This window comes from Magnolia sinica, chromosome 3 (genome assembly GCF_029962835.1).
Source record: "Magnolia sinica isolate HGM2019 chromosome 3, MsV1, whole genome shotgun sequence".
In the NCBI taxonomy this organism is placed as follows: Eukaryota; Viridiplantae; Streptophyta; class Magnoliopsida; order Magnoliales; family Magnoliaceae; genus Magnolia; species Magnolia sinica.
In genome coordinates this window covers 28074325-28218503 of record NC_080575.1, presented here as the reverse complement: position 1 = coordinate 28218503, position 144179 = coordinate 28074325, and the positions used below count along the sequence as shown (strand labels likewise).

Genomic DNA, 144179 nt, shown 5'->3' with positions numbered 1-144179 from the left:
TCGTAGAAGATGGATTCCTTATTCAGTTGTGATTGTTACATGCATAGATTCTCTATAGCGAGTTGAACTGAGTCGACTCGACATCACTGGATTTAAGTTGTCGGGCTAAGATCAAGGGGCTAAACAAGGTAAGTTGTCCACCTGTATAGTAACCTAGTTCAAGTTTTCAAATTAAATCATTAAATTGTGTAATCATAAACCTAATCTCAGACCCAACCCTAGTCATTGATCTTAATTATACAAACCATGTGTTATTGTGATCTAACCACACAAAGTGTGTTAATCATGATTAGATCTCGGTCTTAAAGTATGTACACACCAAACTCTAGCAACAACAGGGTGATTTATCTTGAGAGGTGAGGGATTCCTTCAAGCTTACACTAATTTAAATAGAAATTATACGTAGTTTCTCTTATTTGTGCATAGTTTGATTTTACTTTGATTTCCATGCAAATTAGTGATGACTTGTTATGAATTGGTATTCATGTGATAATTATATTTAAGATATGATTTAATCATACTTTATTCTTATAAATTCATGTGGAGTAATGGATATAAGACTTGCCCTTCACTGATTTTGAAAGCGACGTGTGTTTCCACTCTATATTGAGTTGGCTTTTCTCCTCTTTTCTTATTTTAGCTGAGTACTTAGCCTAACAATATTCTTCTCTTTTATTGAGTCAGTCTAATGTTACTCTTCTCTTTTATTGAATTAGCTTATTACTACTTTTTCCCTTTAGTAGGTTAGCCGTGTGCTACCTCCCTTATTTTACACCTTAGGTGTGTGTCTTGGAATTCCAAAACTCTCATGGTTCGACTTATTTCCCTATTGATGCAAATGAGGTATGCAAATGAGGTATTGAAGGTCTAACAACTAATGACTTGAATGTATATTATCATGGATGTAATGCACTTTGGGTAGTAACCCTTTTAGTCGATGTGTAAATCATTGAATTTGGGTAATGGTGCACAAATCCATGTAAGTAATCCATAAAGCGTGTTACATCACTTTCTGGGATTGGATGTCGCAATTAGTCGCTCCATGAACAGATTGTGTTACGTAATTCATCTAATTCATATGTTATACTGTCTTAAAATGTTCACATAAATCCACGATAGTGTTGGACATGCCGACAAATCTACGTAGTTATGGGATGTAACACCTCATACTTTCAATACTTGGGTGTTACCGTATAACCTAACTTAGTATGAGCACCAACCTAGTTTACTTGAACAGTCGCCCTCAATCTATCTTAACCATTTGACTTTAACTATGACAACCGGACCTCTAAAATCTGAGTTCAATCTGTCATGATCCCAAATGACCCTTCAAACATCCGATTTTGGACTATGATAACTCATGACACAATAATATGACTTCAGATCGATTTGTCCATTTAACTATCACAACAAGATTACACTGACCCTGTACTTAAATAAATAAAAATCTTATTTTTAGAACCTTGATCGTGAGGATATTGCAGCATACGCCTATTTAGTATAAATAAATCATATAAAGTAAGTTAGAGATTAAAGACACGAGATCCACCGTTCATCATGTCCATAACACCCATGTTACACTTTCACTGATCAAGCAGATGATCCGATCCGCCCATTAGGCCCATAACATATTATTAGATGGAATCCATCGAGTGGTCACATGATTTAAAAACTCCTAGGGCCATTGATAGTCGGATTAGGATCAAACCAACCATTGGATTTATATGGGCTAACAGACCATAGGATTTGAAAGACTTGTAATCAACTATTAGGGATTTTAATTAAATCCTTTTTGTGGCCCACATGTCTACATGACCACCTTAAAATGAGGCCCTACAATTTTAATCCAAAAATAATAATAATAATAATAAGAACAATAATAATAACAATAATAGATGTAGAAATTATTCTAATAATAATATTTAATGTTCTAAATTCATAAAACAGGGGTCTTAGTCATCTAAATAAATTCTTAGGGCCATTTTAACCTTTGACGTTCAATTTCGGAATGATCCAACCAGTAGATCGATGGGAATCCACCAATTTGACCCAAATCGAGTTGTAGGCCCCACCTAGACCTTACATCAGCCTGATCAACGGCCCAAGATCCCTTGAAAAAGCTCCCTAGAAGAATGGATGGAGTAGACTTCTCATATGCATCACGATGGGCCCGACCTCACAGCGCGAGTGTACAGCAGAGATGTGCACTCCCCGTGCACTGAATGGGGGATGCTCAGTCAAAGCCTCTGACCCGTGTTTCTCTAAAAAGAGAAACTCCCTCTCTTCCTTTCAGCGCTGGCAGCGGACGGGCTATCGTCCAAGAACCTTGATCATTGGCCCACCGTCCGGCCCTGTTGGGACAATCCAAACCGTCCATCGTGTACGTGACTTGAGGCTGACCAAAACTCTAGCTTTTTCACATGATGACGAGCACTTGTGTTCGCACAACAACTGGCACAAGAGGGTCCCAGAAACACAGAGTTTTCGAAAATGGGAACCTGTTGCTGCCATCAAAACGATCCGCGTGTGCTCCTCACCCTTGATCTCGGACGTTCAATCCCGGGCAATCCCAACCGTTTATATCATGTTATTAGGGCTTTGCAAAGGAAGAGACCCAAAACCATTGTTTCCTTCCTCTAGTTAACCCACCAAGCTTCTTTCACTCAACCTCCGAAAACCAACCTTTGTAAGCTCACTGGAGCTTAACCAAACCATGCACAATAGCTGGATTGAAGGAAAATGCCGCTGTTTGCGATCTGCCATTAGAGTCACTCCTTCTTCCTCTCTATCTACTGCACCAAATCTGTCCGAGTCTGGGTCCGTTCAGACCCCCTTGAGCTCCCAAACAAGGAGGAAGAAAGTGGAAGAAGAAAGGAAGAACAGAAGAGAGAGAGAGAGAGAAGGCAGTAGGAGGGAGAGAGGTCGTCGGTTCAAGCTGGTGCCGAGCCGCACCACTACATCCGGCGACTCACTGAAGTTCGAGTCGGGTTGGGTCCTGTTGTCACTGAAGTCCCAGCAGGAGGATGAGAGAAAGGAAAAAAAGCGAGAGAGAGAGAGAGAGAGAGAGAGAGATGGAAACGGGAGAGAGGGAGAACGTGAGTATGGTTGTGCAGCTGGCGAGTCAACTCGACTCACCTGCATTGGGTCTCGCCCGCCGCCCCGCTAGAGTTTTCCAGTTAAAACAAAAATAAGAGAAAGAAAAGGAAGAGGGAAGAATAGAGAAAGCAAATGAAGAAGGAAGAAAAGAGAAGAAAGAGGAGGAGAGGGTGAGCGTGAGCGTGAGTGCATTGCACACACTGCCGAGCCCAAGCCGAGTTGGGTCTGGTTCGGTCCGGTTCATCCTAGGGAAGAAAGTAAAGAGAGAAAAGAAAAGGGAGAAAGAAAAGAGAAAGAAGGAAGAAGAATGGTCCGTTGTGCCGAGTCAACTTGGTTGAAACCGAGTTTGACTCAGTCAGGTTGGGCTTGGGGCCTAGTTTGGTCCAGCAAGCCTGCTAGGGTGCAGGTTCGAGCGAGGAGAAGGTGAAACAAAGAAGAGAAGGGAGAGAGGATGAGAAACGAAGAGAGGAGCGGAAGTCGAGTTGACTCAACCGAGTCAACTTAGGAAAGGCCACCCCTTTTCTCCATATCGAAGTTCCTTTGATTACAATTAACATTGTTACCATTTATATCATTAGTAGGATTGTTAATATTAGAAATGCGAAGCCATTAGTAAATGATCTATAGTTACCATAGCCAAGAAAATAAAATAATATCGTTATTAAGTACTAGTATATTGTTTTGTCATTCTTAAATATTATCGTAATAATATATCTTAGTATTTATTTATTATCATTAGTATTACTATGATAGTTGCAATCATATAGCATGATTGGCTATTAGAAGATTATCCGTGCTTAAATTAGTTATTATAAACAAATAAGAAATTTTACGGTTATTAAATATTATCATTTTATTTATCATGCTTAAATAGTATCATTGATAGTAGATTTTACAATTTGATATCATCATAACGATTATCATTGCCGCGATAGCTAGCATTAATTGTAACATTGATGTTAATAAATATTTTATAACTATTAAATTGAAATCGTGACTTATTTTACACTAACTACAATTTAAATCCTAGAACCTAAGTCTAAGGCTAAACCCTAGGACAAAAATCCTAAATTCTACACTAAAATCTTAAAAGATAACCCTGAGATATAATCTTAAACCCTAGGTAGTATGTAGAACTTGGATCTAATTGTACATCCTAATTTATGGTAGGATTTGATTTTAAGGGAACACGCATTCCCTATCGATGCTGGTAGGCGATGTAAACTATAAGGTGATGATTCTTCCCCTTGAGCTTTCCATTTTTCCATTAGCTTAAGTTATAGTTTTATTTTAATTTATAGATGATATCTCCATTCTATAACCACATCTGTTAATTATTGGAATTGAGTTGCTACATCACATGCTTAATGTTTATCCTGTATATTTATTTCATGCTATTGGATTACTTGTGGATTGCTTCTGGAATTTTAACTGGTACATTAGTGGTAAACCCCTACTTATAAATGTACACTCATAGACCTTCGATCTAGTGGTTATTGAGTGATAGTCTAGATGGATCATTGATGTGGGCCTACCATCTGAGGTTGTTGTGTTAAGTGGTTTTCAAGGATGGTTTTTATCACATGGTTTTAATAACCGCCCTATGTGGCTTAGTTTCAAAATTCACCTTATGTGGCTTAGTTTTGACATTTGCCCTATGTGGCTCGGTTTTGATATTTGTCATATGTGGCTTGATGTATCATTTCTATACAATCATGCAATGGTAAGCCCAATATACTGTAATATGATCGGCCACTAGTCGACGGGTTTCCATTAAACATCCTAAGATGGTAGCCTCATGAGCCGGGGATAGTGGTATGAGACCTATGCCCGATCTGTCGGCCTATGCTAGTGACGAGCTCCCGTAGTGACCTTGATCTTATCTAAACTGGCTGATTGTAACTGGACTAATAATGGTTTGGCTAATCATGCATACATGGCACAGACCAACATCTATCGCTAGGCGGTCGTTACACCACACTTAGTATGCTTTTGTTGACGACTAGCCTCTGTCCGACTGGATGTTTTTCTCAGGTCGATGATTGCATTCCACACGATTGATCCCCGGGGCGTTGATTGTGTATTTGCATGGGTGACGAGCCCAAATTCCGCATAGATGAGCGTCCCCGGGGCGTGACTGCATTCACGCATCCATGCATCTAATAAGGCCTGCATCATGTATTGTTTTGTATATTTTGTTTTATAACTATGCTTACCTAATGCGGCGGTGTATAATCTTGAGGGGAATTCACACTGAGTTGGTCACTCATCCATCAAGTATACAACCGTACAGGTAGCACTGGTGGCCCAGATGATGTTTACATTCATATTGGTGAAGAGCAGGCCATGGTTGACAAGGGTCCATGATGGTATTTGATAAGGGCTACTACAAGATTTCACAGCTTAAGATTGTTGCAATTTACTTTGTTTCACATGTAATGATATTTTATTTTGTATTTTAAGAATGGGGACATTGGTTTGTATAAGTCATTATGGGCAGCTTCTTATATATTTAAATGATAATGCAAATTTCCTTTATATCTGATTTGTCCATACTACGCTCATCTGCTTACTCTAATGAATGAAAAAAATATGTGGACTTTAACTCTTTATAAGTTAACACTCGAGTTTTTGGGAAATGGGTCATATACTCGGGTCCTGAAAAGTCGGGGCGTTACATTCGATGCAGAGCGAGTCAAATTTTTATGAATTATATTCTACAATATAGTGGTTACTATGTATGATGAGCCACACACATTATGCTAGGAATGCATTCATGTAGATTGGCTGCACATATCAATACCACTCACAATAGTGGAATACGAGGTGTATCGAGACCCTTACATTGTTATTATGATTGTTGAGGGTCAAATATTGCATATCAGACCCAGTTATTGCCTGGATTTATGAACATGGTACCGTTTAATAGCCCATTTTAATCATGTTTGTGATGCAGAGTGTATTTACGAGCATGGACCAAAAAAGGGTGCTTAAAGCATGAATTTAATGCTCTAATGACACCAAAGCATGGGACGGACCCCATGAGACCAAGATTGACAGATTTGCACGCCAGGGATCCAAGAAAATCGAGAAACTGATGCTCAAGTAGCCCGAAAGACGTCCAAAATGCAAGATCATAATGTTCCCACCATCCGTTCAGTTCAAAACTCTATATGTAGGCTGAGGATAAAAAATTAACCATACAAATCGAAAATCAGCCATTGGATCGTTGTGGAAGTGGCTCAACGGATAGATCAACCCCTTAAATCCTTAAGTGGGGCCCACCTGATATCTGGATATTCTCCAGTTTTGGTCTCAACTGTTTAAATGAGTTAACAAAGCGGATAGACGGAGCGAATTTCTTGAAAACATCATAATGGACCCCACTGGAGTATGAGTGTGCATAGTGCACAAGTGCACTAGCCGTGCACAAGAACGAAGAATCGGTCAAACCAACCTTTGACCGACTCCTTCCAAAAAATCAAAACGCAACAGCGTTGAGCCGTTCACCGCTGTTCTGCGTTGTGGGCCCCACTCGCTCTCCAGATGTTAAATCTGGACCGATCATTCTCTCCAGAGTATAGGCGTAACCATCGCCTAGGAGGCGGAATTCCAGAAGACAATAGAGAGATGATTTCAGCTGTCCAAACGTAAGATGAACGATGGAAGAAAAACATCTGTGGACCACGCCAAAACTCGACAAAAACTAGCCCATTCTGACCGAAAAATCGAGAGGAATCTAATGGACGGGGTGGATTTCATCAGAAACATCACCACGGGTCCCACCGAACACGTCAGCGCGTCCGCGTAAGCCTTACGCGCGTCCGGGAAAACCGGAAGTTGCGGGCAGTTGCGGGCCACCGTCCGTGAACGGATCATCGATCCAAACCGTCCATTTGATCATACAAGGGGTGCTTACACTCACCACGCTGGCAGATTTCAAAGAGACGAAGACTCCTCCTCTCAAACTGATTCCAAACGCAATCAAGCTATGCGTTTCCTGGCGCAGAAGCAGAGTTCCGCGAGGAATCTGCTGCGAATGATTCCGCACTCCAGCAGGTCGATTCTGCTGATTCTCCACCACCCCTCCTTGCTCTATAAAAGGAGAAGAAGGAGAGAGAGAGGGAATTCGGATTAGAAGGGAGAACGTGAAGCAAATAAGAGGTTTTTCTTATTTTTTTTCTGTTATATTTTTTTTGCTGCTTTGTTATTATTTTTTTATATAGTTAGCTTCATCATGTTTATGTGTGGCTAAACCTCTTAGCTAGGGTTAAGAGGTAAAGCTTGTGGCGTGATAGGAGTACTCCTATGGCTTTGATTCATGTTAAACTGATTTTGATGATAGTTGATTTCATGGAATATTTTCAAGTTTTTAATGATTTATTGTGACTTAAATTACAATATATTTGCGATGACTTTGAGTATGTCCATTCCCTTATTGTGACTATGCAGTTAGGAAACCCTGTTGTTCACCATTGCCCTTGGACATGGTTGGATGACGGAACCCTTCCTGACATTCATACATCACTCAGATTGGCTGTGAATTGGTTTGATTTTGTTGTTTGCTTTGTCTCATGGGCATGGTTTTGTGATGGAATCCACTCTAATTTACACCCGTCTGATCTCGTAAAAACTAGATTAAGTAAGTTCAGTTTAATTTCCATACATCTTGATGCAGGCATAAGATCTCCCTGATCTCTATAAGTGGATCCTCTGAATCCCTAGTTTCCTTCCTCTGAATTCCTTAAGTTTTAGATTAATCTCTCACCATTATTCATCACTTTATATTGGATTTAGATTTCATCTTAGGTTAGTCCTATTTCTACCTAGTTTCAGGTAACGTACAGGTATCAGTCCCTTGGGATTCGACCTTGGTCTTACCGAGTTTATTACTACATCACAACCCTATACTTGGGGAGTGAACAAGTTTTTGGCGCCGTTGCCGGGGACTGACGGTTGCGATTCTCTGAAATTAATTAGGTTTAGAATTAGTTTAAGATTAAAATTTGACTAACTTTAGTTTTAGGTTTTTATTTGATTTTTAGAACTAACTTGTTCTCCTGTTTTGTAGGATCCTAACATAAGTTTCTAAATTGGTAATTCCCTCCTAATTTCTCTATTTTTTCTACTTTTAAAATTAGGGTTTAAATTTTAAAAATTTTCTAATTCTAGTATTTTCCTATTTGTAGGAAATAGTTTATTTAAAAAAAAAAAAAAAACTTTCCTCTTCTGTTTTTAGAAACTAGGTTAGTTATTCTCCTTTTTAGAAATTAACTTTCTATTTTTTTTATTTTTTATTTTTTTTTGTTTTTTTTTTATTATTTTAGTAACTTTCTAAATTTAACTCTTTTAGAATCTAACTTTGTTTACTAATTTATTTTTAGAAATTTTCTGCTTGTAGAATTTTTGTGTAGAAACTAACTTCCTTATTGTGTAGGCTTTTAAGGTAGAAATTTCTAATTTGGTAAGCTTTCTCTCTACTTTCTATTTTTCAATTCTCTTTTAGTAACGTACTTTCTAAGTTTAGGACTTTCCTAATTTATTTTAGAAATTTCCACTTTCCTTTAGGAATTTCTTCTTTTAGAAACTAGTTTACTTCTATCTTTCTTGTTAGGGATTTTCCAATTTTAGACTTTCTTTTTAGAATCTGACTTGTTTTGTTTTCTTTTGCAAGTTTTTAACTTAGGGACTCCAATTTGGTAACTTCCTTCCAACCCTCTCTTTCTTTCTAGATTTTCTTTTCCTTTCTTAGGATTAGGTTTTGAATTTAATTGAGGGCTGTGAGTGTTTCATGCTCAAGTGGGCCCGTGACAACACTCGACGTCTCTTGACTGAAGGAGGATTGGTTGAGGGGTTGACTATCCATCGCAGGACTAGACACCACTCGAAATCCCCTGAGTTAATTGAAGTTATAGCTGAAGACCAACCTCCTCTACTTCCGCCCAGGGTGGAGGATACCCAAGATGAGAATGAAGTGCATCAGGCACCCCCGCCTCATACTTTACGAGATTATCTACAACCGGCGGGAGTGAGTACGCCCTCATGCATGATTTTTCCTGAAAACACAGGACAAATGGACATCAAGCCAGGAGTTATCTAACTCCTTCCCAAATTCCATGGACTTGAATCAGAAAGTCCATATTTACATTTGAAAGAGTTCGATGAGATTATAGCTACATTATATTTTCCTAATGTATCTGAGGATACAATCAGGCTGAAACTCTTTCCTTTTTCCTTAAAAGAGAAAGCTAAGATGTGGTTACATTCACTGCGTCCTAGATCCATTGGCACATGGAACGACATGCAGAGGGAATTCATAAAAAAATTCTTCCCACATCATAAAACGATTACCCTCAGAAAAGCGATCATGAACTTTGCCCAAAAGGAAGATGAAACATTCTTCCAATGTTGGGAAAGGTTCAAAGATTTGGTCAGTTCATGCCCACAACACGGATTTGAAACATGGCGCATTACAAATTTTTTCTATGATGGACTAACATCTTCCATGCGCTAAATCGTCGAGACAATGTGTAATGGAGAATTCATTAATAAAAATGTTGACGAGGTATGGGATTCCCTCGATAGTCTTGCTGAAAAAACACAATCATGGGACTATTACCCAAAGTCGAACACCACGTCTAGGCCGACTCAATTAAAGGAGAAATGTGGATTATATCTCTTGAAAGAAGAGGATGATCTCAAGTGTAAAGTGACTACGCTCATAAGAAAAGTTGAGGCTATGGAAGGAAAGAGGATAAGGTTAATGAAATTGTTTGCGGCAATTGTGATTGCAACATTCATACAACTGAAAATTGTCCTACAATACCCGCCTTTCGAGGAGTGTTGAATGAACAAGCTAATGTCGTAAACAACTATCAAAGACCTTTTACTGGACCTAACTCCAATACGTACAATCCTGGATGGAAAAATCATCCAAACTTTAGTTGAAGGAATGGACAAACGGCTACTCCTCAAGGTTTCTTCAATCAAAATCCAAATCAAGTGAAACCTCAAGAGGAACCGGTTCAAAATTCCATACAAGAGCTGGCTCAGGCAATGCGGAGAATTACAGATTTTATGCAAAAGATAGATTCTCGTATGACGGTTATAGAAAAGGGGATGCTTCCTGCACAAGCTCTCCCCAATCCTAAACCGCAGTACGAGATTAATGATCCCAGCTCTTCAAATCAGATGAGGCATGCTAAATCCATCACCACTCTTAGGAGTGGAAAGATCATTGATAAAACTCTTCCGGTTAGACCCGAAAAGCCTCAAGAACCAGAAGAGGACAACAATGATGGATCTAGTGATGCCCCACAAAAATTAGAACCGGAACTTCTAGAGAAGCCAGTTGCTCCGTTCCCCCAACGGTTGGTTTCACCAAAACCTCTCTCTAATTCTCAAGATATCCTAGAGGTGTTGAAACAAGTGAAAGTCAACATTCCTCTACTTGATGTCGTGAAACAGATACCTTCATATGCCAAATTCCTGAAAGACTTATGCACGACCAAACGACGGCAGAGTATTCAAAAGAAGATTTTCTTGACCGAGAAAGTGAGTGTCATCCTAAAGCAAGACGTGCCACAGAAATTCAAGGATCCCGGTAGCCCAACCATTTCATGTGTAATCGGGGACCATCAAATTGATCATGCACTTCTTGACTTAGGAGCGAGCGTCAATCTGATTCCCTACGCGGTATACAAACAGTTAGGTTTGGGTGAATTAAAACCCACCCTAACCACACTACAACTTACTGATCGCTCTGTTCGTATACCAAGAGGGATAATTGAGGATGTGTTGGTCTAAGTTGATAGATTTTACTATCCTGTAGATTTTATCATCCAGGACACCGAACCCATCAATAACATAAGCACTCAGATCCCCGTCATTCTTAGCCGCCCATTCCTTACCACTTCAAATGCAATTATCAATTGTAGAAATGGTGTCATGACTATGTCTTTTGGGAATATGACATTGGAGTCAAACATCTTTTTCAATAACGGCAGAAACTTAGAGGAGGATGACGATTTCCACAACATTAACATGATTGACTCTTTAGTGGAAGATACGACACCTCTAACCTTATCCTCTGACTCTCTAGAGACGTGCCTGACCCACTCCCATGATTTTGATGATGACATGATTAGGGAGACGTGTGTCTTTCTTGATACTGCACCGGTACTTGAAGTTAACCGGTAGAGGCCACAATTTGAAGAATTGTCACAAATCGATGTAATGCCTCTACCATCTAACCTCAAGCCGCCAAAGCTTGACCTAAAACCTTTACCCTCTGATTTAAAATATGCCTATTTAGGTCAAGATGAGACATACCCGATGGTGATCTCTGCCCACCTGGAGAAAGAACAGGAGAGTATGCTCATATCTACTCTCATTGAGCATAAAGGAGCCCTGGGATGGATGATAGCGGACCTCAAGGGAATCGATCCCTCGATTTGTACTCACCGCATATATCTTGAGGATAATGCAAAAACCACTCGGCAACCACAAGCTAGACTAAATCCAAATATGAAGGAAGTGATTAAGGCCGAGGTTCTTAAACTATTGGACGTGGGTATCATATACTCTATATCTGATAGTCAATGGGTGAGCCCAACTCAAGTGGTCCCTAAGAAGTCTGGAATCACCCTCATAGCCAATGCTAATAATGAACTCGTGCCAACTCGAGTCACTACTGGTTGGAGAATGTGCATTGACTACAGGAAGTTGAATACCGTCACGAGGAAAGACCACATTCCTTTACCATTCATTGATCAGATCCTGGAAAGGTTAGCTAGTCATTCCTATTATAGTTTCCTTGACGGGTATTCGGGCTACAACCAGATAGAGATATCCCCTGAAGATCAGGAAAAGACCACATTTACATGTCCCTACGGCACCTTTGCCTACCGAAGGATGCCATTCGGACTATGTAATGCCCCTGCCACCTTTCAGCAATGTATGCTTAGTATCTTTTCTAATATAGTGGGGCAATATCTAGAGGTCTTCATGGATGATTTCTCTGTTTACCGTCCATCTTTCAGCAAGTGCTTGGAAAGTCTTAAATGTGTGCTGAAAAGATGTGAAGAAAAGAACTTGGTACTTAATTGGGAGAAGTGTCATTTCATGGTTCAGAAGGGAATTGTCCTTGGGCATATCATCTCGTCCAAGGGAATCGAGGTAGATAAGGCAAAAATCGATCTTATCTCTAACCTACCTCCACCCAAGAACATCAGAAACGTGCGATCCTTCTTAGGACACGCAGGATTTTACAGGCGATTCATAAAGGACTTTAGTCTCCTCTCTCATCCTTTATGTAATCTTCTTCAAAAGGATGCTCCGTACGAGTGGACTGAGTAATGCCAGGAAGCTTTCACCAAGCTTAAGGGCACGTTAACAACTGCACCTATCATGCAGCCACCCGACTGGAGCCTTCCTTTTGAGCTTATGTGCGACGCTTCTGATTATGCTCTTGAAGCGGTTCTAGGCCAGAGAAAAGATAAGAGACCCTACGTCATCCATTACGTGAGTAGGACCTTAAATCTGGCCCAAGTGAACTACTCAACTACAGAAAAGGAACTCTTAGCTGTAGTGTTCGCCTTGGACAAATTTAGGTCCTACCTGATCGGATCCAAGATCATTATCTATACAGATCATGCGGCACTGAAGTACCTTCTTTCTAAGAATGATTCTAAGCCCCGCCTGATACGAAGGATCCTCCTACTCCAAGAATTTGATTTGAAAATTAAAGATAAAAAAGGAGTAGAAAACGTTGTGGCCGATCACCTTTCTCACCTTAATACCTCTGATCCTCTTGAGACGACCCATATCAACGACATGTTCCCTGATGAACAATTGTTCAGAGTCTCCCATTCACTTTGGTTCACTGATATTGCTAATTATCTTGCTACAGGTGTCATTTTGACACAATGGACTGCGCAAGATAAGAAGAAATTCTTCACCGAGGTGCGCAACTTTTTCTGGGATGATCCTTATTTATTTAAATATTGCCCAGACCAAATCCTAAGGAGATGTGTACCAGACGATGAGCATCAGAGCGTCATCTCCTTCTATCACTCACAGGCCTGTGGTGGTCACTTTTCTGCTAAAAAGACCACGGCCAAGATTCTGCAGTGTGGCTTTTACTGGCCCACTATGTTTAGGGACACTCATGAGTTTTACAAAGCTTGTAAGCGTTGTCAGAAATTGGGAGCATTGTCCTATCGAAATATGATGCCTTTGAATCCCATCCTTATCATTGAAGCATTTGATTGCTGGGGCATCAATTTCATGGGACCATTCCCCCAATCGTTTGGAAATCTGTATATTTTGCTCGCCGTGGATTATGTCACTAAATGGGTTGAAGCGATTCCGTGTCGAACTAATGATCATCGCACGGTCATTAAATTCCTAAAAGAAAACATCATTTCTCGATTCGGAACGCCTCAAGCCATCATTAGTGATGGGGGCTCACACTTTCGTAATAAACCATTTAAGAACTTAATGAAGAAATATGGTATCTCTCATAAGGTGAGCACCCCGTACCACCCACAGACAAGTGGACAAGCTGAGATTTCTAATAAGAAAATTAAACACATTTTGGAGAAAACGGTTAACCCTGATCGTAAGGATTGGTCAATTCGATTGACCGATTCCTTATGGGCATACCGTACTGCCTTTAAAACCCCTATTGGAATGTCTCCCTTTAGACTTGTCTATGGGAAAGCTTGTCACTTGCCTGTGGAGCTGGAACATAAAGTGTACTGGGCGATCAAAAATCTTAATTTCAATCTGGACAACGCTGGCTTGCTACGTAAACTTCAATTGAATGAACTTAAAGAAATCCGAAATGACGCGTACGATAATTCAAGAATTTACAAGGACAAAATGAAAGCATTTCATGACCAATGTATTTTACGGAAATCATTCACACCTGTTCAGAAAGTCCTTTTGTATAATTCTCGATTACATCTCTTTTCAGGTAAACTTTGATCTCGTTGGACCGGCCCTTGCATTGTGGTCACTGCGTATCCTCATGGGGCCGTTGAGATAAGAGATCCGGACAATGGCAAGGAGTTTAAAGTAAATGGACATCGCTTAAAGCCATTTGTCGAGAAATTTGATTCAGAGGACATGTCCATACCTCTGACTGATCGTGTTTACCAGGATTGATCTCCTGGTCTGATGGAGGTATAGGTAGATCTCCTGTTTTCATAGGACTAGGGTAGTTTCCTTTATGCTGTTTTAGGATAGACGGTAAGCTTAGCGCTCCTGGGAGCCAACCCAGCTTTTTATTCCGTTGCATTTTCTTGGTTAGTTAGTTCAATGTTTGTGGGTAACATTGCTGCAAACCCTCACGAGACTACAACTCGTCCACTAGGGGCAACCTAGGGGTTTAAAGGCTTATTGCATACGCTAAATGCAATCGAGAGCACCTGCGAAAGTAGTGTAGGTAGGATTTTATTTTTATTATTTTTATTGTACTTCTGTTGGTTTCTCTCTTGTGTTGACCTGCTCTTACGTAGATATTTTTGGAAAGCCTCTTGATTCTTTCATCCAGGTACTATCTTTCTATCATTCCTCTTTATTTTCGTTGTCCCATGTGCATTGCATGCTTATTTCTTTTACATTGAGGACAATATAGATTTTAGGTTGGGGTGGGAGATTAGGTTTCCTAATCAATGTTTTCTTGGTCTTGAGCGAAAATTGTGAAAATTTTAAATTTTTCTGAAATTTCGTATGAATTCAAAGTGATTTTTATGGCCATCTGGGACACTTGGAATTGCAAAATATATGATGTTGGTAATTTATGACTCTTGAACTCAGTTATCTGTTAGATTTCACAGCTAAGTTTGAATTGTTAATCCATTATTAGAAGTGTAAACATTGATTGAGTCATGAATTCACAGGACACATCTCGCTTGCATATTAAGGTTTCAGTCCGATATTGAATTGTAACATTGGTGATCATTAAGCATGAAAGGAACCAACCTGGGGAATTGTCCATTTTGTTCAATACAAGGAATGAATGAAAGAAAGAAAAAGAATACCCAGCTAAAAAACAGTTGTCATCAGGAAAGGGTTGGGTGTACGATCTTCAACATAGGTTTACTCCTTATAAGTGTGGATGCGATTCCCTTTCCCCTCGATGGAAAAATCAAATGCTGGAAGAATGAAATTAAAAAGAGAGAGAGAGAGAGAAAAAGAAGAATTGTAAGGCAATTTCTAGTTTAGGTTTGGTTGTCTTGAATGCTCATTCGATCATCAACGTATCATAGAACTTTGACAATTGGATCTCTTAATGATGGTAAGCCGTGATTACACTATATACCCATGAAACTTGATGTTTAGAATTGTTCTAATTGATGGATTAATATTTGAACTAGATTATGAAGTTTACCGTAAGCCTGATATCAGGAGAAAGTAATGCCAACATTTATGAATCTTAAAATTCTAGTATTTGATGTGTTATTCAAAAATCACTCAAGTTCATATAAATTGTCCTGTAATTCTCAACTTATTTTTCGCATACTTTGCTTGGGACTAGCAAAATGCTAGTTGGGGGTTGTGTTGATGGTCAAATATTGCATATCAGACCCAATTATTGCCTGGATTTATGAACATGGTACCGTTTAATAGCCCATTTTAATCATGTTTGTGATGCAGAGTGTATTTACGAGCATGGACCGAAAAAGGGTGCTTAAAGCATAAATTTAACGCTCTAATGACACCAAAGCATGGGACGGACCCCATGAGACCAAGATCGACAGATTTGCACGCCAGGGATCTAAGAAAATCGAGAAACTGATGCTCAAGTAGCCCGAAAGACGTCCAGAATGCAAGATCGTAATGTTCCCACCATCCGTTCAGTTCAAAACTCTATATGTAGGCTGAGGATAAAAAATTAACCGTACAAATCAAAAATCAGCCATTGGATCGCTGTGGAAGTGGCCCAACGGATAGATCAGCCCCTTAAATCCTTAAGTGGGGCCCACCTGATATCTGGATATTCTCCAGTTTTGGTCTTAACTGTTTAAATGAGTTGACAAAGCAGATAGATGGAGCGAATTTCTTGAAAACATCATAATGGACCCCACTGGAGTATGAGTGTGCATAGTGCACAAGTGCACTGGCCGTGCACAAGAACGAAGAATCGGTCAAACCAACCTTTGACCGACTCCTTCTTCCAAAAAATCAAAACGCATCAGCGTTAAGCCGTTCGCCGCTGTTCTGCGTTGTGGGCCCCACTCGCTCTCCAGTTGTTAAATCCGGACCAATCATTCTCTCCAGAGTATAGGCGTAACCATCGCCTAGGAGGCGAAATTCCAGAAGACAATGGAGAGATGATTTCAGCTGTCCAAACGTAAGATGAACGATGGAAGAAAAACATCTGTGGACCACGCCAAAACTCGACAAAAACCAGCCCATTCTGACCAAAAAATCGAGAGGAATTTGATGGACGGGGTGGATATCATCGGAAACATCACCACGGTTCCCACCGAACACGTCAGCGCGTCCGCGTAAGCCTTACGCGCGTCCGGGAAAACCGGAAGTTGCGGGCAGTTGCGGGCCACCGTCCGTGAACGGATCATCGATCCAAACCGTCCATTTGATCATACAAGGGGTGCTTACACTCACCACGCTGGCAGATTTCAAAGAGGCGAAGACTCCTCTCAAACTGATTCCAAACGCAATCAAGCTATGCGTTTCCTGGCGCAGAAGCAGAGTTCCGCGAGGAATCTGCTGCGAATGATTCCGCACTCCAGCAGGTCGATTCTGCTGATTCTCCACCACCCCTCCTTGCTCTATAAAAGGAGAAGAAGGAGAGAGAGAGAGGGAATTCGAATTAGAAGGGAGAACGTGAAGCAAATAAGAGGTTTTTCTTATTTTTTTTCTGTTATATTTTTTTTGCTGCTTTGTTATTATTTTTTTATATAGTTAGCTTCATCATGTTTATGTGTGGCTAAACCTCTTCGCTAGGGCTAAGAGGTAAAGCTTGTGGCGTGATAGGAGTACTCTTATGGCTTTAATTCATGTTAAACTGATTTTGATGATAGTTGATTTCATGGAATACTTTCAAGTTTTTAATGATTTATTGTGACTTAAATTACAATATATTTGCGATATCTTTGAGTATGTCCATTCCCTTATTGTGACTATGCAGTTAGGAAACCCTGTTGTTCACCATTGCCCTTGGACAAGGTTGGATGACGGAACCCTTCCTGACATTCATACATCACTCAGATTGGCTGTGAATTGGTTTGATTTTGTTGTTTACTTTGTCTCATGGGCATGGTTTTGTGATGGAATCCACTCTAATTTACACCCGTCTGATCTCGTGAAAACTAGATCAAGTAAGTTCAGTTTAATTTCCATACATCTTGATGCAGGCATAAGATCTCCCTGATCTCTACAAGTGGATCATCTGAATCCCTAGTTTCCTTCCTCTGAATTCCTTAAGTTTTAGATTAATCTCTCACCATTATTCATCACTTTATATTGGATTTAGATTTCATCTTAGGCTAGTCCTATTTCTACCTAGTTTCAGGTAACGTATAGGTATCAGTCCCTTGGGATTCGACCTCGGTCTCACCGAGTTTATTACTACATCACAACCCTATACTTGGGGAGTGAACAATGATGAATCACTTGAATTAATGTTAATCTTAAATGACAACCATCACTATGAGTAAGGAATCGACCCTCTCAAACTATACAGATGATAGAGGTGATGCACATGCTGAAGAAATGGGTGATGCATGATCTCCCTATGGAAGACTACAAGCGATGTCGGATGATGTTGCTGATGCTTTCACCTTATCTTAGTTTTATTTACGTTTCACAATGTGAATTTGGATATTTGTAATAGGATGCCACCTAGGTGAGCATTAAGTGATTAGTTGAACTTTTATGTTTAAATGAAATGAGATCTGTAGTGTGGTTGGTTTTATTCTCGTGAATATGAGTGGATGTGATCTAAATGAAAAAAAAAAGGTGAAATTTTGAAGTATTCAGTTATTACGTTATTAACACCCAAAATTCTCGGGCATGAGTATAAACTCGAGCCGTGAAAATTCGGGGTGTTACACCTGTGATCCCGACTTCTAATTTGAGGTTGAGGGTTGGATTTTATCCATTAAGAGAATGATCTCCTAAAAATAGGTTTTTTAATTGATATGAAGGTCTACCTTCAAAATTGACGGATGTATGATTTGATTTATAGTTGCAGGTCACTCCCATTGGTCAAGCTTAGGCTAAAATGTGTGAATGTTCATATTAATTTGATTTGTGTTTATGCTCGGTTAGGTCTCCATGGTAACACCTGAGTACTGAAAAGTACAGGGTATTACAATAAATTCCTCAGATCTACCAATGACACTCTAAAAGCAAATGTTGTTACTATGATGCTCATACCCCGATGGACTTTGGAGGTCTTCAAATCAATTTGTGTCCAAGGGTTTTGTCAATATATCATCCAATTGCCTATCAAATGACACATAGGCATTTCATCAAATATGTGAGCATTAGTAGAAACAACACACTCACTTAAGCATTTCATCAAACATGTGAGCATCAATAGAATAATACATTCAATCACGTAGGCATTTTATTAAACATATGAGGATTCAATAATATATGTTGCAATCAAATCGAAATGTGAACATGTTAGCATATACCAAGCTATTTACAAATAACAAATCATTAACTTAGACTCTCAAGGGTCAATAAATGGTAACCTAGGAATAATGGTTTACACCTTAAGAAGGGATTTCTAATCTTTGAGCCTCTTGAGTTAGAATTTTAGGGAAAATAATTCCTACACAAATTTTGAAGGAATTAGGTGAGATTCATGCAATTCATACAAATAACAAATCATTAATTTAGACCCTCAAGGGTCGATAAATGGTAACCTCGGAATAATGGTCCACACCTTAAGAAGGGATTTCTAATCTTTGAGCATCTTGAGTTAGGATTTTAGGGGAAATGATTCCTACACCAATTTTGAAGGAATTAGGTGAGATTCATGCAATTCAACCTAAAAAAAACCTACGTTGGCAAGTATGGTCCGTTCATTACCTCTTAATCATGAGTGAGGTGGATTCAGTGAAAGAGAGAGATCAAGGCTAGGGCTTCAATTAGAAGGATTTGGTAAAGGAGACACAAATCTCCATCACTTGCTCTCCCTCTACTCCTTTCTCTCATTCTCTCTTTCTTTTTAGGATAAAATTCGGATGGGAGAAAGGTTTGCTCCCAAATATACTATTTATAGCACCAGAAATGGTGCAAATAACTCTAAGGGCTAAGTTTTTATTATACTAGCCCTATGGGAAGGTGTTTCTAACCTTTAGGTCCACTATGGGGTGTACGGGTCGATATACACCGTAGGATAGTTAGCCCTAGTGAAGATCTACATACATATACAATCGGCCTACCATTTAGATGCGTCAATCGATGGGTATAATTAGAAGTAAGTTTGATGATTATCAATGATCGATTGAGGCCACGGTTATACGGATGTGTAGGGTATTAATTTAGGTGGGTACCTTAAATTTGGTCACAATCTAATGGTCTGAAAGCCACAATTTAGGTCAAAAGTAAAAAATGGACATTTAACTTAAGATCCTAACAAATTCTAAAGGTATCTGCACTTCTCATACACTTGCCTTTCAAGTCCAAGTTGAGCGATTCGAGAAGCGACCTTGGATCGATGTCCCACAATGAACATTAAGCCCACTAAGACGAATGTCTTTCTATAGTCTCACGTAACGAGTGGTATATAGCTTGTTCAGAAAATTGAGTCATTTATGTAATGAATTGAATAATGAGATTTCTTGTGCCCGATAATTAAGGTCTAGATTAGCTAAGCTCATAGTGTAACTTATTCGCAACTAGTGAAAACGGCAATTCGATCCTAATCATCCTAAACCATTAGTTCTTAAGCTAAAGGGGTAATTGGGTTTATTTAGTTTGTTAATTAAGATATGACCCCTAGTTGTCTTAACTTTAGTTAGTCTTTATTTAGTTGTGGTTATCTTGATTAGTCAGTGATAATTCGGATAGATTTGAGCCCTAGATGAACAAATCATGAGGCTGGACTCAAGGTTTAAGTGATCGAGTGAATTCGTTGGCTTTTTACGGTTGATTAATTAAATTTGTATGGTTCTTTATTAGTACTACCCACGTATAGGCTTATCTCGAGCATTAAGGGTCAGTAAGTGACAACATAAGCTAATTATAGCAACAAAAAAAAATTAAACTTTAAAAAAAAATCCAAAATAGCAAAAATCTAGGAAGTTACAATCTACCCCCCTTAAAATAAATTTGGTCCCCGAAATTTCCTAATGCTCCTGTTATGTAAACCGGTAAGAACATTATAATTTGTGATACCTAACTTTCCCCTGAGTTCATCATGACAGGTTGTCGTATGGGTAGGTTCTTGGGTTATTATGAAGATCTACCCCCTTTAAAATTGATCACTCTGCAGATTTTCTAAAAATTTTCAAATGATTTGGATTCGTGATAATAGGTTCCCACTATTTAGAGTAAAAATTTATGTTTTTAGTGTTCCACTAACATGAAAAGACGGTTGTAGTGGGTCTAATCCTGATACATCTATCTTCTGTCTGATTGGGGCAGTGAGTTCATTGATATCCTTTCCTTATCTTAGTGAATCTCGATCTTCTACTTGATTAGGGCATTGAGCTCATTGGTAATCGCCCAAGATTTAGAATTTGGATCAAATTACGACTTCTTCGCTTAAACTTGGTTCTGTTAGTCCATGGTCTAATCATTCTAGACATTTGGAAAATATCAAAATTTATTAAGAAGTTCAAGTTTCATATTTATAACATTGTTTATCGGGTCTTTTCAAAGAGAGTTCTTATCAGATTTATGCTCAATTAAGTGGGTAATGAATCTCCCATGGTATTTATAGTCAAACGACTATTCTAAAAAGGTTTCTAAGGGCCTAAGATTTTATCTCTATGTTACCATTTTGATCCTAAGGCCAGTCAGTTATGAGCAAATCACGCTTCAGTTTCGTTAATTTCAATAAGGAAAGAAGAATTAGAAGTTTTAAGATATTTTGGAGGTTTGAAGGGTTAGCGACGCAAGGAATGACGGAAAAAAAAACATCATCTCCTCAACGTGTTATCGACCCTGAATCCACAAGAGAATAAGAACTCAAGATATTTTAGTGAAGCCCGCCTCAAATGCGAACTTATAGAGTTTTAAACAATGAAAGGCCTAATTCAATTGTACTGTAAACTACTAGAAATAGAAAAATATACAACATAAAATAAAATCTAATTTAATCATACATAATGATTCCTAGCATGATTAGAAGAAATTCTAAAACAAACGCCGAATACTAAAACTCTAAGAAGAAAAAGATATGTCTAATCCATCGACAACTCATAGTTTTAGAAATTTTCGGTTTCAACACATCTGTTGTTCATAATATCTTTGTCACTCTTAGTTATTAAATTTTATATATATATATATATATATATATATATATATATATATATATATATATATATATATATATATATATATATATATATATATATAAAAATCATCATTAAGTTCAATTTTGTATCCCAAAATTTCATTCCGTTTCAAGTTTTAAAAATATTATAAAAATTTCAAAAATACCAGTTGTTTGAAACCAATGATTTTCTGTACAATTCCAAAATGTCTCTATTGCTTGTAACATTTTTTTATACTTTTAGTAACTAACTTGTTTTAAAAAATTTTATGATAATTTATTAATAAGTTTAGTCTCATCGTATAAAATTTTATTCCATTTCAATTTCTTAAAAAGATATATTAAAATTCCAGAAATAACAACTGTCTGAAATTAATGATTTCTGTACAATTTTTTGAACTTCCTAAAATTAGTTATATTTGAATTTGAATTTTATTATTTTTATTTTTATAAAAATAGACTCATCAAGCTTCTATCTAGCTTTTGAATCACCCCAATCGGAGTTATATTGAAAAAGATATAAATTTTTAAAGTCAATATATTAAAACTGAAAATTGTTGAACAAGGGTGGCGGTGGCACCTCCGATCCGGCGATGGTGTCTTCGCTCCGCCGAGGGAGCCGCTGCCACCTATCCATTCCAGCGGTGGATCCACCGCTCCTTAGCAGATTTCGGTGGTGGCACCATTGATTTTTTTAAAAAATCTTTAATATATATGTGTATATATGTTTTTTTTCTTTTTCTTTTATTTTTCTCTTCTTTATTTATTTCATTCATTCAGCATCATTTTTTTCATTCATTCAATCATTTCATTTCACCATTCATTCATTTGCTCATTATTATTATTATTTCATTCATTTATTTCCCCCCTTTTTTCAACTTCTTTTTTACTGTCACTTGGTGGCACTAAGCCCCACTGTCCATATTTTTGTAAAACTTGAAATTTGCACTTATCGATCGGTTTTCTACCAAGCCCGGACCACTCATCCTATTTAATTTTTAAACCCCTACGTTAAATCTTACTCCTTAAAGTTATGGTTTACCGAATTTACTCATTTTAAGTCGGAATAACATGCACTCAAACACTTTGTGCACAATAAAATTAACCAAGGCAGTCATTATATTCATATTTCTAGATTCAGGTTTGAAAGCACCATAAAATTAGGGATTTGATCCTATTGTTCATCTTATCTAAGTTTAAATTTAGAATCATAACAAACCGGAGATTTGGTCATAAGATTCATTATCTCTAATTTATTAGATTTCTATACTAACGGATACTCCTAAAATTAGGGAAATCCCCTATACGATCAAACCTTTAATCCTACGTGTCTCAACTCTAGTTATTGTTGTTTATATAGTCCTCATTCCCAAGGCCTTGATTATCTCAATACTCAGCTCTGATACCAACTTGTGCTACCCTGAAAATCAACACCCGAGTATGAAGACTTTGACCCCGAGTTCCCGAGTGTGAACTTAATAAAAAATGCACGTGTGTCCTCATTAAAGTTCACATTCATTACATATACAAATAATTACAGTAAAGCATTTTAACGTAGTAGATCCAAAGCGAGGTAAAGGTAACAAATCCTAAAAATATAGGGCTAACAGTCAAATGTACAATTCCAATAGTGGTGATTGTCCAAATGGAGATTATACAAGCCAAAATATACATATCCAAAATGATTAAAGTATAAAGTTTTTGGTTTTGGCCCAATTCTCCAAAGCATAACAACAGTGGTGCAAGCCAATCTAAGCATACCCATCTGAGATCTCAATAACACCTACATCGATAATATCACTTGGTTAGTGTTTTAAAATACCGTCCTGAGTGGAAGTGAGTATAGACACCCCACCCTAGGATGATAAGTTAATAGAGTTTGAACGAATGGATAGACAACCAAACTTCAATCCTAAAACCTAACCCTAGAAGCCTGAACCTTAGGAACCCCTGTCCTAAACCCTAAACTCAACCCATTCAACCCAGTCAACCTGGTCAACTTAACACTAAACCCTAGGAATCCAAAAATCTCAGAGCCTTGAGTCAACTCGGCGAGTCAAATCACTCGGTCAACCTACCCAACCCCACAACCCAGTCAACTCACCTAGTTAAGTCCAATCCGAGAAATGGTCGAAACCTCAAAGCAGCAACTCTCACATTAGAGCCTCCACACGCTTGGAGGATGCCGCTTGCTAAAGCAAGAAGTCCAAGTGAGGACCGATGGGTAGCCAGGTTATTACCGGCCATGTAACACTCCCCCTCTTTGGGGCAGCGTCCCTCAAGCATGTGAAACTCTCCTTTTTCGAAACTTAATTGTGTGGTAGAAGTACATTTATTCCGATGGCCATCTCCTTACCCAAAATTACCCTTTTACTACCCCATCCAACCCATGAGATGATGCTATGTGACAATCTTCAATCCCAGTCATTTAACCACCTTTTACCCCTAGTATCACTAGGAATTATAAGAAAACCAGGGTAGAAAATTATAAATAGCCCTCTCCTCTTCTCATTTTAAGCATCCAATCCCATTTAGATCCCTTCTCATTTCAGAGAGCACCTGTCCAAAAGCCATCCTTCCACCAAGGAGAGAGATAGAGAGAGAGGGAGAGAGAGGGAGAGAGAGAGAGAGAGTGTAAGACCCGTGTCCAAATCCGTACTGTTCCGTTAGCTTCCGCGGTCCTTCCGGTCAAATTCCGGCAACCTTCGCACTGTATTCGGTGTTTGCGCACGATCCTAAGCCAGGTCCCGCGCACCGACGTCGGCTTGGTCCGAAAGTTATATCATAGCGACCGCGTCGTCGCCGCGGTTCCAACGCCGTGACTTGCGCACCGAACCGATACCCAGGCAAGAAGATGCCGATCAGCGTTTATTCCGAAAAAACACCGCGCGTTGCGGATTTTGAGGGAATCTCTACAATTAGTCCCATCAATCAACCATTAAAGCATCCCATACCTCAAGTACAACAACCCATCTCCACCTTTTTCAAAAGTCCACCATTCTTTCCACCTCACCACTCCTCTTTTCCAAATTTCAACAACAACCATACACCTTTTTACAATTTTCAACCCAAACCATCCCCCATCACTCCATCACCCATCATTCTCTCTTTCTCTCTCTCTCCCTTACAAGTCTCTCTCTCATTTCAACTCTCCCATAGCAAGTCCCATACGTATGAGTCCCCCATGGTGAAAAAATTTCATTTGTGAGGCCCACCTTTCCCACCCCTTAGATCTCTCATCTCAACCATCCATTTCTCATCTTCCTCCATCAAAGAGGAGCTCAAGGAACTAAGGAAGCCAAGGGAGCAAGAAGATCAAGCGGTGGGTGTTTGGATAGGATAGTTTTTGACGTTTTTAAGATGGGCCAAGTGAGGCCAACCGATCAATGGTTCGGATCTCACTTTGGACCCTATAATGTGGCCAAAGGCCCACTTGGATCATCATGATCATTCCATGACGGGGCCATTCTCCATGGACCCCATCATGATGTTTACCTTCTTGCATATTTAGGGTCATCTAGACCGTCTGATTTAGTGGAGAAGGGATCTCTACCGTTGAATTTTAATTTAATGAGCCCACGTGTAATGGGACCCACTTGATGTATGATTTAGTGCAAGGGAGGGCCCATAGTGCCGGGGTCCCTCCATCACACGGTCTCACTCTCCATCTCTCTCCCTTTTATCTTATTTATTTTATTTATTTCATTTTTGTAATAATGAGATTATGTGGCCCACTTGAATGGACCCCACCATGAGGTAGACATTTTATCCAAATCATTTAAAATTGGGGCCCACTTTCTATGTGTAAGTACCCTGCCATCCATCCCCTGGTGGCCCACCTAAGCAGGGCCCACCTCCTAAGTACATGAAAAGTCCAGCGTCCCTGGACGCTGGACGTTGCTGGAAGGAAATATAAATATCATTTTTTTTCTTTTCTTTCCAAACCTTGGAGTGGTCCACTCATGTAGGCCCCACCTTGATGTATGTATTGAATCCATGCCGTTCATTCCTTTCCCAAGATGATTTTAGGCGTTAAGCCAGAAGGTGGGATCCATCAGACCTTCAGGCGGGCCATACCGTAGCAAATGGTAGTTTACGCCATTGAAACATTCCCTAAACTTTTTATACGTTGAAATATGCCCAATATTGGGCTTGGTTTGCTTGTCTTGAGCCATAGAGGGCTACTGTACGGAGTGGATTCGCTGGATATGGACCCCACCTGCAAGATCCATTAAAATATCAAAAATCAAAAAAAAAAAAAAAAAGACTCAACACAGGGATGGTAGCAGGCGCTGCCTGCGGCCAGCGTCCAGCGGACGGGCTGGCGGACAGCCACCCACGGCTGTAGCCGTGGGCCCCACCTTGAGGTTTATGTGTCATCCAATCCATTCACACGGTGGGCCCTAAGGTCAGGGGACCACCCTCCAAAAATCAGCTTGATCCAAGACTCAGGTGGCCCACACCGTATGAAACAGTGGGATTGAACATTTACCTTTGAAACCCTTTTTGGGCCCACAGAAGTCTTGGATCAAGGTGAAAATTTTTATCACCCTTCATCTAGGTCTGCTTGACCTTATTAATGGTTTGGATGGAATATAAACATTACGGTGGGCCCCACATGGAGCCCACACAGATGTATGTGTTTTATCTCCACCGTCCGCCTGGACGGTGGAGCCCACTCTGTGTGTGTGTGCGCGTGTGTGTGTGGGTGCGTGTGTGTGCTGGGTGTGTATATATATTTATATATAATATTATATTATATATTATATATAATATTATATGTTATATGTATATATATAATATTATATTATATGTTACATATATATATATATATATATATATATATATATATATATATATGTGTGTGTGTGTGTGTGTGTGTGTGTATATATATTATATATAATTTATTGATGGTGGGAGGCCCACCTCAGTACTTGTGACCCATGGTTGAGGCCCACTTTGATGTATATATAAGGCCCATGGGTAGAGGCCCATTTAATGTATTAGGGGCCAATGGGTCGAGGCCCATTAAGATGTAATGGGGCCAATGAGTTGAGGCCCATTTGATGTGCATATGGGGCCCAATTGGCGAGGCCCATTTGATACATATAAGGCCCAGGTGAGTAGGCCCATTTGATGTACATATGGAGCCCAATTGTCGAGGCCCATTTGACACGTATAAGGCCCATAAACTTAGGCCTATTTGATACGTTCTAAAGCCCACGGGTTATAGCCCATTGCAATGTACATAAGGCCCATTGGTGCGGCCGGCTTAATGAATATAGGCCCATATGATACGGCTCATTTGATGTATTGAAGGCCCAATGGGATATACCAAAGGTCCGTTGCAATGTGCAATCCCAACATGATTTATGACAGTCGTGCCTTGGGAGCAATGTTGGTTTGACGTCCACATTGCAAGTATAATGTTGGTTAAATGTCCGCATTATGCCTTTCCCTAGGGCCCATTGTCGGGCCCATGTGTGTTATGAGCAGGTCGTCTAGGCCCACCTTCGTTATGCACGTCATCCATCCTATATAGCATGTTTAGTTCCATGATTCATGACCATATGCATCATACGTATGCTTGATATGAGAAATGACTGATCATCGCATATGCCCTCGGGCAGATTGTTTAGGGGCTCCCGTACAGGGGGTGTTGCCCTACATGAGCGCACGATATGTGCAGGATTGCTGCATGACTGGATAGTGTGATTCATGCATTTTGCATTGTGTGACATGGTTACTATATGCCCTAGCGACATCAGGGTCGTAGCCTCCACATGCATATCATGGTTGACAGATTGGATACCGAAAATACTGTTCTACATGGGGTGCGATAGATATCCCTGGGTGAAAGTCCCTAAACCCTTATGGTACCAGGAGGTTGCTCCAACGTCTAGACCGAGTGGATGCATGAGCGCTGAGTGCCGATTACCAGACGGTTGCGCTTTCCACTGTGTCGTGGTCGGTTGGAAGGGGGTGCGGCCTTACCCGCCCGAGAGTAGGGGGCAATGCTAGGCTGAGTCTGACCAGCTCGAGGAATGGGTCCGCTATTGACGAGCCGAGCCCGATATTGGCAGGCGGATAGTGAGGTCTTTTCCACTCACCTTATTGCGCGCGATGGGGCGGCAATCTGGCTTGGAGTGTACTAGACCCCGGTGATATTCCAGATTTGAGCTGTATTGACATGTGGACTTAGATGAGGATTTGTATGCTTGGCTTGCATTTCGCATTGCATGGCCTTGGTATGGCCGACATCATTCTTTGCACCGCATGGCCTTGGTATGGCTAATGGGATTCTTAGCATTCATCAGCATGTTCCGCATTACTCTGATACTACATAACTACATTATCACCTTGAGCATACACTTTCACCACCCTCTAAGCTTTCTATAAGCTTATGCACGACCGTTGCGTGCAGGTGACGTTGGATCGCAGCAGCGCTGAGGCTTGGACGCGTGGCTGATCTTTTGGAGCTCTTTTTTTTGTCTATCATCATTGTATTTCCCTTATGCTCATTGTACTTGTAAAGTTTTTTATTATAGTGGAAATGTGATGGAGTTTTTGGTTGTTGTTTGTGGGTTATGCCTTTGGTTATGCTTATTACGAATCAAACTGATGTACAAAATCCTCCTTGTGGCATCCCAGGATCGGAACCTGGCGAATGGGCGCTGGGAGCCGAGAATGGGGTTCTACGGAGGCTGTCGGCGCCAGATTCGGCGATCGGGAATTTTGTGAGCCCGGTTTCCGAGTTTGGGGCGTGACAGAGAGCTCAACCCTGGTCTAGCCTAGCTTAACCAGAGTTCAAGCCTCCTAAGCCACCTAAGTTCAAATATGAGCTACTCCATCTAGCCTTGTGACACTACTATTCATCTAACCGTTTAAGCTTCTATCAGTTCCATTAACTTAGTGCATTAGCATCGTGAAACATTCATTCCCCTCTCAACTCTCATGCTCCTCATATACATTAACATCATAGGGCATTTTCATTATTTTCACATACCTGACAGGTGGGCATATACTCTATGGCTTGTCGATATAATCGGATCTTGCCCACTGAAACATTAGCCAGTTACCTATCATTTTAGCATATATATCGTATTCCATCATTTTCCATTGTATCTAACTGGTGGGCGTATGCTCTAAGACATGTCGATATAATCACAACAGGTCTACCAAAAACCTTAGCCAGTTGGCTGTCATTTTATTATAAGCATTTATATAGCATCATAAGCATCTCATACACTTGATCATTTCGAATGTATGCTCTGCGGCTTGCCAATATAGTTGGATCCTCCCCATCAGAAATTCTGATCGGTCAATCGTTACTATCATTGCATTGTATTACATTTACAACACACGAAAACTAGCCTTATTCTTCAGAAATTGCTCAGATCTTGTGAAGTAAAGATCTCACATTCGTACGGGCAAAGTGGGTGCCTAACACGTTTCCTCTCTATAACCACGATCCCTTACTTGGAATCTTTGAAACGTAAACTCACAAGTTATCTTGAGGTTAAGGATCTTCGGGTCCTCAATCTTAAGTGTTTCTACGGGCTCTAACTGATTGTAGAATCGTAATAATTGGTTAGTGGCGACTCTGGTCAAATATCACACCCTTTACCCCCCTTTTCGAAAGCCCTCAAGTGAGGTAATCAATGAAAATAAGAGAGTAGATCTCCTGTACTCTTAGAGAATCTGCCCTCCAGCATCCATAATGAGTAGCTAACTTAATGGTTTCATTAGTTCTAACTTACACATGTTATCGACTCAATCAGTGCAAATAATAATAAACAAATAAACAATCACTTCTAAACACTTTTGTTACATACACATATGAAATTATGACATGATGTATGCCCTTATAATCCAACGCTCCCTCACAAGCAACTTTAACGCCTATTTCGTAAATGTCAATACTCCCTCACAAAGAAACTCCACCACCCAATCACAACATCCTATCTAATGTAATGCAATTGATGTATATGTTAGCCAAATAGTTATTAATTTTTGTTTATCTCACATATTGGGGAAGCTAGAGTACCACCACTTTATCATGGTCTCAACTGGATCACAAGGCTCGGGGTGACTGTAATGGCTCCTCACCTATGTCCCTTAATTTGTTTTTGGGTTTATCATCTAAGCGACGACTCCCCAGCCAAGCAGGACTAACACTTACCGGACTGACTGGCCCGACCAAACTCAAAGGACCCGAATGACACGGCCCAAATAACACAACCCGGATGACACAACCAAAATGATACAAGATTAGTTACCTCATCCATTCTATTTATGATATAGTAGGCTCGTAGCCTTCATGATTATTCATTGGTCACTATAGGGAAGCTTGTCACCCCAGCGTAGGCCAACAACTTAGACACGGTGTCCCATGCCCGTCTCATGAGTCTTGTGGATCATACCTCTAATAGTTATAATTAGACTCGTTTAATGAGAATTAGGTATCGTAGATTCCATTTGGTCATGTTATACATTATGAACATACATGATCAGTCGGCTATTAGACTAATTCGACTGACGTGTGAGAATCCTAGCGCAACCAAAATTAGATGTAAGCATCCCGTGTAGTATAAATATTATCGGTTATCCGTGTTCGACCTAGGTCGATCGAACAAGCCTAGGGTGCCGGACCTAACTCGAGCCACCCCTTATTTCGGGTGGTTAGCCGACTGCCCCAACATTGCAATCAATTCTAAGCATCATTACAAACTAGCCATTTGTCATGCAATTATAATAAGGTTTCATATGAAGCATATATTCAATGACACTACTACTTAGGCATTTCATCAAATATGTGAGCATCAATAGAAACAACACCCTCACGTAAGCATTTTGTTAAACATGTGAGCATCAATAAAACCACACATTCACATTGGTATTCCATCAAACATGTGAGCATCAATAGAATAACACATTAAATCACTTAGGCATTTTATCAAACATGTGAGAGCATCCAAAACACATGTTGCGATCAAATCAAAATGTGAACATGTTTGCATATACCAAGCTATCTACAAATAAAAAATCATTAACTAAGACCCTCAAAGGTCGATAAATGACAACCTAAGAATAATGGTCCACACATTAAGAAAGAATTTATAATCTTTGAGCTCCTAGGGTTAGGGTTTTAGAAAAAACGATTCTTACACTAATTTTGAAGGAATTAGGTGAGATTCATGCAATTCAACCTAGAAAAATCTATGTTAGGAACTAGTGATCGTTTGTTACCTCTCAATCGTGAGTGAGGTGGATTTGGCGGAAGAGAACGGTTGAGGCCAGGGCTTCAATTGAAAGGATTCGTGAAGGAGACAACAATCTTCATCACTTGCTCTCCCTCTATTCATTTCTCTCATTCTCTCTTCCTCTTATTCTCTATTTCTCTCTTTCTCTCTTTCTCTCTTTCTTTATAGGGAAAATTCATATGGGAGCAAGCGTTGCTCCCAAATAGACTACTTATAGCGTTAAAGATGGTGCAAATGGCCCTAAGGGCTAGGTTTTCATTATATTAGCCCTATGAGAGCATATTTCTAACATTTGGAGTCTACTATGGGGTGTAGGGGTCGATATACACAGTAGGATAGTTGGCCCTAGTGATGATCTACATATGGATACGATCGGCCCACCATTTGGATGCGCTGATCGATGAATATAATTAAAAATCATTTCGATGGTTATCAATGGTCAATCGAGACCGCGGTTATATGGATATATGCAGGGCATTAACTTAAGTTGGTGCCCTAAATTTGGTCACGATCTAACGGTCTGAAAGCCACAACTTAGGCTAAGAGTGAAAATGGACATTTAACTTAAGTTCCTAACAGACTCTAAAGGTATTCACACATCTCATACATTCGCCTTACGAGTACAATTTGAGTTATTCGAAACGTGACCTTGGTTCAATATCCCGTAATGGACATCAATCCCGCTAAGACTAATGTCTTTCTATAGTCTCGGGTTTACTAACCCACTAATGAGCGGTGTAGAGCTTGTTCGGAAAATCAGGTCATTTCTGTAATGAATTAGATGGCGAGATTTCTTGTGCCTAATTATTAATGTTTGGATTAGTTAAGTTCATAATGTAGCCTATTCGTAAATAGTAAAAACAGTGATTTGATCATAATCACCTTAAACCGTTGGTTCTTAGGCTAAAGGAGTAACTAAGTTAAATTATTTTATTAATTAAGATTTAATCCCTAGTCGTTTTAAATTTTAGTAAGTCTTTATTTAGTTTTTGTTGTCATGATTAGTTAGTGCTAAGTCGGATAGATTTGAGCCCTAGATGAACAAACCACGAGGTTAAACTCGAGGTTTAAGTGATCAGGTGGATTCATTGGCTTCTTACAGTTAATTAATCAAATTTGTGTGGTTCTTTATTGGTAGCACTGTTGAGTGTGGAATTTTTCATATTTTTCCCTTGTTATGCATTGACCTTATGAACATAAATGCGCTTAATTGATCTAATTACATATGTTTTTTCTTACGATATTATTTTAAGAGTTAAGAAGAAGAATACTTAACGTAATGATTTAATACTCAAAGAATTACCAAGTGACTAATTGGATATATGGAGGTCAAATTTGAAAAACTCAAGAGTCCAAGATCTAAAGAAACTAAGCAAGGAAGGAAGAAAATAGAGGAGTTAAAGTGCATAAAATCAAAAGTGCAGAAATCGACCATTTGATGCCATCGATGACACCTTCGATGCCATCGAAGTAAGTGTCGATGCAATTGAAACCACCTTCGATCTTATCGCAAAAATCATGAAAATACGATTTTGTTGCTGGACAAATTCAAGCACTCTTCAATGTCATCAAAGGCATGTTTAATGCCATCAAAGCCAAGCTCGATCCCATTGAAGGAGGTTCGATTACATTAAGAAAATACGAGAATTCAAAAGTTCATTGCTAGACAGTTTCATGATTTCACCCAGACTTTTTGATGGGATATCGATGTCATCGAAGCTGCGATAGCTGTGTAAAATCAAGTTGGTTCTGAAGTCAGTGCAAATCAAAGCTATATAAAAAGTGTTTTAGGATCTTCTAAACACAAATTAGAGAAGAAGGAGTAGAGTAAGGAGTTGTGGAGCTTTAAGGAGTCCTCCCTCCTTTTCAATCATTCGGTTCTAGTTAGTTTTTATATTTTTCTGTTTGAGTTTTAGTTTAATTATGTCTATGATTGGTTGATCTCTTAGCTGGAGCAAAGAAGTGAAGCTTGTAATTCTTCTTAATTTTATTTTATTTTGATTCAAATTATTTGGTTTTTATGTTGAACAATTTATAGATATTTAATTTGAATGAAGAAGTATTTATAGTTTATTTTGATCCATTATCGACTATAGGCACATTGGATGCTTATGAAGACTATGAATATTTTCTTACCTATGTTATAAGGGATTGATATGTAGATTTCATTGATTTATCATTGATTTTGGGCATGATAAATGCTTTGAATATACTATAATCAAATCATTGATGCTTTATGAGAGAACTAATTCAATGAAAGTTCAAATCTATTTTGAAGTATATGAATGATGATTTGACTACTCTATTATCCGGCTGGATAGGATGAGACTTTAATTCTAGTTATGTGATCTAATTAAATTAAGTAAATCAACATTAAAGAAGGTATAAGTGAATCCCTAGAACTCTAATATTCTATTCCTAGTAGTTTTTTCTACAATTACTTATTTAAAACACATTTTAGTAGTTAGTTTATATTCTAGTTTTAGTTCTAATGTATTTCAGAAATTGTACAATAACAAGTCTTTGTAGGTATGACCTCAGTCTTACTGAGTTATTACTACATCGTAGCCCTACACTTGGGGTTGTTATAACAACCACCCGCGTATAGGCTTACATCGAGCATTATGGGTCAATAAGTAATATTGTAAGCTAATTACAACGAAATTTTTAAGGTGTTTTTTTTTAAAAAAAAAATTATATAATAAATTTTTTTATTATGCATTTATAGACTACATGCAGAATAACAGGGCTTATAAATTTTTAGTTTTGAGGTTTTATAATCATACTGATACTGATTTTATTATTAAATTTTTAGATGTCGATTTCTTTGAAAATATATTCCTAATTAAATATAATATTCTTTTTTAAGTAGAAAAAACAAAGAAGAAAAAAACAGATTCAATTATAAGAATTAATGCAGAGAATGACAAAATATAAGAACTTTTAAAATTTAAAAGAAGTAAAAGACTTAGATTCGAGACTAATTTTGAATCCGACTTTTATACATTTATTGTAGAGAATAATCCACCTTTATATACCAAAGACCTGGTGTCTTCTAATTTATCATTTTATAAGGAAATCGTTAATAATGAAATGAACTTTATCAGACACAATAACACTCAGAAGTTTAGAGGTGTTACCCTAAATTACGAGCCACAGGAAAAGCTGGAGCCGCATGCTGGGTTCTGATAAAACCGCACGAGGAGATCAGTTCTCACGTGTGTGATGTGCGTGTTACCGGCACCGACTCGCTATCCATCATGAGCCCAAGATAAGACTGGTCAAATAATACTGACCACTAATCAACGCAAACCCGTTGAATAATCCAACCATCCATTAAAACGTCTACCAATCAAAGCCAGGGCCCACTATTTGGATGGACTGTTTTAATTTACTTCATGGCAAGTATACAAATTAGAAGTGTCCATGCATAAAGTCAAAGCACTTGAATTTTTTTTTCCAGGGACATCGGCAGCCGACAGTTCACCACCATTTTAGAAATAATTGCGACTCATCCTCTTTACAGCGAAAATTCAACCAAAGTCATCCACCGTCCAAATTGCGGTCCCAATGAACCAAGATGATCGAGCAATCTGAACCATACAGTTGATCGCTATTTAATGGATGATAAACAGGAATGCAAAGATGGTCCGTAAATGTCATTTTCTCAATTTAAAATTAGGGTACGGTCCATCCATAATTGGGTTAGAAATTCGGACGGTTTAGATTGTTCGTGCAAGAAAACGATATGGACGGTGGAAGGGTGATCACCACCATTTTCAAGATGGTAGTCGACTAATACAGGAGTGTGATTGCAGCGCATTTTGGTATGGGGTGTTTGGACGAGGAGGGAGATCCTGCACTGTGATGCTGAGTGGGGCACAACGTGATGTTTGGGATAAATCCACACCGTTCATCCGTTTTTAGATCTCATCTTAGGACATGAGGCGGAAAATTAGGCGGATCCAAAACTCAAGTGGGTGATACGAGAGAGAAAACTGGGAAAATAGTTTCCTACCGTTGAAACCTTCCTGGGCTCCATCTTGATGTTTATATGCCATCCAAACCGTTTATGAGGTCATTCCCACTGGGATGAGTTGAAAAAAAGAAAAACTTAGCAAACTTTTATAGCTAAAAATGTTTCAACGGTGGTCACTGATTCCCCACTGTTACCTCCTGTGCGGCCCACTTGAGTTTTGGATTCACCTAATTTTCCGTTGCTTGCCCTAAAAAGATCTCTAAAAACGGATGGACGGGGTGGATTTCTCACGAACATCTCGGTGGGCCCCACCTAGCGTCTCAGCGCAGGAACTTCCTGCGGAAGCAGGAAATCCGCGTCGGGGCAGTTGTGTCATTCATGTGAGGAAAAGGCACACGTACGGGAGAGGAGAGGAGAGAGGGAGAGAGAGAGAGAGAGAGGGAGAGAGGAGAGAGTTAATGAAACCTCCGTCGCTGCTTTCCCTAACCATTGACTCGGCTCTTCTCCACATTGCTTACATCTCCGATCTCTCTGCCATTCCCCAACCCATTCTCCTCCAGCTCTTTCAGGTCTCTCTCTCTCTCTCTCTCTCTCTCTCTCTCTCTCATTCTCATGCCTTGATTCATCCCAGTAGTAGGGTGGGTTTGTCGATTTCGCTCATTTTCATGCCTTTTGCATCTCTCTCTCTCTCTCTCTCTCTCTCTCTCTCTCTCTCTCTCTCTCTCTCCGTCTCTCTCTTCTCTACAACCTGTGCATTAAGTTAGCACCACCATGATGATGAGATGCCCCCAAAATTAGGTGGGCCGCACCGTAGAAAACCTCAAAATTCACGTGGTTGCTCACGTGATGGTTGGATCGGCCTGATCTTTTTTTGGGGTGCCAGACACGCAACCCTTGTAGGATAAGCTTATTCTACAATGATTTGTAGTATATAGGTATCTGAGTGACCTCAATCTCTCTGAATTATGTGGTGTGTGGCTCACATGTTTGCACAGTGCGTGCGGGTTTTTACTTCTGGCAAGTGGGGCCCGTGGCTTGGGAATCTTGGCCATTGTTCTGTTTTGTCCCATCATGGATGAACTATGCCCCAAAAATCTCGTCCATAGCGCTTTCTTGACATTTTGATTTGTGGACTGCAGATGGATGGTTAAGAAGAGAAATGCAACAATTGTCCAAATTTTAGCTGGAAAAAGTCCCAGATTGATCTCTGGGATCTTAAAATCTGGGAGATATCGTGGCATGATCTATCAGTGGTAGGAATCATCAGACCGACGGTTTGGATTACCTATCCATGGCCTCCACTTATAATAGCTGGAATGCCATCTATGCACTATTGAAAGACTTGGGTCGCATATCATGTAATTCATCAGAATGGGCAGCTGTTGGTTTTCTCAAAGGAAAATTATTTGCACATTGATGTAGATGAATCTCAAATTACTTGGTTTAGGTTGTGTTTTATTGCACCAAGTTTCATGAAATATAATTTAATTTTTAAACCAAATTAGTCTGATTAATAATGAAATTGGTGCAACCAAATGCAGCTTTTTGCGATGGGTTTTTTGTTTGATTATAGTCTCCCTCCTCTATAGATTTGATTATCTATTATTGTTGTTAGAGAAAGATAGAAATCTGAATTTGAGGTTGACCTTAGTCATAGAAATGTTTTAGGACCAAGGACATGGTAGCCTATCAAGATAGGAGAAACACTTGGGATAGTCTTGTAAAGAATCTGAAAAAACATGTAGATAATGTAGATTTTTTATTTTTTATTTTTTTCCAGGAAAATGATATCTAAGCCCACTCTAATTGATAGAGGCACCTTTTCTTACTACTCTGCTATGCTTGTACTAATGTAGTACTAGAGGATGCGTGTAAATAGTGGCTACCTTTTGTAATAATGATGATAATATTATTATCTAAAGTTTTGTAAGAAAGAATTTTATTGATTTCGAAAATGTACATTCATTTTATGGGTTTTGCTAATCCTACGTGCGTATAGTGCAGCTCCCAGACACACTTTCACAAGTGCCAATGTGGCGCATGCGTGGGACATCTGTATCATCCATTGTGGGGCCCACAATCTAGATTCCATGGCCCAAAATTCAAGGCCTGCCCACTCATCAGGTAGGTGATAGCGTACATAACAAGTGGACTGATACACTGTAGCATAGGCGTATTATGTATCGGTAACGGTGGCCGTAACGGTCACCACCATTAGGTCCATTACCGATACGGGTATCGGTTGTAATGGCCAATACAGGGGCGTAACAACTGTTATGACCATCGTAACAGTTGAAAATTTTCTTTTGCCCGTAAAATTCTGAAAAAATATTTAGAAAATCAATAATAATGTAAATATTCCAAATATGTATTCATTTTTTTATTTTTATTTTTAAATTTTGAACATGTTTATGGTAGTGTAATGGTCCACTTTTTGGTGAGAGTGTTGTATTGGGCTATCTAGTGAATCTGTGAACATGATTATATGTATCTAATGTTTACACATCACAATCAAGCATTAAAACTAGAAATAAGAAAAAAAAAGGCATAAATACTACTTTTTCAATTTTTTGAAAAAAAGAGGTCATCGGAGCTTCTATTCGCTCAAATTACTTATATCTACGATTTTAATATTAAAAACTATAATAAGAGTGGTTGAAATCTATTGTAAAATGATCCAATAGAGTTTTTGGAATTAAAAAAATAAAAAGGGGGGGTGGGTGGGTATGGATTTAAATGGCCATTTTTCGACCGTTGCGGGGGTGACAGTCGTTATGCCCGTAACGGTCGATACGGTCCCATAAAACCAACTACCCCGTTTAACGGTCATAGTCGTTGCCTATACGTATCGACCTTTACGGGCGTATTGTAACGGATACAGAACACCTAGCTGATGAGTCAACCAGCCTCCATCTTGCGTTTGTTAGATGGATGCTCGAATGTTCCACACGTGTGCCACGTTGGCACATTGGGATGTATTTATGGGCTCTGGGCTTACACACAGGTGAGATTACCAAACCTCTAATAGCACAAGCTTAATGTAGATAGAGTTAAATTGGTTGGACAGTTTTTAATCTTTTTCTTATATTTTGTGTATTTTATGAATTTGATGTTTCCTGAAATGTACACACCTTAGGTTGGGTTACAGTGCATTGTCGTGATTTATATGATTGATGTGGGGCCAACCCTTGAGTCATCCATGTACTAGATTTCTTCATTGCCATCGTTTTCATTGTCATCATTCTATGTTTTCCTTCCCCTTGTTGAACGGTGTCATTTTTCCATTTTATGTTTTTAATGTCCCGAGAAAGCAAGGAAATTGTAGATTGTAATTTTGTTAGATGTTCAAGGTGCAAATTTGTGACCTGTGAGCCTTTGCCATCGTCAGTTCCAATGGCTGAGTAAAAGAGGAAGGTTTATGTCCGGTGAGCCACCAATGTAAAACTTTTGCCAGCCAATGCCCCATTCAAAAGCCAACCCTGTATTGCTGGTAGAAGGCTAAGATGATGATGCTGATGATATGGTTGATGCAAGTCTACTTGAATTTGTTCAATAGTTTTCGGCATAATATAATTCATTTTTTACTCACCGTAACTGGAGTATATCATATTCTGCTCAAACTGATGGCCATGGAATGAAACAGTACTTTCACCCAATTTTTAGATATTTTCCAAAAAATTGTAGCTCTTCTTTTGAATCCAACATAGATGCAGAAGTTGAGACTGAATTATAGCCAAAATCAGGTGAAACCGTGAAACCAAGAATTGTTTATGGTCCACTCAACTTCTTTGAAGAAATTTAAATTTGGTTGTTGAATCAATGACAATTTGATGCTCAGATCACTACATTTGACGAAGCAAACGCACCTGCACAGATCAAAATAAAGGTTTCTGAATGCGACTTTTCCGGTCTGAAATTGCGGTTTGGAACTGGTATGTGCTAGTGAAACTAGCATGACTGTCCAAAGATGGACGAGACAAGTCACAAGACTGAAACCAAGGAGATAATTAAGAATTATAAATCATAAAATCTGTAAAAAGTAGAAAATATATCACACAAATTTAAGCTCATATTGCCACAATTTTAAACACATTCCCACGAATTTAACCTCATTTGGACTTGAATTCTCACAACTTTATAAGTATTAAACACATGGAACCCCCCAACATTTAGGCAACTCGGGTTAACACAAGTCCATATTAGCATTCTAAATGGAAAATAGTTCTGGGTAGGCCTTATCGTGGGGCTCTTCTGTGGGGTTTTTTGTTTCTGTTTTCTTTCTTTTGTTAATATATTTTCACCTTTCAAAAAAAAAAAAAGGCAAATAGCGTGTAGTGTACCATCCAGCCCTCAGAAGCATGAAGTGTAAGTTATGTAGTATGTAGCATAAGCTACATGATGCTTCTAGATTTTTAATTAAGGTTGTGCTTGGTTGCACTAAATATCATGAAATTTCATTATTAGTGAGTGTGATTTGGTGCAAAATATCATGATGTTTCAAGATATTTGGTGCATTATTTTTTATTTTTGAAAGGTAACAAAAACTTTATAGAAGCTCACAAAAGCGAGAAATAAATACAGCCCAAGCAAGCTATCCTGAGCGTGAATAGAAGCTGTTGGGATAACTTTGGTGCAATCAGACGCATCCTAAAATAATAGGACATATAGCCAATGATTAAATATAAAGATAAAGAAATAGCCTTGGAACTAATTTTATGCCGTTACTTATATTATTTTACTGAAATCATTCAAACTATTAACTTTTTTAAAAAAAGAAAAAAGAAAAATTTAAGAAATCATTGAAAACATTAATTATTTTTAATGTTTAATAAAAATAACTTATAGTGTAAGCTACATAGTCTATAGCGTATGCTAATTAGTGTGCAACGTAGGCTGCACACAACTTGGGCTAATTAACCAACTCGACTTGATATTTTAATAATTAAATTTCCATTATTTAATGCATTTAAAATCGTTGGACAAGATAAAGTAATCAGAATGCCCAAAACCAAGCACAAGTGCGCATTGCAATGTGGTGTTAAACATCTTTGTTTGAAGATGAGGTCACCTCCTCGATCTGCACATCAAGCATTTTATTGAATTTTAAGACAAAGCGCTAGTGACTGGGCCAATGAATCAGTCGAGTCATGCTGTGTTGTTGAGCTGACTTGACGACTCTTGTCAAAACCCGACCAGGTCATGCCAAGCAACGAGTTTCCATGAGACTGGCTCAAAATCTCACTAAGTTGACTCGGCCAAGTTTCAAGTCGACCCATCGAGTTTTAGAACTATGTTTTGTACTTGGTAAGTGAATGCTTTCAATAAGGGTTTAATTGTATTAACACTTGTTGTGCATTGAGTTGTATTTTATTCCACACTTTTATATTTCCAGACTTATTGGTGACTGGTAGGGTCCCCTGTCCAGACAAAGGAGATTGATTGGCGTTAGGTAGGCAGCCAGTCATTGAAATTTTGACAAGCACATTAGAATTCCTAATGATTTTGTATTCATTAATTATAGTATAACTAGCATTCTAGTTTTTTCCTACAGAACAATGAGTTTAGCAAGGCCTAACATGGATTCCCTATGGCTTTGAAATTACTTAGATTAAAGGATCCTAAGCAATTGATGGGTACGTAAAAGAAGTAAAGTCTTCCAAACAATTTGGTGGCCATGTTTATCTAATCAGCGGCATCTTGAGACATGGTCAATCCATGACAACGAATGGAAAAATGCAATATGTATCCCACTTAATATTACACCAAATGGTGGAAATGAGTTACTGCTTCTTCTTTTTTAATGTTTCCATTTATTTGCATAATTTACAGTACTACTAAAATAAAAGAAGAACACATTTTTTTCCTTCTCCTGTTTGACAAGTAGGAAAGGAAAGGAAAAGAAACTACTTTCCTTTCTCATGTTTGATTGCAAAGAAAACTGTGGAATTTTTGAAGTAATCATTAGTTTTTCCACAATTGCAATTCTCTAGCACAAGTTTCAAGGTGATTGTTGTCTAACAAATCAGAGGTTTCTTCTTGGAAAACAAACATACCCCTAAAAACAGAATATGTTCTCAATGGTATCGATGGAAATAATCATTAAATAAATTTTGGCTTTTTGTGTTCCATTCTTTTCCCACTTATCAAATAGGCCTTAGGGTAGTAGGACACGTGCTTCATGCTTCTGACTAATGGATCTTGATATGTATGCATGTTTGATGTTTTTGATGGGCTTAGACAAGGTCCATCTAGGTAAGATTTTTAGCTCTTTTGATGCAGGACAATTAACCACTTGCTCTAAAAGCTCGAACTGTTAGAGTATGACGAATTAATCCCTTTATCCCATAGCCCAGGCCCCATATCTCATGGGTTAGGACCTCAGCCAAACCCCCTTCGTGAGCCCCAAATCACATGAGCCGCCCACCCGGAGTATGTCCCCGCATCCCACGGGCTACTCCACTCGAGCCCGGTGTGAAATGCACATTACTCACCCCTGGTAAGGAGTCTCGAACACGAGACCTCCCCCGTGGACCCCAAATCGCATGGGTCACCCACCCCGAGTGTGCCCCTGCATCCAACAGGCGACCCCACTCGAGCCCAGTGTGAAAATGCCCCTGCATTAATCACCCCCGGTGAGGAGTCTCGAACATGAGACCTCCCGCTCTGATACCAATTTGATGCAGGACAATTAACCACTTGCTCTAAAAGCTCGAACTGTTAGAGTATGGCGAATTAATCCCTTTATCCCATAGCCCAGGCCCCATATCTCATGGGTTAGGACCTCGGCCAAACCCCCTTCGTGAGCCCCAAATCATATGGGCCATCCACCCCAAGTATGTCCCCGCATCCCACGGGCTACTCCACTCGAGCTTGGTGTGAAATGTGCATTACTCACCCCTGGTAAGGAGTCTCGAACACGAGACCTCCCCCGTGGACCCCAAATCGCATGGGTCACCCACCCCGAGTGTGCCCCTGCATCCAACAGGCGACCCCACTCGAGCCCAGTGTGAAAATGCCCCTGCATTATCTTTTTAGTTCCTTTTGGGATTTCTAGAGCTATACATGATGTTGTTTATATTGATTTTCTACAACTGCATTAGATTTTTCTACAGTGTCGGCCTTTCTTAATTCTATGCAAGATGTTTTATTCTCTTTGTAATTTAAATCAGGTAGATAGCAGCATTCGACCAATTTTGTTAAGGGGCATTTTGTTTCACTTGTATGTGTGCTTAATGATGCCTTCTTGAATTCGTGTTAGGCAACATTCCATTATTACAGTGGTTGTGGTGAGATCAAACCATGACATATCATAGCCAGATCTTGTTGGATTTTTTTTATTTTTTTTATTTTTTTGGAAGAAATTTTAGAACTATGTACAGTTTTTGGTGATTTAAGAGAGATATCAACACTCTTGGTTCTTGCCAACACCCTTGGATAATGCAAAATGGTTGTTGATGAGTTGTTTCCTGTCATAAAGGATATTGCACCCCTAGACTGAATCCAATGAATCCATGTGAATGTGTTTAGCTGCCTGCATTTGGAATGCATTCGTGGAGAGTAGAGGTGTACAAGAACCGAGCTAGCTCGATTAGCTCACTCAACTCGACTCGAAAAAGCTCGATTCGACTTGGTTCAAAGCTGAGTTAGAGCTGATTTTTTGAGCTCGAAAATGAGTTTGAGCTGGCCCCAGCTTGACTCAATTCGGGTTGAACCCAGCTCGAATCGAACTCAGATCGAACCAGTTCGGTGACTTGGTTACTTTGATATTAATGTTGCTCACCAAGTGTTTGATGAAATGCCTCAAAGAAGTGTAGTTGGTGGCAAGGAAGGTATGTATATGAAACAAACACCCTTTTTTCCTTGATTTTTATGTTGCTTAGAAGGTGTTTGATAAAATACCTGTAAAACCATTGTTGTTGTCTCAAATACAGTGAGATTTTAAAGGTACAGTTAAGGTGTTTGTGAAAATGCTGCAATGGCGAACTCGGCTTGAACCGGCCCGAGCTGTTGACCGAACCGAGCCGAGCTATCTAGTCAGGCTCGAGGACCGAGCCGAGCCAAGTTCGAGCTGAGGTCAGGTAGTGGTTGAGCCGAGTTGAGCTGAGGCTGGCTTGACTCGGTTTGACTCGATGTACACCCCTAGTGGAGAGAGAGTGAGAGAGAACTCTTGACTTGCGAGTCGGTGGTAATCAAAATTTATGTGAAATGGAATCACATGGTTTTGCTGTGATTTCTTTTGGTATATTTGATCTGAATGTGAATTGGATTCCAATTCACATCAAATACTCTACCAAATGCACCAATTACCAATTTACCGCCGATTCACACCAATTACCACAAAGTACACACTCTTAAATGACCCCTAATGAGATTAAGAAGATGAGGAAAGGTTGCACCTTTGAGGATGTTGAATTTAGAGTTAGATATATACTTAGGGGGATTGTGAGACGCCAAGTCTCAATTGCCTTGATTTCATTTCCATAAGTTTGTTATATGCTTAGTGACGTACATGGGGTGAGATTTTGGGAGGATGTATAGTGTAGTGATTCTATGTCCGAATTTTTGTTTCTAAGGCTTTATAAAGCATCCTCTACTAGAATACTGAGGGTTATAGATTGCTATGAAATGAATTCTTACGAGGGATTGTATGGAGTGTCAATTTTAGGTGAAATTTGAAAGATGAGGAAATCGAGGAATTCAATATCTCTAGAGAGGCTTTTGAAGGTCCAAATCATTATAGATGGGAAGGAAGAAGATTATGTGATGCAGTCGCCCCACATCCCACATGTGGATGCTCCGCACATGGGCACAAGAAAATGCCCACTTTCCCTTTTTAGCACATCTCTACTTTTCTTTTCTTTCAAATCTCTACATTAGGAGATATCTCTACTTTTCTTTTCTTTCAAATCTTTGCATTAGAAAATATCTTTACTTTTCTTTTCTTTCAAATATCTACATTAAGAATTTCTTTTTCTTTCATATCTAGAGGACCATTGAGCTTGGTCACAGTCTTACATTCTTTTCTCTTTCAGGATTTTTTTTGCGGTCTCCAGCATTTGGTTAGAGGATCGTTGGGTTCTTTCCCACAATCTCCTTCTTCTTTTCATTGATCTGTTTGCTTCCCCTTTCATGGTTTGCATTAATTAGTATCAGAGCAAGTTCTGCTCTTTGGAAATTAAAAGAAGGTAATTTCCTCATCTCAATCCTACCTATCATCTTTCCCCTTAACCTTTCATCTTCCATTTCTTTCCTTTTTCTTTTCCTTTTCTTCCCAAATCACCAAACACTAAACCATATATTTCCTTCTTCTTTTTTTCAAAACCCTTCGAACCCTAATCATACGAAGTAAAAAAAGAAAAAAGAAAAGAAAAGAAAAGAAAAGAAAAGCCTTTCATATTCTTTCCCAACCCTACCAAATTCTAATCCTGTTCCAACTCTATCACTTCCCTTGCCCTTTCTCTTTTGCTTACCAAAAACCCAATAACCCTCATAACCTTAGATCTAGAATCCAAGCCTATATTTCAGCCCATGTTCTTGTTTAGAGATGTGGATAAAAAGATGTTCATACGCCTCATATAATTATCCCAATCCAAACTCTCCCATTCGTCCATATTTATTGCTTTATTCTTATCCAGTTCATTTTGACTGCCATGATCATCACCCCTATCACCCTGAGTCTCATCCATCCTTCGTATGGGTCTTCTAAAGATTCCTTTTAATGGCCCTCTAGATGTAAAGAACAACGATAACCACATGTCAGCTACTCAAAAGCATCCCATTGCACGGAAATATAAATGATGGCCAAGAACGTTCAAGAGACATGTGAAGAGAACTTGCAAGAAGTTAAGGAAGAGATTGGAGCATTCAAGGAAGATATTACAAAAGAATTCAAGGTACTCAAAGAGGTGGTGAGAACTTGCTTTGAGCCCTTGATTGAATAAGAAAAGCATTATGGGTTTCAATCTATTTTATCTGAACTTCATAGGAATGACATGGTTGTAGATAGTGTGACAACCCAAGAGGAATCCCCCTTTAGATTGCTCGATGGATACATGGATGAGGATGGATCAATGGCTAGATTGGAGGAAGTTCAAGTTAGACCAAAAGATCAGCCGATGGATGACCCAATTGAAGAGACTGAAGGTTTAACAATTATGGATGATCCAATGGTCAAAGAGATGGACAATGCCACAATTATAATAGCAAACACTATAGAGTTCAACACAATAATACCATCTCAATGTCATTCAGGGTACGCAGATCGGAAGTCGACTGTGATGAAGGGGGCCACAATCAACATTTAGAACATGGAGGACAAAACTAAAAAAGAAGAAAGAAAGAAAGAAAGAAAGAAAAGATGGTGCATGTTTCAACATTGTAGTATGCACAAGTTACCTGTTAGGTTTGTAGGTCTCCATCGTTAACTGTGAATGAAGCCGAAGAAGACGTGCTACAAACGATGATCTTCAAAAGAAAACAAGACCACCGATTTAAACTCGAGTATGAGTTCTTTTCGAAGGAGGTTGGAATTAATGTAACCAGATGGCCACACAAGTCAATTGATCAAGAAGTTGAGCGCAAGGCATGCTAAGTGGAGTGCTTATATTCAAGAGTTCACATTCAACCTAAATCATTGCACCGACATCGAAAATAAGGTAGCAGACGACCTCAGCTGAAAAGCACATATATTGTCTCTACCTTATTAATTTTCGTCTTTGGGTTTGAAGAACTTAAAAGAGATTATGCCGTAGATGATAATTTTGGGAAGGTATTTTCAACACTCATGGCCTGCTCAGGCACCGAATACCCACAATTTAGCTTGCACAATGGGTACTTATTCTATGATATGAGGTTGTCTTTCTAAAAGTTCCTTGTGAGAGCTTGTTATACGAGAGCTTCATTGGGTGGGCCTCAATGGTCACTTTGGTATCGACAAAACGACAACCCTGATTGAGGTTTGTTTCTATTGGCTGAATATGAAGAAAGATGTCGGAATCATTGTTCGTCGATGTCGAGTGTGCTAATTGGGTGAAGGTAGCCAGCAAAATATTAGTCTTTATACCCCACTGCCTATGCCAAATGCTCTATGGGAAGACATCAGTATGGATTTAGTCTTGAGATTGTCTAAAACTCAAATGTGTCTATGACCCTATTTATGTTGTGGTTGACATGTTCTTGAAGATGGCTCATTTCATTCCTTAGAAGAAGACATCAGACGCCATATACACATTGCCAATGTTTTCTTCAAAGAGGTGATTTGTCTACATGGTGTTCCCAAAATGATTGTATTTGTAAGTGAAGAGGAAGAGACGCAAGATCTCGGAATTCGGAATCAAACAGATTCCTCCTAAAAGGAGGAATCCAAACACCCTACTCTTCTTCCCCAGAAAAGCATTCAACCATTATGTATGGCAAAAGACAGAATCACTCAATGGAGGAGTGAATGGAAGGTGAACGCGGAAGCTGAATGTCAGATTTTGATCGCCCCCAGTGGTGGGGCGATTCCTCCGAAGATGGTGCTAAGATCACGGGCGTGGAAGAATCGGGGCCATTTAATAGAGACGAAGGTTCTAAGAGTGGTGCCTCCTATCCAGCGTTTGAAGAGGAGAAGGCAACAGGGGAGTATCTAGATAACCAGGAATGGAAGTAGGTTTCTCGACGACGTCCACCTCTTGCATCAACGACTAGGAGGGAAGCATACCCCACCCTCTTTGTTTGTGGGTACCCGGAGTGATGGTTTCCTATAAACATATCTAGGGTGTTCGGGTGTGCAGAAGCAATCATGGACATCGTGATGCCAACAGACCATTCCAGCGGCGCATACAGAGGATTTGCTCTTGTAAGAATGTCTTCCGAGTGAGAACTAGCCAGGGCGGTGGAAATGCTACATGGGGTGAAGTTCGGAGGGCGTCCATTGCTAGTACAACGAGCGAGGTTTGGCCCAGTCGTCTGGACCAGCAGAGGAAAGTTTCAAACCCTGCACCTACCAAAGTATATCGCCCTAATCCTATCCCACCCCTACCTGAGAGATCAAAAGGCATCTCCTTTAGAGACGCCCTTCTTAACTAGAAACTAGCCCAACCCAGCCACCCTACCGTGAATATGCTACCATCCACTCCTACACATTACAATAGACCCCCCTAGCTTCGAAAGTGGAGGGGATTATTCATGTCAGCCAAACCTCGTTCATCAGGGCTAGAGAAGAACTTAACAACTCTATAGTTATTATCAGTAAATGCGGGGCCTCCATCTCTCAGGTGAAAAACTGGATAGCTGAAACCACTGGATTTCACCCAGGGAATTACAACATCAAGCCGGTGGGCTATAATGAACTGTGGGTGAAGGTCTGCCCTGGTCTTAATCCGGAGATGTTGATAATAGCAAGTTACCTTCATTCGGGGGGCCTGTAGCTAGAGTCATGACATGGGAGGATTTCTCCATTTTTGGCAACGAAAATATTTGGATTCAGGTCTGGGGCGTCCCCATGGAACTCTGGTTGGAGGAATTCTTCCTTTCAGTTACGGCATGCTTTGGATCTTTCCTGGAGTTGGATAATAAGACGAAGTTGGGGGAAGAATTGACGGTTATCAGGCTAAGGGTTAAAAGGAAGAAGGGATCCCAACTTTTCCCCCCATGTCCGGGTGATTGTCGATGACCGGACACTCGATTTACCATTGGTCAGAGAAGCCCCCGACGAAGCTTATCCGCGGTGGGGGGATCTCTGGCGCGTAAGGGATGGTCCTTCCCTAGCTCCGGTGGACGAACCAACGACTAAGGCGCATACTGTTCCTCCATACTCCAGCGGACCACCTTCTCTGGCTCCTGTCTCAGCGCCTGCTCCCATCGGGGACGGTGATCGTATCCCAGCCATCTGTACGACACGTGGCAGCTCCATCCGATCCCGATCCTCGCCTCCTACTAATGGAGATCTTTGAGAATTGTCCTCTCGCTCATGGGAGAAGGAGATAACGACACGTGGCTCCCTTGCACTAGCTCCTGTCTCAGCACCTGCTCCCATCGGGGACGGTGATCGTATTCCAGCCATCCGTAGGGCACATGGCAGCTCCATCCAATCCCGATCCTCGCCTCCTGCTGACGGAGATCTTTGAGAATCGCCCTCTCGCTTGCGGGTGAAGGAGATAGTGACACGTGGCTCCCTTGCGGCGGCTGTATTTTTGACGTATGTTCATCCGTCAGACTTCTCCTCAGAGATTGATACGTGCTGCTCCCCGGACCAGGCACGTCATCAACTGGTGTCAGGTGATTTAAGTCGCTCGTCTCTCGATTGCTCTCCCTCCATCCCCATCGACATGTGCCCCTTGCTGTCAACCCACCTCAGCAGCACGTGTCTCGCTCTTATCTCGATCTGTCTCAATCCTTTTCACACGTACACCATCAATCGATAGCTTGCGGGCCTCCTTTATCGGATTCGGGTCTGAACCCAGATCGTCTTCATCTGTTAGAACCCAATGCCCCAATCTATCATAATCAGTCTCTCTTTGGTCATCACGCCGCCTATCCCCCCTTCCCCCTCTCAACGTCATGAGTCCTATACGTCTTTCAATACTTCACCGATCCTCCCCCTCCAGATCGGGAACAAGAGTTTGCATTCTGATTCTGAAGCAGAGTTCTCAGGCAGTGAACTGTCGCACTCCCGCTGCTATGATTATCAGTCCCACCCGTCTTTGCCTTCCTCTCATCACAACCCTTCTTCAGACTTTTTCGACATGGGCCCTATTACCCTCTTCCAAGATTCCCCAGGCGAAGTGATTGTCACAAAGCCCCTCCAGATACGTGCAGATCTTCATAACCACCTTCATCAGCCTGTTGGTGCCGTGTCCCAGGGTGGAGACAAAGATGATCTTTTAGGCAAGATCCACAACAAGCGGTGGATCGGAGAAGCTATGGGGCATGTGGGAAGGAAGCTCGGGTTGTCCTTTAGGGACAAGATGGAAGATTATATTGCCCTTTTTCAGTGTATCGAATCTAGAGAAGACCCCTCTCAGAGCCCCGCTCCCATGCGAAACACAATCCCAAATTGTGTAGTAGTCGCAAGCTCCAGCAGTTAGATCCTAGTCTAGGCCTCAAATCAGCCTCTAAAGCCAAGCAGAGGAGGCAGGGTAATCGAGGAAGTTCGGTTGCCCAATGAAGATTATATCTTGGAACGTCAGGGGGGTGGGCTCAAAGCAGAAAAGAAGCCTTATCAAAGCCTCCATTAGTAGAAAGAATCCTGATATTTTATGTCTCCAGGAGACCAAGGTGCCGGTGTTCAAAGACAGCCTTCTCGCCACTCTGTGGAGGGTAGCGGATGCGAAGTGGGTTGCACTCGATGCCTCTGGGTCCTCGGGGGGTATTTTGGTTGCTTGGAAATCTTCCTAATGGGGTCTCCAATCTTATTCGATTGGATCCTTCTCAGTGTCAGTTATTCTTAAAGATACGTCTTCTAACTTTCAATGCCTCTTAACCGCTATTTATGGCCCTTCTACTGATTCTGGCAGATCTGAAGTTTGGGAGGAGCTAAACCGTGCTACTCTCCTTTGCAGGACCCTACTGTGTGGTGGGGGATTTCAACGTCATTCGTTTTGCTGAAGAACACTCCCGTATAAGAAGGGTTTCTCTAGCAATGAATCAATTTTCGGACTGGATCCAAGCCCAAGAGCTCATTGAGCTTTCGCTTTTAGGGGCTAAATTCACCTGGACAGACGGTCAAAGATCCCCTATTCAATCTAGATTGGATAGGTTCCTCGTTTCTCTGGAGTGGATCGAGGCCTTTCCTACCATTCTTCAGATAGCGCTCCCCAGAACGACTTCAGACCATTGTCCTTTGCTGCTGATGATGGAAGAAGACAACTGGGGTTCGAAACCTTTTAGATTCAGCTCCTCCTGGCTTAGAGTTGAAGGCTTCAGGGAGAAAATTTCAGAATGGTGGGTGTGCTTCCAGGTGGATGGTTTCGCAGGCCATAGGCTCTTATGCAAACTAAAACTTCTTAAGATGAAGATTAAGGAGTGGATCCAAGAGGAGATTAGTAAGAAAGAAGCATATTCGGATGCGCTCCTTTCAGAACTCCAACGCATTGACGATGATCAGGGAGACGTTGGCCTCTCGAATGAAGAATTGGCTAGGCATATTCAAAGTATTCAGACCCTTTCTGCTAGAGCTCTTCAAGTCAAGGCTTCATGGAAAATCAAATCTAGAGCTAGGTGGATTGCCGAGGGCGACAAAAATATGAAAAACTTTCACAGCATAGCCAATATGCATGCCCAATCCAAGGCCATTGTTAGTATCAAGGACAGAGATGTGTGGATCGAAGATAAAGAGAGAATAGCTGACATCGCCATCAACCATTTTAAAGCCCTCTTCTCTGCGGATGATCGGATCAGACCGCGCCTCGATAATATTTCTTTTAACAGTCAAGTGGCAGCTGAAGCGGACCTCCTTGAAGCTGAATTATCAGTCGAGGAGATCAAGAAGGCGGTTGACTCCCTGGGAGGTGACAAATCCTCAGGTCCAGACAGCTTTCCCATCCTCTTCTTCCAATCACGTTGGGAAGTGGTTGGCCAGGACGTGGTTCTATTTATTCAGGAATTCCATAAAAGAGGTAGGCTGTCGAAAGGTTAGGTGCCTCCTTCATTTCCCTTATTCCTAAGGTGGCGGGAGCTAGTACCTTTTCTGACTTCAGACCTATCAGTTTGATCGGAAGCCTGTATAAGATCCTCGCTAAAGTGCTATCCTCTCGCCTGGCGAATGTTATGGGGAAGTTGATCTCGCCTCATCAAAATGCTTTCATTAAAGGAAGACAGATCATGGACTGCGCCCTAATTGCCAACGAGGTTCTCCACTCTTGTCAAAAGTCAGGCCGGAATGGGATCTTCTGCAAACTAGACATTGCTAAGGTGTATGATCTTGTTGATTGGGGCTTCCTCCAATACATGTTATTTCGAATGGGCTTCGGGACGAAGTGGAGATCGTGGATTGCTGCCTGTGTTGGCTCAGCTTACTTTTCAGTCCTTCTGAATGGGTCTTCGAAGGGCTTCTTCAAGAGCACGAGAGGGCTGCGGCAGGGTGATCCTCTCTCTCCGTTGCTTTTCCTCGTTATTGGTGAAGCTCTTTCCAAAATGATGCAAAAAGGTCGGGATGAAGGAATTTTGAGAGGCTTAGTCATGCCAGGGTTCTCCCAGCCCGTCACTCATATCCAATTTGCCGATGACACACTCATATTCTCTGAAGCCTCCACGACCTACATATCTAATCTTAAAATGGCTCTGTATTGTTTCGAGGCGGTTTCTGGCCTTCACATTAACATGGTGAAATCAAAGCTATTTGGGATAAATGTGTAATCAGAAGAGATTAAGTGCCTGGCTACCTCTCTTGGATGCACTGCTGATTCATCACCCACATCTTTTGTGGGCATTCCCCTTTCTATGAGTCCTCCTAAAATGCTATGGGATAAAATTATGTGCAAATTCCAGAAATATTTGGCAAGATGGAAATGCCGTTATTTGTCTATAGGAGGTCGCCTAACCCTCATCAAAGTTGCTCTATCCAACCTTCCTCTGTACTTCATGTCTGTTTTTAGATGTCCTTCCTCCGTGCCGAAAGCCATTGACGCCATTAGGAGAGATCTCTTATGGTTCGATAAGGAAAATCAGAGTAATATTCACCTCCTTGAATGGAAGGAAGTCTGCAAGGTGTTCCATGAAGGAGGGGCCAATGTAAAAAATCTGAGAATTATGAACCTTGCGCTACTCGGCAAATGGACATGGAGGCTAGGTGCAGAACCAGAGGCTCTTTGGGCACGGATTGTCAAAGGAAAGTACGGCTCATCTCCGAGTAGGTGGTGGACCAAGGATTCTTCATCTTACAGGGCCTCTTATCTGTGGAAAGGAATTCTCAAATCCAAACAGGCGGTCATCCTCAATGTTAGTTTTGATCTAGGGCGTGGATCCGCCATCCGCTTTTGGGAAGATCTATGGGTAGGAGATGAAATCCTTAAGACCCGCTTCCCTAACATCTACCGACTGGTCCCTGTGAAGAATATATTCATCTCAGATTGCTATTCCATCTCGGCTTCTCATATAGTTTGGGATATCACATGTTCTAGAAATCTCAGAGATAGCGAGATTTCTGAGCTTTCGGACCTGCTACACTGCATTTCCAGAACACTGCCGCAGTTATCCAATCCTGATAAGCTGATCTGGAGGATAGATAAGTCCAGCTCTTTTACAGTCAAATCTTTGTACTCTTTTCTTTCCCCTAGTTCGATCTCCTGTGTCCCAACTTCTCCTTTCATTTGGAAATATCCGGTGCCTCCCAAGTTCATCTGCTTTGGGTGGTTAGTGGACCACCACAGAATCTTAACTATTGACAATCTCAGAAAGAGAGATATGTAGCTAGTCAACATTTGCCTGTGTTGTATGCAAGATGCGGAGTCGGTGGACCATCTTCTGGTGCATTGTCCATTTATTTCCCAAATCTGGATCGAATTTTGTCAGAAGTTCAGCATTTCTTGGTGTATTCCTAATACGGCCCACAACCTTCTTGTGTCCTGGCAAGGTTTCAAACATGGAAGATAAATTGAAGTTCTCAAGTGCTTATCATCCGCAAACAGATGAGTAGATTGAAGTCATCAACTGCAGTGTTGAGAATCTACTTTGATGTCTAGTTGGCGATCATATCAACTTATGGGACATCGTGTTACCACAAGCTGAGTTTGCTTATAATAGTTTTGTGAACTGCATTAAGGGACTCCTTTTGAAATTGTGACGGGTATGCGACCTCAACAACGTATTGATTTAGTCCCACTTCTTATTGCAACTCAATCGGGCTAGGACGCCAAAGCTTTTGCACAACATGTTAAGGATATACAAAAGGAAGTTAGGTGTAAGATCACCCCTAGGGATGAAAATTACAGGCAATGTTGCCAAAGTCGTTATTGTATCGTAAATCGTAATAGGGGTTAAAACATATTGAATTGCAAATCATATCGTAAATTGTAAGATTTTTTTAATGATTTTCTTTAAAATATGAAAAATATTAATAAATTAGAAAAAAATTAAAAGCTTAACAATTATCCTTTTGCCATCAATATGCACCAAGTAATACCACGTCATGATAGTGTTAAAGGATTCTGCTTCTTCTGCTTCTGCTTCTTCTTCTTCTTCTTCTTCTTCTTCTTCTTCTTCTTCTGCTTCTGCTTCTGCTTCTTCTTCTTCTTCTCCTCCTCCTCCTCCTCCTCCTCCTCTCTCTCTCTCTCTCTCTCTCTCTCTCTCTCTCTCTCTCTCTCTCTCTCTCTCTCTCTCTCTCTGTTTTAAAAATTAAAAATAAAAAAATAAAAAAAATTTACCTTTCAAGATTTTTTTTCTTAAAAAACATACAAGGATCCTTTAATAATTTATGTTCTTGTTACCTTTCTTAAATGTAGAATCACATTGGAAAGCGGCATTTGATTATGTAGACCGATGGAAAAAAGATTTTTTGATTTCTGACCATCATTTCATAATAATAATACATATAAGTTAACATAATTGTAACCATCCATAAAAACATTCGAGATAAGGCATACATAAATTTGGTGTTTCGACTAGTTGAAGTAAGAAACCAGTAGAAAAAAAAAAAACACCCTCTGATTTAATGTTGAAGAAAATATATCATTTAATCTCTTATAAAGAACAAAATAAAATAATTTACCTTTTCTAAATGATTATTTTTTTTTAAAGGTTTTCTCTAAATGATTCTTAAACCCCCATCAATTTAAAAACATAAAATGAAAGCCAAGTAAAGCTTAAAATAGAAGAAAACAAGTATAATTTAAATTGTAAATCGTAGGATTCAAATCGTTTTGCTTAAGATTTGACTCAAATCGTATGTCGTAAATCATAGGATTTTGGCAATACTGATTACAAGGGACATGTAGATGTCCGACGACGTTTTGCACAATTTCAAGAAGGAGAGAGTCATGGTGCGGCTCAAGCTTGAGAGGTTTCCAGCAGGCTCTTATGCAAAGCTCCTCTCTAAAAAGGCAGGTCCTTACTGTATTTTGAAGAAGCTAGGTGATAATGCATACCTAATCAAGCTTCCACCCAAAATGAAGATTAGCCCCATTTTTAATGTGGAAGACCTTATAGTTTATCTTGGGCATCATGCAAATGAGACCATGAAATAATTGGCTATCCAAATACATGAAGTACCACACTAGCTCAAAGAAATTATTGAAGATGTGTTGGATCGGATGATTAGATAGTTTTCATAGGCCAAGGGGGGTATTGTAAGTTTCTTATCAAATGGAAGGGCCAAACGGGATCCGATTGCCCGTGGGTTTCAGCTGATGATTTCAAGCGTTTCAACCTAGAGCTCTATGAGTACATTGCCATTAACTCAACGGAGCCGAGTTTTTCCAAGCTAGGAGGAATTGATGCGATAGCCCCACATCCCACGCGTGCACACTCCGCACGTGGGCACAATAAGAGGCCCTCTTATCCCTTTTTAGCCCATCCCTACTTTCATTTTCTTTCAAATCTCTACATTAGGAAATATCTTTACTTGCATTTTCTTTCAAATCTCTATATTGGGAATTTCCATTTCTTTCATATCTTTATATTAGGCAAGAAGTAATCTTAGATTTTTTTATTGAAATATTTTGTTATTTAAGTGCTTTTTTATTTAGGTAGTTTCCTATTTTTAAAAGGCTAGCCACGAATTCTATTTTTAGATTCCATAAATTTTATTGTGGATTGCAAGGAATAAATAAGGCTTAGGCCTATGGAATAAAGACAGTTCAATGATATTCGAGGGGAGGATTCATGAGCTTTCTCACAGTCTTACGTGTTTTTTTTTTTTTTTTTCTCTCTCTCTTTTGGGGTTTTTTTCGCGGCGTCTAGCATTCAGCTATAGGATACTTGGGTTCTTTCCTACAATCTATTTATTCTTTTATCTAGGGAAACCTGCTCCTCCTAAGGGTGGTTGCTTTCTGTTAGACTGTAGTAGTGCTAAGCATTTTTAACTTTGACCTATTCAAGCTTGCACTGCCCAATATATGCTTCATTTGCAAGTCCAAGGAACCATCAGCTAATCATTGTAGCATGAAAAGATGTGTGTTGGTAGTTCTTCGAGATGCGTCAAGGTGTGGTGGGCCGGTGGTTGTTATCTTCCAAGAATGGAGCAGTAGGCCATTTGGAGCTAAAAAGAAGGTTCTATCAATGCTCTTTCCGTATGCCCTTTCTAGGGCCTTTGGAATGGGAGAAAGGGGCGAATTTTGGGAGTACGGGGTCAAGATGTTGTATCCATGATAAAAAGGAACCTTATTGCTTGGGTTCTATTGTGTGAAGAGTCTGCAGATGTGACTGGTGACAACATGCTTTTCAACTGGCATTTGCTTTGATGGCTTTTCCTGTTCTTGGCTCCTTGAGTTGAGGTTAAACATTTTGTTTGCTTTTTTCCTTGAGGTTTTGTTCAGCACTGGCCCTTGCCCTCATTGTGTTGGCTTTGGTTGCTTCCTCTGTTGTGTTGTTGTCAAAAAAAGAAAAAAGGAAGAAAAAGAAGAAGAAGAAGAAAAACACAGAGGGTTCTTTCGTGTTCCTGTAATGTGTGACCACATTTCAGTTTTTTCTTCACTCATTACACAAGTTTCTCGCAAGGTCGTTTGAAGATTATTTTGAGCACAAGAGGATTTAGAATGTACCAACAACAGTCTTACCAATACACCAATGAGCAAGTGTCCTCATTGTTTTTTTTTTTTCTTTTCCTTTCTTGATTTATCCTGTTTCTATGATGAATTTCTTTTGACCCGGTTAGATGATTGTCTATTTTGGAAGTGCTGTCCATGTGCAATAAACGTTAGTGGTATATTTTAACGAGGAATGATCCGCTACATCTTGTTGCATCACCATCCTATCAGATTGCTGGGCCCACCTTGATCAATTCAGGCTCTTCACCTAGCAGTGTGGACCTAGAATTGCTCATGACTAATAAATTACTCTACCGGGCTACCTCAAGTTGTAACTATCTGAGTGGGCAATAAAAAGTGCAAAGCTCCACAGTCAACAGCCCAAAAACTGTCTGATCAGATTAGAGGATATTTTGAGCAATGGAAAGTGCAAGGTGGGGTCAAACAAGCAGACGATTAAGATCGAGAAAGAAATCTTCACGATTGTGGTAGGATCCCCTGCCTCTTGTAGGGAGAAATTTGTTACATGGGGGGGAGCTGAAACTGTCAGTGGCTCAACTTCAGCCCAGATCTTCCTCTAGGTGGGGCATGCGCTAACCAGCTCAACTATCGAGCTGGAGGCAATGTGTTAGGCTATTTCTGTTTCAAAAATTTTATTAGAAGGATATGTTGCTTTGCCTCTTTTGAAAATTTCAACACAACTCTTGACTGTGCTCTTTCCTGTTGGTGGGCAGAGAACGTTGAGTGCAGGAAAGCTTACGGAAAAGATTCTGAAGCTGTTCATGGCTACTGGTGACGACAAAATCCTCTCCCTCATTGATTCCCTTAATATCAAACTCATCATCTCTCCTGTCCTCCCTACAAGTAAGTGCTCATTGAAACATTCATCTCAGAGAACCGGTGTTTAAGCAGCTGCACTGCATTCTTACCTACAAAACTGCTGTTTACAGGGTGCTCTGAGAAGCTTTAGAACGGTCATTGGCGCTGGACGTTTGTTTGTGTTTTCTGACGATCCCAAAAAAGCCTTTTAAAAAAATAAAAATTAGGTCTTTCCTTTCAGATAGATTTTCCTCTTCAAACGATAAAATGGCTCCAACGGTAAAGGACGACGAGGTAGATATTGTGATTGCAGCACTTAGACCTGACCTCACCACCTTTATGGAGGAGTGGCGAGCAGTTTTTTCGCGATTCCACCTAATAATCGTCAAAGATCCTGACCTCCAAGATGACCTTCAAATCCCCCAAGGGTTCGACCATCATGTATACACCAAGTCTGACATGGACCGAGTCACAGGCTCTGGTGCAGCTTCCCTCTGCTTCTCTGGTTACTCGTGCCGATACTTCGGCTATCTCGTCTCCCGCAAGAAGTATGTTGTCTCGGTCGACGATGACTGTACCCCAGCGAGGGATGACAAGGGTCAGTTGGTAGATGCTGTGGCCCAGCACATCGTGAACCTCGGGACTCCTGCAACACCATTCTTCTTCAACACACTCTATGACCCGTACCGTGCAGGCACAGATTTTGTTCGTGGGTATCCATTCAGCCTGCGTAATGGAGTTGAATGCGTCCTGTCGTGTGGGCTCTGGCTCAACTTGGCAGACTTCGATGCGCCAACCCAGATTGTGAAGCCCAGGGAGCGGAACCACAGGTATGTGGATGCCGTCCTGACTGTGCCAGTTGGGGCAATGATGCCCATGAGCGGGATAAATATCGGATTCAATAGGGACGTGATGGGGCCTGCGATGTTCCCAGGGTTGCGGCTGTCGGGGGAGGGGAAGCGGAGGTGGGAAACATTGGAAGACATATGGTGCGGTTTGTGTGCAAAGGTAGTGTGTGATCACTTGGGGCTGGGCGTGAAGAGCGGGCTGCCGTACGTGTGGAGGGAGAAAGGGCAGGGAGACGAGGCCTTGAAGAGCTTGAAGAGGGAGTGGATGGGGGTGAAGCTGATGGAGGATGTGGTGCCGTTCTTCCAGTCGGCAAGGTTGCCACGAACAGCAGTCACGCCTGAGCAGTGTGTGCTTGAGATGGCAGGGATGGTGAAGGAGCAACTGGGGCAGTTAGATCCCATATTTGAGCGGGCTGCCAATGCCATGATGGAGTGGGTTCAGCTCTGGAAGGCTGCTGGGTCTGGATCTTCTTAGGTATGATTGGGTTCTAGTTTTCTTACTGGCATGACGTTTTATTTCTTTCAAATCCTCTGTGTTTGGTTTTTTTGTTACTGTTATTTTGGATCAAAGTAACTGCAAGAGGATGGACTGGATTTTTGTCTGGGAAGCGAATAATAAAACAGTTTTTAGTATTCGGTTTAAATGGATAAGAAGGTTCAGGATCCAATTTCCGTCCAGTAAAATTGGTATCAGATTACTCCAAATCTCTCGATTGAAGCACTTTGGCAAGTGATCTGAACTTTTCAATCGGAGGTGGGTCCCACCTCATAGTCCAAAAATGCACCGGTTGGAACTTGATGGCTATTGAATCCATCATCCCCATTTTTTTTCTTCTTTTTTTTTTTCTGGATTGTTGGTGAATGGTTTATACTAATGGTCCATAAAAAGTCGATACTTTGAATGATTAAGGAGATGGTTTACACTAATGGTCCACAAATGTCAGTGGTTTGAATGGTTAGGAAGACTGTCAATGGCTGCTGCTGCTGCAGTTTTTATCACGAGCCCATTGATGATGAGGCAGCCTATCAGTAGGTCAGTTCTGATTTAATCATAAAAATTGAAAGAAATAATCAGTGGGTCAGTTTTGATTTTTTGATCAAAAGATCAAATGAAACAAATTGAAAGAAGTTTTTGGCACAAAAAGAAAAGAAAAATCCCTCCTATTTTCCTATCTGTAAACAACTCCTGTTTTTGTTAGTCATACAGAAATCTCCAAACCATCACAGCTATTTGGAAGTCTAAATAGGGGTTGGATTAGGCTGTCAAATCCTCCTCCCCCCCCCCCCCCCCCCGAGTTTAAAAGGTTAATCTGGCATGGTGTGAAGGTTGATATTCATTATGTCAGAAAATGCAAAAATGGCCTCGTTGTAACTTGGGCCACACCGGGCAATAAGTTACTTGAAAAAAAAAAAAAAAATTTAGCAAGCACCATTGTTAAAGTGACTTGTGAGATGAAAGTTACTTATCTCCATTAGTTTTTATTTTGTACTTTTCAACTTTTAGCTTTTCTAATTATTTCTATGTGATGTATGCTCCACATATCAAAGGACGCCCCACATGATGGACGGTCCACATCAAAGGTGGGCACAGTATTATGGATTACCCACATCAAGGTGAGCCCACGTAATGGATTGTTGACCCCTAATGATGATGGCCCACATTCAAAGCAGCATGATGGACGATCCACATTGAAGGTGGGGCCCACATGATGGACGGTCCATATCAAAGGTGGGCTCCACATGAGGGGCGGTGGCTATTAAAAGTAGCCTCACATGATGGACAATAACATTGAAGGTAGCCCCACATGATTGATGACCAACATCAAGGTGGGCCGCACAATGGATGGTCTCATCAAAGGTTGGCCCTTAATGATGAATGACCCACATCCAAGGTGGGCCCTATACAATGGATGACCCACACGATGGACAGTCCACATAAAAGGTGGGCTCCACATGATGGATGGTGGATATTGGAGGTGGGCCCCACATCATGGATGATCCACATCAAAGGTGTCGATGATGGACGACCCACATTAAAGGTGGGGCCCACACTCAGAGGTAGGCTCTACATGATGGGCGGTGGATATTAAAGGTGGTCCCCACATGATGACCCATATCATGGTTGGCCTCACATGAGGACAATTCACATTAAAGGTCAGTCCTAATGATAAATGACCCAAATCTAAGGTAGGCCCCACATGATGGATAGGCCACATCAAAAGTAGGCCTTGCAAGGTGAATGGTCCACGTTGAGGGTAGGGCCCACATGATCGATGGTTCACATTGAAGATAGGGCCAAAGTGGGCTGAACATAATTAACAGCACATATCATAGGTTGGGCCCCCATGATGGATAGTGGATATTGAGAGAGTGCCGAACAAACTCAAGGGATAAAATACTTGTGTTTTGTTGGAAACCAAACATACATACTTTTATACTTTTTTGGCTTACCAAACATATCTACGAAATAAGTAGAAACCAAGATATGCTCTTTGAGGGATAAGTAGCTTCTATAAAGTAACTTACGATGGAAATGCCTTGTTCAATTAAACTGCCCAAATCGTTGGCCGATTGATCATATGTATTGGACATACTCCACCAGAGTATCAAATAGAAATCAAAACAAAACACTAGCAAACCCATCCTTCTCTTCCTTAGCTTATTTTGATTGTTGATATGATGGGCCTACTCTAGCTGTCCAAGTCCAATAAATGGTAGTCATTGCAGGTCATTCCAACCTTTTTCAACTAGGATTATTATAGGTCATGCAAATTCACAAGCATCAGATGATCCTAACCATCCAAGAGTAGCATGCAAAAGTTGGATCAGAGATGATGATAACCATTCGATCAATCAATGGGCTGTATTAAAAGTGTGGTCAAAATCATCTAACCAGGGGGCATTGATCCAATTAGCGTGCCTAGCTGAGAGGGTTCTATGTGCAAGCTCTCATGTGGGGCCCACCGGAACAACCAGATCTCATTTACAAATGCCAAATGGTCTCCATACTGGCATGATGTTTCTTTTGAAAGGCAACTATTTTATAGCAGGCGTGGGTGGCATTTTTTTTATTTTTTATTTTAAAGGCAAAACTGTTTTGTAGCAGGCATAGGCATGGAATCTACGCCATAGTAAAGAAAAACAAGAAGGCCAAAACAGAGAAAGACCTCCCATTGCTTACATGGATTTTGGAAACATGTACCATTTCTCTCCAACCATATTAACTATAGACCGTGTAGAAAGGTAGGCAGGCAATAATCAACTTGCACTTAACTATAGACCATGTAGAAAGGCAGGCAGGCAATAATCAACTTGCCCATGCATGATGGATAATCCATACCACTTATTGAACCCTTCATAATAAGAAGACATTAACCATTCATTTTCCGATCCATTGATCTAATGACAAGTATCATTAGATTAGAGTTACTTTTAAGAGTATGGACAATCAAAGATGGACCCCACTATTATTAATCATATTCTTTTAGTATAGTAAATTGGAAAATCCATTTTACAGTGGTTAATTGGATGGTTAGGATTATCAGATCAAAGTGACTTTTGGGAGACGGGCAATCAAAAGTGTGTCCCATGTTATGACGGACAAATCAACGGTCAAACTTCTACCATATACAAATGTGAACATACTCAAGACAATTAAGATCATTAGACAAAAAGCTATAAAAGGTGGAGGATCACCCATGGACGCTCCAGATCAATGATCATACCTTTTCTAGCAGTTGATTAATTATGGTCCTCAATCAAAGCTAATGGAAAGAGGCATGTGCAATCAAAGATAGCCCCACGTGATAATCTTGTTTAAATCAAAATACTAATCTTCTCTAATAAAAATGAACAATCCATTTTCCTAGCAATTGATTGACCGTTAAGAATAATCCAATGAAAATGCTTTTTGAAGAGGTACAATCAGAAGACCAGACACATGATGAATGATCTAGATCAACAATCAAATATTTTTCAATATGACGAGTAACCACCTAATTATTATTAATGTTCTCAGCTCTTATTTCAATTTGTATTTTAAAGCCACTGTCGATGGTGAGGCACTCGGCATGGATGGTTATAACTTGCTTCGTAGATGGTATGGTTTGAACAGTAAGGAAAATCCCTTGAAAGAAGATTAAAAGCTAGAAAAAAGAAATAGCAGAATCATCTCATCACATGCCCAACCATCCCCAATTTTAACCATAGAAAGAATAAATAAAACATGTTTACATGAAGAAGAGCAACCCACAAAAGGAGGTCACCTGTATAATAACCCTCCAAAAGCAAAAGCAAAAGCGACAAAGAAATAGAAGAGTGCATCAGCTCATCGCCCAAGGAACACATTAAAGATATATAAATACAGAATAATAGCCCCGAGAGCATCATATATCCTGCCATTTTCCTGACAGAAACCAATCATATACACTCTATACTTGAAACCCCTCTCTGTTGTAGTCAAAAAACAGATCAGGGGTTTCCCATACCAATAGGACTCTTGGGATCGAAGGCCGACCCGGAATGGGGAAATGCTTTCCCAAAGAAATCGACTCATACAACAGGACAAAAACTGCTCGGTGAGCCCAGCTCCCACAATGCAAGGCATACCACCAAAGCACAGGCACAGCCAAACACACATTTGAAGTGTGTAGGCTACGTATCATATCCCAGAGACGAGGGACGGTACTCCCTACATGACATTGCTTTCTCCTTTAGGCTATATGGGGGATTGGGACTCTTTCTCCAGGTTCAAACTCTTGGACTTTGGACCCTTTGCCCACCGACTTCTGTAAAGCCGAGCGAAGCCACCTTCATGGGCAACTGCAACCCATGTTGGCTTCTGTACCTGCTAGAGAAATGGACTGACACAGAAAGAAAAGGAAACAAAATTTCAAGCCTCACTGCTGCCATCATGAGGTGCCTGCTTTCTCAAGCTTCTCTTTCTCCATCTCCACCCTCCTTTGCTCCGCATGCTGAGCCACGCCGCTGGCAACCGCCTGATAGTGGAAATCCAGCTTCTGCATCAGGCTCTGGAACCGTGCCAGGTCGGTAACTTGGATAGCTGAAAACCAAATTGTATGTCATATTTATAGATGCATGCAGATTTCTCATGCATTAACACAAACGAAAGACTGCAACACATTTAGTGCTATTATTCCAACAAGGATGATGCATCTCACCTTTGACGGTGTCCACAAAGAAAACAAAGGGGTCCACCTCATCAATTGGTGACTGCAGATCTTCGTCATCACTATAGTCCTCATCTGAGTCATCGTCATCATCATTTGACTGGAAAGCCTTTGCCTGGATTCCAATACATCAACACAAACAAAGGAATAAGTTTCCCACTTTCTGATTGTGATAGAAGAAAACACCCTCTTCAATGTCAAAGGCAGCAGCAAAAATTAAAACGAGGAAACAATTAAAGTGGACAGAAAACCATATTTCTCAAATTTCAAGAATAGACAATAAATTTCAAGCCATGCAGTTTCAGGATTCAGTCTAAAGACATCAAACAAATTTATTTATTTATTTTACTTCTATCTTTTTGTACAATTACTTGAAATTACAGATACCCTTGATTTCACCAACATCCATCACCTAAGAATGATGATGACCTCTCCACTTCAAATTCAGAGTACTCTGAAAATAATAAATAAATAAATGAAGACAGCCAGCAGATGTATGAAGAGGATTATTTGGCCTTGTAACCATTTAATCCAGAACCTTTTAAAAAATCCCTGGCTGTCTGATAATTAGTGACCATTTTCAGAAATGCTAACCAAAATCAACAGAGAGGACACTTGATCACATGTTTGGAAACAATCAATGCCTATAAGGGAGATCTAAAGAATACTTTCATTGTGATGCAAATTTTATGCACCTGGGCAGCTAACTTTTGAAGCTTAAGACTGTCGGCTTCATCAGCATCTTCACCATCATCTCCCATTTCCTTGTCAGTTTCATACTCATCATCTTCCTCATCAGTTTGAAAACCATCCATATTATCATCATCGCCATCTTCCTCTTTTCCAGCTTCTGTCCACAAAATAAGCGGAATAAAAAGGTAAAACTAAAAAGAGTGATCATAAGGAAAGCATGATGCACATTGATTTTCAGTTATGAATTTGAGTTTATTAGTAGAAAGAAAAGGAAAGAGGAAAAAGAAAAGAAAAAGCATCCAATGAAATAAGCAGTACCTGCAACTTGATCCTTGTAAGCAACAAGCAGGTCAAGTGTTGCTCTAAATACACGTTCCAGTGCTTCTCCAGGTAACTGGTCCGCGGGAAGTGCAAGAAGTGAAGTCAATCCCAACAAGCAAACTTTCTTATCATGTTCCCTGAAATCACCATAGGACTATTGAAGCCACAGGAAAAGTTTTACAACACGAGGAGGAAAACAATCTGAGAAGCAGAAGTCACCTTCTAAAATTAGCATGCAAACCACTTTTTTTAACCTGTTGTAGCATCTGAAACCAGAGATTAAAAACTTCTGCAGCCACCCCAAGTTTTTGCAATATGCCAAGTGTCATTGTTGCATTGTAGTAAAGAGCATCAGCAATCTGCAATAAGTTTGAAAGACTTATAACTTAATGTGCCTTGTTCATCTACAATTTCAGCCAACACTAAATCGAATCGTCTTTAGTAAACAAAGATAAGCCAAAATATCCCAAGACATGCTAGAATATGTTGAAATTGAAACATATTGATATAAGGTACTTGAATTCAATCAAGACAATGCCACAACTGCAAAATCTCTGGTTCCCTAGAGTGAGATGCGTCTCACTGGAGAAACACCCATGATTTCTATAATAATAATAAATATAAAATGGTCATTGAACATAAGAAACTTGTCGGGCAAACATTTTGACATGGAACGGGACTTAGAAGGATTTTCCTTTTTAATAAAGTGATTTAACAAAAATAATAATCTTGTTCAACAAAACTACAAATTAATAGAATAGATCAAATGGTTTGAGTAAAAATCATAAAACTAACAATTAAAAGGCCAGATCCAATACAAAGCTTTTTTGTCCCATAAACACACACATGCGTGCACACACACACACAAAGATTAAAAAAGTAAAAAAGAAAAAAAGAAAAAAAAAAGAAGAAAGAATTGCCTTCCATCTCCTGGTTACTTGGGCGTAACATCAATTGAGAAAAGCCAAATCCAATATCAAGGTTCTAGCCTTCCAGGTAGAAATCTACCTGTGGGGAGCCCACCATTTTTAATGGCATTCAATCTGCCCATCATGTGCATCCAGATTTGCTTCTAAGCGCCCAAAAATCAGGCCAGTCCAAAATTTAGGCAGAGCACAACACAACGAACAGTTGGGATGAGGATACCCACCTTCAGGCCTAAAGTACAAAAGGACTGTGGGGCCCACCATGATGTTTTAATGACATCCAATTTGCATCCTGTGTGTTCCCTATTTTTCTTCTTAGCACCCAAAAATCAGGCCATTCCAAAATTGAGGTGGGGCACACTACAAGGAACAGTAGGGATGGAAATGTCCACCATTAAAAACCTTCTAGATTACATGTGGCACCCATTCTCTTTAGTATATTCCACTTAATTAATTCAGAAAATGCTGAATGGAAACCAAAAAAAAAAAAAAAACACGGCCATTCCAAAACTCAAGTGGAACACGACACGTGATTTGAGATGATACACAACTGGTGGCTTAAATGATCAATTATTGACATATAATGGAAGCTAATCAAGTTCCTTAATCAAGAATTCAATTTTAAGAAGTGTATGTTAGAACATGAGATTGCTACAATCTTCAAGATTATCCCAAATATACTTTTCACCTTCAACAAGACAATCAGATCGTTAATATTCATTATTGGTCCATTTGGACTGTTCACCTGAATTAATGATGGAATTAGGCTGTTAATCTTCAATACATGTCTAATCTTACTACTAATCTTAATATCAGCCTAATTGAAACCTTCATCTTGAACATCGGCCTAAGCTGTTCAACTTTTATGTCAGCCTAAGTAGACAGACTTTGATGAACATTGACACACTTATACACATTTAAGTGAATATCGTTTGAATTTGGTGCACTCAAATAACACTTCGACAAACTTTGTCAGACTTCATTGAACTTTGGTAGACTTTTCTGAACTTCCGTGGACTAGTCTGTTGAAGCCCCACTGACGTATGTCCAAGTGCTGGTTGAAAGTTCGCCAAAGTCCGTTGATGTCTGCCAAAATCCATTGAAGTTTACTAAGTCCACCGAAACCCGTTTTAAGAATGTCTAAGTTCTGGTTAAAAGTGCACCAAAGTCTACCAAACTAAATTCATTTAGCTTGGCTGATTTGAAGATGAACAATTAGGATAATACTAAATATAAATGGTTCCATTCGGTTGATATTAATGATGAATGATTAGATTCGGCACATCTTGAAGATCAACAATATGAATCCACTGATATTTAAGATGAAAGGTTTAATGAAGGCTAACAGTCGGATTAGGCACCAAGGAGAACAAGAGGGGTGCACAAGATGGACGTGCACTTTGTACGATGCATCTTGACCAAGACGAATCAAACCTTTCATCTTCAAATTAAAGACTTGGGTGGGCCACACTATAGAGAACATTGTAACACCATACCTAAAAACTCTAAATTCATGTGGCGTGGCTCACATGAGTCTCGGACTGACCTAATTTTCAAGGAATCCATTCATGTTGGTGTGGTGCAGCAGCTGAGTGCATTGGAAGGCATATATGCAGCAAGGTGGATCACACACACAATTTGGACAATTTTAATGGTGGAACTTCTAATGTAGGGGCATTTTCACACCGGGCTCAAGTGGGGTGGCCTGTATGAAGCGCAAGCACATTCAGTGTGGGCAGCCCGTGTGAGGCGGGTGGCTCGTGTGAGGCGTGATTCATGTGAAGTAGGGCCCACAAGGGGGTTTCGACCGAGGGCCTGACTTGGACTATGAGATAAAATGATTGATTCACAAAGCTCTATCAGTTCAAGCTTTTAGAGCAAGGGGTTAGTTGTCCTACATCAAAAGCGATAGAAAGGCGGGAGGTCTCGTGTTCGAGACTCCTCACCAGGGATGATTAATGAAGGGGCAATTTCACATAGGGCTCAAATGGGGAGGGCTGTGTGAAATGGCGGCCCATGTGAGGCGGATGGCTCGTGTGAAGCGAGACCCATGTGAGGCGGATGGCTCGTGTGAAGCGAGACCCATGTGAACAGAAGCCCATGAGGGGGGTTCGGCCGAGGGCCCGACCTGGGCTATGACATCAGCTTCCCATCTCAATTGTTCCCCCTAGTGTGGCCCACCCAAGTTTTGAATCAACTTGATTTTTGGGCCCCAATATGAACACAGGTTGGTGAACCTTATGTATTAGGTGGATCTGATCCGCATGAAGTTCAACGAACTTTGAAGCACTTCACAAAATTTCAATGTACTTTGAAGTACTTTGATGGGTTTTGATAGACTTTGATATACTTTGACGGACTTTTAGGCTTCGAAGTGCATCATGGTGCATTGAATTCTATTGAAGTCCATCAAAGTGTAGCTGAAAACTTCAAAGTTTGTCTAAGTGCTTATTTGTCCTTCAAAAGTCCATATAAGTCTATCTAATTGGAAGCAATTGTGAAGATGAATTACCTGATTTTAATGATATTGAAGTTGAACGGTTGGAACCGACCGGTATTTAAGAGAATCAGTAAGATTAGGTGGGTACCAAAGTTAGAAGTTTGGTTCTGCCCAGTGTTTTTATGTATCGACGATATTGGCTGATATATGCCATGATATATCTTGTATCCCACCTGTGCGATACAAACACACTACTCGGATATATCCCACATGTTCGATCTGGTGAGCATTTTCAAATTTTTATCATTTTTTTTTTTTTTGTAAATCATGTTAAATCAATGTCAAATTGTTACAAATCCATAATTTTTCATGTTTTACATGAATCATGGATTGAGAGCTTCGATTTCGAGATTTGGAAGAGATGGCCAAGTTGCGAAAAATTGAAAATAAAAATAAAAATTTTCTAATTTCTCGCAAATTGGTTGCAATCTGTCCAAACATAAAATCAAACACGCATGTAACCTGACCTAGTGATTCTTCTTTTGCTTTTGAATGTATTGCTTGTGTTTACACGTCTTCTGACATTTATAAACTATATGAATAGACTTATAATATACTTGCATCAATTCAATTAAACAATGTATAGATTAAGACCTCATACAAAGAAAACTTATCATGTGCACTTGTTTTTTGTAATGTTTTGATTTATAAGTGTGTATTGATGTCTTTTTTAACAATTAATGAAGTTTCAATGAAAAATTTGACCAATTTCTCAATGTTTTCCCATGTTTCCAACAATAGCGATACATTACGCGATACAACCAACATATCCCATGTGACAACTGATACATATTTGAATCCCAAAGGTGAGATACATAACCCGATACCGATATTTAGAACACCGGTTCTACCTATAGAAGATGATCGATCAAAAAGGGGCTCATAATAAAGATCAATGGTTTGATTAGGCTAATGTTGAAGATGAATGTACTGATTATGTTAATATTGAAGATGAATGTATCGCTTAGGTTGTGTGTGACAAATAACTAAATTAGATGACAATGAGAACATAAGTAGCCGCACATGATGGATGAAAACTCCAAAACATACACGCATCAGGCCACTCCAAAACTCGCATGGCCACATTCAGAAATAGGCTGTCAATCTTCATTTTAGGCCTATTTCAATTGCTCATCTTCGATATCGGAAGAACTAGACTATTTATCTTTAATATCAATTTAATTGTACCATTCTTCAACAATACCAGCCTAATTTAGCACTTATTAGAAGAACTAGATTGTTTATCTTTAATATCTGCATAATTGTACTGTTCTTCTACAATATCAGCCTAATCAAGACCTGATGAGGCCATTCATACTCACATAATTTGATGGACTTAAATGGACTTCAATGTTCTCCAACAAACTCTAACAAACTTCAGCACATGGACTCTGGTGCACTTCAAGCCACTTTGACACACTTTAACCTATTATGACACACTTCAACACAGTTCGGTGGACTTCGACAAACCTTGACGGACTTCGACACTTTAAAGTCCACCAAAGTATGTCGAAGTGCACCAAAGTCTATCAAAGTGTGTCTGAAGTACGTCAAAGTGTTGATAAAGTCTATAAAAAAGCAAATATTTGCTTTCACCTATGTTCAAGACGATCAATTGAAATAGACCCATAATGAAGGTTGATGGTAAACCATCAATCTAAACTGCCAAATAGTGGGTCTCACTATGGATGGATGATGTTTCAAAAGTCATACTTATCAAAAGACCAAATTTACCACTTAATGTTGACCGTCGACTACTTCTCCTTCCAACCATCCATTGGAAGGCCATTGTTTGGATGGCCAAGATCATCTAATATGTTTATCTTGAATAAATTTCCAATTATGGTGGATCCCACTAGATGGACAATCTTGATGGAAGGATGACCATCCATGCGTAATGTAGCAATAGAGCTCTACCACATTATGGTTATTTTGGCTTTTAAGGTACATCTCTTGCGGTGTAAGTAGATCGCCATTCCATATTCCGGTTCTTCTAGCTCTACCACATCATCTTCCTCTTGGGACGCAAATTTTTGTAGGGAGCCCATGTATAAAAAAAAATTAATAATAATAATATTTTTTTTATTTTTTAAAAAAAAAAAGCTTCTACATGGCCCCCGAGATCAAGGTATTCAATAATGGTAATAGCAGCCCTAACGGCCACTACCGTTACCGTTACAATACAAGACATAATGGCCATTACAGCCCCCGCATCAGCCATTATGGCGCTTTTTTTTTTGTTTTGAAAGAATAAAAGGCCTGCTACGGTCTCGTAACACACGTAAGTGTCCACAATAACCATTATGTAACCCCTTGTACACACCTTGACCGAGACGTGTACAAGATATCCACTCCATCCATCTTTGGGCTAGCTCATGTTAGGAGATGAGTAAAAAAACACAGCCCAATCCAAATATCAAGTCCGGCACACCTTTGGGAAAAGTGGGAATGGGATGCTGATGATTGAAAACTTCTTGGGGCCACAAGGCCTTGGATTTGGCTGATGTTTATGTTTTCCCTTGATCTTTACGGAATTAACCTTATAAACAGGTATGTATATATATATATATATAACCCTTATAAATGGGTTGGATGGGAAATAAACATCATGCTGGGCCTAGGAGGATTTTCAATGGTGGGCACCTTCATCCTTACTTTCCCCGTGGTGTGGCCTACTAGAGTTTTGAATTGACTTGATTTTTCTATCTTGTCCTAGCATGAACTCCCAAGAATGATAGATGCATTGGATGTCATGTACATCACCCTGGGCCCTACCAAGTCAAGACACAAACAAAACAAGCTCCTACCTCCTGTTGCCAAAAAAGGGAGAGACTGCAAGTGCATTATGGGTGATAAGCAAGCACTTAGAAGTTACCTACAAATTGCATATGTTGAATGCAAGTCGAATTAAATTGAACAAATAATGGGCCCTGGTTTAGATGTATCATTATAAAAATCTACACTTATTTAATCATCGGGCCATTAGATTGGTGGAAGTAGACTGTTCAAAATGGAACATATCTAATGATTATATTTCAACAAAGAAGTGTCCACAGATAAGAGGTTCTGATCACTCAAACAATCTGATTTTTGGGATGTGATTTAGCCATAGTGAGATCCAATGTTTAGTCGATTTACATTGAGTTAATGTATGACGTGTACAATTCTGAGTGCCTGCATATCAGGTGTCGTAGCAACTGGAGTATGAAACTAACTCCTAAAAATTTTTCCAATCGCTTTTGTAAGGAGCCGGGGCAAAAAAAAGTGTATGTGGGTCCCACCATAACATGGCTCTAGTATCCATTGTGTCCATCAGTAGTACCAACTTCCATTATGACTTGAGCCAAAAAATCACTCATATCGAAGACTAAAATGGGCAAAACCATTGGGAACAGTGGGGATGGGGATGCCCACTACTGAAACCTTCCTCAGGCCCACTGTAAGTTTATTTTCCATCAAACTCATTCATAATATGAATCCCACCAGGATGAAGAGAATCAAAATATCAGCCTCATCTAAAATTTCAGTGGGCCCCAACAACATTTCAATGGTAGGCATCCCATCCTCACGCATCTGGTGCGGCCCATATTAGTTTCTGATTGATCTAATCTTTGGGCTCAACACCTAAAATGATCTGTAGTAATGATGGACGGAGTGGATTTCATACACACATCACAGTGGGCCCCAAAGGTTTTTTAACCCCATCTAGTTAAAAACTCGTTGCTTGCTTTGGCTGTGGGCTACACGCAATTGCTGTGTGCAGGATACTCGCTTTCAACAACTTCAATGACAAAAATGCCCACGCCGAGCAGGTAAAACACAAATGATCAGATTAGATATGACTGTAGAGAGAAACTTCGTACTATGGCTTGTATATACACAGCTTTGTATTGGATCCAGCCTCCACAACTAATAGCATGTTATGAATGGGAGTATTTAAACATATTCATAAATGGCGTCATACCAATATTCTAATATCGGTATTCATATCTAGGTATCATAGCCTATGACTAAAGTTTCACGACTGAACTTAGAAACGAGAAACTACTAAATTTCTACCAAAACACATGCAAATGACTTTATGATATTTTGTTGAGAAATGCCTAAAATCTTCCTGCAAAAGCAGTAAACAAAAACGCACTAACCACCCAACATGACGAAACCCTATTACTCCCCATACAAAATTGCTCTAGTTGAGAAAACCAAAGGAACCATCAGACTAAATACCATCCCTCTAAATTCTAAAACATGATAAATAAATAAATAAAACCCTCATCAAAGAAGGACAACGAGTTCAATTAATGGTGAGGCTATTTTCAAATTTTGTTAAATGACGACCACTCTAAAAGCATAAGGTTAGAGGGAACCATAAACTAAAATGATGTCAAAGACAATAGATACTTCCGCAGGATTAGGATATCTAAAGTAAAAGATGCTTTGAGAAAGTTGAAAACAGGAAAGGCCCTCGGACTAGAGGGTATACCAACAAACGTTTAGAAGCGTATGGGAGATATTGGGTTATTTTGGTTGACAAAGTTGTTTGAAAAAATTGTAAGATCAATGAAAATGCTTGGATAGATGGAGGAAAAGTACCATTGTAACAATTTATAAGAACAATGGTGACTTGCAGAGCCACACTCTCTGTGGGATTAAACTTAATAGCCATATTGTGAAACTTTGGGAGAGAGTGATTGAGAAAAAAACAAAGGCATGAGAAGAATGTATCAAAAAATCAGTTTTCTTTCATGCTTGGGAGGTCTATGTAAGAAGCAACTTTCTTACTATTGATGAAGAAATATTGGGAGAGAAGGCAAGATCTCTAGTCTTTACTGGTGTTTTTGGTGGCATAAACTATGTAGTGTAGCATAGCTAAAACGCTACGTAGCGTACTCTCATAGCATGACTCCTAGGTAGCGTACACTATGTAGCGTACACTACCAGCAACTCTCTCTCTCTCTCTCTCTCTCTCTCTCTCTCTCTCTCTCTCTCTCTCAAGTATTCTTTAATATTTGTCTATGGGGTATGGGGTCTTCTGAAATGGCGGCGACTCACATACATTACATGTGGAAACACTTTGCATCAATCTAGACCATCCAAATTGTGGTCCATATCGTGCTAACTCTACGTACATAAGCTTACACCCATCGGACAATCTTAATCATTTGATTAGGGGCTTGAAATTTTACGGCTGAAGAAACTTAATACTTGGTATATGGTATCAAACTCGTTAAGTTTAAAAAATAAATACATTAATTAATTAATTAATTAAAACTAAAACTAAAGCCCTTTCGTAAAGGGTTTTGAAAACCCTATCGAGCCAGTATATGCTTCCGACACAAGAAAATTAGGGGGTTTTGGATTTCCCAAAATACAAATCCTTTTGAATTAAAAAAAAAAAAAAAATAGGGGTTCGATCGGCCCTATTAAAGGATACTACATGTAGAGTTCCAGTGGCATTGGACAACAAACAAATGAGAAGAGAGGATTTCCCCAATGTGACATCCGTGGGGCTGTGGGCCTTCGGATTTGATATTTTTGCTTAATTTCAAAGAAATTAAAGGTAGGTTTATTAGTATTAGCTTCATTTTGTGATATTGTTATGCTTTTTTCTTTTTTCCCATACTTGATTGCCTTTTTACTTTATTTTTTCCATTTTTATTCTATGTATGGGTGCCTTTTTTTCATTTTTTTTAAATATTTTTATTCCATCTCATGTGCTGTTTTCTTCATTTTTAAAACTTTTATTCCATCCTCAGTGCTGTTTTTTTTTTTTTTAAATTTTAAAAACTTTTATTCCATCTCAGGTGTTTTTTTTTTCATTTTTATTCCATCTCAGGTGCTTTTTTTTTTCCCATTTTTGATTTTTATTCCATCTGTACAGCCACTGTTTCACTGTTTTGTATCGAAATGGCCCACCTATAGCCTCATTTTGAATGAAGATGGCCCATTTAGAGACCCATTTTGCATGGAAAATTTGAAATGGCCTGTTTTAGTGTTGCATACACCACTGTTTTAGGACTATTTGGAATGGCCTATTACTCTATTAGTTGCTTAATGTTCACCTATTTTTCACGCTATATGCTACACATTATTTAAGACACTGGTCTTTACTGACTTAGAGAAAGCATGCGATAGCATCCCTAGGGAGTTAATTTTGTGGGTGTTGGGAAAGAGAGGAGTTTAAAGAGGATATATTGACATGATTATGGATATGTACAAGGAAGCAGTAATAAATGTGAGGACTACTAGGGAGTGAAGAGTTCCCAAATATTGTAGGGCTTGCACTAAGGGTTGGCATTGAGCCCATAGGTTTTTGCATTGGTTATCAACAAGCTTATGAGGCATTTGCAGGATCCCATGGTGTACATTGTTTGCAAATGACATCGGTTTGATTAACAAGACTAGGGCGTAAAAGCTAAACTAGATTTATTGATGTTTGCTTTAGAAGCTAAAGGATTTAAAATTAGTCAGACTAAAACAGAGTAAATGGAATGCAATTTTAGTAACAATAGGAATGAAAACAAAGAATTATATAAGATTGTCGACCAAGAAGTTTCCCAAAGTTATCACTTTTGATATCTTGGGTCAATAATTCATGGGAGTGGACGGGTTGAGAAGTTGCCCATAGAATGCAAGTTGAGTGGAAGAAATAGAGATGTGCCTCTGGAGCTTTCTGATTGTCATGTACCACTCAAACTGAAATGGAAATTCTATGGGATAGTTATAAGACGAACCATGCTTAATGGGACAAAATGTTGGGCAGTAAGTAACAACATGTTCGGAGGACGAGTGTAACTGAAAAGAGTAAGTTGAAATGGATGAGTGGCAAAACGAGGACGGATAAAACTAGAAATAAATGCATTCAAGGGAACTTAGAAGTTGCACCAATTCGCAATAAGAAGAGGGAAAGTAAGCAACAAAGACCAAGAACCGTGCCAGTTAGAAGGAGTGAGTTGGTACAAGTTGAAGGCTCTAAAAGGGCAATGGGAAGGCCCAAAAGGATGTAGGTGAAAGTAGTAAGAAAAGACTTGACGAAGGTCCAACTGAAGGTGTGGCCCTTAATAGAGTGGAATTACGGAACAACATTTGTGTAGCTGAGCCTCATTATTTGGGATGAGGCTTAGATGATGATGTTGTCAATAATGATTGAAAAAACCCTAATAAGAAAATAAAAAAGTCTTCATGAAATCTTTAATTTTCTTCGATCAAGCATTTCCAATTTCCCGGGGCCCACAGAATCCTAAATCCATACTTTGACCTTTTGTCTTTGATCTAGGCTTTGAGGGAAGTTTGTAATTTAATCTGCTTATGCTATATATGTGGTGATATTCAACTTATGGGCGAGCATGGACATACTTATAAGGTGATATAGCTGAGCATTGTACAATTTGACGGGAGAGAGAGAGAGAGAGAGAGAGAGAGAGAGAGAGAGAGCTACTTCAGATACAAAAAAGAAACTAACAATTGATTGTTTTAAGCTAAAAGGTAAAGGAAAAGGGAACTCACCACTTGTATAAGGAGGCATTTCAAGTATGGTTTCTCTGTTTGACGCAACCTCTCAAGTGTGATCCTGAGATACGGCTCAACCCAGTGATCCACTTGACCTTTGCAATTTTGGAACACCACTTCAATAAGCTTGGGAGCAGGCTTAATCTCATGATCCTCCATATTTTTATCTGCCATGAACTATACATTAAAAGTCAGTCAGCACATATTTCATCCTTCCAAGTGACAGTGTGTATTAGAAAGTTAGAAACAAAGACAAGCTACAAAAATTTGGTCCTACAGCTTTCCTAGCACTTCATTAAAGCTAGGATCAATAACAACAACAGTTTTAAAAATAATCCAAAATTTTCAAATACTCACATATGAAAGCATATTCCAAAGACTTTGTTGGTAATCCGGATCCTTGCATGTGAGGAAATGTGCAGTACTCCTGGATATGTAGTTGTCCAAAGGGATCAAAATATCTACACAAAAAGTGGTAACGTGAAACCCATAAGCACAGTGGAGTAACAGTACGAAAACTCATTTGGGATTTGTTACCGTGATAGATTGCAACCAGTGCTTTATTCAGCATCTATTCATCCAACGCATAAACAACAACACAATCATAGAGGAATAAAATAAAAGCATTACATGTAGACTATAGATATTTCCCACATTCCAAAGAAGGAACCACAATAACACATGCATGCCATCATTTATATAAAAATGCTTAAGCAGAGTTAATAGCCTGCATCAATATCATTCAAAGTGTAAAACACATTTTTATAAACAAAGTACAAAGCCCTTTAACGTCTCCTGGTTGCTCAACGGGACTTCTGTCGGGATCTTCAATAGTTGGTAGGGTGGACCATTCAAACCAAAGGAAGTATCACTTTGAAGATACATTCTTTGGCATTCTCTCAGGCCCCCCGAAGATGAAGGAAAAAAAAATCTCAATAATATAGCTACTTCCTTAGAGGCTCTCATTGCAAGGATTAGGCTTTAGCAGGACAGAGGATGTCTGGTAAACAGTTTTTTGGTAAATCTGCAGGAGAGGTCCTTAGGATTGGTGTATAAACAAATTTTTATTTATTTTTTATTTTAAAATAGAAGAAATTTTTATTATGCACAGGAAAGAACCTTTACATCCTAAAAGGCAGCCAGAAAGCACAAAAACATGCCACAGGCCGCCAAACAAACTCTATGCATCAAAGAAAAGAAAAGGAAGCCGTGGCCAAGTCAACACTGTCTAATGCTCCCGAGGCCAACTCTATCTAGCAACAGATTCCCACAGATCGCTCCTGGGAGTTCCAAAGGGAAGGAGAAGATTCTCTGAACTTGCGAATCGCTGGCCAAACGAGCCAAACCATCTGCTACTGCATTCACTTCCCTCGGAACAAAAACAATGATTGGCGTATGAACATCATCCTTGAAAGGGAGCGAAAAATACAGGATAGTCTGGGGTGGTGACCATGGTGTGCACCATCAGGTGTGATGGTTGGAACTGGGGTTTGGTAACCACAGCCAAGAATCCTTTTTTTTTTCTAATTTATTCTAGGAAGTGCTCCATTAAGAAGCTGTTTGGTAAGCACAAGCTAGATTATTTCTCTTGAGAAATAGGCAGGACCTATTTCCCTCCACACCTGTCTCTTGGGAAGAAATATTTCGCCACAAAGAAGCTGTTTGGTAAACAATTTCAATTATTTCTCCTCCCTCCCTACGAAATAGGTAGGACCTATTGTACTTCATCTCCCACCCTCCCTAAGAACAGGTAGGACCTATTTCACTTCTTCTCCTGGTGAGTGTGTGTGCGCACGTGCGCACACTGAACAATTGTATGGCTCGCATGATGGGTAGTACAAGTCCATGTGGCCGCACCTATGATCATGATCATAGGTGGGCCCACAAGATGGTTAGCCTAGTCTATGAATAAAACCTTTGTCCATCTGTTTTGTTGGCCACTGATAAGATGGTTCTTGAGAGAGATGGGACTAAGAGGTGGGGGCCTATGTGGTAAATGGTCCAGAACCATGATTAGATATTTGTCATAAACGACCTAGCCCGTCCATTTTGATTGGCCATGGATTGGCTGGCTAGGATAATTAGCTCAAACTGAGTCGTGCAAGGAGTGGGGGAAGCAGAGGTGGGACCTGCAAGAGGGATGATCAAGATCAATGAATTAGATGTTCGTTGTCATAAATGATACAATCCATCCACTTTGTTGGCCTTTGATCAAATGACTACAGATCACAATATCAAAGTGATTATTGAGAAAAACGAGATCAAAGGTGGAGTCCACAAGTTCAATGGCTTAGATCCATGATCAGATGGCCTTTCATCATAAATGATTTGGATTCTCCTTTTTGTTGGGCATTGATCAGATGGCTAAGAACAAAATGATTCATACGGGTACCGAGGAATATCAGTGGACCCACAAGATGTAAGGTCCAGATCCATGTTTAGACAATTTTTCATAAATGATCTAGACCATTCATTTTGTTAGCCATTGATGAGACAGCGAGGACCATCAGATTAGAGTAATTTTGGAAAGGAAAAGGTAGAAAGGTGAAGCCCATAACATTAACGGTCACACCCACAATCAAACAGTATTTATCAAGGGATGATCTGCATCGTGCATTATGTCGGCCACATATCAGATGGCTAGGATCATCGGATCGAGGTGGGAATGATTCTGTGCTTATCAGCCCAATAAATCAATGGATGAATAGTGGTTTGGGAGGGGGATTTGGTAAGTGTGGCATGATTAAAACATACAACACTATGGCACCACAAAATTTGAACACCTTCGAGGTTTCTTGATCATTTTTTAAGTTCTAGAGGTAGCCAACGGCCCTCATGCTTTCAACTTTTAAGGTGTGAGGGGAAAAATAGTCGCTTGTGCTGACAGGAAACAAAAGTTTCGCGGAAGAGTAAAGAGCGTCACTTAAAGGTACAAGAAGAAAATGCAGCAATTATTTGGCTACAATGGTAATAAAAATACGGCAAAGTAAACTTCAAATGTTATTAAAAAAAAATTTTAAAAATAAATAAATAAATAAAACAATCTGTTTTGCATACAGACTTACTTTCAAAAAAATCACCTGCCCAATCTGTCAATGCGTCCATCATCAAAGGCCAAAGACTCCACATTTCCATAGAAATTATCGGGGAGAAAAATGTCATATATGACACAATTTCCAAAACTTCCTCAATAATCTCTGCATATGATAAACAGTGACAAAATTCAAACTATGGTGTAATGATCTTAGAAAGAAGAAAGGTAACCCATTAATATCTTAAGATTCAAATGAAGCATGTGACAAAGATTAGATCAACCAATGTTTACAGTAAGAGAGGTAATAAGTGAAACAAATAATGCATGAGCTTAAATTCATTGGAACTGAATTTACAAGTATTCTAGAGGAAAACAAAAGCTCAAACCATGCAGGAATGATTTTGTGATGAATAAAAGTAACCCATGAATATCCAAAGATGCAAATGAAGCATGTGCCAAAGATTAGATTAACCAATGTTTACAGTAAGATAGGTAATAACTAATAAGCTATAATAACACGACTTATAGCATCATCCAGAAATGAAAAACAAAAACAAATTGCAAAACAGTATCAATTGGTAGTGATTTAAATAGCATCCAGCATATAGCATAGTTTTCACCCCTCTATGGTGTTTAGCTTAAGCCACACCACATTTAGGGTAGGAAACTTCGATTTTTAGTTAAAATAATAGGAAACAATATGATAAATAGTTGAAAAAGGGTGATGAGACTATGTGGAGCCCACTGTGTGCAATTGGGAAATGGGATGCAACAATATTAGGTCCATCCAATAACCAGGTGGGCCACATGGCACACAACAGAGAAAATAATGGACAGTCACCTGTCGTTATAGCATGGTGGCCCACAAGATGGTTGGATCAACCCTGCTCGACTAGACAAGTTGGATACCAGGCCACAAAATAGAAAACAAAGTTCTAACTTTCCATTCTCATTCTATTATCAGCAGAGGAATGAAATGAGTGTCCAGGTTCACTATCGGGGAAAAAAAAAAGGCTGAACCAATCACCACATGGGCCATACCATGGAAAACCATGCACAACTACTTAAAAAAACATCACTATAGTGTGGTGGCCCACATGGACTGAATGGGTTGAATGCCATGCCATAGACAACACAGTAGGCTTCACAAAACAAAAGAGTTGTAGAACAAGCTTATCTGCAACATAGCATGGGAATTAGGAACCAGCCTCCTAAAGGGAAAAAAAAAAAAAGAAGCAAAAAGGAAAAAGAAAAAAGCCATAAAATATTACAACTTACATCCAAAAAAATGAAATAAAACACTTTAACAGATATTAAGGGGACAAACCTACCTCTTTTGAGCTTTAAATCAATGAAATAAAAAAGAAAAAATTGAGCACCACAGCTGTATGGATTAAAGGGGGTGAAATCAATCTTCTCAGTTGTTTGGACTCCAATTCTCTTGAAAACTTAGCCAAGTGACCTTCTTATAGGACCGATCAATAGGCTATATTTTTGTTTTTGATGGTAATGTGTATTGAGAGAATCAAAAAGAAGAAATTTGGGGTCAACGGTGAGATGTGGTTGAATGCACTGCTTCTCTTTCAAAAGCCTTCAGTTATAAATGGGCAAGCCTCCTGCGTTAGTTTTACACCAATTAAAAATGGGTAGAACTCTTCAGCCCTACACTTGGCATACCTGTACATATGGTCATAATTGCATAATAGGTGTGTGATTATAAGGATATGCTCCGTCCACAGAGGGACCACAGTTTGGATGGTTGGGATAGTTGTACTTTAGTGCCATGTGGGAGGAAGATGAGTGACCACCATTTTATAATTTTTGTTGAACTAACATGATCTGGAGGGGAGCCATGAAAAATACCACAAATCTACATCCAAAAATTGAAATAAAACATATTATCTTTGTTTGGGCTCCAATTCTCTTGAAAATTTAGCCAAGTGATCTTATAGGACCGATTGCCAGGCCGAATTTTGCCTTTGATGGAAGTGTGGTTGAAAGAATTAAAAAAGAAGAAATTTGGGATTGGCGGTGAACTGTGGTTGAAGGGAAGCATTAGGGCTTCTCTTTCAAAAGCCTTCCTTTATAAAGGGCAAGCCTCGTGTTAGTTTAACACCAATTAAAAATGGGTATAACTCTTCAGCCCTACACTTGGCATACCTGCACTGCTGTACATATGATTACACAATTGCTTGATAGGTGTGATTATAAGGATATGCTCCATACACAGAGGGACCCCAGTTTGGATGGTCAGGATAGCTGTACTTTAGTGCCATGTGTGAGAAAGATGAGTGTCATTGAGCGACCACCATTTTATAATTCATGTTGAACTAACACACAAGTTTGGAGCCAAAACTTTAAGGTTTGAAGGCTTTAAAGCTGAACTCCAGTGTAGTGTGCGCTACCTATGCAAGAGGTACATGGAGTTTACCATTAACTACTGTTGCATTACACTATTGGGGTGAAGCATACTCTACATGCACAAGAGCTATTTGAAACAATGTTAATTAGTTAAGAAAATCTAGAGAACTAAAGGCCTGTATAGAATTGGAAAATAATGTAATTTCTCCAACAGGATTGACTTAAGTTAAGAATAAAGGCATGGTTATGGCCCAACTGCTAATCCAATTGGCATGTGTTACATGTGATAGGGTTAGTTGTGGCTAGGAATCATATGAAAAACAAACAGCCTCTGGGCGGTTTCTACGATAGCTCATGCAGACCCATGGAAGATCTAAAATAGAACCTTTTTAAGGTACACCAAATCGAGCCCTAAAATGTAAATAATTGAATATTAAAAAAAGTTCATAAGAAAACAATAAATACCAATAATGGTTCGGCACTTTGTACTAGTCCTTCGTACTTTCATTGTCAAGCCCGTATACAGGAACACATACAATTAAAAACTGGAACTAAAAACAAAACTGTACATAGTAGGCAAACAAATTTACAAGGACTAAGAAGTCTCTCATATAATCCAATGATTTAAATGGGGTACAACAGGCCTGTAAAAATAAAAGTACTAATAAATTACAGACAGAATTTATGTAGAAACAGAGTGGTAGGAAAATAAAATCACACATTACATGAAGTATCAAGTTACTTCATGTGTAATGTACATACACAGTACATAAGCTGACGCTTACAGCTAAGAATTACAATAACTGTTTATCTCTGTCACTGATCAAAATAAAGTTTACATATCGGTAGGTTTAGAAATAGATATGATACACAAAACAGCCAGGAAAGTAAAAGCACATATTAGTTCTCATTACGAAAATAAATATATTGAAAAGCATATATTGGATTTAATGCTATTATGGGCAATAGATACCTTGTCCATCTGTAGTCAACATCTTACGCATTATGGGTAAGAGTGTAGGCTCTATTTGGATGAAAAGATGGGGAAGCCTGCTCACAGATTCAAGAATTGTGCTTATGGCACGCAAACAACCAACAGCAGCTAGAGCACCTGAATCATCAGCCTCATCGTCGGCTTCAGAAGTATTCATGCACTTCCAAAATGCAGCTGCCTAAAAGTGAAAAAGAACATATTCATTGAGAAAAGATTTCAAGAAAATAAATATGAGTACTAGAGAAGATAAAAACCAAGATTTATGATAGCCAGTATCGTACCAGATTCTGGCATAGTCCAAGAGCATAAGGTGCCATCTCTACGCCAAACTTGTCCACAATAGTCTCAAGGGTGAACACAAGATCCTCATTCTCAACCTCATTCATAAGTTTAAAGAATTCTGCAGATTGGCCATTCAAATGTCTAAACCAATTGGAACTAAAGAACACAATATATTTATATTTATATTAGTACTCATACCACATACCATCAAGCAATTGAGGAAGAATAGGACGGATTTCATTCAAATCTGCAGCAAAGAATATAGTTCATTTCATGTTAGATGTTCACAGAAAAGATATTGAGTCTATTGACATGGTGTATAGTATACAAGAAAACAAACCTTTACAAGCCTCAACAAATGAACGCAATGCAAAGACCGAATCAACACGTACTGGAAGCTCTGGATCACGCAACCCAGACACAACACTATGCAACGCTTTGCGGAAATTGTTCTGATCAGCAAAGTTGATATGGGCATACTGGCCTGCCACCCATGCTGCCTAATATTGCCATACATTACATGAATAATCTGATGAAAGAATAAACTCACAGAATGCGAAAAAAGTGAAACATCTGACAGAATGGCAGGAATGTGTGTGTGTGTGTGTGTGATAATTATGCAAATTGATTTAGACATCTAAGTAGAGAAAAAAGAAAATAATAGCACCAGTATTCCAATAGAAAGAAATACACTAGATTGGGGACAAGAGAAGGTAAGAAAGATGTCTTCTAACTAGCAAAAATGAGAGATAGGAAGAGTAGATGCACGAAGAGCGAAAACCGAAGGGTACTAGTAGAAGGCAATGTGATCAATGAAAGGTGGAAAAGCTATTTTCAAAACTTGTTAAATGACCACTGCTATGTGAACATGGGGATAGAAGGAACCATAAAATCAAATGACACTAAACACCATAGATACTTCTGTAAGATGAAAATAGGAAAGGCCCTTGGACCAAATGGTATACCAATAAAGGATTTGAAGGGTATTGTAGATACCAGGTTACTTTGGTTGACAAAGTTACTCAACAAGATTGTAAGATCGAAGAAAATTTCGAGATGAATGGAGGAGAAGTAATGCAGTGCCTATTTATAAGAACAAAGGAGACAGAGCTGTACCAACTATCATGGGATTAAACTTATGAGCCATACGATGAAACTTTAGAAGAGAGTGATTAAGCAAAGACTAAGGCATGAGACAAATGCACCAGAAAATCAGTTTGTTTCATGCCTGGTAGGTCTACCAATGATACTATCTTCCTACTAAGGAAATTGATGGAGAAACATAGAGAGAGGAGGGATCTCCACAAGGTCATTGTTGACTTAGAGAAAGCATATGATAGGGTCTCTAGAGTGTTAATTTGGTGGTTAGAAAAAAAAAAAAGTCTCAAGAGGATATGGACATAATTAAGGATATGTATGAGGGATCGGTAACAAATGTGAGGACTACTAGTGGAGAGAGAAATGAGTTCTCAATTATTGCAGGCTTACACCAGGGGTTGACATTGAGCCTGTACTTTTCCCATTGGTTATGACAAGTAAATAAGGGATCTGCAGGAAGAGATCCCATGGTGTATGTTGTTTGCAAATGACATAATTTTGATTGACTTGAGGGAGGGTGTAAACACAAAGCTAGATTTATGGAGGGATGCTTAAAAATCCAATGGATTTAAAATTATTCGGACTAAAACATGCATATGCAGTGAAAGAAGCTTCCCAAAATGACCACTTTTGATTCCTTGGATCAATATTTCATGATAGTGGAAAGATTGACAAGAATGTTGCCCGTAGAATACAAGCTGGGTGGAAGAAATGGAGATGTGTCTTACAGTTTTATGTGATCACTATGTACCACTCTAACTTTAAGGAAAATTCCATGGGATAGCTATAGGACCAGCCATGCTTTATGGGACAAATGTTGGTCAGTTGTTCATAGGATTAGTGTAGCTGAAATGAGGATAGTGAGATGGATGGGTGGCAAGACAAGGATAGAATTAGAAATGAAAGCATTCGAAGGAACTTAGGAGTAGTACCAATAGGTACTAACATGAGAGAAAGTAGACTTCGATGGTTTTGTCATGTGCAACAGGGACCAAGAACTGTCTGTTAGAACTTAGATGGATGGAGTTGGTACAAGATGAAGGCTCTAAAAGGGCAAGGGGAAGGCCAAAAGTACATAGATGGAGATGGTAAGAAAAGACTTGATGACCTATGGTCTAACATGTCTAGGCCATGGTAGAATGGAATGGCAAAACACGATTCATGTAGCAAACCCCAATAAATTGGGATAAGGCTCAGATGATGATGACAACCCAAATAACATGATAAGATTGAGTTCATCTTGCATCTTGCATCTATCTTGATTAGAATCTAGTGTTCACCATCCATTGGGCCTCACATGCTAGGATGGCCCAATGAATTCAAACATCCATATTCTAGCTATTACCATATAAGTAACATTATTCCACAATCACATTAATGATTCTAACATTTAATATTTAGATTTAAATATAGTTCACTGAAAATTTTCTTTTCATTGTTAAAAATTCAATTAAACATAATGATGGTCGCAATCATCTATTCATTGTTAGTTTCTTATGGTGGCTTGTATACCATATGGTCAACAAAATTGACAGTTTCAATTGTTGGACCACTCAACTTCTAAGCCCCAATAGGATAGAAATGAATGAATTCAATGGGACTCGGGAGCAGCATCAATAGGTAATAAGAAGAGAGGAAGTAAACTTAGATGGTTTGGTCATGTGCAATGGACAACAAGAACTGCACTGGTTAGGAGTGGGTTGGTGCAAGTTGAAGTCTCTAAAAGGACGAGGGGGCCAAAGGAAATGGAGGTAGTAACAAATGACTTGCTGACCTATGGTTTAACTAAAGGTCTGCCCTTGATGGAGCGGAACGGCAGGACAGGATTCATGTAGCCAGGCCCAACTAATTGGGATAAGGTGTAGATGATGATGTGGATTAACCTTATAGAAGATAAAAGACAAGGGCAATTGATTTCCAGGTATAAGAGAAGACATCCCTTGAAAGGCATCCCATCAAAAGGGAGTACAGGTGCTTTTGTTCTCCGTCTGTCATGGCAGGTCCCCTCGAAGTCTTCATATATCTTTTTCTCTAGCATCACGGGTGTGCTGCCAAAGATACTACTCCCTGTTTTTAAGGATCCTAACACCACTATTTCATGCAGGCTCAAGGCCCACCGCGGGGCCTAACAAGCGTTGAATTATGGACTGTTTTCTGTTGGTATGGGGACTACATTTCTGGGTTTACAATTGCTATTTTTAGAATAATATAGTTCCCGATTTTGTTGATTCTCTTGTGATTCGAGAATGATTTACTAGATCTACACATTTTTAGGCAATTACAATTTGGCTAAATCCTTCTTGATACAATCCTACTTAGATTAGATCAACCCAATCTGAGTTAAGAAATCTTGGTTAAAGATTTAATATGATTCCAAGATGCATCCTTATGGTCAGTAGAAGGGATTGTCAAGGAGGTAGAGGACTCCACCTGTTCTGGAGTTTTGGAAGTTTTAAGTACTTGAAACAGGTGGGAAATTTCAATTCAGTTGTTTAGACCTCTTAATTCAAATTGACTAGTGTGTTTAATTCCTGCATTTTAGTGATTTGACTTTAGTGTATCGAATTATTTTAATTTAACACCCAGATTGCATCAATATGTACCTGCAAATCTCCTAAAATTCCACTGTCTGTATTTTATAAATGATCATGCCAAACTAAATACGATATTCATCTAAAAGAGCATTGGATTCAATAAATAGATAAATAATAAATAAATAAAAGATTTCAGGACTCCTGAAAGATTGTAGAGGAAGGGAGATTCTATATCAAGGTCCAATTGGGTGCAATTGGAACATAAGAAATGGCCTCTTTAGCCCGTAGATAACACACATAGAGAGAAATGCCAAGTTTTCTAACCATGTAAAACTGACCACTATAGATGAAGCTGTTGGAGACAGAATTTAACAGAAAGGGATCCGATGCGGGGGTAGGGAAGTCTCTATTTCAATGAACCTTTAATGAAAATCCCCCAACTATTAGATTGATTTGAAAGCAACTAATTGATCTAAAATCAGTCTAATTGATTCATCATAAGATGGCAACAAGCCTAATAATGGTAAAAGCATATCTAGGAAATAATCATCAAAATCTCCAATCACATCTTTAAATCAGCTCCAATATCTTCAATCACATCCCCTCATATCTTCAAAAATAGTAAATTGTAATTCTTGATATTTAAACCCTAAATTTATCAATAAAGAGTCCAAAATCAGCATATGTTGGGCCCTATGGTGGGCCGAGGGTCTACATCATTGTCGGGCCCTACAGTGGGCCATGGGCCTACATCAGATAGAGGCACTAAACAACACACTGTACTAGTTAACGGTATAAAGCAAACAAGAGGGATAGAAATGAGAAGAACCTTTGCTCTAAGATGACCAACAGGACTGCTAAACTCGGGAAAAACATGTTGTACCAACATGCGCTCAAGCTCAGACTTATATGGTTCAGTTTGCTTCAATTTATCACACAATGCTCCAATGGCGAGAAGTGCACCATCTTTCTCTCGATATAGTTTACGTTCTACAGATGCTTCTTCATCATACCTGCAGACATGGTTAATGTTTCAGGGGAAAAAAAAAGGTGACACTTTTACAGCGTTAAATAAGAAGGCCTTAAATTTGGTAGAATCTAAGACAATCAGATAACCTCTTAAAGATATCCACAATGAATTGAATGAACTTTTGAAGGTTTCCTTTTCCGCGTTTCCTCACCAACTCACTTACAAAATCCATGGCCGCAGTCCGAGGACTATACAAGTCCTCAATGATATCTGTACAAAAGCATGAGAGATCTTACAATACCCTACAATACTGAGACTTAAGATGAACAACCGTACAACTATTCAATGTAAAATGCCTGGATTTAAAGGCTCACCATAACCCTTCCTCACATATTCATGTGGATCTTCATTCCATAGTTTTTGATCATTGTCATTGAAGCACATAAGTGGAAAAATTATCCCAAAAAGAAGAACATCAAGATGTGGCTGCATCAATTGGTACATGCTAGTTTTTGAAATACTGCAGAAAACCAGGAAAAAAAAAATTATTCCACCAGTGAAAATTGAAAAGGAATTCATCTATATGATCTGCCAATAAAATAAGGATTTTGCATAAACAATTTCAGAGTATTTCTTTTTATCTTCGTTGTAAGGGGTGCAACTTAAAGAAAAATGCAAGAATCATGAGTGTTTTTCCAACAATTCACAATTTTATGCAATCATGCCAAAAAACAAAAACACAAAAGAGGATGCAATATGCTTTCTTTTCTTTTATCCAATGCTTAATTTTGTTTTGCAATAAAAAGGTAAAGAATTATTGTCCATTGTTTCACTTCAAAACCTAATGATAATTCATCTTGTTATCCACAATGACTAACTCATACATCTAACTTGGCAATATGAGAAAAATAAAGTTATTATGTTTTTAAGCTACATCCTAAAAGCATGTAGAGTGAACACATATATAGATCATACATCAAATGCCAACACATTTTTTTAATGGATATGGGAGGCATGTTCTCTAGCAAAGTAGCAAAGATGTATGATTATCATCATATTCACTAGACCAATAGGGATCATCAACATCATGGGGAAAAAAGTCCTAGTACCATGGCAAGGAACTCAAGTAACATCGTGTAGTACTTCAATTTCCTTAAAAAGGATTGGGGAGACTCAAAATGCAACCACACAGTATGATCCATTCTCCTCCTTTGCACTACCCAAAATATAAGAAATGTATCTGAACTACCAAATAGAAACAGAGAAAAAGTAATGGAGTGTTTACTTGGCCTCAACCAATTACCGACACCAAGCTTCTTTAACAAAATTTACCAGATACTTGACATTTCATTCCTGGTGTAATCATTGCATCTTACTATTATAGTTTCTTTCACTTGTTGAAATAAAATAATTATTAAAAACACACACACACACACACACACACACACACAAAAGGGAACAACACCATGACAAGTGAAGATTATGGCTTTTATACTTTTCTGCCTCAAAGCTTATGTTGCTGTACTTTCTAAATTTCAAGGCAAACAGCTGATTGTGCTGTTTCCTAATTCTATCTCTATAGTTTTTTTTTTTTTTTTACCACTTCTGTCTCTATAGTTAACCCACTCAACTTTGAATTATTCCTAGCTAAAGTCATCAAGTTTGCCAGGAGACAAAAGGGAAACACAGAAGAAAAGGTTCTCGAAAGTCCAATTGCTTATGAGCTATGACAATGCATGTGATTGAGCACATTTGGACTCTGAAGTAAACAGTCAAAATTTTTCTTCTTTTTGTTTGAACGATAACAGTCAAAAGTTTTTCATGAGATAGAAAATACAAGTACAATGCACATTACACCAACCTGCTACTCAAATATTGGAGAATAAGGTTGGTAACTCTATCAGGTAAATATTCACCCCTACGGATCGCATCCAGCAAATTCAAATGGCACGCCAAGATTTTCCCAGCATAGTTATTTTGAAACATCTGGGCAAAAGCTTTGCTCTCTGGTTTTTGAAGCTTCAAATCTCCAAACCTGTGAGATTAAGATTTTAAAAAAAAACAATCATAAACCACCAAAATAATATGAACTAAAGGTACAGATCATCATGCAAAAGGGGGATGTAATTAGATGGTAAAAGAGAGAATGAATCTCTTTTTTTTTCAAAGATAGGGAATGGATATTTTCTCAAAAGAGAAAATAAAACATTATCCTCAAAATAGCATAATCAGACTAGACGGATAACAAGTCTTAAAAGAAAGAAACCCCAAATATTAATGAAAAGACTAAAATACCCTCCTTGTTTATATTACTATGGTTTTATTATCTTGATCATTTTAAGGCTTAAAGGAAAATAAACAAAAGCAAATATAAACAAGAAATTAAGCTTATTATGCATCCGTCCATGGGATCCCTCACGTGTGCTTATGCAGAGCCTACATAGGTGACATATCAGGCCCATATGTGTGATCAAGTTAATACGCACGTATTTGCATCAGATTGATATTGAAGAAGCCGCAAACTCACCGAGTATACAACCGGTTCAAAATGTGAACCGTCCACTTCTTCACTTTCCACCAACCCCATGATTTTCTCATCTCAGGATCAGTTGGCTGGCCTTCTAAAGGAACGGGCCTTTCCAATATGTTCAAGAATAAAACCATCCAAGCATTGAACACATTGGCATCAAACAGCTGCTTCGGTATCTCTAACTGAAAAACACAGGGAAACAAAAGCAAAAAAGAATGGTAAATAATGAAAACTAATAGACATCAAACTGTCTAACTTGTCATGTTAAACATACATATATTGACGACCAGAATATTTTGCAAATGAGTTTGATTAATTCTGCTACTTCCAATGTTGGGTTGACAATTTGAACAAGCCCATTAAATATATTCAGTAAATGAGGAAATGTCTCCTTAACAATGAGATAGACTGGGATCCGCTCTTCATCTGACTTGAACCTTCAAGTACCAAAAAAAGGAAGAATAGTTAGGGCAAGCTAGTTTAAGAAAAAAAAGGGGGGGAAAAACTATAAAAAATAAAATGTAGGATATTCTACAAATAAAGGAATGTTAAACAGAAAACCGAAATAAAAAGGTGCATCCTAGTTGATTTGGAAATTACATAGTGAAAAGCATTTAAAGGAAATTTTCAAGATGCGGAGATCCTTAGGAAAACGAGTACTTCATTTTATGAAGAATTGCCACCATGCCACTAGAATATGCATTCTGGATACATAACATGCAAATCAAGGAAAATGGATCTACTTTGTATTCTTGTTTTCTGTCACACAAGTATATGTTGATAAATTTCCATGTCTCCATTTGTGTGCAAACCATTCTAGTTCCAGGTCTCCAAGTTCCAGTGTTCTACTAGAATACCATTGTTTAAATATGGATAGGTCATCCAGTCTTTCTGGGTCTTTCAGTCCAGCACTCATGCATGTGCCCACTAAAATCACCCGTGTCCGTTTCAAAATAACACGAGACAGGCAGAGAGCTGGCGAGAGGGAAACAGACAATGCATAACAATCTCTTATAAACAGAATGCTAATAGAGGGAGGCATGAAGAACCACACTGACTACAAAAGGAAGCTTACTCATATTTCCTCGATAGAATCCTCAATACATATAAAGCTCCATATACTTGTTGATCTTGCAAGTTGTGCTTTATCCAGTGGAGAAGGCCAGGCCATTGTTCAGGGTAATCAGCATGGATGATTGTCTTGATGCACTCCCCAAGCTGTACTCTATATGATGTCAAGTATATATCAGAAAGATCCATCCATTACAGAACTTTGTAACCATTAAAAGGAAACAACTCAAGAGTATATATCAGAAAGATCAACCCATTAATAACTTTGCAACCATCAGAACGTACACATTTAAGGATTAATGACAACAGGGAAAAGAACATGAGCATTAAAAAACAGAACTCTTGGTCCTTTAAATATCATCACTGAATGTTCAGAGGGAGGATGTTAACACAATACACAAAAATCAACCTATATATATATATAATGAAAGCTGCAGGTCATAACCTATCTTCTAACTTTTATGGATAATGCAAATTTTACTGAAAAACTCCAGCCTTTTTTCCTCTTTCCAATAAAATATGCATCATAACCTATCAGTTATTTGGCCTGTAAGCTTGATTAACGAATCTAAAAAGATGATCTGTACAAAGAAAAGACACAAAATCAATGCCCAGTCATGCACTCACAAGTTACAACATTGCGCAAGCATCAACAGAAAGATGGATACATTTTCATCTTCAGAAACAAAAAAGAAAGAAAGAAAATGGATTTCACTTCAACAGGACCTTTCCAGAAGTAAGCCTGACAACGTGCATGAGAATCCACAATCAATAAAGCAAGTTAAAAAGGGAAACAGATGAGGGTAATATGTGGAAAGAAAGAACACAATACCAGAAGTGAGCAAGACATTCATGCACTGTCATTTTTATGACAAAGTGTGCACGATGTATAAAGATCTAGCAAGTATGTTCCACAATAACTTGGACAATAGCATTATGAGGACATTGACCATATTGCTTCAGTCAGCTTTGCTATTTGCTCTTATTATTAGAAGTTGGTATACGTGCACATATATGGGGAATGCTAATATTCCAACTTCAGGGGTACATTAGTAACGTCCTCAGAGCTTTCATGAGACATGTGGTATAGCCAATCATCAATCCAGTTGGTTCATTCGATCATATCAATAGGGGAAAACCATGGTGCAAAAATCACAATGATCAAATTATCATACTGTTGGGGCCAACCATTGAGTGATCCGGACAGTTTGTTCATTCCTGCTGTTTATCACTATATTTGGCGCATCTCCTCTGTTTAACACTTCCTTTGTTACCTTTGAGAGGTATTTTAAGACCACAATTCCATGGGGTAATACCCCTTTTTATTTTCTCATCAATTTACAATCGTTCTTCAACTTTTGTGAGAGGTTTTCAATCTCCTCATTGAACCAGAGCGCCAGGCTCTCTTCATGTTTGGTCTTCCTTCCACCTCAACTTGGGAACTAGAACACAGCCATCTCCTCTTCCTCCAGGTTTGATCCCTGTTCTTTATCTTTCTCCTACAGAACATAGCCTCCAAATTGTTTTCCCTTTCTTATATTTTTTTTCTTGAATCTTTTCCCGATTCTTCTTCTTTTTTCCCTATCTCTACCATTCCCCTCCTCATGACACTAACCCTAACCCAATTAGGTATGCAACCCCAACCCAATTTTTAAACAGTTGCATCAAATGGATCCTCGACCTATTTAAATCAGGTCAGAAACCCTGGATCCAGGTACCTATAGACAGCCTAGACAGCTACACACTTGCATACATATAGTATTGCTCGTATCTTACCTACCCTCATACAATTCAGCGAAGTAGTGCTTTCAAAAGAAAACATCATTACATCGCTATGATGTTTTTCAATGGTATCACTAAGACGTGAGTCGGACTTGTATTGGTGTTGAGGTGTTCCATAGCAAGTTCCTGAGCATCGTGGGTGGAAACATTTCCTGTTATCACGTTGAATCAAGAAGTTGTGAAAACATTCTCCATGATAGATCTCCTTTCTCAACTCCCTATAGCAGGAATTCTGTGAGCATGGCTTTGTTTGCCATATTAGTCGCACATGCTGGCCTTTATGATGCAACCCATGAATCTACTACAACTTTGACCAAGGTGGACTTAGCTTCAACCCACAAAAAAGAAGGCTAACTCAGCATTAAGTAGAGCTGAAAATATACAGGCCATGATGAATGGTCCAAACTCTCCAGAGTTTTTCTATCTTTTGAGGTTGACGATGTCCTCATGCCATCTCAACCAACAGCATTGATGATAGAAGTTGCAGAACTACATTAATCAACATTCACCAAGTGATGGCATCATTCATTACATTGAAAAAAATGACCACAGTAAAAAGCTTTTCTTCTAGAAACCAAGTCCTAAAACTCACATCCCACCTCCCTCGCTCAACAATATGGGTTGAAGGGAACTCCTTGAACACAAATAGGCAGTTGAAATACCTTGTAATGCCGGTCAACGGCCCACCATAGGGCCCAGCAAGTGCTGATTTTGAATTGTTTATTTATAGATTTTGAGCCTAAATATCAAAAGCTACAATTTACAATTTATGGGAGATATGGGAGGATGTGATATATGATATGAGGCATATTTAACGAGATGATTAAAGGTTTTAAGAATTATTTCCTAGATTTTCTTTTATCATTATTAGGCTTTTATCATGTTAGGTAGATTAGATTGATTTGAAATCAACTATAATTTATTTGAAATCAATCTCATTGTGGGGGGATCCTCATTAAAGATTCATCTAGGGTCCATAAAAAGGGAGGATGGTGTAGGAGGCAAGCATTCCAAACTTTCCAAGCATGAGTTTTGTTTTGTAAGAAGTTTGATATCAATAAAATATTTCTCCCTCTCTACTTAAATATTCTTGTGGGTGTACTGTTGTCCATTTAATTCAGGTGTCGAGATTTCATTGACTCGACAACTGGGTTGCACCATTTTGGCATCAAAGGGGGGTTATCTTTGGGAATTTTCTACTCTACACCATCTTCTAATGGTGTCAAAAGAGGTAACATAGGAAGAGTTTGCGAAAGTAGCTCAATCGACCCGCACACCCATGGAATAGATCAACTCATACATTCGATAGGCAATCTCACTGATCAAGTAGGAGAACTCTAGCGTGCAAGGAACCCTGAGAACGAAGTTGGACAATGTGGACACATAGGGAAAAGCTTCACCAAGGTCTTAACCAACAACAGGCAGGCCACGATTTGTGAAGACACCAATGATCAAATCATTTGATCGTGGGAACGTGAGAGAGAGCTTGGAATTAAGGTAAAAAATCTAAAATTTTATGGTCGGTTGCATGTTGACGATTTCATCGATTAGTTGAGCCAGGGGAAAAAAGTATTCGAGTAGAAGGAAATCACATACAATTAGAAGGTTGGTAAGCAACTATGAAATTTTCCGGTTGCACTTTAGCATGGTGGGATGGTCTCCAAGCCAAACTTCTCCATCAATATAAGGAGGAGAGTAAATTTTTGGTAGAAGATGAAAAAGTTAAAAAGGAAATTCATACCCAGAACTTATGCCCATGACATCTATCAAAGATGTTACAATCTATATCAAAGGTATAAATCAGTAAATGAATACACCAAGGAGTTCCTTACATTGACATCATGAGCAAGGTTTTGTGAATTGGCTTTCAAAGATGTATTTAAGATGTCTAATACATACATACTTGCATTAAAATCCAAAGTGATAATTAATAGGGGATTTAAGAGATGATTTAGTGACCCACAAGGACCGTCATCAATGATAGAGCTGCATACTAATTTCCAACTTGAGGCAACCACAGGACCTCCCATGAGTCGAGGGACTATAGGCCAACGTCCAACAATGAAGATAAACACCAACCTAGGGGGAGGTGGTTATGGACAGGAGGCTGGCACACCCAAGACAGGACAAAACAACACTCCTTTTGCGTGCTTTATCTGTGGGCCACTGGGAGATCGTTCTTTTCACTGTCTTGAACATCAGTCCACAATTAAACTAAATTTGGTCAAGGAAGAAGAAAATGTTGAAGACATCTCAACCACAAGCAATGAAAGATAAAGATAATAAGGAATATAAAAATAAATAAATACAAAAACAAAACATGCAAACAAGGATAGGGTGCATGTTAAAGAAGTGGCAGCAGCCAGCAGGTATGTATGGTGATCATTGATTATCCAACGGATTATGCCATCAACACTTCAGGTGATTGATGAGGGGCGATGCTTGCGACACATTATCTTCTACGCCACTTGTGCTTCTGGTGAGAAAATATGCACAATTTGGTAGACAAGGGGGATTATTTAAAATTCAAAGTACATAATATGTTAACTCCAGCTGCATAGTTTCATTCTCTATTGGATCTAAATAAATGGATAAGGTGTGGTGTGACGTGCTCCCCATGGGAGATGAATACATGGCACATTTTGTTATGGAGAGTGATTGTGGGACTGAGAGATGGTGCATTTGACCTGGGTAAACACCTATTCCTTCACTAAGGATGGTATTAATATCACATTGCACCAACATTCAGAGTATCAGTATCCTTACATGTATCAATAGCCGAAGATATGGAAACATGTATCGGTATCACCAATATTGTTGCCGATACTCAAAAAATATCATTGTTCGAGGAAACATTGGGGAAATGTTGGAAGAATGTGTAATTTTCAGCGAAACTTCAGAAGATGTTAGGCACATGTTTACACATGTAGGAATCAAAACATTGTAAAAAGCAACTATATATAAGAAGTTTCCATTTTATTGAGGCCTAGCCACGTGTTGTTGAAAAAATCAGCATAAAATAAATATATAAATTTTGTAGCCAATTAGTAGATTGGCCACCACTCATAAATATATAAAAATTCCACATTAATTAACAATGAAGAACATATTCTCCAATATAAAATTGAAAAAATTAGGATTTTCCCCATTTTTCACTTAAACGTTAATTTTTTTGCCACAAAAAATGTTAACTTATTCGCCACTCAATACATGTGAATCATGCATACACATGGATTTTCATTGCAATCCATGTTATACTTGAAAAAAATACAAAAATCTATGGATTTTTTGTCACCTTTGAGTTCTAGCCCATCTTCATTTCGAGTCAAGATTTATCCCCAAATTCAAACTTTTATTCAATAAAAATTAAGAGTGATCGAAATCACCCAAGGAAAAAATCCCCCCAAAAAAGGAGATACTTTAGGTTTTTTTTGAAAATTTTCAATGTTCTATCACTTTTTGCCTATTTATAAATGTTTCCTTAGTATCAGATAAATTATCATTGGTATCAAGGATATGTGACCAATGGTATCGCCTATACCAGGGAAGTTTTATAAGGGATTCTTCTCAAAGTATCGTTGATATCAACAATATCCTAGGTATCACTGATATTATCGAAAATATTGATAATATTTGAAAAAAAGTATACATCTAGTAGTTACGGTTAGTGTTCGAATTGTCAGTGTCGCTACATGTTTCGTTGGCCGGAGATAAAGATATAGTATCGTTATCGCCGATAATATCGCCGATAACTGGAAATTCAGGAAAAAAGGAAAAAACATGAGTAAAATGTTGGAATTTTTCAGTAAAACTTCAGGACATGCCTAAATACACATATTTTCATATTTAGAAATTTAAAAAAAATAATAAAAAAATGCATTACATAACTGTGGGGCCCACTATGATGTATGTGCCTTATATCCACACCGTCCATCAAATATGATGGCTCCTGTCAAGTCATGATCTGAAAAATGAACAAGATCCAGATCTTTAGTGGACCATACCACATGAAACAAACCATTGTGATTAAATCGCCACCAATGAAAACTTCATGGGGTCCACCAGAATGTTTATTTGCCATTCAATCTATTAATAAGCTCACAAAGACATAGATGAAGAGACCACACAAATATAAGCTTAATCCAAAACTTTCGTGGCCTGTGAGAAGTTTTATTGGTCAATTACCACTGTTTCCCATATTATGGTCCACCTACGATTGGGATTTGCTTATGTTTTGGAGCATGCCCTAAAATGAGTTTTCAAAATAGATGGATGGAGTGGATATAAGGCACATGTGTCACGGTGGGCCCACGGTCAGGGATTCCACCCACTTCAGTGGATCCAAAGATCCATGAAAGTCGCACCTCAAATATCCATTAAAGTCGCCCCGGAACAACAATGTGAGTGGGACCCTGACCGTACAGCCCACCTTGATGCATGCATTGTATATCCATGCCGTCCATCTGTTTTTCCAGTTTCAATTAGGGTGTGGTCCAATAAATGAAGAAGCAATTTCAGGTGGACCATACCACAACAAATAGTGGTCATTGAACGTCCACCATTAAAACCTTCTTCAGGTCCACCGTAATGTTTGTTGATTATCAACCTATTGTTCAGGTCAAACAGACCTGGATAGAAAAACAAATATCCATTTGATCCAAAACTTTTGTGGCCCATATAATATTTTTAATGGCCAATAACCATTGTTTTCGATGGTGTGGTCTACATGAAAATTATATTTGCTTCATTTTTTAGACCATGCCCTAATATAATGTGGAAAAACAAATGGATGGCATGGATATACAATGCATGCATCGAGGTAAGCCCTACATTAAGGGTCCCACTCAAATCGTTGTTCCGGTGTCTCACCAATGTCCCGCTCCAGGAGGCGGATTGCGTGGTGTGCCAAACCACGGACCTAATTGGTGTGTTGATGTTACCAAGTTTTGTTGGCCCCACCATGATGCATGTGTTATATCCACACCATCCATTCATTTCACAAGATCATTTTCAAGCATTGGCCAAAAAATGAGTCAAATTCGAATCTCAAGTGGACCATACCACAAAAAGCAGTGAGGACTGAACGTCTACCATTGAAAACTTCTTGGAGGCTTTCACATTTGGAGCTACTTGAGATTTCACATCAATTCATAAAATGATCTGTAAAAACTTATGGACAGTGTGGATACACAAAAAATGCATCAACGTGGCCTTGTACATTAAGGGTAACACCCACTAAAGTATTACTCGCATAACACCTAATCCACTTCCCTTAATAAATAGATTGCCTATTGAGTATACGAGTGAGTGTACTTTGTAAATTATGTGGGGCCCACCATGATTTGGATGTCTTATCCAAACCGTCCATCCTTTTTAGAAAGAAATTTTATGGAAATGTACAAAGAGTTGAACATATCAAAAGCTTATGTGGACCACGCCACAGGAAACATTGAGAATGAACGCCTACCATTGAAACTTCTTCGAGGCCACATAATTTTTGAATCAAGTTGATATTTGTGTTATCCCTTCATCCTTGCCTTTGTATCCTCATGAAAAGGTTTGATGACAAATAAACATTACCATGGGCCCTAGGAAGGTTTCAACAAGGGAAATCATTATTCTCACTCTTGCCTGTGGTGTGGTCCACTAGAGCTTTGGATATGCTTCAATTTTGGGCTTAGCCCTAAAATGAGTTGGAAAAAAGGATGGACAGCATGGATAAACCACATACATTCAAGGTGGGCCCAAGAGAGTTTACTTAGTATGATAAAGTGTACTAAATATATCAGTATGCAATCCGCCTCCACGAAGCTTTAGAAAAACGATTTGTAGAGGGAATTTCACCAAAGAAAGAGGGATTTTCGAAAAGAGGATTTTGTTTGCATTGAAAACTCTCCCATCTCATAAAGGGGGATTTTTTATTGAGGGTTTCAAAACCCTAAATCCATCCCAAATCAGGAAGAAATCTCCCAAAATTTTAGATTTTTTGCCGAAATCATCCATCTTGCAACATCGAAGGGAAATTTTGAGATTTTTCTTACCTCTGTCGAAGAGGGAGCTATCAATTGATGTCAGATCCTGTTCTTCCGAGTTCCGATTAACCAGGTAATACCGAAATCAAATCTTCTTCTTTTTCCAATTTTTACTTATTTGCGCAAGGCTACAAGCGATATTCTCAGCGATAATTCAAATTATCAACGATAATGAAAATTTCGCTGATGTTTCACCGATATTCAGGAGAGAAACGAAAAATTAGGGTTTCGGTGTCGCTAGTGCAGCGACACCGATATTATCGGCGATATTTCGATGATATCGGCGATAATTTTAACACTGGTTACAATATTGCCGTAATGCTGACTTGGCAATACCGATAATATCAATGATCTTATTGATAATATCGCTAATATTTGTTAAACTACATTGCACCCAATGAAACATCTTCCAGTGCCCGAATCCAATAAAGATGGAGGATAAAAAAAAAATTTGTTCAATGAAGAAAAGTTTGAAGAGAAAAGCAATGAGACTAGCATCATTTGTCTTCATGGCTAAAGAAGAACAAAACAGTGATGTTTCACCTCCTATACAAGAGCTCCTTCATGAATATGAAGAGCTGGTGCCCGGAGAACTCCCAGTTGGGCTCCCTCCTATGAAGCACATTCAACATTACATTGATTTAATCCCAAGTTCGAGTCTATTGAATCTTATGCACTACCAAATGAGTCCAGTCGAACAAGTCGAGCTCCACAGACATGTTACTGAGTTACTACAAAAGGGTTCAATTTGGAAAGGATATCATTACATGTTATTAGAGTTAGGGCTGAAAGTCGGGCGGGTTGGGTAGGGTTGGTGCTCAACCCTACCCCAACCCAAGGTTCCTATACCTCAACCCTAACCCAACCCAACCTCGGGTTGGAAATTCTCAACCCAAGCCCAACCCAAGCGGGCTCGGTCGGGTTGGCCAAGTAGATATATACTAATATTTTCATTATTACATTAGTCTATTATATTTTCAATACACGTCTTATTTTTTGTACCTATAATTTTATTAATTATATATGTATTTATTTATGGTAAAGAAGTTCATTTTTGTAAACAAATAATCTAAAATATAGGACTACTCCATTAAAAGTCGTATAGTGTATCAAGCAATCTATTTGAGAGGGAGAAATCTAGCGTATCTTGTTAGCTTGAGTCATCGAAAATGATGTGGACCAATGAAAACCGACGACATTGGGATTTCCTGTGCCTTCAACACAAACGATCCACACTCGCAATTATAATTAATTTATAAGGAACTTATATATTGATCGGGTTCGGGCTGGGTCGGGCAACCCAAGACCTCAACCCAAGCCCAACCCAAGTTTTATCGGGTTGGTGTTTGTATGGCCCAAGCCCGAGACCAAACCCGATACATCCTGCCCAAGCCCAACCCAATGTCGGGTCAGTCACGCGTCAGTCGGGTTGAACCCACCCAACTTTCAGCCCTAATTAGAGTTACTACAAAAGGGTTCAATTTGGAAAGCATGTTGTTACATGCTATTCCGACATTATTAACCCCTAAGAAGATGGATCTTGGAGAATGTGTATGAACAATCGTGCAATTAACCGGATTACTGTTAAATACTAGTTTCTTATTCCTCTTGGATGATATGTTGGACATGTTGCATAGAGAAAAGGTCTTTTCAAAGATCTGCTTGAGCAAATCTCTTCAAATACATAGTCAGCCCAGGGTCGAGTGCAATGCTACATTTAAGACTCGAGATGGGTTGTATGAGTGACTCGCCATGCCATTCATCCTTTCAAATCATTGAGCACTTTCATGAGAATGATAACAAAGGTACTCCTATTTCGATGATATTCTTATTTTTAGTCATTATTCATCTGTTCACATTGATCATTTATGACAGATATTTGATGTACTACAAAAGGAGTCACTACTCGTTAACTTGAAAAGGCATTCCTTTCTTATTGATAGTGTTGTGTTTTTTTTTTGGGTATATTGTGTTTGTAGTAGGAATCAAGGTTAACCATGAAAAAATTGAGAACACTGCAGAGTGGCCCACACATGAATCCTTTCGAAGGTCCGTTCTTTCCACAGTTTAGAGACATTTTATCAAAGACTTATCTGGAATTTCAGTACAATCATTGCACTTGACACCGATTACATGTGTGGAGGAAGTTCGAATGGGCTAAATAGGCAGACTAAAGCTTTAGTATCATAAAAAAGAAGATGACGGCTCCAATTCTTGCACTTCCAAAATTCAATGAAGCCTTTAAAGTGAAAAGTGACACTTCAAATATGGCATGGTACTATGTTGAGTTGGAAAGGAAAGTCGATCGGTTTCTTTAGTGAGAAGCTTAATGATACACAAAAGAACTACTCCACGTCAATATTGTAAAAACTCAAAATCATTATCGTATCACAAAATCATAATAGGGGCACAATCATATCGAATCATATCGAATTGTGAATAGTAAGATTTTTTTCTGATTTCTTTTATATATATATATATATATATTGAAAAGATATGAAAAATACTAGTAAATCAGAAAAGATTAAAAACACATCAATCGTCCATTTCCCATCACACACACACACACACACACACACACACACACACACACACACACAAAAAAAAAAAACATATCATAATATTATCAATTGAGAAAATGTACATTGTATACATATCATGATAGTAAAGGATTCTTATATTTTTCCTTTGCTTTCTTTTACTGTCTTTCAAAAAAATTTATCTTAAAAAACATAAAAGAGTCCCTTAATAACTTTGTTCTTTTGTACCTCTCTTGAGTGTAGAATTGTGTTAGAAAAAATGGCATGCAATTCATACGACTCGATAAAATAACTGTACTATTCTATTTTTTAAATTTGTGATTTGGGTGTACAATTAATCGTTTAATCGCACACCAATATGATACAAAATACAATTCATATTGTGAATCATGCGATGCTGATAACAATGCTCCATGTATGGTCTCGAGTTCTATGCAATCATCCAGTCGTACAACATTAGAGGCATTAACTGATTCATCAGGAATTTATTTTATACTCAAACCATAAGGCGTTGAGATAAACTCCCAAAAGAAGTTGAGTGCTCGTCATGCAAAGTGGATGACTTTCCTACAAGAACATACTTTCCTTGTGTTACAAAGCTTGAAGTCATAACAAAACAACAAATGCTTTAGGTGAGATGGTAGTTATACTAGGAACGCTTGTTGTGGAGGTCATGGGATTCGAGACATTAAAAGAACAATACAATGAGGACCCCATTTTTAAGTAAGTGTTCGATATATTTGTGGATGCCCGAGGTTTATCTAAACCAAGTGTTGTGCATGAAGACTACTAATATTCGATGAAGCCAAAAAAGCAATACTTGGTGAAATTTAATAAATAAATAAATAAAGCTTATTTTAAATGCGCATGGATCACAGGTTAAGAATTGAAAAGATTGGATCTAAACCTCGACCACTTGCAATGAAGCATTCAACACGCTCAACTCTAGGGGTATAATGCTGGCCAACGGCCCACTGTAGAGCCCAAAATATTTTGATTTGGATTATTTATTTATAGATTTGGAGCCTAAATATCTAAAGCTATAATTTACTATTTCTGGGAAACTTGGGAGGATGTGGTGAATGATATGGGGCTGATTTAAAGATGTGATTGAATATTTTCAAGATTATTTCCTAGATTTGCTTTCACTACTATTAGGCTTTTAACATCTTGGGTAGATTAGATTGATTTGAAATCAACTACAATTGATTTTGAAATCAATCTCTTAGTTGGGGGATCTTCATTGAAGATTCATCTAGGGTCTATAAAGAGGAGGGGGATTAGAGGTAAGCATTCCAAAATCTTGTAAGCGTGAACTTTTTTTTGGAGTATTCTAAGAAGAATATCAATAAAGTATTTCTCCCGCTCTACTCAAATATTCTTGTGGAGGGTACTCTTGTCCATTTCCTTGCGATTCAAGTCGAGATGTCATTAACTCATCAACCAAGACGCACCACCTTGGGCAGTGTATTTCAACCTTCAGGAAGTTTAAATTCCCTCATTTTTTAATTGGAGAGGTTCAGTCCATTCCATCACAGTAAAAATCTCAATCCTAAACTTTTCGATTTTTTTCTTATAAAAAACCAGCACTAGTATGGGAAATATAGACAAAGTACAAAAAAGGACAACAAACTTTCTAATAATGGAGTAGATTGTAGATCTGCCATCTATGAGGTTGCGATTTGTGTCGTTGTCTCTTTGTGAATTTCAGATCCTTCGTGTAGACCTCTTGTCATCTGTAATTTACTATGTTTTGATCCAGGGAAAAAGTATATCTAGACATCAATTCAACACAAATCTACGAGAAAATGCAAGTTTATCAACATAAAATATAGAATAAAATTAATCAACAAATTAAATCATCACACAAGGCCACCACTTCTTATGGGTGTAATAAGAACTAAGAAATCATAATAAGCAAAGAGCTAAATAAACAACAGAATCTGCCAAATCTTTGGAACTTCTCGGCCATTAAGCCTAATGCAGAAAAGCAATCAAGAACATATAATTGACTATCATTTGCTTTCTCGTTGGCAATCAATAGTTACCACTGCATTTGAGTCATCACATGTTTTGAGCTTGACAAAAAAAAAAAAAAAAATCTCAGTGTACCTCAATAAAGGAGGAACTTGAACAATAAACACGAGGAGGTTCTCCCTGACCATGCCTTTATCGGCTATTGATATCTTTTGCTGCTCCCCTACGATAATTAGACATAAAATCTACTAAAGTTCCATGCTAGGCATTAATAGACATAAAACACATTGCAAAATGGATATACCTAGCTCGCGAGGTGACCAATTTTTAGCCACAAAATTTTTGAAATGTATGCTTGCAACTTGTCGTACACCCATGTCACAATTACCATCAACAATGATTTGTAAAAGCCTCACCAAGTGTTGCGGAGCATACTGGATCTGTAAAATGGGAAAACAAATATAGATATCAAGCAAATGAAGGAAAATTGAGTTCAGAAACAAACTATAAACAATCTCAATTGATAGCTAAGCTCTTTTACTTAATGAGTAATCATGTATTCCCTGCCTTTATGACACTCGCTAAAGCCCACAAAAAGACGACATAGATCATATATCTATGCACTGAGCAACACTAAAAGGTGCCGAAAACAAAAGATAGTTCCAAAGAAAAGGAGGGGATAACCATAACAAAAAACAAACAAAACAAAAAAGAATTAAAAAAAAACACGTGTAAAAACTTTCAAAGAATTGTTATAATAGTGAATGATGACACAGATCTATCTTTGTAGTATTCTGGTTTGGGATATATTTACATGTAAACCTGGAAAAAGACTGATGGTGAATGACACCCAATCTGGAAACATTTTATAGAGGGAAGCATTTGTGCCCCACACAAAATCGGATAGCGGGATGTGCCCTATGTTTTCTCACGTAAAAACAGGCTAAAATGGGAATGCAGCCATAACGGTCTGGATCCCTTATCATCGCATTCTTATTTCAAGCAGTGGACAATAAGTCAGACTGCATTTCAAACTGCTAACCATGAAATGGGATTCAGAGCACTCAGATGAAGAAGCATCTAGGCATCTGCATCCAGCAAATTGTGGATGACAAAAATGGTGTTCATAAAACAGATCAAGACTGCTGATGAATTAAAACCCACGTCAATAACCATGATATAAACCATACATATAGGATCAAAGCTAGCCAATTCTATATTTATTGAGATGTCATCTGACAAATGAACATGAACAGACCCATCAATTTAGAATATCAAAATCCTACGAAATTAATAGATTATGGTATTGGTTGAGATCCCACAAATTGTGGAAGACAAAAATGGTGTTCATAAAACAGACCAGGACTACTGAAGAATTAAAACCCACATCAATAATGACATATAATCCATGCATATAGGATAACAGCTAGCTAATTCATTATTGAGATGCCATCTAATGAATGAACGTGAACAGAACCATCAATTTACAATATCAAAATCCCATGCAATTAATAGATTATGATATTGGTTGAGATCGCACATGAATTGTCATTTTCAAGTATACACTAAATCAATCCAAAAGTCAAATAACCTCTGAGAGATAAAACAGGTAAAGTTCAGATGCACGTAACAACCAGATCCAACAAAAATTAAGGCAAAACAACACCTTACAATCCATGTTATCTTCTGCCACGCATCCAAACAGATGAAACTCAATATACTGATTAGTATTCAAATACAACAAGAAGGTGAATAAATACAACAACAACAAAAAAAAAAAAAAACAAAACAAAACAAATTCCCAAAACATGATTAGAATCAATCAAATTGACTCCAACGCAATCAACCGAAACAATCTCCACGAGAGAAAAATGAAATAAAAGAGAAAAATGAGAAATAGAAGATTCATCACCTGATTGAGGCTCTCTTCAGCAGCTTTTCTCTGCTCTGGATTAGGGCTAAGTGCTGCTTGGAGCACAAGAGCTAGGCTCGGCAGATCCATGATTGACAAAAGAAAACCCTAGATTTATGTCTGGAAATCAAGATGATGGGAGAAGAAAGGGAGGAAAGGAGAAGAATAAGATTGAAGAGTTGAATTTCTAGGATTTTTGAAATAGATTATCTGTGGAGTTTCAGATGGCGTGGACGCAGACAGAAGAGTAAAAGATGCGATGAAAGAAGAAAGAAAGAGAGATGGGTGTTATTTAAACCTAGGGTTTTGCAAGTTGACTCGAAAAGGAAACCGTGCGTTTCTCTGTTCTTTCGCGGGCCATGTACAAGACGCAGTTTTATGGACATATCGCCGAGATATTTTCAAAATCTCGGTCTCTTTTCATTCTACACGATCATATAAATTTATCGCGGCTGATTTTTTAGGACGAATTTACAAAATTACCCTTATTTGATTTTTTTCACTTGAAAAATTAGCAAAGGTTGTTGCTTGTGGATGTGATACGCGTACAACATCCAAACCATCCAACATATACATCACACCGTTATAATAACATGAATACAACATCAATTTGATCAGATCATCGGATCAACTGCACTTCGAATAGAATATTTTGAATGGTGTTTAATTTTTTTACTGGATTAGCCTAAGATTAGATTCACTATTATTTTTTTACCATTTAACAATAATGTTCTCTGATAATAATGTTGGTGTACATCCGTTGGATAGCTTGGATGTAAGACGTGTAAGACTCTAAAGTCTTTGATTTTTGGCTTTGATGTCATGGAAAAAAAAATAAAAAATTAAGGGGTTGTTTGGCACCATGGATTTAGCGAATTCGAGAGAATTTCAAATCCCCTATTTATTTGGCACCATAAAGTAATCGGGAGTTTCAAATCCCTGAAATAGAGGATTTGAAATCCACAATAAAAGCTTGGATTACATCTAAGTTTCCCTTAAGAGTTGCATGTGTAACATGTGTGTCACTGGATTATTAATTTATTGGACACATGACTCACTAATGATATCCCAAAATAATTAAATTATCAATTGCGTCACTATAATTACTTTAATACGATGATCAGTGTCGTCCAAACATTATCTATATAAATTAACAGTTAAAAATAGTTAATTAGTCACTCAGACATGATCTTGTGCCTGTGGCCCATCCAAGACTTAGAATTTCATCATTTTAGGGTAATGTATATGTTTCAACGGGCTTATTATAACTATTGTGTCAAACATTACATACATTCACTAATTAGGGATATTAAAGTTGATTTAGTAATTAAATTAATACTCCTTAAATATATATATGCATAGCTGCATTTGGATTAAAGTTGATTTCGAATTCGGGGTGCTAAACACAATAAAAGGATTTCAAATACAAGGGTTTAAGATCCCGGGGTTCCAAATCCACACTTTAAAACAGCTCTAAAAGGTTTAAATATAATTTCTATTATAAATAAGCATGAAATTTTTATTTTTTTTAAAAAGATAGTAATGTAATTTTTATTATGAATAAACACCTTTGAGCACTACTTGTAAATTTCAAATCTTAAAGGAAATTGTGATAAAATATTCCTAAATTTTATCAAAATTTTAAATTTTAAAAAGTCCTTACGAAGTTATAATAAGTGCTTTGGATGATGATATTATAAAAAAAATCAAAAAAAAAATCAAAAAAAAAAAAAAAAACCATGTCAAAGAAATGGATAAGAACAAGATCTGTCCTCGTGGTTTTTTTTTTTTTGGCTCGGTCACTATTCTTTTTGAGATGATTGTTAGTCATCCTCTCAACAGGCATGTGTGTACAATGACCATTCAAATTATAGGGTTCTATTTTGGATAGAGCATACGTTGCCACAGGCTGATGAATGGTTATAATAAAATAAACATAGATAGTTTAAACTTAGTGAGAAAAGTGGGGTGATTAATGTCTTGTGTCATTATGATTGTCGAGTGGTCTCTATCCATGACGTAATTAAAGTATTGGACTATCCGAATTTTCTCTTTATTTAATTCATTAAATATATACAATCATAAGTATAAATGGTGGTAAACTTACATAGACTAAGTGCAGTTTACATTAGTAATCAACAATACAATATGTTGTATTATAATAGGATAGGCCACCAATCAACAAGGGCAGGTGGCATGTAAGGCAACTTTTCAACAAATTAAAAATAATCATTATTATTATCAATGGTTCTTTCTTATTTAAGATTTTAAAATGTAACATGACATATCTTGATAAGAAGCATAATCATTGCAATACAACATGATTTATTATATCATTTTCATAAACAACTCAAGTAATTTTGTCACCCATTTGCGTCGACATAAATTATAATTTACATATGATATGTTAACTATTGAATATCTGGTGACAAAAAATGGGTATTTGAAAAGGGAATATACATTGATTAAATAAACAAAAAAACGTAAATTAACAAAAATTATGAAATGGATATATAATTTACATTATTTCATAAAACAAATAGGTATTTATAGAGATGATCTTGGATCCTTGGGGTGTGTTTGGGCAGGTGGATTGGAAGGGATTGAATGGTACTATGGTGGATGGCATGGATTTCAAGGTAATGATGGTGTTGTCAATGGATTGTCTTAAGATCCATGGGATTGCTATATCCCGAGATTGCTATATCGAGTCTGTTTGGCACGCCCGGCCAACCCCGGGATTAAACCTTCCCATCCCTTCCAATCCCTCGAACCAAACACGTCCCAGGCAAATTTGAACGGATTAGGGTGGATTGGATAGGATTTAAAGACAATGATGGTGTTGTCAGTGGATTGTCTTAAGATCCATGGGACTGCTATATCCCGAGATCAGATCACCTAGTTTGTTTGGCATGCCCGGCCAATCTCGGGATTTAACTTCTAATCCCTTCCAATACCATCCAATCCCTTCCAATCCGCCCAGCCAAACAGGCCCTTAAATTCTATTCTAAGCTATCTCTCTCTCAAAATTTTGCAATGAAAGTATTCATCTCGATAGCTGAAAATTTTCTAGGGTTCATGAGCCAATCCCAGAAGTAGGGATTGAACTCACTATGATCAAAACAAATGATCATGATTCAATCGAAATAATCTTTTCCAAATTAAAAGTTGATATCCAGACCAAAAAGTCATTTACCTCAAAATTAAACCATTATAAAGCAACAAACGTAGCATACCTTATTTAAAAGAATTCTCGTTCACTATAATCATATAATCCTACTGAAAGAGAATTTTATAGAGAAATTCTTGTCCTCCTTGAAAACTCTTTTCAAATAGATAAACAAACTTTAGGTGATGACTTGATGCATCATCTCCTAAAAATTTGGTTCTTTAGTTACGAGGAACGCATCTCTCTCAAATCTCAATGGTTTTATGATATGGAAACCCAACAAAAGAACATTCCCTTCTTCTCCTGGTTTTCCACTTTTCATTCCACTCTCAAAATTATGATGTTGCATCAAAAAATACAATAATGGGAAACTACTACCGGCGAAACCATCACACGACCAATACCCCCTCTTCGAACCATAAAATTTATGGACACAATTGCTTATCCCATAAAAGAAGCTGCTAAATTTGCCAATAACTGTCTTATCACCAATAAAGAACTTGTTCATCTAATCTTACAAAATAATTTCACCAATATCTCATTGAAAATAATGTGTTGAAAAAATAAAAAATATTTGAAAAAATAAAAAATTAAATAATAAAATAAAGTAAGAAAATATGATTTATTCGTTTAAGTTAAGGCATGATTAGGTCACTCAGCTTGAAACCAAATCTATCCTCCATGTACCGCGTCCCAAGTGCAATAGGAACTTGGACAGTTGGCCTCAAAGACACAATGACTATGCGGTCCTAACTGTGCACTCATTGTACATGGGCTTGAACCATCGTACAAAACTAAACCGAAGTGAGTTGACTACGCAGCAAACTTAGTTGGTAATGTTGGTAAATTTATTTGTGCAGCTTGTCTATCAATCACGTAAGTCCATGTGTCCAAGAGTCGGTTAAGCCTTTAGAAGTTGATGAGCGAATACGCGAGAGGGCATGAGCATCAAGGAGCGAAAAACATGTAAATGAGGTGCCTTAGTGACCCTAACACTTGATCCAAAACAACTCTTAAGTTTCTAGATGATCTCAACCTTATAGGTAAACCTTGTTGATTATCTCCTAGCCTTAGAAACGTAATTAGAATATAATAAGTAAGGTTATAAAAGGTACAAAGCTACAGTGAAATCATATGCTCAAAACAGTAGACTTTCTAATAATGATCGATCTCATCGACCAGTCCGCGAGGAGTCTTCGATAGCATCAAAGACCGCTAGATAGAATCAAGTAGTTAACTTAGATTTGTGTAGTAAGATATGATTTTTTATTTGAATTTCTCGATGGAATCGATGAATCTTCGATTACATTGAAGGGTCCCCTTGAACCCATCAAAAACTACTTGATGGCATCGGGTAGCAGTGTGTAAACTGTCCAACAACAATTTAGTTGAAAGCTTGATTTTCTCGATGCCATTGAAACCCTACTCGATGCAATCGACGGAGCTATTGTCTGCCCATTTTTTAACCATTGGAGTTCGAACTCCTTATAAAAGGTAAGTGATGAATAATGGCTCTTATGTTATTGTCTTCACCTATTATGAATTATGAGAACCCCACAATGGCTTTTTACTCAAATCAAAATCAATCCCCAAGTAAAAAATTTAACAACCAAGCATGAAAAAATAATAAAAACAATAGAAATTATTTTATTAAATTGGTAATAAAACTTGGCAATTGGATAATACTGGCTCCTTCAATGGAAAAAAACAAAATATTGGTAGACATGATTATCAATTAGTGATTTCTTTGCCACTCGGTACCAAAACTGAACTTGGCTAAATCATACTATAGCAAAATAATTTTTTAATACAATAACAATCTCCCTTAAGTATTTATAAGACTTCACATTCCTTTATAATATAATCATAAACCTTCCCATGATCGATATCATGTTCTATGGACTCCTGACTTGGAAGCCATAAGTCATATAACTTTTGACACATTGTTAATGCAACAATCCTAAGACTTCAATGGTTCCACATAGGTTACTATCGATGATGATAAAAATCTTAAATCTCTAAAATTAGTAATTCTTCCATTGATGCTACAGAACACACATTTGCATTACGTGAAGTTCTTTTTTACTAGCAATACTCAAAAATATTATTTCAATTGAATGATTTACAAATTATAATAATTGTCCTTTCGAATTCTTGCTTTGTGGTTATGCCAATAAGAATCTGTGAATGGGGACCAAACTTATTAAATAATTAATTGACGGTAATTTATATCACATTGAAATAATTACTATTAGATCTCCAAAGTAGGTCATGACACTCTTTGGTAGGCAAGCACTAACTAACACTTGGCATCGATGACTTGGTTATCCAACCCATCGATTGCTATCTACTTTGTGGTGCAATGAGTTTAAAAAATAATAATAATTTATTAGATATTGATAAAGTTTGTGAATATTTTCAAATAGGTAAAAGAAGGAAGTTACCGTTATGTGCTTCTCATCAGGAATTCGTAGAAGCAAACCTTGAATCTGAATCAAACAATCGAAAGATAAACGCAACAAAGCATGCATAAAGACACACAAATTTTATGTGAAAAAACTCTCATGGGAAAAAAATCATAACACAAAGCAACAATAATCATTACAAATACAAAAAGTATAAGAGATAGATGCACTTACAATTCAGAAAACTCTCATTTTCTCATATCCAAACCCTATAAGAATATTAGCCCTAATTAGAATTACTCTAATATTACAATTACACTCATATATATAGCATAACACCCAATATAGGAAACCAATCCACACAATTATGTAAATTCGTGCACATTGTCGATCTAAACATCGGTCGATTAACATTGCTCGATCAATCCTTTATCAATCGAGCTTCCATGTTCTATCAATTGAACATGGCCTAAATTGTCCAAAGAACAAACTGTACAAAAAAGAGTTTCTCAATCTATCAAGTTAGGAGTTTGATTGAATGAACTCTCCTATTCTAAAAATATTGAAGACATATGACAACAATCTCCACCATAGCTTCAATCATCACGAACCATGATTCTAAGCTCTATCTCTAATTGCCTCCATCATATCATCTCCATTGCCATCACTTTTTGTGCACTCTTCGTCTTCATTAAACCTTTGTTAGACCTTAAGAAGTCAAACAAAATCAGAACTTCTTTGCGAGAACCACCTTTATAAGCATATTCACCGGGTTCACACACGTGTGAATCTTGTCGAGAGTAACACTGCCTTCCTCATGCACCTATCAGATAAAATGATGACAAACATCAATATGCTTAGCATAAGAATGATATATCGAATTAATTGTACATTGATCACATTTTCACTATCATAATTAATCAGCACGGCCTCCTATTGAAGCCCGAGTTCATTCATCATTCCACACAACCAAACACCTTCCTTAAAAAGCCTTCGTCACTGTTAGATACTCAGTTTTGATTGTGAAAAGAGTAATCACATACTGATGCTTCAACATCTAATTGATTGCTCCATCCACTAATATAATGAGCAATCAGAAGTTGACCTTCTGTTATCCACATTCCCTACGTAATTAGCATCTACATAGCTTACCAATTTTTCCTCTAATTTTTCAAATGTTAAGACACAGTCCTTCATACCCCGTAAATAATGAAGTAATCATTTCACTATCTCACAATATTGTTTGTCGAGGTTTGACATATATTTGTTCGCAACACTGATTGCATGTGAAGCATTTAGTCTTGTAGAGACCATGACATACATTAAATAAAACTATGCTCAAATACGACACACGAGACATAACCTGCTTTTCTTCATCTGTAATGGGATATTGCTTTGAAGAAAGTTTAAAGTGAGCAACACGAGGTGTGCTAACTGGATTAACCTTGTCTATCCCAAACTTCACCAATACCTTCTTAAGGTATTCTGCTTAAGACAACTATAATCTGCTCATTTCTCTATTTTTATATATGTCTATGCTGAGAATCTTCTTCGCAACCCCTATATCTTTCATTTTCGACTATCCCTTATAACTGGGTCTTCAATAGGTTGATTTCAAACATGTCATAGGTGGCAATAAGCATCTTGTCAACATAAAATACCAGTACAATGAAGTCTCAATCACTCAGTGTCTTGAAGTAGATATAGTGATCATAGTCACTTCTTGCAAACCACTGACTCATCATGAAAGTATCAAACTTCTTATACCACTGCCTAGGCGACTATTTTAGGATATACAATGACCTCCTCAACCTACAAACTTTATTCTCTAACTCATTTTCTTTGGATCATTCTGATTTCTTCATGTAGATCTGCTCTTCCAATTTTTCATGTAAGAAAATAACCTTTACATCCATTCATTCCAGTTCAAGGTTGTATTGGGCAACTAGCACCAACACAAACCTTATAGTTACTTGCTTCACAACTGTCGCAAATATTTTACTAAAGTCGACTCCTTCTTTCTGAGTATATCTCTTCACTACTAAACTAGTCTTGTATATATCATATTTCTTCCTGTAAATATACTTGCATTCGATTGTTTTTCGCCTAATGGAAAACTCAATCAGCTCTCACATTTACTTTTCAACATTTGGGTCATCTAGTGCTTCCTATAAGGTAGACAGATCCCCCATTATACGTAATGAGAGCGAATGTAATGTTCAAGTAATTTATGTATTTTACCAGTAATCTACGATATCTTGATACATTTCTCCTCACATATGGTTGGTCCACTTGCTATTGTATCTCTTCCTATATTTCGCATTTTTTCCACTTCAATGTCAATCACCATTGACTTTTATGTTTTCTTATTTTTAGCCTTAAGGAATAAGAAATCCTCATTAAATCTGACGTCACAACCAATCATGATCTTCTATGTGACTCGGTCATATAGCCTATATCCATTCACACCATCACTATATCCAACAAAGGTACACTTCTCCACCCTTTATTCTAGCTTACATTTCTCAACCGACGATACATGAGAATAAGCATTGCAACCAAATACTCGTAGCCCTAAGTAGTCAAATCATGATCACTCCACAGTTCTTCTGAAATTTTATAATTTAATGGATTAGATAAGAACTGATTCACTAAGTAACAAGACATGTTAAGGGCCATAGTCCATAGCTTCTTGCCTAACCCAGCATTGCTCGAGATACTTTGGGCTCTCTATAAGAGAGTCCAATTCATTTGTTCCGCTATAGCATTCTGCTCTGATGTGTGTCTAACTGTGTTATGCCATATGATCTCCTCATTTTTACAAAATTGGTTAAATTCGTTTGAAGTGAATTCTCTATCATTGTCTATCTTCAATAATTTCTACTTTCACCCTATTTACTTTTCCATGATTAGCTTCCACATCTTAAAGGTGGTGAAAACATCAAATTTATACTTCATAAAGTAAACATAAACTTTTTATAGTAATCATCTATAAATGTTGTAAAAAATGATAACTGCCTATAGAAACAACAAACGACGACTCCCATACATCAGAATGTACATAATCCAGAACACCCTTACTTATATGTCTTCCAGACTTAAAAAGATAATTGTGATTGTTTACCATATATAAAATGTCCGCATATATTGAAATCTACACTTTTAAATGCATAAATCAAGCAATGATAAGAAAAGTACCTTCATATCGCGCTTGCTTATATGGCCTAGACGCGCATGCCACAAACGTACCAATGTGGACTCCACTACAAATGCTGCAGGTCCACCCAATACGGTATTTTTGATTAACTTGTAAAGGTTACTGCTTCATTGTGCTTTCATTACAATGAGTGCCCATTTTAAAACTTTTAAGATATGATAAAACCCGGTAAACTTATAACCAAGTATATAGAGAGCTTAAAAAATAAAATCAGATTCTTCATTAGTTTAGGAAGATATTTCACATCCGTCAGGATATACTCCGTTCCATTAAACATCTTAATGAGCATCGTTCCGACATTTACAACCTTACAGACAAAGTCATTACCCATAAATACCCGTGAACCATCGTAATTGTTGTAATTGATGAACCAATCTCGTTGAAAAGTGATGTAATATGAAGCCCTTGAATCCAAAATCCACTCATCACCAAGATACTTGGATTTAGATGAACATTACCACCACCTACCTCCTTACTGGATTCTATCGTATTGGCCTCCTTTAACGCTTCATTAAATTTTTTTCCTTTATGAGCCTTAGGATTATGACAATCATTCTTCATAAGTCATTGTTTTCCATAATTCCAACACTTCATCTTCCCTCTGTCCTTAGACTTGAACTGTGAATGTAAGTTTCTCTTCTCTCGCTCTTAATTTCTTCCCTTAACTACCAATGCATTTGTAGAGGAACCACCGCCATTGTCCTTATTTCTTAACTACTTTGAATGAATGAAGGAAATGACAGTTTCAAAGTCATGGTTCCCCTACTGTGGCAAATAGTATCTATGAGACTCTCATAAGACTTAGGAAGGAAATTTAATAGAAGTAGAGCTTAATCTTCATCGTCAATCTTCACTTCCACACTTATCAATTTACAAAGTAATTAATTAAACACGTCGATGTGTTAATAAATATCATACCCCTCCATCATCTTAAAATTATAGAATTTATTTTTTTAGATACAGATGATTTGAGAAATATTTCATCATGTACAAGCTTTTTAACTTCTTTTGAAGTCTTGCGGTGGTCTTTTGATTAATGATATTATATAAAACCTCGTCGGATAGGTATAACTGAATTGAAGTTTTTTCTCTCTCATCCAATTCCTCACACTCTTCATCGCTCATAGACTCGGGATGCTTTACTACAACAATGAGTGCATGTTGCAGTCCTTATTAAATTAAAAGGCTCTTATTTTCACCTTCCATGATTTAAAGTTATTTTTACCTGAAATTTTTAGTTTCATACTTAACATTCGATCCTTTCATCGACATGTTTCAAATTCAAACTTGAATCCCAATGTTAGCTCTGATACCACTTGTTAGGAATCCACGAAAGTAAATTTCAAAATCGAATTAAACAATCAAAAGATAAATACAACAAGCATGCACAAAAGGGCACACAAATTTTACGAGAAAAAAAACTCTTGTGAAAAAAACCATGGCACAAAGCAACATTAGTCACCATGAATACGAAAAGTACAAGAGATGGTTGCACTTATAATTCAGAAAACTCTTGTTTTCTTCTCTCCAAATCTTAGAAGCATATTAGCCCTGATTAGAATTACCCTAATCCCATAATTACACCCATGTATATAGCATAACACCCGGAATCGGAAACTAATCCAGGCAATTACGCAAAATCACCCACGATGTCGATCTCAACATCAATCGATCGACATCGCTCAATCAATCCTTGATCGATCAAGCTCCCATGTTTGATTAATCAAACATGGCCTAAATTGTCTAGAGAAGAAACTGTACAAAAATGGGTTGTCTCGATCTATCAAGCTAAGGGCTCGATCGATCGAACTCCCTTGTTTTAGATAGATTGAAGACATCTAACAACACTTCTAACAAACAATCATTAGCATATCTAGATTTAATTCATTGTGATATTTGGAGACTTGTACCCATAGCTTTTATTTTTCATTTTTTATATTAATTTTTATTTATAGATAATTTTAGTAGATACGGCAATTTGATAGTTCAAAATGCTTTCTTCATTTTAAAACCATGTTTGAGAACTGTCTTCAACAACCATTGAAATCTTTTAAAGTAATGGAGCTCGTGAGTTAACATTAGGATTATTTTAAAAATTTATAGATACTTGCGTCATCATCTCTCAGATATCGTGCCCTCATTGCAAGAATAAAATGGTTTAGTTAAGCATAAGCACTGTCATATCACATAAATGGGATACACTTCAATGTTCTAAAGCAAAGTTACTGAAAGGTATTGGCTCAAGGCATTTATTAGTATTATTCCCCTCATCAATCGATTTTCTTTGTCAGTTCTTTATGATATGCGGCCACATGAGTTGTTGCTTAACCGACCACCTAACTATTAGCTCCTTCACATATTTAGATGTCATTGTTTTCTTTATCTTCGACCATACCGATCTGATAAATTAAGTCTGAAATCTCTACCCTTTACCTTGTATGTTTCTTGGATATGGCATAAACCATAAATGTTATAGATATTTGGAACCACAATCAATGGAGATTTATGAGTCTTGACATGTTATATTTGATGAGTAGTTTTCCTTTTGTAGAAATGGTCGCTAAATCTTCCCCTACCAACAAATCTATTATTTTTATACTTCTTATTACTACTAGCTTGATGCCAGCACTGCTTACCTTTACAACCAATTATGAAGATTTTTGCATTTGTAGTACTCCAACAAACATTTCCATTGGTACATATCCTTTAGATGTCGAACAATCACTTGCTCCTAAGCCATCTCTTTGACCTCCACCATACAATCATAAGAAATAAGGAAGGCACGTGACCAAAAAAAAAAAAACTTTGCCACTAAACACCCTGTAGCGCCCCGATTTTATATAGCCAATTGTACGCACACCTAGACATATATATCTACCTCATAAGGAATACAGTGAAAACTTAAACATAATGAATCAACATTATTGAAAGTAATTAACTTTTGGGGATGAAATTTTGTTTAAGGAGGATAGATTGTAACACCTCGAACTTTTCAATACTCGAGTATTGAAAGTTCTTGACTGTTACCATTAAATTTAATTTAGCATATACACGTGTATGTCACCAATTTAGCATATCCTAACCTTATATCTATTCTATAACCTGAATTTGACCATTGGAAATAATCTTAATCTATATATAAAATTATTCGATTGTTGATTTTTAAGATAGGATCATCATAAATCCAAGTATTCTCACGTGTCCATCATAACTAACCATTCAGTCAATTATTCACCGTTAGGTAAAGATATCTAACCGTCCACTTTGAGTTTGGACCACCCGATTATAATAAACTAACTATATGATATCTACATCTGCTCGTACATATATCGAATCAAGATGTAGATTTGTTCATCTTGTTCACCACCTATGAATATACTTAACCCACTCATAAACCCACGCACGCCCACCTTCCCAAATGTCTAAGAAAGAGCGAAAGAGGGAGAGAGAGAGCCTCTTAGTCGATGCGTAATGCACTTTGAGTAGTGACTTGTGCGTATTTATTGTAGACATAATACACTCTGGGTAGTGAACCTCTTGGTCAATACGAAATCCATGAATTTGGGTAATGATATACAAATCGACGTAAGCAATCTTCAATGCATGTTACATCACCTCCAGAGATTAGATGTCTCAAATAGTCGTTTCATGAACAAATTGTGTTACATAATTTATCCAATCCATGTGTTGTACCGTATCGAGGTGTTCACGTAAATCCACAATAGTGTTGGACAGGCTGAAGAATCTTCGTAATTATGGGATGTGGAGCAAGAAGGATTTTTATGAATTATATTCCATAATGTGGTGGTCACTATGTATGATGAGCTACACATACTATGTTAGGCATGCATTCATGTAGATTGATTACGCATATTGATCCATTCGTAGTGGTGGAGTACGAGTTGTATTAGAATCCTTACATTGTTATTTTGAAAAATTACTTGAATTATGTTAATCTTGAAGGATAACCATCACTATGAGTAGGACATTAACCATCTCAAATCATATAGATGATGCAGGTGATGTATAGGTTAAAGATATGGGCGATGCATGATCTCCTTATGAACGATTGCGAGTGACATGGGATTATGTTGTCGGTACTTTTATTTTAGTCTAGCTTTATTTATGTTTCATGCTATGAATTTGGATATTTGTAATAAGCTCCCACCTGAGTAAGTATTAAATAATTAATTGAACTTTTATATTTAAAATAGAATAAGATTTATAATATGGTTGGTTTTATTATTGTAATTGGGCACATTCGTGAATATAAGTGAATGTGATATAAAAAAACAAGGTGTAATTTTGAAGTATTCAATTATCACATTATTAATACTCGAAATTCTTAGGCATGAGTATAAACTCGGGCCGCGAAAATTCGGGACGTTACAGTTGGTATCAGAGCATGAGAATGAGATTAACCAGGCTTGAGGGTATGAACCATCATAAGCTTTATGCGACTAAATATGATCATGAATTAGAGACCTATACACTAGGAAGTTAAGGAATTAGAAACCAATATTCAGGTTCCCCATTGAAATTGTTGAGTTATAAGCAAAATTTAGAGACTATGAATCTAGGTACATTTGGAATATATTCCAAAAACTTCAAATATATTTATATAGATTGAACATTAGCTTAGATTAGAGTTATAAGCAAGAAAAATAAGTTCTCCAAATAAGAATTAGAGTTTTTCCAATTTTTCCCTAAAAAAAAAATATCGTTTCGGTGAAAACCTAACATGTTAGGAAACCTCCACTGGTTTCAGTAGGTGGACTTATTGGAAAATTTTGAAACTTTTATGATAACTTATTTATGTATCTAGAAACCTCCCTTTAAAATTTCATGTCGATTGGATTTGTACAAAATTCTAGAAAAATCCAACAGTGATAAAGTTTTATAAAAATTGCTACCGGATAACAAGCCCTTTTTTTTTTTCACTTTACAAGGATGAAACACTCACCAAAATGTGGAATCTTACTTTGAAATTTTTTATGTAGTTTAAAGAGTAAGGGCTTGTTTGTTAAATCAGAAATCTTAAGTCTGAATATGAAATCTTAACCAAAAGTTTGAATCTGAAGTGGGAACACTAGTAGTGAATCTAAAACAATCGGTTTGTTAACTAACGTCTGAAATATTTGAAATGTGTTAATTTGACACATTTACCCATATGAAACAATTGGGATTGAATCCCTACTATTAAAAACTTCATGAATTTCACTGAAACGTTTATTTTCCATCCAACCTGTTAATAAGGTCATAAATGACTACATGAAGAGACAACACAAATATCATCTTGATTTAAAGCTTTTGTGGACCACAAGAAATCTTGAATGGTCAACCACCATTGTTTCCTATACTAAGGTCCATCTAGGATTTGGAACTACTTTATTTTTTGCACCATGCCCTAAAATGAGCTTTCAATACGGATGGACGGTGTGGATGTAGTCACATACATCACAGTGGGCCCCATAGTTAGGGTCCCACTCAGCTTGGTGGATTCGAGGTTGCACCTAATTTGCTCTCCTAGATCTGCGATGTGGATTTTCCTGTGAAAGCCTTTCGCAGGAAGTTCTTACGTTGGAACCTAGGTGGGGCCCACCGTGATGTTTGTGTGAAATCCACCATGTCCATCCGTTTTGTGAGATCATTTTATGACACGAGGCCAAAAATAAGCCCGATCCAATACTCAAATAGGCCAAAAATGTGAAGATTAAACATCTATAATTGAAATATTTGTGGGGCCACAGAAGTTTTGAATCAGGCTAATATTTGTGTTTTCAGTTCATCTTAGTAGGAATGACATTATGAACGGTATTGATGGCATGTAAGCATCACTGTCGACCCCAAGGAGGTTTCAATGGTAGGAATTTACCTACCCATCTTTTCCTTTAGTGCAGCCCACTTGAGTGTTGTATCCTGCTCATTTTTTGTCTCTAGTCCTAAAATGAGCTCAAAACACGGATGAATAGGTTAGATTTATCACAAATATCATGGTAGCCCCCACCTAGGTTTCCAACGCTAGAACTTCATGCAAAAGGCTTTGGTAGCTCGTCCCTAAATCTGGACGGGGATTGTGTACTACCCCTACCAGGATTTAGCTAGAGACGAATAGTCAAGAGCTTTGTGAGTCCTACTGTGATGTATATTTTTTATCCATGCTGTCCATTTATTTTTCCATATCATTTTAGAAATTAAAACAAAAGTAAGGCAGATCTAAGGCTTAAGTGGGCCACAATACAAGAAACAGTGAGAATTGGGTGCCTACCATTGAAAACTTCTTGGGGCCACAGAAGGCTCTGATCAAGCTAATTTTTGTGTTTTCCCTTCATCTAGGTCTGTGTGACCTTATGAAGAGGTTAGATGGCAAATAACCTTCACGGTAAACCTCAAGAATGTTGTAACAATAGTCGTTCTATTTACACTACTTTCTATGGTGTGGTCGACTTAAGCTTTGGATGTGCCTATTTTTTCGGATCATGCTTTAGAATGGTATAAAAAAGTTGATGTACGGTGTGGATCTAACACATAAATCATGGTGGGCCTAGAGAAGTGTCACACGTTAAAAGTTGGGTTGTGTATTACTAGAAGGAGAAAATCTTTATCGCATAGGGCAATTTTGGATTTTTAAAAAATGTTTGCAGACTGCATTCTGGATTCACCGTTAAGCTAGACCTTGGTCATCGAAAGATTTCGGCATAAAATGATGGAGTGCTTTCTTCGTTCGGTGTTAACAAACACCACTAAACATCGAGCGCTTTCTAGATTCCATATTAAATAAAAAAAATCAGTGTTAACAAATAGGCCCTAAGTTAAGAACCTAAGTTTTAAATTTCATCTCATTGTAATACATGGTTTAGAAATTAAAATTCTAGGAGTGATAAGCTGTCAATATAAAATGATTTAATGAATTTACAGCTTTTCATATAAATGATAATACTAAAGCTTAGGTTCAACTAGGGATGGACAATTTGGGCCTATCCTTTATGAAACTTGGGGTAGTTTTATGATATTCCCTAAAGATCTAGAATGATTGGGACCACGGATTTACAAAACCATATTTAAGCAAGGTATAAGCAATTCGATCCAAATACCAAATCTCGGGCGCTTACCATTGAATTCAATGCCCCGATCAAACAAAAGTTTGAGAATCACCCGTAATGAAAGATGATACTAAAAAACTCACTCCCCTGGCCAGGCAAGAGTTCAGTGTATCATGATTAGCCCTACTATAACCATTTTTCCGCGTTGTTTCAAACACTAAGAGCAGGAATTTTTTTTTTCTCTAGATAGTGGGGGAACTAATGCATGAAATGCTATCAAAATTAAATAAGTAAATAAATAAAATAAATATACACAAGGTCCATAGTACTAGCATTATAATTCTCCCTTACATGCTAATCATCACCTAAACAATTTCCCACTATTTTGATTTTGAATTGTAGATTAAACCGAAAAATCTTGTAAAACTTGCCCAAGAAAAAATAAGGAGAAATTAAAAACTTAAGCCTCTGAGATCATTCCTAAGCCTAGAAAGATGTTTTCACCAAGTACCAGCAAGTGGAATGGCTAGAATTAGATTAGTGTAGGATTGAAAATCTAAGATAAATTAGTGTTCATGATTTAAACCGACAAAACAAAAGTTTAAACATTTTTGAAAATTTTTGGAGGTTATATACATACCCGTGGACAACTCCACAAATTTTAAGAGAAATTCGATGTTGGATGGATATCGAAATAGATTTTCAATCTAGAAAGTAGTCACTGATATAAACTCGGAATTATGAAAAGTTTTGAGAACTCTTAATGATTATTGTGGGCTTTCAATCTTATTGGATGATTGAAATAATCCTTAGTCACATTGAAGCCCAAGTTTAGATTCAAATGGAGATGTTTATGTATTGGATAAATTTACTGAATAAAGTACACACCATTGAGATACATTTGACTGTTATATTGGTAATAGAGATACACGCATAAATCTCGGGTTTAAGATTTTTGTTTAAGGGGGGCAGATTGTAGCGCCTTGATTTCTTGTAGCCAATTATATACACATTGAAACATATATATCTACCTCATAAGGAATACAATGAAAACTTAAACATAACGAATCAGTATAAATGGTAGAAGAAATTAAATTTCGGGGACAAAATTTTGTTTAAGAGGAGTAGATTGTAATACCTCAAAATTTTCAATACTCATGTATTGAAAGTTAAAGTTCTTAAGTGTTACCCTAAAATTTAATTTAGTATATACATATGCATGTCACCAATGTAATCTATCCTAACCTTATATTTATTTTATAACCTAAATCTGACCGTTAGGAATAATCTTCATCCGTAGATTAAGTTATCTGACTGTTGATTTCTAAGACAAGATCATAATAAATCTAAGTATTCTCACTTGTCCATCATAACCAACCGTTCAGTTAACTATTCATCGATAGATAAAGATATCTAACCGTCCACTTTAAGTTTGAATCACCTGATCATAGTAAACTAACTACATGATCTTTACATTCGTTCATACACATATCGAATCAAGATGCTGGTCCGTTCATCTTCTTCACTACTTATGAATATGCCTAACCCAATCACAAACCCATGATAGCCACCTTACCAAATGTCACAGAGAGAGAGAGAGAGAGAGAGAGAGAGAGAGAGAGAGAGAGAGAGAGAGAGAGACGTCTAAGCTTAGATGCTCATTTATTCCCTTCATTTTCCATACATATGTTGTCTCACTCTTGCTTGAGCAATGTCATGGTTTATGTAGAATCTTCCCCACATCAAGATCTTCCTAGGGTTTGCATCTAAGGCTAAGGTGGGAGATTCCTTTAAGCTTTACACTAATTTGAGTTGATTTATACATGATTTGTCTTATTTTTGCATACTTTCATTTTACCATGATTTTTCGTATAATTGATTGATGAACTGTTATGAATTATTTATCATTGTGAGAATTATGGTTAAGATATGATTTGATTATACTTAATTTTTATGAATTCATGTGGAGTGATGGATACAAGCCTTGCCTTCACTGATTTTGAGAGCAACGCGTGTACACTCCATATTGAGTTGGCTTTTGCTCAATGTTGAGTATAAAATATTGCATATTTTTTTCCATTTATATCTTGGTTTTATGAACATGATAATGCTTAATAGTATATTTTATATATATTTGTGTTGCAATGTGATTTTAAGAGCTTGGATTGAAAAGAATGCTAAAAGCATAGCAGATCTTTGGAGACCAAGATTGAAGATTTTAAGACTCCAAGATCCAAGAAAACCAAGTAGAGAATGAAGGAAGTCGGAAAAATAAAGTACTAAAATTCACTTCAAAATCTGTGTCATCGACCACCTGTCGATGACATCGAAGCCACGGTTCGATGACATCGACCACAACTCGATGACATCGAATTTTCACAAGAAAATCAAGTTGGTTGCTAGACATATTGAATGTAATTCTCGATTAATCAAAGACATGTCGATGACTCGAAGAAGATGCTCGATGACATCGAAGTCTGTTTGATGGTATCGAATTTATTGAAGAAATTGAAGCAATTCGCTAGACTGTTTTAGACACTTTATCGATGGATCGAGGACTTGTTCGATGACTCGAAGCTTCACTCGATGACATCGAAGGAAGGTTCGAAGACACAGATACTTACACAGTGTGAAAGAAGAAAAGGTGCGATTTCTAGTTTCAAACCCCTTTGATGACATTGAAGCGTTATGCAGATGTTACACGGACCGCGTAAATTGTTGTGATTTTGCGAACTTGCGGAACTTGGGCTATAAATATGGGTTTCCTATACACTTTTTAAGATATCTAGGGTCTGGAGGAGTAGAGCAAAGGGTTAGAACCGTCATCCAAGAGTTTCTTATTCTCTTCTTCTTAGTTTTTAATGCTTTCTTTTAGGGGTTTGAATCAAATCATGTCTATGGTTGGCTAAATCCCTTAGCTAGGGCTAAGGGGTGAAGCTTGTAGTATGATTGAGATGTTTTTCTTGTTTGGTTCTTGTTCTTGTTAAACTTCTTTAATTCCAATTTGATATTTAAGGAATACTTTTAGTTTTTAATGGTTTGTTGTGACTCAAATTACAATAGATCTACAATAGCTTTGAGTATTTTCTTATTATGATTTGAGATTGTGAAGTTAGTAAATTTCGTTGTTCACCATCGTCTCTTGGACATGGTTGGGTGATGGAATCTCTTCTAACCTCCACAATTCTTCTCTATTTGGTTGTAGGATTGGTATATCTTATTGTTTTTCATCGTCTCTATGACATGGCTAGATGATGAAATCACTTCCAATCCTCACAACTCTCATCTGTTGAGAATTATGTCAATGGAAGTTCAAATATGAATTTATTGATATATCTTACAATTGGATAGGATATGACTCTAATTCCAATTGTGTTCCTTGAATCAAATAAGGAAACATCCTAATAGCTGCAAGTGGATCCCTGGAAACCCTAGTTCCCACTTTTAAATTCTTAAGTTTTTAATTAAATACCTCACAATTACTTTATTTATTTCCTAATTTAGATTTAGATTTTCTTCTAGTTTTGATTCTAGTTACTTTCAGACTACACACGAGATTAGTCCCTGTGGATTTGACCTTTGTCTTACCAAGATTATTACTACATTGCGACCCTATACTTGAGGTTGTGAACAAGTTTTTCACACCGTTCCCGGGGATTAACGGTTGTGTTTTTCTGAAATTAACTAGTTTTGGAATTAGTTTAAGATTAGGGTTTTTCTACTTTCTATTTTTAGGTTAGTTTTTTTTCTTAAATTATTTTGGAAACTAACTTAGCTTTCTATTTCTAGGTTTAGAAACTTTCCTAATCCATTTTTAGAAACTAATTTCCTTTCCTAATCTGTTTTATAAGCTAATCTACTTTCTATTTTTAGAAACTTTCCTTTTTCGTTTTTAGAAACTAATTTGCTTTTCTTTTTCTTCTGTAGGATCCCAATATAGAAACTTATAATTTGGTAATTTCTTTTTAGCTCTCTCTCTTTCTATTTTTTTATTCTTATTTCCCTCTTTCTTTTTTAAGTTTAAGTTAGATTCTGAAATGGAGGGCTGAGAGTGTTTCAAGCCCAAGTGGGTCAGTGATAACACTTGACGTGTCTTAAGTAAAGGAGGACTGGTTGAGGGGTTATCTATCCATCATACGATTAGACACCACTCGAGATCCACAGAGATAAATGAAGTTATGGCTGCCAATCAACTGGCTAATCAACCTTCAAATCCACCTTAACCAAGGGTTGAGGAAATTCAAAATGAAAATGAGGTGAATTAAGCACCCCCGCCTCGTACTTTACGAGATTATTTACAATCGGCAGGGGTGAGCACACCTTCCTGTATGATTTTTTCAGAAAACACAGGACATATGAATATTAAGCCAGGAGTGATATAACTCCTTTCAAAATTCCATGGACTTGAATATGAAAATTGTAACGCCCCGAAAATCAGGGGTTGAGCAAAACTCAACTCCCGAGTTCCGACATATCACTTATGCAACATATATAATGATGATTAAATATTGTCCATATTAGTGCATTAAACATGAGTAATATTACACTAAAACTACTTATCATACTCCAGACACAGTTTAAATTAAGCAAGCGGAAGACTGAGATAGGTATATAACGAATATAAGTGTTTCTCAATCCCCAGAGTATGAGTATGTTACCAGGCTGAATATATACATGTATTGATCCAAGATTTATAAAATACGAAAATATAAATGTCCAACTAATCCTTATAGTCCTTGTAATCCCGTTTATTAGTACATAGTCTACATAGACCCGCCTGATAGCTGAACATAGGAGAATTCCCCCTCCTCGTCTATGGAATCCAAATCAGCAGCGTAAACATTGTCGCCACCTACATCTACAACAGAGTCTGGTTAGTGTTTTAAAATGCCGTCCCAGATTGAGAGTGAGTGATCAACTTAGTGGAGCTATAAGACAAATGTTAATATGTTATCAATTTAGTCATGCAGTAATGATAAAGCAATACAACAAGTATTCCCTAACTACTCTGGTTAATGCAAGGATGATATGTATTAATGATGCATGTCCTCGCCTGCACTCCCTCTGCGACATCATCTCACGGTCGGGCATGCTAAACTCCCACTGTGCTCAACTCCCTCGATAAAGGCATATGCAATGTGGTGCATGATCATGTTAGCCAAGTTCTTAATTACACCTATTCATATAGTAGATTCATGAAGCTAAGGTACCTCCTTTATATCATTTACCCAAACAATGATCCATCTAAGGTCGTCAATCCTAGTTAATTACATACGATAGGTAAGTTATAAGGCAACATCACCCCTGATTTAATAGCAGTGGATAGGCAAGTTTAAGAATTTATACTTGAGGTCACTCTACTAACGCCTTACCAATTGACAGTATATTTTTTAAGGCTCGTCACCAACCTGACTGGGGACTACAGTCAGGATGCACCGGTGTAGGCCGACAGCTCAAATACAGTGTCCCATACCACCATATTCGACTCACAAGTTTGTGTTACTTACTGGTCACTACGGGGAGGCTCATCACCCCAGCGTAGGTCGACAGCTCGACTACGGTGTCCCATCATGTTTGCGAAGAAAACGTCGCGCGTGCGAATTCCGAGAGAATATCTAAGACTTGTCACATTAATCAATCAATCAATCAATCCCATCATGTCAAGTACATGTCAAGTACACCATCACCTCTCACCCATCCCCAAGCAACCCCAAAGTCAAAAGATTCCTACACCACCCATACCTTTCTTACACACTCTACCACAAAAGTCAAAAAGTTCTTACACCCATCACTCACCACATCCATCAGTCTATCACTCCATCAACCATCTCTCTTTACAACTCTCTCTCTCATTTCTCAAATCACTTTCCAAGCAAGAGAAGTATCACACGTCCAAGCTCTCCCAAACCTCCATGAGAGAGCTTTGTGTGTGGCCCACTTCTTACCCTCTCATCTCCCATCTCAACTATCAAAACTCCATCATCTTCCGTTGGAATCGAAGCTAAGGAGCAAAGAAGCCACTGGAGACAAAAAGAAAAGATCTAAGGTGGGTGATCCATCGTTGATTTGCTATTACAAGGCCCACTTGTGATGGGACCCATTTTTATGTATGTATTGTGATCATGGAGGGCCCATAGTGGCGGGGTCCCTCCACCACTATCCAATCTTTTGTTCTTTTCTTTTTCTCTCCCTTTTTCCTTTTGTATGGTAATGATCATGATGAGGTGTGTGGACCACTATGATGTTTGCATCCAAGCCACCTACCGACGGACCCATGTGGGACACACCATGATGTTTATAGGTCATCCTAACCGTCCATAGGGAGCCCACCTTGATATGGCTAACAGTGGGTGTGGTTGCCAGTGAAGTGTGATCTGACGTGGGCCTAGCTCCATAGCTCATGTGATGGACTGAGTGAAAGATACATCGTTTCAACATTGGACCCACCCAGCACCATAGCTCAAGTAGTAGACCGAGTGAAAGATGCCTCATTTCAACACTCGAGGTCATGGTATTGATCCCTGTGGAGGTGGCTAACATGGAGTGTGTACTGACATGGGTGTGGACTGACGGTGGGGTCCATGGGACCCACCCACGTCATCCATCTATTTTGGTGGGCCACACCATACTGTATGTGTTTTATCTAAATCGTCCACCACCTCTGGACGGTGGGGCCCTCCTTAGTGTGTGTGTACTCCCAGATCCATAGCTCAAGTGGCAGACTAGTGAAAGATATCTCGTTTTAACGTGGGGCCCAGGGCCTTATTCAACTGGCAGACTGAGTGAAAGATACCTCCTTTTAATACTAAGGTCTTGGTACTGTTCCCTGGTACGGTGGCTAGCATGGCGTGCACGGATTGTGGGGTCCGTGGGACCCATCCATGCCGTCCATCCATATAAGATGGCCCCACCATGATACATGTATTGTGTCCACCGTCAATCTGACGGTGGGACACACCCCACGTGTGGGGCCCTCCCTGATTTGTGTGTCCGTCCAGGCCCTGGATGGCCTGGACGTCAGGTAGATGCTATATATGTATTATATTATATTATATATATACATTATATTATATATTATATATATATATTATATTATATTATATTATATATACATTATATCTAATATATAGCTATTGTGGTGGGCCCTACGTGGGACCCACCTCTGTTTTGTTACAGGAAAGAAAAAGGAAAAAAAAGAAGAAGGCAAAGAAGAAAAAAGTAAAAAGTAGCCATGTGTTGCTCTCTCTCTCTCTCTCTCTCTCTCTCTCTCTCCCCCTTAATGTCCAGAGCTCTATGGGTCCCACCATGACGCACGTGTGTATTTGTTTTGACGGTGGGACCCACCCTAGATATATGTGTTTCATCCCTTTGGCATGGGCCCCAACTGTGTATGTGCCTTATCTACACCGTTCACTGTTTGAACGGTGGGGCCCACCATGATGTCTACTTTGTATCTAAACCATTCAACCATATTGAGATATCATTTTCATAGCACGAGCAAAAGGATGGGTTAGATCTAAGGTTCAAGTGGACCCCACCATTTAAATATTGGACCGTGACATCCACCGTTCAAAACTTCTAAGGGCCACCCTAATTTCCAATAATGTTTTCACTTCATCTCTATGTTAACTTGTGAATAGGTCGGCTCTCAAATATACATAAGGGTGGGCCCGATCAGATACACATGGGGCCCATCGGTGCAGCCTATTTGAGGTAAATGAAGCCCGTTAGTGTGGCTCATATAATGCGGCCCATGTGATGTGACCTGCTTGACATAAGAGGCCCATTGAGATGTATTCGAGGCCCTGGTGCGAGGCCCACCTGTCGTGTGTATTCGAGGCCCGATGTGATGTATGTTGGCTCGTATAACGAGGCCTATGTGACATAAATGAGGCCCATCTTGATTGTACGTGAGGCCATGGGCCCACTATATGTTTAGCCGTATGTAGGCCACCCCTTGGGAGCAATGTTGGTTTGACGTCCACATTGATGGGAAATGATGGTTAGATGTCCTCATTGTGACCTTCCCTTAAGACTTGTTAGGCCCATTCTCTTCATGGGTTAACCCAAATAAGTGGGCCCCATTCGCCGTAGACGGATGACTCCGTGCTATCAGATTTGATATAACCACGGTCGGGTGTCGATCCTTATACTATGGTTGATCGGCTGATCATCTATGGACCCCGCTTTGTTTATCTGCTGATTATCGATGCCGATTGTCGAGACCGATGCCGACTTTTGACCCTGATTATCGGTGCCGATTACCGATGCTGACTATCGGTGCCAATTGTCGAGGCCGACGCCGATTATTGACCCTAGTTATTGGTGTCGATTATTGATGCTGATTATCGATACCGATTTTGAGTATCTGATAACCAAACATCATAATACATGCCCATGCGCATCATCTGCATGCTTGTGATGAGATGATTGATTGATCATAGCACATGCCATTGGGCAGATTATTTAAGGGCTGCTGGTTAGGTGGTGTTGCCCTACATGAGTGCACGATATGCGCAGGATTGCCGCATTACTGGATAGTGTGATTCATGCATTTCGCATTGTGTGATATGGTTATTGTACGCTCTAGCGACATGAGGGCCGTAGCCTCCACCGACATACCGTGGTTGGTAGAATTGGATACTGAAAATTTTGTTCTACATGGGGTGCTATAGATTTCTTTGGGTGAAAGCCCTAAACCCTTATGGTATCAGGAGGTTGCTCCAACGTCTGGACCGAGTGGGTGCATCAGCGCCGAGTGCCCACTACTAGACGGTCGCACTTTCCACTGTGTCGTGGTCGGTTGGAAGGGGGTGCTACCTTACCCGCCCGAGAGGAGGGGGTAAAGCTAGGCTGAGTTTGACCAGCTTGAGGAATGGGTCCGCTATCGACTAGCCGAGCCCGATATTGGCAGGCGGATAGTGAGGTCTCTTCCACTCACCTTATTGGGCGCGATGGGGCGGCATTCTGGTCTGAAGTGTACTAGACCTCGGTGATATTCCAGAGTTGAGCTGTATTGATATGTGGACTTAGATGAGGATTCGTATGCTTGAGCTTGCATCTCGCATTGCATGGCCTTGGTATGGCCGACATCATTCATATCTTGCATCGCATAGCCTTGGTACGGCTAATGATATTCATGGATTCATCAGCATATTCCGCATTACTCTGATACTGCATAACTACTACCTTGCGCACACACTTATACCACCCTCTAAGCTTCCGTAGAACCCCATTCTCGGCTCCCGCCCCCATTAGCCATGTTCCGATCCTGGGATGCTACAAGGAGGATTTTTAACATCAGTTTGATTCGTAATAAGCATAACCAAAGGCATAACCCACAAACAACAACCAAAAACTCCATCACATTTCCACTATAATCAAAAACTTTACAGGTACAATGAGCATAAGGGAAATACAATGAAGATAGACCAAAACTCCAAAAGAAGATCAGCCACGCGTCCAAGCCTCAGCGCTGCTGCGATCCAACGTCACCTGCACGCAACGGTCGTGCATAAGCTTATAGAAAGCTTAGAGAGTGGTGAAAGTGTATGCTCAAGGTGATAATGTAGTTATGCAGTATCAGAGTAATGCGGAACATGCTGATGAATGCTAAGAATCCCATTAGCCGTACCAAGGCCATGCGGTGCAAAGAATGATGTCGGCCATACCAAGGCCATGCAATGCAAAATGCAAGTCAAGCATACAAATTCTCAACTAAGTCCACATGTCAATACGGCTCAAATCTGGGATATCACTGGGGTCTATTACACTCCAAACTAGATTGCCGCCCCATTGCGCGCAATAAAGTGAGTGGAAGAGACCTCACTATTCGCCCGCCAATATCGGGCTCGGCTCGTTGATAGCGGACCCTTTCCTCAAGCTGGTCAAACTCAGCCTAGCATTACCTCTCTTCCCGGGCAGGTAAGGCTGTACCCCCTTCCAACCGACCACGACATAGTGGGAGACGTAGCCTGGTAATCGGCACCCCGCGCTCATGCACCCACTCGGTGCCAGACGTTGGAGCAACCTCCGGTACCATAAGGGTTTAGGGACTTTCACCGTGGATATCTATCGCACCCCATGTAGAACAAATTTTTCCGGTATCCAATCCCGCCAACCACGATACATCCGTGGAGGCTACGACCCGATGTCGCTAGGGCGTATAAGAACAATATCACACAATGCAAATGCATGAATCACACTATCCACTCACAGGAATCCTGCGCGTATCGTGCGCTCATGTAGGGCAACACCCGCTGTACGGAAGCCCCTAAAACAATCTGCCCGAAGGCACATCATTCCTCATATCAAGCATACGTATGATGCATATGATCATGAATCATGGAATTAAATATGTTATATGGGGTGGATGATGCTCATAATGAAGACGGGCCTAGACGGCCTACATATTACACATATGGGCCTATCAGTGGGCCCAAGGGAAAGTCATAATGTGGACATTTAACCACACTACACTTACAATGTGGACGTCAAACCAACATTGCTCCCAAGGCACGACTGCCACAAATATCATTTCATAAGTGATTTTGGGATCACACATTGCAATGGACCTTAGGTACATCCATTGGGCCCTTAAATACATCAAATTAGCCAAGTCATATGGGCCTTACACTCATTAAGTGGGCCACACCAATGGGCCTTATGTACATTGCAATGGCTATAACCCGGGGGCTTCAGAACATATCAAATAGGCCTAAGCTTATGGGCCTTACACGTGTCAAATGGGCCTCGACAGTTGGGCTCCATATGTACATCAAATGGGTCTACTCACCTGGGCCTTATATGTATCAAATGGGCCTCACCAATTGGGCCCCATGTGCACATCAAATGGGCCTCAACTCATTGGCCCCAATATGTCTTAATGGGCCTTAAACCATGGGTCCTTAATACCTCAAATGGGCCTTGACCCATGGGCCCATATTACATTAAATGGGCCTCGACCCATGGGTCCTGCATATACATCAAAGTGGGCCTCAACCATAGGCCACAAGTACTGAGGTGGGCCTTACCTATATATCAAGGTGGGCCTCAATTACGGGCCTCAACATTAGTAAAAAATATATATATAAAATATAGTATATAATATATGTAGTATATAATATATATATACATAATACATATATATATATATATATATATATATATATATATATATATATATATATATCTATATATAACTCACCATTACGACTCATCCCACATACATCGTCCACGTCCACCGTCCAGGAGGACGGTGGGAATGAAACACATACATCAATGTGGGCTCCATGTGGGGCCCACCGTAAGGTTTATATTTCATCCATCCCGTTGATGAGGTTCCATGGGCCCAGATGAAGGGTGAAAACAAATTTCACCCTGATCCAAAACTTCTGCGGGCCCAAAAAGGGTTTCAAAGGTAGAGGTTCAATCCCACTTTTTCCTACGGTGTGGGATAGCATATAAACATCAAGGTGGGGCCCACGGCTACAGCCGTGCTGGGCTGCGGTACGTCCGTCCGCCCGGACGCTGGCGTGCGCAGGCAGCGTCGCTGCACGTCTGACGCAGCAGCAGCAGCAGCTGCTGCTGTTATATTTTATTTTTTTTTGTTTTTTTTGTTTTTCAGTGGTTTTCGCAGGAGGTGTCGACATCGAGCCGATCTATTCCGTCCAACGGCCTTCCATAGCTTCTGACAAGCAAAACAAGCCCAATATTGGGCCTGTTTTGACGTATAAAAGGGTTAGGAAAGGTTTCAATGGTGCAAACCTCCATTTGCCACGGTATGGCCCACCAGGACCTCGGATTGACACCATATTTTGGTTCAACGCCTAACCTAAGGCTTAGAACGGAATGGACGGCGTGGATTTAATACATACATTAAGGTGGGGCCTACATAAGTGGACCACCTCATTGGCTTGAAACCAAGGTAACCATTTTGCATCCTCCAACAGAAACGTCCAGGACTTTGTAAATACATTAGAGGTGGGCCCTGCTTAGGTGGGCCACCAAGTGATGTTAATGGATGGCACGAGTACTACACATATAAGGTGGGCCCCACTTATAAACGGGCCGAATAAAATACCTACTTCATGGTGGGGTCCAACCTGATGGCCCACACAGCTTCACCATCAAGACCACAAAGAAAATAGAAATAAATATTAGAAAAAGTAAATAAAAGAAAAAAAGGGAGAGAGATAGAGAGTGAGACCGTGTGATGGAGGGACCCCGGCACTATGGGCCCTCCCTTGCACTAAATCATACATCAAGTGGGTCCCATTACATGTGGGGTCCATGGAATTGAAATCCAACGGTGGAGATCCTTTCAAAACAAAAATGTATGTTCTAGATGACCCTAAGCATACAAGAAAATAAACATCATGATGGGGTCCATGGAGAATGGCCCCATCATGGAATGATCATGATGATCCAAGTGGGCCATCGGCCACATCTTAGGGTCCAAAGTGAGATCCAAACCATTGATCGGTTGGCCTCACTTGGCCCATCTTAAAAATATGAAAATCTACCCTATCAAGGCACCCACCACTTGATCTTCTTGCTCCCTTGGCTTCCTTAGTTCCTTGAGCTCCTCTTTGATGGTGGAAGATGAGAAATGGATGGTTGAGATGAGAGATGAAGGGGTAGGAGATGGGCCACACTTGAAACTTGGGAGAAAATGGGAGAGGGTTTCATACGTATGGTGCTCTCTCTTGGATTTGGATTTTTTTTTGAAAAAAAAAGAATAAGAGAGATAGTTGTAAAGGGAGAGAGAGAGAAAGAAATAATGATGGGTGATGGAGTGATGGGGGATGGTTTGGGTTGAAAATTGTAAAAAGGTGTATGGTTGTTGTTGAAATTTGGAAAAGAGGAGTGGTGAGGTGGAAAGAATGGTGGACTTTTGAAAAAGGTGGGGATGGGTTGATGTACTTGAGGTATGGGATGCTTTAATGGTTGATTGATGGGACTAATTGTAGAGATTCCCTCGAAATCCGCAACGCGCGGTGTTTCTTCGGAATAAACGCTGATCGGCATCTTCTTGCCTGGGTATCGGTTCGGTGCGCAAGTCACGGCGTTGGAACCGCGGCGACGACGCGGTCGCTATGATATAACTTTCAGACCAAGCCGACGTCGGTGCGCGGGACCTGGCTTAGGATCGTGCGCAAACACCGAATACGGTGCGAAGGTTGCCGGAATTTGACCGGAAGGACCGCGGAAGCTAACGGAACAGTACGGATTAGGACACGGGTCTTACAGCTCTCCCCTCCTAATAGAAATTTCGTCCTCGAAATTTACACAATCATCGCAACTAGGCAAAACTCAAGAGGGAGAAGAAACATAACATCACTATATAAAATCAAAGATAACATACAACATACAACACAATCAATCATCAAAAAGATGGGGATAACGCTCTCGAATCTCAGCCTCACGCTCCCAAGAAGCCTCCTCAACAGAATGGTGACCCCACTGAACCTTCACCAACGGAATGACCTTAGTCCGGAGGACCTGCTCCTTCCGATCAAGGATACGGACTGGCTGCTCAATATAGGAAGCGTCCTCACGAACCTCTAACGGCTGCCAATCGATAACAGGAACGATGTCTGACCCACACTTCCTCAACATGGAGACATGAAAAACGTTGTGGACGCCAGACAACTGAGATGGCAAGGCAAGCCGGTAGGCCACGGCGCCAACGCGCCCAGTGATCTCAAAAGGTCCTATGAATCTCGGGGCAAGCTTGCCCTTCGCTCCAAATCGAACCACGCCCTTCATGGGCGAGACCTTGAGATACACATGGTCCCCTACATCAAACTCCAAGGGACGACGCCGACGATCAGCAAAACTCTTCTGCCGGCTCTGAGCTGTGCGCATCCTCTGCCTGATGATATCAATAGCCTCTGACGTCACCTGCACAAGCTCGGGACCTAAGAGACGACGCTCTCCAACCTCGGTCCAACAACTCGGTGATCTGCATGGTCTGCCATATAGCGCCTCAAAAGGAGCCATGCCGATGGTCGCCTGATAGCTGTTATTGTATGAAAACTCAGCCAATCGCAGATGCTCATCCTGCCTACCTCCGAAATCAATCGCGCAGTTCGAAGCATATCCTCAAGGATCTGGTTGACCCTCTCGCGCCATCGGCTGCGGATGGTACGCGGCCGAGCCGCAAATCGTAACCCATCGCTCTCTGAAGCTCCCCCAAAATCGAGACGTGAACCTCGGGTCTCGGCCAGAAACGATCGAGACTGGAACGCAGCCTCACAATATCCTCAATGAATAATCTCGCAAGCCGGTCCAAAGGCCAAGTCGCACGTATCGCAATAAAATGTGCCGACTTCGCCAGATGAATGACAACCCCGATGGCGTCATGACCGCGCGAGTCCTCGGCAAGCCCATAATGAAATCTGCCGACACGTGCTCCCACTTCCACATCGGGATACTCAACGACCGCAATAGACCAGGGGGTCTCTCGATGATCGGCCTTGACACGCCGGCACGTGTCACACTCGGCCACAAAGTTGGCGATCCGGCACTTCATCCCCGCCCAAAATACTGTCGCCTCATATCACGTACATCTTCGTCGAGCCAGGATGGATAGAAAACCGCGATCGATGTGCCTCGGCCATAAGATCTCGGCGTAACTCAAGAATATCCGGACACATAATCGGCCTCTAAGCGAAGTCCACCATCCGTACCAACCGCTAACTGACCGACTCTCGATGCGCTCGCCGTAATCCCGTAACGACTGTCACTGCCGAGCCTCGATCACCCTTGCGACAAGAGAGGGTTGAATCGCAAGGCTCGATAGCTGAACGATGAAGACTGCAAGCCAAACTCAAAGTCGTACTCTGCTATATCCTCGAGCATCCGCCACTCCTGAATCATCATATGCGCCACCAGGCCTCGTGGCTGACGGCTGAGGGCATCCGCCACCACGTTCGCCTTACCCGGGTGGTACTGGAGATCGAAATCATAGTCCTTCAGGAGTTCCATCCAACGCCTCTGCCTCATATTCAACTCAGACTGAGAGAAGAGGTACTTCAGGCTCTTATGATCAGAAAAGAGCTCGAACCTAACCCCATAGAGATAGTGTCTCCACACCTTCAGTGCGAAAACAACTGCAGCCAACTCTAAATCATGCGTGGGGTAGTTCAGCTCATGGATCTTGAGCTGGCGAGACGCGAAGGCTACAGGTCTACCGTGCTGCATCAGGACAGCACCCAAACCAATATGCGAGGCATCGGTGAATACAATAAATCCGTCACTCCCAGAGGGAAGAGTGAGGACAGGAGCGGACGTCAGACGGTCCTTTAACTCCATAAATGCTCGCTCACAGGCGTCACTCCAAATAAACTCTGCGCCCTTCCGAGTCAACCTAGTCAACGGGGCTGCAATACGGGAGAAGCCCTCAATGAAACGCCGATAATATCCCGCTAAACCAAGGAAACTGCGGATCTCGGACGCAGTCGTGGGCTGGCCCCACTGGCCTCAACCTTCGAGGGGTCCACTTCTACACCCTCCCTCGTCACCACGTTACCGAGGAAATTCACCTCCTCCTGCCAAAACTCCCACTTCTCCAGCTTTGCATACAACTGGTATGCGCGGAGGGTCCGCAATGTAACCTCCAAATGCCGCTCATGCTCCTCACGAGTCCTCGAATAAATCAGGAATGTCGCCGATGAAGACTACAACAAACCGATCGAGATACGGACTGAAGACCTCGCTCATCAATCGCATGAACATCGCTGGCGCATTGGTCACAAGGACATGACCAAACTCGAAATGACCATAACGCGTCCGAAAATCATTTTTGGAATGTCCTCCTCTCGAACCCGAATCTGATAACCGTAACGCAAGTCAATCTTCGAAAAGAACTCTGCACCGCTGATCGAACAAATCATCAATCCTGAGCGGTACTTGTTCTTGATCATGACCTTATTGAGCTCGCGGTAATCTACGCAGAGCCTCAACGAGCCATCCTTCTTCTTCACGAAGAGTACCGGCGCTCCCAATGGTTCTCTGACGAATAAAGCCTAACTCACGCAACTCGTCCAACTGCTTCTGCAGCTCCCGCAACTCCAATGGTGCCATACGATATGGGGCCTTTGAAATAGGCGAGGGGCATGAGATCAATCGAAACTCGGTGAGTCGACGAGGCGGTAATCCCTGAATCTCCTGAAATACATCGGAAAATCGCAAACCACAGGTAAACTGGTCGACGCCACCGCTAAGGGTTCTCTATGGCACAAGACATCAAACAAGACAACGGCTCTCCTCGGGGCTCTGGAATGAACTGGAACTGCGGCAAGCTAGGTATACAAAACGTGATCGTCCTCACGGAACAATCCAATATGGCGTGATACTCGCAAGCCAATCCATGCCTATGATGACATCGAACACTGACATAGGCAAAGCAAACAGGTCGCAAGCAAAAACATATCCCCAACCAAAACGGGCAAGACGAGCAAAATCGGCCCAACATTGCAGTCTTCCCAAAGCAGTCAACCCCCCATGAGCAGACTCCAACGGTAAACCAGTCAATCGGCCAAAACTCTCGGCCACGAAAGAATGCGATGCACCAGGAATCAAACAACACACGTGCAATGCATGCAGATACAGGAAGTATACCCTCCACGACTCCTCCGGATGAGGATCCTGCCGGGCCGCATAGAATCGAGCCTCGAGCCGGCGGGAGGTGCCTGCCCCTCTCGAGCATGCCGCCGGCCGAGGTCGCCGAGGCGGCCGAAATCCGCTCGCTCGCCGCGCCTCGAGGCCGGTGCCGATGCCGCCGAGGCTGGTCTCGCTGGTGAGGCCGCTGCCGCCGCTGTGGGGGCCTCTCGCCGCTGTGGGGGTCTCGCTGCCGCTGCGGTGGTGGAGGCTGCTGTGGACCTCTGCTGCTGCTGGGGACGAGGACACTCCCACATACGGTGTCTGCCGCACCGCACCTAAAACAAGTGCCGATGAACTGCCTCGAGGTGGTGCTGGAGGTGCTGGGGTGCTGCTGGTGCTCGAAAGGTCGGGCGACTCGGCGCCTCGCGGTGGTCGACCTGCTGGGTATCACCGGAAGGAGCCTCGCCTCTTCCGGCCCTCCTCCGACCGCGATCGACCGAGAGCCGTCCCACTCACCAAAAACGGGCCTTCCGCACCACTTCCTCGAAGGTAGGGAGCTCATGCCCAATAACACGGCCTCGAAGACCGTAACGCAAGCCGCCCTCAAATCGGCGGGCTCTCCGCTCCTCATCATCCACTAAGTATGGTGCAAATCTGGACAATACTACAAAACGAGCGGCATACTGAGCCACTGTCATATCGCCCTGCACCAAGGCCTCAAACTCCAACGCTCGCTGACGTCGAATGTGATCAGGAAAATACTGTTGGTCAAACCGATCCACAAAATCCTCCCAAGTCCAAACAAAATCGGGCTGAGCCATCCTCGATACTGAAGCTGAGCCTCACCATGGAGAAGAAATACGGCTAATCGGACTCGCCGCTCGGCGCGCATCCCATCGTCTCAAATATCTTCTCTACGTCGGCGCGCCATCTCAGCCACGGTCGGGTCTAGCTCACCCTAGAAATGCGGGGAATCGAGCCGTCGAACTCTCGAAGGAGGGCACTCGAGCGCTCCCGCTCGCTCGTGCCTGGAGAAACGATGGGGTCTCGCTCGCTCGAAGTGCGGCGCACGTCGCAGATTCTCGTGAATCGGGAAGCACTCACAGATACGGTCGGCTCCGCACTAGTCTGGTGGAGGAGCTGCACCCATAGATTGGGCAGCATGAATCCCTGGCAGATGGGTGGCATCCTCAGGCAGTGCAGTAGGGATCTCGGGTGGAGGAGCAGGGATCGTAGGTGGTAGTGCGGGAGCCGCAGGTGGTGGAGTCGAGTCGATCGGGTCACTCTCCTGCGCGCCATCTCCTACAGGAAAGAGCGAAGGTGCCTATCAACTTTGAAAACTCTCGGAGGCACACTCGTTAAAGGTCGGTAATAAAAGATCGCTAGGTTATCCGAACTTAGGACTTAAATCATTCATAGCAGTCATGTAATGTTGTTTTTGGTTATTCCCGAGTTATGCTCTGATACCAATTGTCACGCCCCAAACTCCTAAACCGGGCTCACAAAATTCCCGATCGCCGAATCGGCCGACAGCCTCCGTAGAACCCCATTCTCGGCTCCCGCCCATTCGCCGAGTTCCGATCCTGGGATGCTACAAGGAGGATTTTTAACATCGTTTGATTCGTAATAAGCATAACCAAAGGCATAACCCACAAACAACAACCAAAAACTCCATCACATTTCCACTATAATAAAAACTTTACAGTACAATGAGCATAAGGGAAATACAATGAAGATAGACCAAAACTCCAAAAGAAGATCACCACGCTCAAAGCCTCACCTGCGATCCAACGTCACCCGCACGCAACGGTCGTGCATAAGCTTATAAAGCTTAGAGGGGAGGTGAAAGTGTATGCTCAAGGTGATAATGTAGTTATGCAATACAGAGTAATGCGGAACATGCCGATGAATGCTAAGAATCCCATTAGCCGTACAAGGCCATGCGGTGCAAAGAATGATGTCGGCCATACCAAGGCCATGCAATGCAAAATGCAAGTCAAGCATACAAATTCTCAACTAAGTCCACATGTCAATACGGCTCAAATCGGGAATATCACGGTCTAGTACACTCCAAGCCGATTGCCGCCCATCGCGCGCAATAAGGTGAGTGAAAAGACCTCACTATCCCGCCAATATCGGGCTCGGCTCTCAATAGCGGACCCATTCCTCGAGCCGGTCGAACTCACAGCCTAGCATTGCCCCTACTCTCAGGCGGGGGGTAGGACCGCACCCCCTTCCAACCGACCACGACACGCTGGAAAGCGGAACCGTCTGGTAATTGGCACCCAGCGCTCATGCACCCACTCCGTCTAGACGTTGGAGCAACCTCCCGGTACCATAAGGGTTTAGGGACTTTCACCCAGTGGATATCTATCGCACCCCATGTAGAAAAGATTTCAGTAGTATCCAATCCCGCCAACCACGATACATCTGTGGAGACCCCGATGTCGCTAGGGCGTATAAGAACAATATCACACAATGCAAATGCATGAATCACACTATCCAGGCATACAGCGCAATCTGCGCGTATCGTGCGCTCATGTAGGGCAACACCCGCTGTACGGAAGCCCCTAAACAACCCGAAGGCACATCATTTCTCATATCAAGCATACGTATGATGCATATGATCATGAATCATGGAATTAAATATGTTATATGGGGTGGATGATGCTCATAATGAAGACGGGCTTAGACGGCCTACATATTACACATATGGGCCTATCAGTGGGCCCAAGGGAAAGTCATAATGCGGACATTTAACCACACTACACTTACAATGTGGACGTCAAACCAACATTGCTCCCAAGGCACGACTGCCACAAATATCATTTCATAAGTGATTTTGGGATCACACATTGCAATGGACCTTAGGTACATCCATTGGGCCCTTAAATACATCAAATTAGCCAAGTCATATGGGCCTTACACTCATTAAGTGGGCCACACCAATGGGCCTTATGTACATTGCAATGGCTATAACCCGGGGGCTTCAGAACATATCAAATAGGCCTAAGCTTATGGGCCTTACACGTGTCAAATGGGCCTCGACAGTTGGGCTCCATATGTACATCAAATGGGTCTACTCACCTGGGCCTTATATGTATCAAATGGGCCTCACCAATTGGGCCCCATGTGCACATCAAATGGGCCTCAACTCATTGGCCCCAATATGTCTTAATGGGCCTTAAACCATGGGTCCTTAATACCTCAAATGGGCCTTGACCCATGGGCCCATATTACATCAAATGGGCCTCGACCCATGGGTCCTGCATATACATCAAAGTGGGCCTCAACCATAGGCCACAAGTACTGAGGTGGGCCTTACCTATATATCAAGGTGGGCCTCAATTACGGGCCTCAACATTAGTAAAAAATATATATATAAAATATAGTATATAATATATGTAGTATATAATATATATATATACATAATACATATATATATATATATATATATATATATACATAATACATATATATATATATATATATATATACTCACACACACGCACACATCGTCCACGTCCACCGTCCAGGAGGACGGTGGGAATGAAACACATACATCAATGTGGGCTCCATGTGGGGCCCACCGTAAGGTTTATATTTCATCCATCCCGTTGATGAGGTTCCATGGGCCCAGATGAAGGGTGAAAATAAATTTCACCCTGATCCAAAACTTCTGCGGGCCCAAAAAGGGTTTCAAAGGTAGGGGCTCATTCCAACTGTTTCCTACGGTGTGGGCCACCTGAGTCTTAGATTAAGCTGATTTTTGGGGTGAGCCCATGTCAGGGGGTGGCAGCCGTGCTGGGCTGCGGTACGTCCGTCCGCCCTGACGCTGGCGTGCGCAGGCAGCGTTGCTGCACGTCTGACGCAGCAGCAGCAGCAGCTGCTGCTATTATTTTTTTTTTTTTTTTGTTTTTTTGTTTTTCAGTGGTTTTCGCAAGAGGTGTCGACATCGAGCCGATCTATTCCGTCCAACGGCCTTCCATAGCTTCTGACAAGCAAAACAAGCCCAATATTGGGCCTGTTTCGACGTATAACAGGGTTAGGAAAGGTTTCAATGGTGCAAACCTCCATTTGCCACGGTATGGCCCACCAGGACCTCGGATTGACACCATATTTTGGTTCAACGCCTAACCTAAGGCTTAGAACGGAATGGACGGCGTGGATTTAATACATACATTAAGGTGGGGCCTACATAAGTGGACCACCTCATTGGCTTGAAACCAAGGTAACCATTTTGCATCCTCCAACAGAAACGTCCAGGACTTTGTAAATACATTAGAGGTGGGCCCTGCTTAGGTGGGCCACCAAGTGATGTTAATGGATGGCACGAGTACTACACATATAAGGTGGGCCCCACTTATAAACGGGCCGAATAAAATACCTACTTCATGGTGGGGTCCAACCTGATGGCCCACACAACTTCACCATCAAGACCACAAAGAAAATAGAAATAAATAATAGAAAAAGTAAATAAAAGAAAAAAAAGGGAGAGAGATAGAGAGTGAGACCGTGTGATGGAGGGACCCCGGCACTATGGGCCCTCCCTTGCACTAAATCATACATCAAGTGGGTCCCATTACATGTGGGGTCCATGGAATTGAAATCCAACGGTGGAGATCCTTTCTCCACTAAAATGGATGGTCTAGATGACCCTAAGCATACAAGAAAATAAACATCATGATGGGGTCCATGGAGAATGGCCCCATCATGGAATGATCATGATGATCCAAGTGGGCCATCGGCCACATCTTAGGGTCCAAAGTGAGATCCAAACCATTGATCGGTTGGCCTCACTTGGCCCATCTTAAAAATATGAAAATCTACCCTATCAAGGCACCCACCACTTGATCTTCTTGCTCCATTGGCTTCCTTAGTTCCTTGAGCTCCTCTTTGATGGTGGAAGATGAGAAATGGATGGTTGAGATGAGAGATGAAGGGGTAGGAGATGGGCCACACTTGAAACTTGGGAGAAAATGGGAGAGGGTTTCATACGTATGGTGCTCTCTCTTGGATTAGGATTTTTTTTGAAAAAAAAAGAATAAGAGAGATAGTTGTAAAGGGAGAGAGAGAGAGAGAAATAATGATGGGTGATGGAGTGATGGGGGATGGTTTGGGTTGAAAATTGTAAAAAGGTGTATGGTTGTTGTTGAAATTTGGAAAAGAGGAGTGGTGAGATGGAAAGAATGGTGGACTTTTGAAAAAGGTGGGGATGGGTTGATGTACTTGAGGTATGGGATGCTTTAATGGTTGATTGATGGGACTAATTGTAGAGATTCCCTCGAAATCCGCAACGCGCGGTGTTTCTTCGGAATAAACGCTGATCGGCATCTTCTTGCCTGGGTATCGGTTCAGTGCGCAAGTCACGGCGTTGGAACCGCGGCGACGACGCGGTCGCTATGATATAACTTTCGGACCAAGACGACGTCGGTGCGCGGGGCCTGGCTTAGGATCGTGCGCAAACACCGAATACGGTGCGAAGGATGCAGGAATTTGACCGGAAGGATCGCGGAAGCTAACGGAACAGTACGGATTAGGACACGGGTCTTACACTGCATAATTGTATTACTACCTAGTGCACACACTTTCACCACCCTCTAAGCTTTCTATAAGCTTAGGCACGACCGTTGCATGTAGGTGATGTTAGACCGCAGCAGCGCTGAGGCAGGAGCGCATATCAAATCATCTTGGAGTTTTTTTTATCTATTATCATTGTATTTCCCTTTATGCTCATTGTACTTGTAAGTTTTTGATCATAGTGAAAATGTGATGGAGTTTTTGGTTGTTGTTTGTGGGTTATGCCTTTGGTTATGCTTATTATGAATTAAACTGATGTTGAAAATCCTCCTTGTAGCATCCCAAGATCGGAACCTGGCGAATGGGTGCTGGGAGCCGAGAATGGGGTTTTACGGAGGCTGTCAGTGCCGAATTCGATGATCAAAAATTTTGTGAGCCCGATTTTCGAATTTGGGGCATGACATCTCCCTTCGATCTTCACTCTTTTCTCTCCTTTTCTCTCTTCTCTCTCCTAGGGTTTGGACCAAATTCGTATGTGAGAGAGAAGGGGTGGGTTAAGGGCCTTATATAGGCTCAGAAGTGGTGTAAATGGCCCCAAGGCCATGGTATACTTGGGTTATAGCTAAAGGGTGACTGTTTCGGGCAAACGGAGCTCATCTGGAGGTCCATTGCTCGCATATGGCCTGAAATAAGTCCCCTGACAATGGATCTAAGCCAGGTTATGATTTCAGTCCAATCGGATCAGTGGATCGAACGTGGGGAACCCGTATCAGTTCAACGGTCATTGTCACTCGATGAGGGCCACAAGGATATCGGTACATGTAGGGAAATTTTCCTGATCCAAGGGTATAGTTTGGTCTGAATTTGACGGTCTGAAGTCTTTAATTTCGCCTGCAAGCGAGTGGTGTAATTTACTTAAGTTTAAGTTCATTTTCTAAAGATATTTGTGTTTCTCACACACTTTACTCAGGGCTCTAGTTGTGCATTTTTGGATACTATTTGAACTTGATTCCCGCAATGGTTGTCAAGCCTAATAAGGTGGTCATAACCTTATAGTTTCGCGGTAATCAGACTTTCGACGCGCTGTCCAGGTTCGATATAGAGTTTCAATGTGCTCCCGAGGGCAACTGGGTTTTGAGACTGATTCTAGGTTTTTAAGAAATGTTAAGTTAGTGATTCTAATAGTTTTGGGTCCTGCAGTTCGTATAGAAAGTGATTCAAGCTAATTCTACCACTTATTTAGTTTAGTACTTAACTAAATTACGACCTAATTATGACAGAATAGGGTCCTAGGGTAGTTCTACATCCCTTTTGGGTACTTTTAGTTAGTATATTATTTTAATTATTTTTTTAGTAGTTCGTCATCAAGTTTACTTCATCTCTACCAAATTTCATTAGATTTCGTATTGTAGAAAAATTCTAAAAATTTTAGAAGCAGCAGCTGTCCAAACTAATGATTTTTGAATAGTTGTCACAATGACCTATATTTAACTATATTAAAATTTCTATTATATTTTTTTAAATATTTTTATATAAAATTAGACTTATCAAGCTTTAATATGGCTTTTGAATCACCTAAATCAGAGTTATATCGAGGGAGATATGACTTTTCAAAGTCGGTCGAAAAGTTTAGAAAATCACAGCAAGGATCCACCGAAATTTGGTGCACCGCGATGCATCGCGGTAAGCGAGATGGCATCGCAGTCCGCTGTCTTGTCTGGTGATGGTTTCACCACCCGATATTTAAAACAGGTGTATTTTATAAACTGGAATGAGTTATTTGATGTGAAATATATGATTTTGGGGTAGGAGACGCTGCTCTATCCAAATAACCTATTTATTTCATGAGATTCGAAAAGGTTAATGGTCAAAAAACTATTTTATTTATTTATTTACTATTTATAGTAAATTTTAGTTTAAGTATTGTTCTTTATCACTTAAATTTTAAGATTTGTGTCTAATATGAAAGCATTTAGAAAATTTTAAAGAATAAAGTGGTGAAAAGTGTGATTTTGAAGGAAATGGGCTAAAAAGAGATTTTAAACTTTGGGATTGAGTTTTGAGAATTAATAAGGTGTTATGATCGACCCATTGCCTAAGGATGTCTAACTCCAAGTTGGTAAAAAAAAATCTGGGATGTTACAATCTACCCCCCTTAAAAATAATTTCGTCTCCGAAATTGCTAAGGGTAATAAGTAAAGATTTTATTATTTCACTTGCCTAAGTTTTATTGATTTCAAGTTTATAAGCGTGGTAGGGTGTATACAATCTATGCTAGTCTGGCTCATTTTAGTCTACCTCCCTTAAAACTTTTTTGCCATGAAATTGGCTAAGGCTCCTATTAAGTTCGTATTTAATGAGTACATTTGGGGATGCACTGACCTCCGCTCGTTCCCATTGTTAGGCCTATTATTCTTTAGTGATCCGATCTACTTACGTGACTTTGTCTAGTTATAGAGTCCTGATTGTTCCCTTTTGATGAATCTATTACTAACGTTTCAAGGACGAACATGATCTTACTTAGTAATCTAACCATATGTGTTACTTGAAATGACGATCCTGGGCCAGTGGGGCATGGGCCCACCACGCTTCCGCTGCACCACTTTAATCCAATGGATGTATAGCCCAACTTAACTAAATTGGTCTCATAATGTTCTACCCCCCTTAAAACTATTTTTACTCTCAAGGCTCAAGAATCTATATCCTGATCCGTATGTCGGAACAAGGTGCAATTTAGGACCTATCCTTGACATGAAATGAGAAATGATCTCTCAATACATTGGTCTTCCTTTCATCGATGATGTGTA

The 144179-nt window shown here is 39.4% G+C and overlaps 2 protein-coding genes and 1 non-coding gene across 6 annotated transcripts; 1 reads left to right on the top strand and 2 right to left on the bottom strand.

Annotated features, from left to right (window-relative positions):
* Positions 1–9445: 9445 nt before the first annotated feature.
* LOC131241561 (small nucleolar RNA R71) lies at positions 9446–9552 on the bottom strand. Its single transcript, XR_009169121.1, has one exon. It is a non-coding gene; the product is annotated as a small nucleolar RNA R71 (small nucleolar RNA).
* A 25615-nt stretch (positions 9553–35167) lies between these two features.
* On the top strand, positions 35168–57799 carry LOC131239745 (probable inactive UDP-arabinopyranose mutase 2). The gene is made up of 3 exons (XM_058237595.1): positions 35168–35394; positions 56223–56352; positions 56582–57799. The coding sequence occupies exons 1-3, from the start codon at positions 35284–35286 to the stop codon at positions 57628–57630; spliced, it is 1290 nt and encodes a 429-aa protein (XP_058093578.1). The 5' UTR covers positions 35168–35283; the 3' UTR covers positions 57631–57799.
* A 3528-nt stretch (positions 57800–61327) lies between these two features.
* Positions 61328–103767, bottom strand: LOC131239744 (importin beta-like SAD2). 4 transcript variants are annotated; one of them, XM_058237590.1, is made up of 22 exons: positions 103411–103767; positions 101803–101938; positions 101634–101721; positions 89172–89321; positions 88371–88533; positions 88094–88278; positions 87428–87601; positions 85941–86086; positions 85713–85836; positions 85426–85609; positions 81305–81464; positions 81170–81211; positions 80964–81082; positions 80662–80860; positions 77359–77490; positions 74651–74754; positions 74291–74470; positions 63578–63717; positions 63356–63495; positions 63040–63194; positions 62336–62459; positions 61328–62217 (listed from the first exon to the last, which is right to left on the bottom strand). In XM_058237590.1, the coding sequence occupies exons 1-22, from the start codon at positions 103498–103500 to the stop codon at positions 62066–62068; spliced, it is 3087 nt and encodes a 1028-aa protein (XP_058093573.1). In that variant the 5' UTR covers positions 103501–103767; the 3' UTR covers positions 61328–62065. The 4 variants fall into 4 exon arrangements, with proteins under 4 accessions (XP_058093573.1, XP_058093575.1, XP_058093576.1 ...); XM_058237592.1 differs by having other exon boundaries at positions 63040–63191; XM_058237593.1 differs by having other exon boundaries at positions 77374–77490.
* Between the last annotated feature and the right edge of the window lie 40412 nt (positions 103768–144179).

Coding starts and splice junctions, on each gene's coding strand:
- LOC131239745 (XM_058237595.1), top strand. CDS start 35,284: ATGAAACCTCCGTCGCTGCTTTCCCTAACCATTGACTCGGCTCTTCTC. Junction 35,395..56,222: donor TTCTCCTCCAGCTCTTTCAG/GTCTCTCTCTCT, acceptor GTTGGTGGGCAG/AGAACGTTGAGTGCAGGAAA. Junction 56,353..56,581: donor CTCTCCTGTCCTCCCTACAA/GTAAGTGCTCAT, acceptor ATAAAATGGCTC/CAACGGTAAAGGACGACGAG.
- LOC131239744 (XM_058237590.1), bottom strand. CDS start 103,500: ATGGATCTGCCGAGCCTAGCTCTTGTGCTCCAAGCAGCACTTAGCCCT. Junction 89,322..101,633: donor CAAGTTCCTCCTTTATTGAG/GTACACTGAGAT, acceptor GACATCATATAG/AGTACAGCTTGGGGAGTGCA. Junction 77,491..80,661: donor GTTGACTACAGATGGACAAG/GTATCTATTGCC, acceptor TATCATATGCAG/AGATTATTGAGGAAGTTTTG.